This window comes from Arctopsyche grandis, chromosome 2 (assembly GCF_051622035.1).
Source record: "Arctopsyche grandis isolate Sample6627 chromosome 2, ASM5162203v2, whole genome shotgun sequence".
Classification (NCBI taxonomy): Eukaryota; Metazoa; Arthropoda; class Insecta; order Trichoptera; family Hydropsychidae; genus Arctopsyche; species Arctopsyche grandis.
This window is the reverse complement of record NC_135356.1, coordinates 22320507-22464685: the sequence shown is the minus strand read 5'-3', so window position 1 is coordinate 22464685 and position 144179 is coordinate 22320507. Positions and strand designations below refer to the sequence as shown.

The 144179-nt window shown below is 31.6% G+C and overlaps 1 protein-coding gene across 1 annotated transcript; it reads right to left on the bottom strand.

Moving 5' to 3' along the window:
* Positions 1–24997: 24997 nt before the first annotated feature.
* Positions 24998–131559, bottom strand: LOC143922528 (glutamate receptor 1-like). Its single transcript, XM_077445794.1, has 15 exons — positions 131479–131559; positions 129940–130104; positions 82270–82473; positions 59520–59627; positions 58025–58259; positions 52676–52770; positions 43397–43564; positions 39294–39428; positions 37752–37840; positions 37320–37518; positions 36230–36474; positions 35781–35889; positions 34540–34747; positions 27813–27817; positions 24998–25075 (listed from the first exon to the last, which is right to left on the bottom strand). Exons 1-15 carry the CDS (start codon positions 131557–131559, stop codon positions 24998–25000), a joined length of 2124 nt encoding a protein of 707 aa, XP_077301920.1.
* Positions 131560–144179: the final 12620 nt, after the last annotated feature.

The following is a 144179-nucleotide window of genomic DNA, read 5'->3' as shown; positions in this document are numbered from 1 at the left end:
AGAGAGATACTCTCGACAACATGTAGAAAAAGGATTCATTCCTACTTTGGCCATATTGCCAGGCAGAATGTGGAGAATCTCGAGAATCTGGTAGCAACCGGAACACTAAAGGTCTTGCGAGTGAGAGCACGGTCTCCCACAAGTTGGTCAGATGAAATCAAAGAACTGATGAGATCGTCTTTAACACTGCATTTAACTTGGCACAGGACCACAACCGCTCAAATATTGAGGAAAGCATTAAGTAAAACGAGAAAGAAGAAGAATGGGGGCCAATTCTGGCAGTTTTCTCATTAAAATGATAATAAAACTATGTAATCGTACTTCAAATGTTGATTACTTCAACTACACACTACTTATTGTCGGCTTATAAAATGAGGCATAGAAGCTAAAATTATTGATGATTTTATTATTATTAAATGATTGTTGAAACAATTTTTTTCGAATCTTAAGAAGACGGCAAATACGGTCCCGTTACTTTATTATAAATATTATAAATATAATATACATATATTATAGATACATACGATTAAAGAATGTCTCTCTGTGCTAAATTTATATCCACACCTTTTTTACAACCTATTTAAAAATAAAACGTAGTATTTGAAAATACCTTGAATATTATTATATGAAAATATAAATTTATACAACGTGGATAACTCACCAATTGTTATCGTAGGTTATTTCCATAGAAACAGCTCGATTTTTTAATTTTTTTCTTCAAAATACCTAAAATAAAAATAGATTACACGCAATTAAATAAAAAATGATGTGTTTAACGGGTTTTGAGATTATTTTATAATTATCCGAATTACCCGGCTCTGCTCGGTAGAGTAATTGAAAGTTGAAAAAAAAAGGTAACTTTATTTATTTTTTTATGTATTTAGAATAGCTTAGAAAGCTACGGAAAATTTCTATGCACCATGGATACAATAGTCTATCAAATATGGTTTTTTAAATTGAAAGTTTTATTTTTGCATAAAAGACAAACATAAAATCAATCATGTCATATAACAGCTCATATATTATATTATATATATACATATATATATGAGCCGTTTTAATTGGAAGTGGCATAAGTCTAGTTTTCTTCGAGACATATCTCGAGAAATATCTCGCAATACATTAAATATAATGTTTTGCGTTATATTTACATTGTATTTAATGTTTTGTAAATATTATATTTATAATATTGATAAAACATTAAATATAATGTTTTGCGTTTAATAATATTTGAAAATACATTTGTTCTACTTTTCTAAGATTGTGGACATATACACTTAAAAGAAGTGTTAAAAATTTGTGAATTAAGTCAAACAGTACTAGTGTTTTTGGAACTGGAAATTGGACTTCCGCTACATACTTTCAAATATAACGTACATATTGTATATGTACATATATATGTATGTGTGTACACTAAGTGGAGCGAAAAAAGCGAATTTTGTATTTTCGTCGATGGACCTAGTGGAAAACCTAGCGGAAGTCGAAAATATTCTTAAAAAAAATAGAGTGAATTCGAAATTTCTGTCGAGATGAATCGATTATTTGGAGGCACAGGACATTATTTAAAATCGATGAAATTTTTTATTTAACGTTTCCTTAACACGACGCAAATTTTCCACTAGGTTCATCTATGTCAATCCAAAATTAGCCTTTTTTAACCAAAATTGGCGTAAATTTCGCCCCAGCCTTAATGTGTACATACAAGTAACGCGTTTTAACATTTTTAAGCCTTTTTATATTTTTATCGGGAACAAAAGATTGAACGCCACAGAGTTTTCAGTACATTTTCACGTCTATATTTAAAGTTAACTTATTCGATATTACGTATTTATATTTATAAAACACAACATATCTATACCTATATATATATATATATATATATATATATATATATATATATATATATATATATATATATATATATATATATATATATTACGTTTAAAATAAATATAAAAAAAAATAATTAAAAAAATGGTCGACACAAATTATCAAGAAAATGCACAGAAATCAATTTAAATTTCAACGCGATTCAATACGAATAAATTCCGATGTATCAATCCAAATGTGATATTCAAACTACAATACATGTATATATGTATGGATGTACATATAAAATAGCGCGTATGGAAGGTTAATTTACATACGATCATAATTGAAATATTATCAATCCCCGCTATTCGATTTGCTTTTCATTTCCATAAATATATACAAACGCACGGATTGCTATTTTTCGTCATGATTTTGAACGTTGAATATTTGAATAATACCTGACACTCCATTGATATTTTCGTACCCGTGGGACATTTGTCTGTTTCGAATCGATTGAATTTGAATAAAAAATAGACAAGCGAATCCAGTTTAATATATTGAAACAAATGATCGGTTTCAATTTAAAACATCAAACTACACAATATGGACGTCAACTTTTCGACATATGTAGTTGTATACAAAAAAAAACATATTATAACATATATCGGGTATTATTAACATGTATCGGGTATTATTAATTTAGTAATTATTAAATTAAACTTTGTTTTTTTTGTATTATTAATACTAAGAACTATCTGTAATTCATTACATACATTGGTTGCAATTGTAAATACGCTTTAATTTGGAAAATGGTGTTTGAAAATTAGTACGCGTACAATATTCCAAGGTTAGAAAAAGAGAGAGAGCACTCTAAAACTGATATTCCCGCAGCTTCCATATACACATGTGTGTGAGTGTATTCAATTATTCAAACGTAAATAATCCGTTAATGTAAAATAATATTTTAATATTATACATTTGAAAATTATACATTTATGTTAATTGACGTTTGCTCAAAAGATTTTCTGTATATTTCGTATTTACATTAATATAATGGGTATTTTTTATTTGCGTCTTATTTACCACAGATATACATATTTATGCACATATATACATACATATACTGTTTTGAATTTGCAAATATTACCTTTAGGTAATATTGGCATATTTTCAATATGTTTTCATAAACATTGTTGATAAATATGTATGTTAGATATTATTAAAATTTGTAAGAGTTATCACAAAAATTTCATTTTCGAAATTAAAATGATTTTATGCTTTAATAAATATATATCTGGAAGAATATTTATTAAATTCTGAAAGCTTTTTATATTATTTTTCGAGATTGAGGCATTTAATATCGCTAGTCTGAATAAAATGTGTGTATACATATGTGTGTATATATGTATATTTATTCAGCAGCAGAGGCCAGTGGTTAGCATATAATGCTATCGAACAAAGTGGTCACGGGCTTAATACCAACGGCTGCTGCTGGCTAGACCTTGGTTTGTGACTCCAGGTCGGTCGTTTCCTATCAAAGTGCTCCAATTCATCTGATTTTCATTGAAACGGTTTAAAAATTATCAATCTTTACCCATTTTCTTGCAAAATTTCGATATATACAATATATGTACATATATAATATGTTCATTTTTGAATTTTGATCGAATTTTAAGTTTGTCGATGCTTGAATTATTTTATCAATGGTGGAATATTATGTATACCACATACATAAGTTACCTTGAAATGAAAAACCTGATTTATTCCAGTATCTACAGACTGGACATACAATCTGGGAACCAAGCCATATTTATGAATATGTATGTACATATTTATATATTGAATATTGTATAATTATATTAAATAAGTTAGTCTTGTATTGATTTGCTTTTAAAACAGATAAAATATTAAAAAAAATAAACGGTCAACATGTTGGGTTCAGTATACAGACAGTGAGTAATCATAATAAATTAAATATTTATGTGTGGCCAATCAGTTGGTCAATTATATGGTTCATCAATTAGTCTATTTGGCGAATCAATTTCATATTTAACGGTTATAATCTAATGTTTAATTTAAATTTGGTTTGTACATAGTGTAAAGCTCAATTGTGGCAATGAAATATTTTTAAGCCATAAACACTTAAGTGATTTCTCAAATTAATAAAATGAAAATTTTCACGAATTCAATAAATGTACTATTTGGATATTGATTATTTAATTTAAAGTCGTTGACTGACCATAATTAATAACTGAGCAAAAATTTAGTTACCATAAAAACACGTCATCTTCAGTTTTCAAAATGTCAAGGACGCATTCACTGTATTTTCTGATCACAATTCCGATTTCGATCAAATGTATATATTTGTGTACATATATGTAAATATATGTGCAATATATTGTCGCGGTGAAAAACCCGTGAAAACATACACAAAGCATATAAATAAAACCGTTTCGAATGAATAATTGACGAGATGTCGCCTTGCGGCACTCGGACAATATTCACAACCGAAATTTACATTTTTGTTTAGAAAAACTATCTTCGCGCGCCGCCACTGGTACGACACTTTATGCGAGAGAGTAGCGTCGTACATTTTTAAATTTTTCCGTGTGTGTTTGCGTTAGGTTTTCCCGCGCTTTTCACAGCTTTTTCGCGACGTTTTCCAGTTTTTTTCATTGTTGTTGTTATCATTGGTGTCCCTGCACTTACGCTAAATAATACCGTTCGTTTAAACGTCCAGCTTCAAATGAAATTACCTAGTGAAAGATAAATGTCGTACGTGAAAGCTGTGATACAATGTTACATTATCTAGACACTGTTACATATACGATTTATAACATACCCGTGGACAATACTAGTACATGAAAATAGTCTCGATTTATATTTCTTGACGATGCAAATTAAATGAAAAATAAAAACATTTTATGAATGCACTGAATTTCTTTGTACTTTGTACTTTGAATCAAATGTCAATTATTTTCTCAAGTTTATTCGTTGAATGTCAACTGCCACTTGAAGTGTTTGAAATCAAAACAATTTATCTCTCGTGTTGCCTTCAATGAGAAATGCAATTGGGTCCGGAAACCTTTCAAACAAAGAAAAATGTAGATAACCAAAGTACGTACTGGAAAAATAATAACTAGGTCTTTCAGAATACGTATACAAAGAATATGACATTTATTCATTTGTCTGAGGATGTTGCGGGGTTTCAAAAATAGGAGCATTTCAAATTTATTAAATTTCTGCCGAGCTGCATCTTTTACCTCAAGAATGTTCGAGTACTGAAAATCTAGCAACAGACTTGTTTCTGAAAATTTTTGATATTATTTTTTATTTAAAATACATACCTTTGTGAATTTGTATTAAAGTTTTATATACCTAAATATCACGCTTATCTATTTTGTAAAATTTCATGAAATATAACAATATATAGATTATTAATTAATCTAAAAAACAAAAAAAAATCACTGGAGCAGAGACTTATTAATTCGAATATGACATACAATATGTAGTTTTTTGCCTATTGCAGTATTGAACTGAAAATCTAGTATTGCTGTGCTAAAAGTAAGTATTGGAATCAATAGTCACATGTTTTTCCTATTTATTTTAAATTGAATTGCTTTATAACACTATTCATTAATTATCTAGAAAATTTTTAAGTCAAAAGTCAAAAATTTACTTTATTTACATATATTTTTTCCCGGGATACTATAAGCTTATTTCGCCAATTTTTCGGATTTAACACATTTATAATAATAAAGTTTTTCTATATCTTTATTTTTTTATCGAAACGTACTATTTTGAGCGGTAAATAATTAAAAAACCAGTCTTTGTAAACGTAGTGAAATATAAAACTAACTCGATTAATGGATAAAAGCACGGTAAAAAAATATATATTTTTGACTTTTAAAATTCACTTTTTAATTAATTATAAGTATTTCTAAGCAATGAAAAACACAATCAATAGAAAAAGCATCTGACTATTGATTACAATACTCGCTTTTGTCACACCAAACTAGATTTAGAGTTTAAAAGACTGCAAAATTCAAAAACATATAAAAACTGTGCATTTTTTTAAACGCTTATATCTCATAAACGAAAAAAATCCCACAAAAATCATTATCATGTTCGGATTCAATGGGTCACATTTTGTTAAAATTAATAAGATACCGCTCCGCTAAGTAACAAACGTAGTTTTTTGCCGTTCAATGTAATTAGGATTATTTTGAAATTATTTCATACACATACATACATATGTACATATTTAGTGATAGCAAAATTGTATTTTTAATCAAATTTAAAAGCAAACATTTTCGGCCAAACTTATTCATAAGTTATAAATAGCGTTTGTATGTATAATATATGTACATATGTATATGCTCTAGCAAAATTTAATGCAATTTTAAAACCGTGTTTATGAGCAGGCGAAAATTAAAAAAAATAATATTCATATTCTACGAGGCTCTAAGAAACAACAAAGATATTGATTCGAACATTTTCGTAATAAAGAACAATAATTGTATACAGACTAACCCATTGTATAGGTGGATGTATTTGATAAACATATATGTAAGTACTTTAATATATGTACATATGTATATGTATTTACATATATGTACTTTGGAAATTTTAACTCATTGGCAAGGACAACCAGTACAGGATTTACATAGACTTAAAAAAAAAAACAGTTAGTGACGAACTTTATTAGAGACATGCTTTACCATTTAAATTCTGAGGACTGCATAAAAACTCAATGCATAATAAAATGAATCAGACTCGAACGGTCGTGACATCCAAATCGGTCGTCTCTTATGTAAATTTGACAGCTTTGATTGTTGGTTTCTTACAAATTGGCCTAACTACCTATTATTGCCACGAACTATTATATTATTTACAAACATTGGTTGTTTGCGGTTATGATTGTTGTACTGGTGCATTCTACGCCATTAATTATGTATTAATTATACATATACATATGTTGTATATTATTTAAACATGATTTATTGTCCTCGACTAGTGTTTCTGATTTCTTGACGGTTTTCAATATTGATGAATAAAGGATAAAAAAAATCAATAAAATCGCTATTATTGTAAACATGTACTTTTACACATTTTGAATACATAAAACTCTTAGGTTGGAGAGCGATATTAATCATCACTAGCATGAATAACTATGCTTTGAATTTATTAAGCTTTCTGTTATAGAAAAATTTAATTGATCTTCAAGAGACAAATCTTAGTCAGCTTTGTGTTGAACAAAGAATATATTTTGTTCAACATAATCATTATTCAAATGATTCCAAATTATTTATTAAATTATACAGTGCAAATTTATATGTTCTTCCTTTTGATTGAGTACACTAGGATTTTAAAGAAGTTTATATAGTGATGCTAATAACTAATTTGACTATTGATATTTAAAAAATTTCTTAGCAAAATTTTCATTTATTCTGTACTCAATGATTCAATGATTCAACAGAATCTTCTCTACTCAATGATTCAACAGTTGTTTTAATGAGTTTCAATTATGGCAATAATATTTAAGCGTTTTCAAAAAAAATTTCACTCTACATATCATCGATATTTATATTTATTAACGCCTTTTCGCCTGATTTGAGATTTGAGAATTTTTGAGAAAAAGCCTTAGACCTTATAATATGTAGAAGCAGTCAGTTTTCAGAAGGATTTCTGCCCGGGTTGACCTGGGTCAGATATTCCAGGGAATTCGCGGAATTTTTCATGTCCCGTGTCCCAGGAATTTTTATCTCGCAGGAAAAATATTTCAATCAAGACATTATTTAAATATTATAATAATGGCAATTTGCATATACATATACTACGGTGAAATTATTATGAAGCGAGTGTGTTATCTTTTTTATTGACAATTCCACAATGGAAGAAATTCTTTTAGATTCTGATGTAGATGAGACAATTTGTATATTTGACGATGAATGAAGAATTAAATCAGGAGTTATCAAAATAAAAACCTTGTTTTTACCACAATTATTTTATTTTATGCTTTTTAAAGTTTCAGAATTTTGTGTTTTGTCACTTAATCACTTAATTAGAGCAGTCTAATTTTACAATGCGCAGTACATTTAGTAATTTCACTATGTTAATGTCACCATAGGCTTGCAAGGCAGCAAATAATCTTCATCTATTCCTTTCGAAACCCTCATTCCCGAAAATCGGGACCTCCATTGGTCATTTTGTTGATTAAAGCAAAGATTTAACTGTTTAGCCTGTGAGTTTTGTTTTGAAGGGGCTGTAGAAATACTTGTTTGGATAGATCTGACGCAAGACTACGATGGATTTTTTTTGTGATTTCGTTGATGATTAAACTCCTCTAGCTTAATTTTGGAGACATGAACTTACTTCAATGGTAGCTAGCCCCCGTATGTCGGTAAGGTGTCAAAGCGACCCGAAGAGGGGAAGTATGTAGTTCAAAATCAGCCAGGAATGTCACTGAACTAACAGAGTTTAGCTCATTAAAAACTTGTAATAAAATAAAATACAAAAGAAATGAAAATATATTAAACATGCTGACAGGAGAAAAAACGAATAATTAAAAAAATTGTTTTCATCCCTATAAAATTAAAACGCTCAACTATAAAACTAACTTGAACCAAAACGTAAAGAGGTTTTATCTATTTCTGGAAATGTTTGTACCAAATCTAGAAATAGGCTTTCAGATTCTCATAATAATACTTAAGTGTTATTAAGAAGCGATTCCAAATAAACTTACTTTTATAGTTAAATTTTTTTCCAGTTTATAAATATATTTGTTTACTTTTCTATATTTTGTAAATAAATAAATTTTATATTGAAATCGAATTCAATTTGAATTGGAAATCGAAAAATTCCGCGAAATCACAAACCATAATTGTGTGTCACTACGACACGTCAAACACATATGTACATATGTACGTATTAAGTAATAAATGAGTCCACATATGTATACGGTAATCCAGTTAATATTCTCACAATTTGACGGTCAAACAATACATGCTATCAAAATCCCTAAAAGCGTAAAGTCGCATACTTACATACAGTCTACGTGCATTTTCCGAGTAAATGCTCGGATTAAGGCATCTGGATGGGCCTTCGTCCAGCGTCTCGAACTGTTAATAAAATAAGAAGGACGCCGCCGTAAAACTGAGATGATTTCGTAATAGAGGACACGTCTCCCTCTCTCTCTCTCCATTTATCTCCATCTGCAGTATAGATCTCTCATTCTCTCACAGGTACATGTATATGGGTGAGGCCGGGCGCGTCTTTGACAGTTTAATTTATTCAAGGGGGCCTCGCGCGCCTCGTAAACGGAATTATTAATCGGAAACGGGAACTAATTCCGCGGTTTTAGAGACTATATCGAAAAATCAATCTTGCGACAACGAGTGCGGGAGACGCGTGTGCCAACCCTGAAATGCGCTCCCGGGAAATCTCACCCTTCCCGGTCGTATTTCCATCGGCCTTGAGATCGTTAATCGCTTTCCGGGATATTCTTCTTAGTGGAGCGCACTCAAACTATTCACTTCCGGTTAATTATTAATCGAGATACGTCCTTCCTCCTCTCTTCGTGTTTCCTATATCGTCAATCCTTGCAAGTTACAAGGTGCTCGGGATGGTATTACCGAACCTGACCTACGACGTCTAATCTCTCTTAAGAAATCCTTCAAAGTCAACTTTGTATATTGCATGTAATCGATACTTAATCTATGTATATACATATTACATATACGAAGCATCAAGGAGAATAGTCGTCTGTGAAAATGATGTGATGTGTATCTATGTACATAGTATAGATTACTGAAAATTTTTACGCTATTTAGAAAAGGCGTGCTTATTTTTTTGAAGATATTTTGACTAGCGACAATATTGTCATGTTGAACATGCGTAATCAATGAAATTAATTTACGATTTTTTTCCCAAAATTTTTAATTGCCCAGAAGTGATGCATTTCCTAACAGATGCCTTCTATTATACATAGTTTATTTTTCTTTGGATTTTTTTTTCTACTATATCTACGAATGGATCAAGTCTAAGCTTTTTTTAATAATTTAATAATCTGATAATATGTTATTTTAATAATTTAATAATCTAAGCTTATTTATAGTACATTTATATATCCATGTGTATGTACATACATACATATACGCATATAATAGGTATTGTGAGATTAATATTTTACTAGAAATACTTTATTTTGAGCTTCAAACGTTTTTTTTTACATTTTTCTCTTTAGTGTATCAAATTGAAATTTCATATCTGTTTCATAAGCTTCAGGGCTTAAGTAATATAATAAATATCGTAAAGATCCGCCAATTGAAAATAGCAGCTTACTCTTATTCGCATATTTTTCGTTTATTTTTTATGTAAGAATAAGAATTTTCATATTAAAAAATAAAATTATAATTCTTATACTAATATTATGTTAAAATAAAAGAGCCTTGTAAAAAAGTCGTATTGAATTGAGGCATTTTTAATCTGGAAAAGTAAAAAGAAATTACTTTCTACACAAACTGATAGTCGTGCATGAATAACCGGACGTACATATGTACATATATGTAGATCTTTTGTCTTAAGAAAAATTCTAAGCGGTTGGACTTCATTGGCGTTTCATTTCTCAATACAAAGATTTACGAAGGTGTTCGAATTATTCTCAAAACTCACACATATATTTTTTAATAAGCTTAAACTAGATCAGATATTGATATTAACAGTCCAAATCTTGAGATTGAAACTTCTGAAATACGCAATAATCCTATCCTTTAACAATCATCATTCATTTAACATAAATTTAACCTTTAACAATCATCAATCATTTTTTAATCCTATCCTTTAACAATCTTTCTGTCAGGCGACGACCCACTGATGCTACATTATTTTTTAAGCTCCTAAATGGTTTCCTTGATTGTTCTGATTACTGAGTAAGGTTGGTTTCAGAATCCCGGTTAGGTATTCTAGACACGTTGCACTATTTTCACTTAATCTTTTCAAAACCAATTCCCTAAAATATTCCTATCCACAGCGTGCTTAACGGGGAGCTGAATGAGGTTCATCTATTCGGTATTTCCTTACATCAATTCAGGACTGCCATCAGGAGAGTCTTGACTGATTGATCCATTTCTATTTCTATTTCTATTATATATTCTTTGTCTGATTATGTATATTATATCACTTAATGTTTATCAAATTATATTATATCACTTTATGTTTAATTTATGCATTGTCCTATTTAGTTATATTTTAGTTTTTATTCTTTTCTTTCTCATTTGTTTGTCTACATGTACTAGATATATTATTTATTTTGTAAAAATCTATAATTGGGCCCAGACGTTATTTTTTTATATTTATTCTTTATTTTTATGAATTTCTACACATGAGGCCTGATGATTTTTCAATAAATTAATAAAAAATCAATGTGTATAGATAAAGTAATTAGAAAACGAAACTCTCTATAGCAGATTCCCATTTTATATTTCACATGTAATTGATATTTTCAACTAGAAAATAGCTTGTCATGAACATATATATGTGAATTTCATCGACGACGGTTAAGGCCGCAGACTTTAAGTCGTCTTAAATTACTTATACAAATGTATATCATCTAAAATTAATCGAGACAATTCGCTCTACTATAATATTTAAAATCAGCTAATGGAGACAGCGTAGATGTCTCTCGCTGTGGTTTAGAAAGGTCGATACCATTAAATAAAGTTCGTAATTCAATTTCAGAACTGGGACCACGAAAGTTTAAAGTTCATTTGGAACTAGCACTATAACTGACTCCTCGTTGACCACAGCACTCCTTATTAACCGGATATATTCAAATATACTGTCCCTGTAAAACATATGTACATACAAAATGTCAATAATCAAAACAGTTATGTTTGAATGATAAAATACAAAGGAACATACGCACATATTATATATTGTATGTATGTATGTACGTTGAGGGAATAGAATTTCAATTATTTAAGCTCGTAGATTTGAACATCGACATCGTTTGTTTGGCTAATTGACTAATTGAATCGGAGTAGATACATCGTTAGTGTTTAAATCGTACATAATTATTTTAATAATTAAACGGCAGTTCAGCGGAACGTATTCCTTACTAACAGGATATTCAAATGTATTGTCCCTGTAATACAAACATACATATGTATGTACATACAAAATGTAAAAAAACAAAACAGTTCTCTTATGTTTGAATGATAAAATATGAATATTTAATACCACATAAATAAATAGTTGGATATCACGTATTTTTCGATTTTATCAATTTTTGATATTCTACGATTTGGGCCTCACGGGGATGTTTTGTGTTCACGGTTGGTTCTCGTAAATATGTAAACACATACATATATTGGTGTTGACTTTTGATACTAGACATTTCTAATTTTTTTCCTTATATTTAAATATTATTATGCATATGTTGTATGACTAATTCTATTGCTTGAACTTTTTTTTATTTATGAATTGTATATATATAAATATGTATTTAATTTCTGTATAGTTAATTATTTTGTTTCTTTTCTGTTATGATATTGACCATTGTGGCGTATTAGTAATTCCTGTAATGCCACAATAGTCCAAACTTTAAATAAATAAAATGCTTTTATGGTAAAAACTGTTAAAAGAATATGTTAATATATGTATGTATTATATTTATGTTCGTTGATGGAATAGATTTCGATTATTTAAGTTTTATCTGGCTAATTGACTAATTGAACCGGATTAGATACATACATATAGTTAATTTTTAAATCGCACTTATATATTTTAAATAATTAAACGGCAGTTCGGAGGAACGTACAAATCAATTATGGATATTTTTCGTTCATATGTAGCGGGCTTTTTAAAAGTTTACGGATGATGTAATTCAAAACATGGATTATTAAGTCCACTTTCGTGGATAAATGGATGGAGAATAAATATCACATACATAAAACAAGTCCCAAATAGCTTTCACTTGCATCAATTCAAAATAAATATAACTTTGAATATCAATATATTTGTATTTAAAATATTCAATGATACAATTTTAAAGTTTTCTGACGTTGAAATTTATTTGCAGTTCTTTTGAAGATTTTTATGTATTTTATTTTAAGATCTTTTGAAGATTTGAAGACTTTATATATTTTATTTTAAGATTTTTTTATTTTCCTTTTGATAGTCGATCTTCCTGGCTGATTTTTAATCCAGCTATTTTTTGAAAACAGAAATGTTTTTATATAATAAGCGATAAATTTTGGTATGTTTGTCAATTTTATATTGAAAATGAACTCAAGAATTGTGATGAAGTTATTTTGGGTACCTACTATGATAATGATTAAACAATATCTTTAATTTAAGAAAAAAATATTTAAGAGGTTGTTAACTAATAATAACATGAATTTAATAAATGAAAGTAAATTTATTCAAATACTAAAAAATAATAATTTCTTTTAATACATATTTTATTTTATTTCAATTGAACATGTACACTCACATTTATAAATCGCTCCAAAGCGACGAATTAACTAATGCAGATGCAATACAATACTACATTTAATACAAACATTTTGGTACAATGCGAATTCATACAAACATCATCCACAGTGACATCTATGGAGAGATTTTTGCAGCATTTTATTATAGAATTTGGCGAACCTCAAGATAGTGAATAACTTGAGGTTTGCAAGAGAGATTGGATAGGAAATTCCAATTTACAAGGAGCGTTTCAATGAAAATTAGAAAAAATTAGCAAACTCTGAAAGGAAAAAATCGACCTGGAGTCATAAACTAAGGTCTGTCCAATAGCTACTAGTGGGAATCGAACTGTGACCACTGCATTTGTTAGCATAATATGCTCACTACTAATCCTCACTGAAGGTTATTCTAATATAAATAATATCATTAATTTATTATTGTTTTATAAATCGTTTTTTAATTCGATTTTATATATGTATATTAAAATTATTTATGCCCTCAGTATCTCTTTACAAGGGTTTGCAATTCCGAAAGTATTGATACCGTATCGATATAGTATCGGTATTTAACCGATATTTAACCGGTATTTAACTGATATAGTATCGGTATTTAACCGATATTTAACCGGTATTTAACTGATATAGTATCGGTATTTAACCGAAAATATGTATTTGGCCAAAAATAAGCCAGTATTAAAAAAATAAATACCGAGAGTATCGATTTTTTTTCGTATTCGTACATTTTATTTGTTGTAAACGATATATCTCTATGGCTAAAAACTATGAAAACGACCGATGCGTATATATTTTGCATACGCGATATTGAACGAGTTATTATTTTTTAAATTGTTTTCAATTTCTCTTTATTTTATCACGCCACTACTAAAAACAAAAAAAATGTATGACTACTGAAAATAATATGGGGAAATAAAGAATGGAATACGCGAATTTTGCGAATACCGAAGGAATAAACCCAGCACACTTGAACCAGTTTAATAACTAGAATCCAGGTATGCAGATGCAGGTATATCCACACATACATACAATGCGGTTTAATAATCCGGAATTGTTCCGGAAAATCGTCGCTCATCGGCGCGGAAATATTATATTTTAAAATAATGGCCGAATCTACCGATTCTCATAAATGTATTATGTGTATTGTGCATCAAACATGCACATATCATATAGCATAAAGTGTATGCAACTCGAAACCAATAAATTAATGTCAATTTGACACACCGCTACTTCCGGAAAATTGCACAAAGTTGCGATTCACAATCGATGCCCACCGCTTTTCAACGATTTTCCAACCCAATTCCCACTTCAACGCACCCTTTTAGCTTTTCATCGGCGGGAAACAATGGTGTTTGCTTTATTAGCGTTTCATAATCAACACTAGTGATTATTATGAGTGTCATCAAATCGTATCGGGCTCGAATAATCACCCTGCTGAGTAATAGATAGTGTTGTCGTTGAATAATGGTATTAAAAATAATGTTTTGAATACAGGTTATCTTATCACTTTTCTTTATTTTAATTTTATTATGTATAAGTTTGGGCAACACTGTGGCTCATTTTTTGTTTGATTATTGCTACTCTTAACTATGATTATAATTATTTAATACGATTGAAAGTCTTAAGCTAATTAATAAATATTCTACTAGCATTCTCGTTCAAGTTTTTCTGGAAGTAGTTCTGTATTTATTTTAATAAACATATACCACAATATTTTTGCAGCTTAGCCCAATATGACACTGTGGCCAGATAAAAAATTCATAGACATTTACATACCAGATAATACATAATAATAATATAAATATAATATATAATAGTTCGGATATTGTTTTAGCGTATTTGTCTATTATTTCCATAATTCAATGTGATGTTTGAGTTGATTTTTGATCTTCTCCCTTCCATTTGGACCTCGCAGGGATGTTTTGTATTTGTGGATGATTCTTATGTATTGACTGACGCTGGCAATAGGTGCAAAACATTCCCTACTTTGTATTTTATTATTTGATGTTTTTACTTTATTTTCAATTATTATAATGCTATTATTATAATGCTTTATGAATACATTTTTATTTTTCTTCTCTCTTTCTGTACTGATTGTGGCGCATTAGGGACTCCTGAAATGCTACAATGGTCCAAACTGAAACTTAAATAAATATAAAAATACAAAAAAGCAACTTCGAAAATTTATATTGTGTGTATACAAAATCCAATGCACTCAAAGAAGTATAGAACGCTGTATTAGTAAAAGTATGGACTGCTGCAGTAGGGATTCCAATCGAATATTCGAATATTCGATATTCAAATATATTCGACCTTTTTATCCCTAAAAATAATTAATAATACACCCATATTATTTAAATCCCTAAAAATAATTTATAATACACCCATATATGTATATTAACTTGAAAAAACTGCATGCCATAAATAATATTCTGTTTGTTACAGACATTACTAGCAAACTAACCAGTAGATTCTATGACAGAATCACTAATAACCATACTAACACACTTGTGAAGAGTCTCGGTGATTACAACAAAATGTCTATACCCTTCAGATATAAACACAGATTACCTAAACACAATCTGCTTTAGATCGTTGACTTAACAGAGTTTTTAATTAATATTGTGTATTGGATGTAATATAAGCATTTATAAGAATTGTAAATAGGTTTTTAAGCTCTTTTCCTATTATGCTGTACATTAACATTAGAATTATATAATACTATGATTACTAACAAAATTAAATTAAAATTGTAAAATAGAAAATGATCAGTAGATCAGTAGCTATTAAAATAGATATACGATGTATTGTGAACATAATTTAGTAATGATAAAAAGCATTTAAAAATAAAAAAAGATACTCGGAAAATCGAATATTTTTAATTTTGTTCGATTACTATTTGTTATAATTTGATTGGGTCATTTTTCGGAAACAATGACCCAATTTCAGAAGGCATAATGAACAAAACAAAAAGTATGTTCAAAGAATTCAACCATTTTAAAAAATTAAGTGAGACGATAAATATATTGTGTAATTCTTTACTAACTATTAAGCCTACATCGACCGCAACTGAAAGAGTATTTTCTACAGCAAGATCAATCACGACGAAACTGCGAACAAATCTGAAATTTAAAACTTCTAAGTATTTTCAAATTTTAAATAAATATTGTTGTTATGAATATGCTCGTTTTATACTTTTTGTTATGTTTTTTCAACATCTAAAAATTTATATAATTTTTTGAATATATTCGTAGTCGAATATTTCATGTTTTTAATATTCGAATAATTAATTTGACGAATATTTGGAATCAAAATCCAATGCAAAGTTGAATTGTATTACAATTCCAATTAATTTTATATAGGTAATAAGTCGAAACATCCAAATTATATATAGTATACATACATACATATGTATAATATATAAATTGTATTATATTATATACATGTACATTAAAAGAAATATAAACGAAAATGGAAAGGTAAGGTATTTATGAAATCACGTACGTTACTTTTATGACAAACACACAATAAAAAGTGTGAACACATAATACAGTGAATGTAGCTATTATACTTGAAATGTAATACATTTATAGTAATTTAAGTATAACATATAAGGTTATAATACCATTTGACGTCACATACATATATCATATATTCAATATTCAGATTATTTTTCATTAATATTCTCAACAACTTACGTATTTTATATTGAAATTTTATTTATGTAAATATTTCAAAATACTAAACACGAACTCAAAACTAACAAAAAATAAAAGTCAAATTCTACAGACCGCTATATACCAAAATGCAATGTGAAACTGAAACGAAATGTAATTGGCTATCGCAGGTTGAGCGGGGCGTGAATGCGATACATCTACATTTTAATTAAGTCTAATGCTAAATCGGACTTCAACCATTGATCTATGCTGCTAGTTATTTCGACTGTTTTCAGTCTTTAAAATATATGTATATGTACGTATATACATATGTCCCCAAATAGCCCCACGACCACAAGCTACTGCATGCACCGCACACCCCTGCGTCTTAATGGTGCGTACGAACCAAACCAACGAACGGCCTCTGGGCCAACTTTTTAAACCAGTAGCGTACAAAATTTCAAAATAAAAATTAAATTTAAAAATTGAAATTAAATATCAAAATTAAAACTATTATTATTATATTATAATTAAATTCAAATATCAAAATAAAATTATAATCATTATATTAAAATTAAAATTAAACATTGAAAGTTAAAACAGAAAATGCACAATTTAAATAAATTTTCGAGATTCACCTAAAATTAGATCATCAACAATCACATACAGGTAATCCTCGACTTGCGAAGTAACATACAGGCAATGTTTTGACTTACAAAGATACGCACTAAGATCGAAAAAAAATCAAAGAATTATTTTTTTTTACTTCCCCGTAAAGCACAGTTACTGAGAGTATATCATGTATTAGTATGGGTGATCCAACGATCGTCGCTAATTCGGTGTATTGTCAGTACATCAAACGGGTTTTTTTATTCTTCAATTGTTTCTCCCGTCGAAATAAATCAAATAAATAAATCAGCTCAGAGGTAAAATTTATCGGATATGTGATTATTAATTTTATTTCGACGAAAGAAAAAAGCCCTTTGACAAATCACCGACATCGGTTTTTTTGTCGCATTGATTTCAATAATCGACGGATACATAGCACGGCTTTTGAGAAATAATAATAAGATTATTTTTCGCTCTTAAGCAGAGAAATTATAATATCTCTCTGGTTGTAAATGCGTATCGTCGTAATTCAAAACATTGTTGTAATTCAAAACATCAACGATGATCTAATTTTAGCCCAATCTCGCTCTTTAGCTGAATTTTGATATTTTTATTTAAATTTTTATTTAAATAAATTTTTATTTCGATGTTTTGTATCCTACCGGTTTAAAAAGTTGGCCCAGAAGCCGTTCGTTGGTTATGTCCGTACGCACCATTAGTAGTCAAGTCATTGGGCTTATGTTGATATTTGACAGTCCACGATCGTAAGTAAACAGCAGTCATAATCATTGTCCTGTATTTTAAATAACAGTATGATCGAATACAAAGCACACGTAAAATGGTTCCAGAAGGTTTGCCAAACACAATTTTCATTCGTTTAATTTTTTGATCACACCTCGTATAACGCACTTTCACCTAGTGTCTGACATTACCCCTTCTCGTGAGGTGATAGTTTCATGTCTGAAACTTAAATATACGTTTCAAAAAGAACGTGCACGTTAACGAAATGGCAAATTTCAGTTTCGGCCGACCCTTTTTCGGTTAATGGCACTTTTGTTCGAATTGCGAAGACATGCTGAGCGTTTCCTCTATTTCGATTCGCATAAAAAAAATAAAGCCTTTTCCAAAACAAAGCGAGACGAAGCTGAGGATTGAGGTGGGAGGTAAGTGTTGAAAAAAGTAGTTGAAAAAAAAATGTCGACGATGTGACATCTACATACATATTTAACGCTGTCGAGCAACCCTTGACCGATTTAAAAACGTTCGTGTGACATTTGAGCTCGTGTCATTTGTGTCGCAGATTTGTAATGCAGCATTTTTTTTCAGCTGAAAACAATGGTTAAAAAAAAGTAATACGAACCGTCGGAACTCGTTCGGTGAGTTCGTATCCGCTATTAAAATCCAATTTAGAAAATATCGCGTATGTTCTCTTAACATTCTTCGCGAAGCGGGCGTGTCATTATGTAGTGCCATGTTCTATGCTAGATTTAATTATTGTTTTATATATATTTCTTTTTTTAATGAAAAGATTTATGTAAGTATAAGCAATCGCCAATTAAATTCGGTTCAAACGTTTTGTTTGGTCAAATTGTGTTCTATATTTTTAAACTTTATTGCGGTATAACGGAGGTCGGCAATTGTTATATGAATAGCAGAGTTAAATAAAAATAAAATACCAAACCAAATTGCTTGCCAATAATAAAATATAATATGTGTATGGAGCGCCGAAAGAATATTGAATTTAAAAATATTCACACAGAGATATTTCATTGATATCCTTAAAAAAGAATTGGAATTTTCGTTCTCCATGTCACAAAGTGAGTTTGTCATTTGTTGTGCATGAGTACGCTCAATTAAATTTGAATTTATAAACGAAAAAGTTTCCACGGACATCTGATATTATTGGGAACGATTCAACGGTGTATTTATAAAATAACTATGCTCCTCAGAGCGAAATATTTACACATTAGAAATATTCAATGTATATTCAATATGTTTTGCCAGTGATGACGTATGAATGTGAAGCTTGAACATTGAACGCCAAGATGCTACACAAAGTCCAATGCACTCAAAGAAGTATGGAATGCTGTATGCTTGACATGACGAGGAAAGATACGAAGCGGAATACGTGGGTGAGAAGTATGACAAGGTTAGTGAACATAGTGGATAAAGTAAAGAGATTGAAATGGCAATGAGCGGGCGACGTAGCTAAAAGAATGGATGAAAGGTGAATAAAAGAAGTGCTAGAATGGTACCCGAGTGCATGTAAAAGCGTATAAGGAAGACCGCAGGGAAGATGGGTAGACGAAATTAGGAGAGTGATTTACTGAATAAGGTTAATTTCAGAATCCCAGTTCGGTACTCTAGACGCGTTGCACTCTTTTCACTTGATCCTTTCAATACTAATTCCCAAAAATATTTTTATCTGCAGCGCGTTTATCGTATGTTTAACGGAGAGCTGAATGAGGTTGATCTATTTGGTATTTCCCTACATCAATTCAGGTCTAACATCAAGAGAATCTTGACCGATTGATCCATTTCTTCTCCTATTCTATTTTTCCAATATTTCCAATATTTTTATACTTTAGTTTAGTTATGTAATGTGCTATTTAATCATATTATAACTTTCATTCTTTTCCTTTTCATTTGTTTATTTTGTATTTACCTTTTTCATTTGTTTTATATTTGTAAATTTCAATTTCTTCTTATATTCTATTTTATAACCTTTTCCAAATATTTTAATACTATAGTTTAATTATGCAATGTTCTACATATTTTGTCATGCCTTTATTCTTTACTTTTGAATTTGTTTTCCTTATATTTATCTTTTTCATTTTTGTAAAAATCTATTATTGGACTCGGATGTTACATATATTATTTATTTACTATTTGTTTTTTTATACATATCTATGTACATCCTGTCTGTTGATTTTTCAATTAATAAAATAAAAAATAAAAATAAAGTGTGTGGGGTGAGATGGATGAGAGTTGCGCAAAATAGAGACGAGTGGAAGCGTGTTGGAGAGGCCTTTATCCAGTAGTAGAAGGTGAGTGGCTGTAGATGATGATGATGATCATGATTAAAAAAAAAAGTTTCGATTATTTAACAATTGAAAAGAGTGCAGTTACAGGTAGAATTGAAAAACTCCTTATGATTTCAACTACAAAAAATTTGCGGTTTAACGCACAACAATTATTTTTAATTTAATTCATAAGATGAAATACCTTTACAGAGTGAGCCACCGACAACTTGTACGGTTGCCGATGCTAATGCAAGATTTATTTTTCTGTTGTGAAAGTAACTTATCAAATGCCCGCGTTTGATATTAAAATGTTGACCTAATTTAAACAATGGATTTTTAATTTATCAAATGATCAAGTTTATTTTTATTATTTATTAATTGGGGTTTTTTTTAGAATTATTGCTTATTTTATTATTTTAATCGTACACATATTATGTTAAAGAGACATAATGTTTTTATGTGTTCTTTTATTTTATAATCTAATTATAATTTTTTTCTATTATTGTTTTTCTTAATTTATTAGAAATTATTTTTTAATTGTACATTTATATTTTTAAATGATATAATATATTTTTTAATTCACACAAATGTTATAAAACGCTTACGATAAATGGGCATTTGTTTTATAAAATGTGCATTTAAATCCCCAATAATATTTACATGAAATAATTTGAATATATATATTTTAAATTTAAAATCTAGTTAGTGACATCTATTGAAAATATTATACATATATTATACATATATGAAATTGTAGATCAATTTAATTTTGTATGGATGTATTTACAATAAAGTCACTGTAGTAGTGACATCTATAATTATAATAAAAAATGAAAATCTCGTTTTGTTTTAACTAATAAATAACTTCGATGACGTCTTAGTAGATGTCACTGTATTATATTTATTTACAAAATGTATGACCGACAATTAATAGTATAATATTCGCTTTAAATTCATGGACAATTGATGTTAAATTATTTACTGATTTTATTTGTAAATAAAAAAATTGACGACATTTAAATAGATGTCACTGTAAATATTGTATTTACAATTACTAACCTCCTTTACGTTTCATTTACGATTATTTTTAGTATGTAATTTGTATTATCCATACGGGTATGTATTGTGAAAATAGTTTTATAGAACCAATTTTATATAACATTCATAAAATACTTACGTTTTTATACTTTTTGGCGAAAGAAATTGCATTGTTAATTTTTTGGCACATGCTTTTATTTGATCTTTTTCAATTAGTACATAAATGAAACATAAAATCCATCGAATAGGTGATGTAATATTGAAGTTTAATTATACATTAATCAAGAACACATTTTTTTCTTTCTTATGAATCAATAAGTTACGACACATCATACAATTCAGTTGAATAATCATTAAAAATTACATTATTTCATATGAGATGATTATAGACAATGATATTGACTGTAAGTTTTGTGTGGGGTGATACCTCTAATTTTTATGCATATTTAAATCTTTTAAGATTTATTTATTTCAATACAACGAACACCTTACGCATATTGGAGAGTAAAATGAAACATTTCAACATTCATTACATTTATCTTGTGAATAGAATAAAACACACATTTTTTTTTATTTTAAACTATTGACTATTTTTCAGAAAGTTAAGTGTTGGTAGAAACATCATCTTATTTTATTTATTTTATATATGTATATACATATATATAGATTTAAATATATATATATATATATATATATATATATATATACATATATACACATTTTTTTCAATACATAATGTAATAATCTAGTATAAGATATGATATTCGACTTATTTAATAACATTAAAAAATTATATATATATATATATATATATATATATATATATATATATATATATATATATATATATATATATATATATATATATATATATATATAATTTAACTTTAAACAAAAAATCAGAGCACATTTCATTCAAATAATTTATATTCTTAATCCTATTTTTTCTTAAGAAAGTAGTACATATTTCAAATCAACGGAAAATATCATTGATATTTTGAATTCAAAATATATTATCTGAATGCATGATTTCTGTAACAAAGAAACAATAATTGTAAAATTAACATTTCAATATATAATATTTAATAATATGAAAAATATATAAATGTTCAATAATATTTATAAATTTTAATCGAACAAATAATAAAATTACTTCACGCATCGAGGAAGGAAATTTTTATTCAAAAACATTTTAAGATAAACCATTCTTATAGTATTTAATAACACATTCTCAACCACACCCTCAACGTTAAATATTTTTTTAATGAACATATCTAGATAATTTCTGATATGAATGTTACAATTTTCATTTTTCTAATTTTGTATTTCAAATTAAGATCGCATTTTTTTAAGGTGAACCGAAATGCATATTATGAAAGTATGTATGTTTGATTACGATATAAATATTAAATTTTTACATGTAAAGTTATTTATATTGTATGCATCTTGATGAAATCCGAAATCCATAACAGGCGAATATTTTTACAAAATGTCGCAATGATGAAATAAAATATTATATTTATAAACAAAGACAAAAATATAAATGTATTAGAATATTGCGCCCAAACGTCCTGCATTTTAATTTCACACCATTCAATATAAGCAAAGTTTTTCTATAAAATTAATTATGTCATTGAAATCGGTTCTTTTAAATTAATTTATTTAAGTATTTCATAATTTTGGAATGGAAATTCTTACAATTAAATTATGATGGCGATCAATATTACTTACTAATATTTAGAATATTTTTTAATTTATTATTTTTTTTTAGCTATTTCATAATATCAAAAATGGCATCGTTCAGTTGTTTAATTAATTTTTACGTTTTAAAAAAATCTAATAAAAATGTTAAGGTCAAGCATTTTTTTAACGCACTCTTAGAGACATCTTTCTTCCAATTAATAATAATGATTAAATTAAAATAATTCATATATTTACACAATCTTATCCTTACAAACGAATTGAGCTAAAAAATAATATGATTACATTCTTTTTTATTGTTATTTTCATTCAAAACACGTCAACATCAGTGCAAAGTAGTCAAATCCTTCCGAAAATGAAACTAAATCCGTTGAAAAATTCTTCAACCGATAGATAGATATTCTTACAAAAAATTGGAAGGCTGATTAAATTATATTATTATATTTTAAATTCAATATTGTTCAATGATATTTAAACATTATATGAAAATAATTACATAAATGAAAGTGCACACACGCACATGTACCCATACATACATACATACATACTTTATATATTTTTTCTAAATATGTAAACATATACATACATTCATATTTAAATTCAAAAAGATCGACATTTATTATGACTGCTTTTATACAATGGATAACGCACAAACGTTATAGCAATCACGTACATTATACTGCGAGTTATTAATATTTATGTATATTCATAATATGTATTCTTTAGTGACTATCGAGTCTTTACAACCTTGATGAAATCAATTTTAATGATTATTTTTTTAAATTTTAATTTACATACTGGCTATTGGCAAAACGTCAATTTAATATATTATATCAGTGTTTCTCAATTTTTTAGTTAGCATGACCCCCCCCTCCCATTCTCTTCCCCTTTGATTGGGGAAGTAAAAACCTACACTCAAAAATCTGAGGGTCGCGAACCGTCAATTGAGAAACACTGCGCTAGACAATAGATATTATTACACCTAGACAAAAAATTCTGATCGTAATACATTTATTATATCTATAAATATTTTTTTTTAAATTCACACACATATATATATATATATATATATATATATATATATATATATATATATATATATATATATATATATATATATATATATATATATATATATATATATACTTTTTTTTTATACTTAATATAATATATTATCACATGCCAATTTTCACCCAGTCTTTTTAATTTTTTTTCAATTTTGGTAAGCGTTCAAATAGAATTGAAACGTGACGCATCCTCACACTATTTATGTATATATTATATATACTAATATATGTAATAATAAATACATATATTAATAATTAAAAATAATAATAATACACACATCGATCAAACTGCACATGTTAAATTGGCAATGGAGCTATATGTAGCAACCCAATCAAAATATGTGGTATAGGATTGGTAGGATATTGTATAGGATTGAAGGAATTTGTGAATATGAGACGACATTGATTCGATTCCTTGGCCCTTTAGGGGGGTGCTGGATTGACTGGTGGGCTAATTTTTCGATATGGCCGGTTGGGTCAGGTTGCGGCTGGTCAACATACAGCTGGCCACAAGTCAGCTGGTCAATTTACAGTTGGTACAGGTCCAGCATCTGAGGCTGTTTGGGAGTAGCACGACGGGTTGCCGACTCCCGGGCCGCGGATCACACTTGCGTATGGGTGTTTGCATGGAGAGAATCTTGCTCAGGGTTGCCAGAAATCTGGTTGGCCGGTGTGTAGTACTGAAATCAAGGTAGAAGAGTCTTAATTAGTCAAATGTACAAGGTGACAGGTGAAAAGTTTCATGCGGAGACTACTTGGTTTCGAGAATCTATATATAAGGGAAAATCATGCAAGTGTTCAAAGGATGAATTATTTCACAATATAATATTATACTAATCGGTATTCTAAGCTTTCTATATTCTTTACTTTTGATCTATCTTTACAAATGTTAACGTAGAATTACTATTTATGAGGGTATGTTACACTTAAAGGCTCGTTTATTCCAGCATAGCTCAACTGCACGTTAACAGCAGTACGAAAAATATTCTTTGGAACATTCTATATGTGCAAATTCATATGTTCCGTATTATGAAGGTGGCGTATGTGTAACAGCAGCAACCAACATGATCTATTGATATTGCAAAAAATTCGAATAATTAGCAGCGTGGACTAGCAGTTGGTATATAATGTTTTCGAACAAAGTGGTCACGGGTTCGATTCCCGCTGGATCCTGCTGGCCAGACTTTGGATATGTTACTCCAAGTCGATCTTTTTCTATCAGAGTTTGCCAATTTATGTGATTTTCATCGAAACGGTATCCCAGTTCTATCTAGCAAACCTGTTCTATCTATCCTACGAATTGGTATCCCTGTTCTATCTAGCAAAAACATCTCAATTTTCTCTGATTTCTATAAATGCTGAAAATTTTTCTATAGATGTCTCTGTAGATGTTGATGGTATTTGTCTTGAATAATGTTTACAATGCTTCTATACAATGTTTGAACATACATATATGTATATATCGTTTCAATTGAAAATATATAATAATTATGTATTTATAATTCATATTTCTTGATGTGTACTCGTCGCATTGGAGCTATCTGTAAAGAAGGTTGATTAAAAATAAAATAATTTTATACAGCAGTACATCTTAACGACGTGACGTCATGGTGGCAAGTGCACGCGTGCTAAAGAAAGTGCACATGCGCATATGAATATTTCCGGGAACGTCATATTGACTCGACGATACGACGCAAGCAATATTGTGCCATATCGTCGCACTCTGTAATGTATATACATATATAAGCTGATAATTTAGCACGATTAGAGCCGACATATATTAGCTCTAATCGTGCTAAAACGTGCGCTGCTGTATAGTATGAAGAGTAGTAGTATTTTACGTGCAGTTCCGTTTCGTGTTGCGCCGATATGTTGACCTAATCATGTGAACGGACCTTAATTCGTAAAATATATATATATATATATATATATATATATATATATATATATATATATATATATATATATATATGGGTATAGATATGTTGTGTTTTATAAATATAAATACGTAATATCGAATAAGTTAACTTTAAATATAGACGTGAAAATGTACTGAAAACTCTGTGGCGTTCAATCTTTTGTTCCCGATAAAAATATAAAAAGGCTCAAAAATGTTAAAACGCGTTACGATCTTTTTTTTCTCTGTAAAATGCAAATAAAGACCGAACTTTTCATAACGAAGAGAACAGTAAGGTTTCATTTTATTATTCCTTTTTTTAGTTCTTTGTTGTTCAAACAATAGACGTGAAAAAATCCGATTATATTCTGTATTAGTACCCGAAATTCTTAGTTCGGTTACACTTTTTTTTACAAGAGTTTTGTTACACTTGAACGAAATACAATACGCTGGAAATTAACGTTCAAATTTTATTGGTAGTACAAACGTTATAATAGTATGAAGTATATCATTTGATATTATTTATGCCTACTTTATTATCAAGTAAGATTATTTTTTCCATTTTTCTGGCATTCAGTTTTCCAATTTTTCTCTAACATATCTATGTACATAGTAGGGAGTGGGTTTTACAAGAAATTATTTTAAAAATCGATCGATAATATTACAAAAGAAGCTTTTGTATGATTAAAAGTCTTTGAAATGAAAAAAATATAATAAAGAGCTTCTAAAAATCACTAGCTACAATACGAATTTCATAAGCAGTGATTTCTACGACAGACGAACCAAGCGGCGAATTCTTCACGTATGGCTTCCATAATACAAATAAATCTTTGAAAACATAAAAAATAGTTTTTGTTCAATGAAACAGTATTCCAAATGAAAAGTATATACGTATATATGTATGTATGTTCATATAAGTAGAAAAATCGTTAGTTATGTATTTGTACAATACAAATATCGCTAACAGCGATCTCTACGATAGACACGTTGAACGATAAATCACGCTATCTGTCAGACTGATAATACAAATTGATCTGTAAAAAACCAAAATCCAAAACAAAAACGGACAATTTGAATTGTCGAATAGTCTACTTTTCCGCTCAATATTTATATGCGTGCATACTATTGAGCGGAAAATGTTCAGGTGTATGTATATAAATTCGAATACAACTTGTAAATTTATATTCATATGAACACACATAGTTAAAAAATGAAGGTGCTTGAGTTAGGTCCAACATCTCCACACGCCCGATCGGTTTCTAAACAACGAAGTAATGAAGTTGAAAAAATCCATATTTTTCATTAGTTTTTGAATACATTCGGAAGATATATAAACAAAATATTGTAAAATTATGGCATAAAAAAAATTTATTGGTTCGAGTCCATGTTGAATTGTTCAATTTAATTACCGGTTTGTAATATTTATATTAAATGACTATTGACCCCATGAAATATAATCGGGTTCATTATGAGAATTAAATTTAAAAATTTATATTCATATGAATGAACATCTTCTTAACCCTCCCTCACCGAAGTGGGGTATGCAAGTGCCCCAATTTTTACGTTGTTCGTAATAACTATGTGGTTTTCAAAGCTATACACCCTATATTTCTTGTACATATTCCTAGAATGAACTACAAGAATTTATTTTAATAGATTTTCTATGATATAGAAAAGAGGTACATCGCAAAAAAATACATTTATACATTTATGCGTTCCAAAGTATGATTTAAAGGCGGTAGCGATAAGTCATGTTTTGACTGTTCGCTTGCATATTCTTGTTGATCGATGAACCAATGCGAGATAAAGAGACAGTTATATTTTCGTAAGCTATTGCTTTCGTCGCTTATGTCACGTGGCTATTGAGTCATGCAGTCGCCTGTTGGCCTTACTTATGTGCGTTTGCGTGTTGATGCTTGTCGCTATATTTTAATAAAAAAATAGTCAAAAACTTGCTATAGGACTAAAACTTTTTTTACGTTGATGTATAAAATTATGAATAAGATATATATTGAACCCATTTGTGTTGAGAAAAGCTGTATTTTGATTAAGAAATACTGGGGTCTTACTCGACCCCGGTTCGGGACACTCGTTCGGTCTCGACGCTCCGTCCTTCAAAGGTTAAAGTCTCAATCGAAAAATTTTATACAAATGTATGAAAAGGGCATATATTATTATTTCAAATACATGGTTACATACATACCTATACATATGTATGTAGCTCAACGATAACATCTTCAAGTTATCATTTGCAGACTCACGAGTTCGAGACCTACCCAGAGCAAATTTTTTTTCTCTGATTCGTATTTTACTGTGTCATATTATATATCTAATAATAAATAAACGGAATCGGGCTGTTATATCTGCATGTATAATAAATATATACATATGTACTTATGAATGTACTTATCGGTGCGTATAATGCCAAAAGACTGTCGGTCAGCATTTTCAGCAGAAATGAGACACAATCAAAAGAGCAATCTCGAACTTAAACCGAGTACGTCACACGTTGACAGGGCCGCATTAGTGAATCCCTCACTATATTATATTACAATAATAATACGGGTCGACGAAGTGACACCGTAAGATAGAAGCCAGCTCAAAAGCGTCCCATCAAAAAGTTCTCAGAGAGCTAAACTTTCTGTCCCACTCTGTATAAGTAGTGGTAGTGAAACGAATATACGTACATACATAGCATACGCATATGTACATACAGTGTATGTTCATCCATGAACCAGATTGAGATTAGGCACGCCATTTTCGGTTCGACTTTTCGTCGTGTGTGTGTGTATTTATTTATTTGTATATAATGGCACACGAAACAGAATATAAAAAGGCTAATCCACATAATAAAATGGGCATTTTGACCCACCTTTCGTTCGCTCGCTTGCCGACGCAGAAGAGATTCGCGATCTATTGTTAGTTTTGGCACAGGGTGTGGATGCTGTGAAAGTTTTGGTAATCTCGTCAAATAAAACTTACATAAAAATGTATTTATATATTGTACATTTACACTGTATATTTCTGTTTAAATACAAATGTACATATGTAAGTATATGGGCCGTAAAAAATCTGCAAAATTACACGCTATAACTTTTTTAATATTTGGATATTGTAAAAAATAATAATTTAGCACGCTTTTAGCCATTTCGGTCTTTATTTTTTTTCGGGTCCCATTTATCGGCCCGGCAAATAAAAAGATTGCCCCTCTCAGAAATAGCTCGCGCGACAGATTCGGTTTTCGCCCGGCAAATCAAACGTCAAATGGGTTGCCAGTAAAAAATATAAAATTTGACAAAAATAGATACCGACCCTAACAACCTATATAATTTTTAATGAGTTTTTCAATGATTTAACTCCTCTAGATCCATTAACTTACTTCAAAGCTAGCTAACCTCCTTATGTCGGTAAGATATCAAAGTGAAGAGTGCCAGTGGTGCAAAATCAGATCACAATTTTTTGACAGGTAGAAATGTTACTAACAGATTGAAGCTAATAAAAGACTTTTTAATAAAGGTAAATTTGAGATCAACGATTGCAGCGTTGCAAAAAGAAAAAAAAATATATCGAAAGTATATATTATGGATATAGAAAATCAGACATTTGGTATTTCAAGTCCACATTAGGTAAATTTTTTTATCGGATATACATACATATGTATATGTATACGTATGTATGTTAAAATATAAACCTACACTTTCCTTGTATTTGAAGGTAAACAATATTTTATCTCATTTTTAAATATATATAGGTACATATGTACATATTTATATGTAATATAAAATATAAGCTTTTACAATTTGGGATAAATTATGAAATTCGTCATTTTTTACCGTAATAAAATACCGATCGGTTATTACCGATCGCATCATTTTCAAACTTAAGCTTCGTAAGTTTTTTTTATATTATGTATAATGTGTATATTGAATAATAAATATTAATTTAAAGCAATTCAAATAAAAACGGCACGTTTAACGTGCTAAAATACTTCGTTCGTATAATTATGAAACAACGAATTATGGACAATATTGAAAATTTCCGGAATACCTTCACTGAATACCTTCATTGTTGGCCGTTTCGTCCTAATAATGAAAATATGTATAAGAATATAATACGGAAAATCGAATTATGAGCGGTATATTTACGCACATACATACGAGTACATATTAAATACATGTTATTGTAATAAATATGTCCATATACAAGGTCCCCGAAAATAGGAATATGTTACTACAATAAATCGGATCGATCTTTGAACAGCATCGAGTTTTATGATATGGAGATGATTACTGCCAAAGTTGGTGTACAGTTTTTGAACCGTATTTACTTTTTCACATAAAGGCAAAATAAAACGCACGGAACATTTCATAAAAGTGTGTATCGAAGAGGGTGTAAATTTCAATTTTCTATTTGATGGCCTATAAATCACTTGTCAGGCGTGTTTTATTATAATATACATATATTTATGTCGAAACCGCGTGACATAAGGGTGACTTTCCATATACGGAGCTAGGCCGAAAATATGTCAATTTAAAAAATGAAAGCAAAAATTGATTATTTAGTTAATACTATACTTAAGTACCGTTTAGTATGATACAGTTGAGGTGTATCTTCCAGTCGTAATATATTCTTACTAGTTGGAATATATTCTATCTAACCTGGTACCAATTCCCGTTATTGTGTATTTTCGTTGCAGTATATTTTGACTAGTTGGAATATATTTCGTTTAACCCACGTAAGTTGATTCATATAGCGAAATTCATTCCAACTGGTCAAATTATATAACAACTGAAAATAAAGTTCAACTATAATCTGGTACCAGGTTGGATGGAGAGGCTAGGTTTTCCTGAAAACGTCACTTGACTAGTAAATTGAGTTGGAAAGTCACATTTTTGTTTTGAACACGTTCTTAGAGTTATTCCAAAACGGTACTCATTACACCGGATAGTTAATTTGTGCATTTTCTAGGAATCGGGGCGGTTTAGTTCTATTTACAAGGCTAGAGTCCAAAAAGAAAAAGGTTCGGCAAACCTTTAACAATGCAATGTACAAAACACAGCACCCTCTGGGTCCGTTTTTTTCAAGACGGCATCTTGGTTTTCCGGCTTTTACTCATTACCTTTATTCGCAATACTTAATACATATTAACGCATTATTGAATTCTAAAGCATTCGTAAAAACATAAGAGCTGTTAAAACTCAACTATTATATTACAACTGCCGCACATTATTGAAAGTATATTTGTGCTTGTAGAGATATAATTTACTAGTTAAACTGTATTCTCGTATGAATGACCTAAAACGCCAGTTGGAATATATTACAACTGAAAATACACTTCGGCTGTAACATATATACACAAACGTTTTTTATTTATCTATATATATATATATATATTTTCGAACATTTCATTGGTCTAATTTTAGGTTGGATAATTGAGGTTTTATTGTAAATGTAAGGGTGAAAACACACAGCACGGAACGTGGCACGTGGAACATCGACAAGTTTTCCTACATTTCTTCAAATATGGGATAAACCGTTATCAATCACTGTCAAGCAAGGATAAAATTTTACCGAAAAAACTCCAGGGGGTCATTTTGGGACGGGGCGCGCTGGGCGTTCCATGAAAATACGATTTGGGGTTCATTTGTACAGACCGGCAACTACACGTAAAACAGCAGTACAAAAAATATTTTTTAGCAGATTCTACATATACGGACACATTCATATGTTTCGTAATATGTTCGTGGTGTTCACGTACCGGTAGTAGCCGACACGATCTATTTACATACATATATTATACGCTGACATGTCACCGAAGCGTATCAAGCAAAACCAGTTTTCTCTGGCCACTGTGAAAATATATATTCACGCATGGCGTGATGTTATAGTGGCGAGTGCACGCGTACTAACAAAAGTGTGCATGCACATATGAATATTTTCAGAAACGTCATATTGGGATAGAATTGACTCAACGATACGACGCTCTGTAATGTATTGTATATGTATGTAAGTCGATTTTGCCTTGCACTCATCCAACATAAGTATGAACATTTTGAAAATTGGCGGTGTTGAATAGTATGAATAGAAGGAGTCTTTCCCGTGCAGTGCTATGCCAAGTTGTTGACGTGCATTGTTGGATAGTATAGATGATCTTAATTAGTCCTATAGCAGTCTCCGAGGACAAGGTATCAATATGATTTTTTTAGGATATTTGCATTATGTTTGCGTAATAAATATATGCGTGTGTGTGCATTTGAATGAATGTTGTGCATATAAGGTGTCGTGAATATGAATGGTGATGGAAAACAAACGGAAACGGGAAAACAAAAGCTCCGAGTGCGCCGCGTTGACAAACTTTCAGACAAAAGGAAATGAGAAACAACAAAAAAGGAAAACAAAACAAAACGAGCGAAACGAAAAAAAAAAACAAAACATAACAAGAAATGCAAAAAAAGGGAATACAAATGAAAGAAAAATGTTACTCACTATTTCAGAACAATAGAGAGGATGCGAATTTGACGATGAAACAAATTAGTAGCTTCTATACGTGTTGCTTTTTGCGTTGCCACTGTCGCCGTACTATGCAAATGAAAAATATATAATATATATGTAGATAAAAAATAAATATAATCATTTTGAGAATTCCACTCGAACAATATGTAGATATAATCTAAATATTGCGAATCAATTAACATACTGGTGACGTCTTTCATTTCATTAAAACAAAGCGTCAGAGTTGGAGAGTTTGGTCTGAAATTTAATTGATCCCACTTTGCCAATATATAAACAAAAAAGAAATTATGATAGTTTTGATTATTTTCACTGCAATAATATTTGTTAAAATTCTTCGAAATATTATATAGAATACTTCATGAATAGACTTTGTTATATTATATGATGAAATGTTTGGAAGTTATAGGTGAGCATAAAATCAACTTTTTTTCTGTTTTTCTTTTACTTTTACAATTTATATAAGCTTTGGTAGTTTACATTTTGAAATCTTTCATCTGATGTTTTACAGATCGATCGAGATATGTTTCTCTTTATTGTATTTTGACTTTCCAAAGGAAAATACGTCAAAAATTGTATTATTTAACTAGTTAAATATGAAAAACGAAATCAAAACTAATGAATCATATCCGCTTACATATTATCAATTTGTACCAGAGCACAAGAAACATCGGCATGTTAAATTTATTTATATTTATTTTTGTAAAGTTTTGTACTCCATTTCAGTATTTCTCAAATTGTTATAAAATTGATTATTTTCGTCTTCATAAATTTGATAGTCATGTCATAAACTATTTATGAAACAAAAAATTGGCAAGTTTTCAAAAATATTTTACATAGAAGGTACTTATTTTAAATAATCAAATGACACTTTTTAAAAGACAATAAATAGTTTCTCCGCCAGAATTTTAAAATAAGAAAATGATTTTCAAACGTAGAAGAAAAACAGTCCACAAAGCTAATTACCTATGTATGTATATAGACAGTTATTGAAAAGAAAAGTTGAACTACATGATTTAACATCTTTTTGGCAAGGAATTAGTTATGAATATTTAATTGTGTCGAACAAATCTTGACAGAAAGATATAAATAGCAAATTATATAACAATTACAAAATAAACTTTTCTGCTCATAGATTGAAAATGGAATACTTTGGTGAGAAGTATGACAAGGGTAGTAAATATAGTGGAGAGAGTGAAGATATTGAAATGAAAATGGACTGGTCACGTAGCGAGAAAAATGGACGAAAGGAATGCTCGAATGGTACCCGAGATAGTGTAAAAGGGTGTTAGGAATTCAAATAGATGAAATTAGAAAAATGTGTGGGGTGGGATGGAGCACGGATGAGAGTATTGAGGAGGCCTTCTTCCAGCAGTGGATGGTTAATAGCTGTAAATGATGATAATGATACCCTAGCTATTTTTATTCAAATAAATGTTTTAAGTTATTAAAGCACTGCTCTATCCCATTTTAGTCTAAACATATCGAGAGCTCCGATATGTTTAGCGCTCCAATGAATACCTGAACAGGAGAGTGTGCGACACAAACAGTTTTCTTGATGAATAAAATTTAAAAATAAAAATGTATTTTATCGTAATAGTTTTAAGCGCTTCTTTCCTATAGATTAGTTATTTAAAAAATGAGGACTTACCGTGGTAAAAGCACCATTCCAACCAGGACGCCCATCGGCATCGGGATCTCTGGCGACGCTTTTTCTAACAGTGGCTCGCGTGCCACCAGTGTCGAACTCTGCAGAGCCGGCTACTGTCAGTCTAGCTTTAGCTTTCATAGCGTCGGAAAGAGGGATTTTGGCCTTTGCAGCCTCCGTGTGACTCTTGTAACAGAACTCTATCAGGGCCACGGCCAGGGCTACTAAAAGTCCTCCGATCAGTATGTAAAATATCCCAGCCACGTTACTCAACGACAGTTCATTCCTGGTCGTATCCTGAAATCGACGATAGGCTGATTCAATCAAATCTATAGATATGGGATATTTTGTCGGATTCGAAACATTTAAATTTCAAATTTGGTTAAAAGTGGAATTTAAAAACCAAAAAAATTTGTATCAATTTTTTACCTTGTACAAAATAATAACAAAAACGAAACCCATATAAGTATTTAAGTATAAAAAGCTACCTATATTATTTATCATACATAAATTTTTGCATTGCCTTAAATACATATGTACATACATATAGACCGTTATATTTGAAAGTGGCATGAGTCAACTTTTCTTTATTTCAAGAAATACTTCGCAAAACATTTAATATAATGTTTTACGTTTAACAACCTTTAAAAAAAACTGGTGGCCTGTAATACGTTTATTCCACTTTTCCGAGATTTTGGACATGTCGAATTAAAAGTAAAAGCAATTTTTGAATTAAGTCAAACGAAAATAGTGATTTTGGAACTGAAAATTAGACTCTCGCCAGTTTCAAATACATATGATGGCTTATATAGCTTTTTATGTAGCCTGCGATATATGTACCTGTCTAGTTATGGCATTGCATGAATGTAAAATATAGATATTTTTTATCCATAGACAAATTCAGTTATACGATTTCTTCAAATTAGATGAAAAGTCAAATAAAGTAATAAACTTTAAAAGTATCATAATTAAAGTATTTTTCATTTAAAAAATTTCTACATAGTTTATCATCAAGCTTAAATACTTTGAACCGAATTTGCAGAGAAAACTAGTCGAGTTTGAGATAAAATTTTAAACGATCTTGAAGCTTTTCAACTAACATTGAAATATATAAAAAAAGTCCAAACATAATTTAAAAAAAAAATCATATACAGATGGAATAAAATACCAAAATAAAATAAATCACACCTAAAATTGCACCAACAATGAAAAGTATTCGCCGATAGTTGCGATCGCATTTTTTTTAAATAAATTTAAATTTCGTCACGAATTGATTTTATTCTAATCAGATCACAATAACCGGGGAATACAGTACTTTATGGGAATTAACCTGTTTTTCTCCATGTTTGCATTCAGTTCTATCGTACCACCATTTATTCGTTAGCTTTGTCAACTCGCCATTTTCCTTCAGCGACAGTACGGCCAAATTAATCGAATCTCTGTGAAATAAGGTTTCAATATTGAAGATAAAGATACACATGAAAAAATATACAAATAATCATCGCCTGCGTAGCACAAATTCGTCCAATCGAAATTCGCAATTTTTAAATGCAAAAGTTAAATCAAAAATAAAATAATATCGCCCACATGCCAGCGCAAAGAAAGGTTTTTAATTTAATTTTTATATACATTATTTGAACACAAATCAGTAGAATTTTAATATATTACAAATTTAAACGAAACGCGCTTTACAATGATGTGTAAAAGTGTGTATGAGCTCATACGAAAATGAATAGTATTCAGCATCCAAAGTATCGCATGATCAATTTGTTGTACTACCTGAGATTTGAGCCTAACGGGGTTGCCACACCGAAACCTTTCGCATCAAGGTTTCTGCCTACTTTCATTGTATCGCAAGGCTGCCTCTCGTTTGTGTAGTCGTTCTTGGGAGATTCCATGAGAAGGGCGTACTTGCCCTTGGATGTGCGAACCCTTCGTATGCCCTCATCATAAGATCTGACGAACACGTGCTTCCTCGAATTCATGTACTCCCACATTTTGCTGTACAGGGTAATCTGTGAACGCTGAAATAGGAAAAAAATGTAATCAATCGCTATTTTATTTTAATTTTATTTACATACAAAGGTAACTGGATTGAAGAATAGTAACAATACAATATATCACATTGTATACATGAAATTTGAATTGTCATATATTTTGATTACTTGACAGTTGTTTATTTTCGATTTGTAATGTCATCAGTTTTGCAGTAAAACTCTTTTATACGCAGCTTAATGAATTGAATGTTTCAAAGCTTTATAAAAATTTGCTACGCTGAAAAATTTAATGAAATTATAATGGAACTATGAGAAAGACATTCTTCATTTCCCTTCCCTTTTTTCCTTAAGAATTACAAAACTAGCCCGTTTATTACTTGGTATTTCGTAGCTTTTGCGCAAGGAAGTTTTACTTTTATAGCGTGTACTTTAAAACACACGGTCGTTTTTTTATTATTTATATAAACACATAGGACAATTTTTTTTGTATTATATATACAAGAGTATATTTCTTGAAAATTTTAATTATATTTTCATCGTATTATTTCAAGTATGTATATTCAAATGCGTGTACCCGCATTTGAATATACAATTAACCACCCGGAATGTACATTTGTAAAAACAAATCATTGAAATCATGAATTATGTATGTCATTCCTATATATATGTATATTTAAAATAAATCTTCAAGCTTTAAGTATCAATTATATAAATGCGAATATTTTTTCAAGAAATTTGAATACAAGATTTCCTGCGAGTTTGAGTTATACCACACTGTGCTTGTTTCCGAAAAGACTTTGTACTCGTAGTCTGCAAAGCGCATGCACTTATTCCAAATTGACATGCAGTCGATGCACTTTAAAGAAGCTTACCCTGAAGAAGTCCCAAGTGGATCCATGATACAGAGTACCATATTGTACTTCAGTTTGAGCTGCTAGATCTTCGGGAGAGTTTATAGGGGCCACCATGCGTTCCACGGTGAGGAAAGCGGCCAGGTTGGCAGTGTACGACGATATGAGGATCAGAGTGAAGAACCACCAGACCGAACCGACTATTCTGCCAGAAATTGACCTATAAAAGAGGCATAGGCATTTTTCAACTAGTCCACAATAACGTTCGTAATAACCCGACTGTGATTTAGAATCTCCAGAGGGCGAAACAAACGAGCCGAGGTTGGTTCGGCGGCTTGGTTGTTTCGCAATGGTGGAGATAGTATGTAGTTATGGCGAAAACAAGGGTTCGAAACCATAAACAACTGAATAAACACAAAACGCAAACGCAGAATTAATTTATGTATTACTTACCTGGGTGAAATATCGCAGCCCTGTTGCATGAAAGCGCCCAGGGAGAACCAAAGAGAGTTCAGGATGCTGAAGTCATTCGCCATCGTATTCTGAACAAATTATTAAAATATATACATATATAAAAAAAATATCACTATCACTTACACTTCTATGACAGTTTAATTAAATACTAGATTACATCATAGTACATATGTACTATCAATAAGGGAGCGTGAGCGGGTGAGATGGAGTGATGAACTCTCCATTCTTCACCTCGCTCAAATGCCCAAATTATAAAATATATTGAGATAATAAACCAATCGTTATAAACGTGGAAAAGTGAAAAATTAGCGAAATAAGCTCATGATATTGCAGTAAAAATATGTGTAAGAAAAAAGTCTATTTTTGACTTCGCTAAATACATAATTATACGTTTTTTAATGCAATTAAAAATAAATCACAATCTATAGAAAAATCAATTAACTATTTGTTCCAATTCCAACTGATTTTTGGCACAGCAATACTTGGTTTGAAGTTAAAGACTGCAAAAGTAAAAAAAATACTCATAATAATCTTTTATGATTTTTTTAATAAAATGTTAAAATTGCATTACGGTATATGTTTGTATGTAATTCAACGTTTCTACTTTGTATTATCAATCCTCTGTTTATTAAAATGGGTCGTATTAATATATGAACAAGTTAAATTACATAGTTCATCACAATATATGCAAAATTGTATTAAAATTAAAATTAATGAACTTGTAACTAATGCATACACAAATCACTGAACGTATTTCCATATGCATTTCAATCTGTATTGTTATTAATTATGTATATTACTTAAGCATATCATTTGAGATATAAAGTCATGTTGTGTACATCTTTTCAATTGTGAACCAACAAAAAGTTACAATTTTTGTATTCTAAGTATTACTAAAATAATCAGAGATTCCATTTCATTTCCCAAACACGGTTCCATTTGCTTTTGGGTAATATCGCAAGATTACATACACGTAAAAATTATAATGTAAATACACAACCTGCTTATATTACGCGAGTGTATTATATTATAATAATATAAGAAATAATCTGAAATAAAAACCCTCGAAAAATCTGCTGAATTTGTACAAAATTTTCGCTCGGTTATTGTAAAATTCAAACGGTCAACACGAAAGCAGAGTTTATTCGCGATCCCATTTCGTTTATAATAATATTTGCAAAGCACAGCGTTTCAACGTTAACGATAAGCAAAGTGTTCCTTTTCAATCGCACAATTATAATTTAATATTAATATATATGTATTATATTCCCTTCAAATACAAAAACATCCATAGAACGGCGCTTCGGACAAAACGTTCCCCCATAAAGTATAATATTATAATATATTATAAATATATATAAAATAGGATCCGTTTAAAGTGGGCAGGTGTCGATACCATAAATTCTAGCGGACACGGATAGATTTTAAATCGCGGCATGAATCATTTCCATAATATCGATTTTATTTTATTGCCCAAAGCTGCCATAACTCTTCCGAAACATGCTTAGAATATTCTAGAACCTGTGTGCTGGTCAATGACGACATTTGCTCCGGTTGTCCGTCCGTCATGTGGATGAGACGCCACTCGTACGGCGAGAATCTGGACACCATGAAGAGCACTATGCTCACTCCCAAATAGCTGAATATCACGCAAACCTGTTGAAAAAGCGAAAAGAAAATAATCAGAAAAATAGAACAGACTTTTCCGTGTGGTTAAGTAAATATAGAAACATATTTAATCCCGCACGATCTCGGGATTAAAATCTTTTCGGTCTGTGTAAAACAACGCACGTCCATTAAATTTTACTCGTATTTGCGGTGGTATATACGCACGGATTTCGCAAACGTACAACGATAGTGTTGTGTATTTATTTCTCCCTTTTCCCATTTTAGAAAATTCTGACCGTCTGAAAAATGTATCGTTAATCATCAAAAATGTACGGTTATTCAGAATGTGACGCCAGCGTCCGACTATTGTATAAAAGCAATAAAATAACGATTATACGATTCATTTTTACTATGATGTGATTGTAATTTATTTATTTATTTTATTACATTTTATACCAGGAAGGCCTTACAGATAAACCCCAATGCGCATTCCTGGCCAATTACGAACAATACAGCATTTTTATTATACAAGTCGCTGAAACTGGCAAATTACTGAACTGAAAACTGGCAAATTAACGAGACAACTATGAATTGTACATACATTTTATTGTTCATTTATCATACTCAAATAGTGGTGACATAGTAGATAGGAAGGATTTTAGCCAATTTTTAATCGGGAACCGTTTCAACAATGAAATCAGAGAAAATTGGTAAACTCTGATAGGAAACGATCGACCTGGTGTCACAAATATCCAGGTTTGACCAGCAGGACTACAGATATACTCGGAAAAATTATTTTCAATCGAGGTCAGCTCATGGGATTGAACCCGGCGTCTCTCGGTGCTAGGTAGAAGCGTAACGATCGAGCTATGCTGCTGGCTAATATATGTATAGCCAGCAGCATGGATCGGTGGTTGGGCTTTTGCTTAGAACCAAGAGTTCGCCGGGTTTGATCCCGTGAGTTGACCTCGATTGAAAATAATTTATTCTGAGTATATTATCTATAATGCTGCTGGTCAGACCTGAATATTTGTGACTCCAAGTCGATTTTTTCCTATCAGAGTTTGCTGATTTCATTGCTGAAACAGTTCCTACATTAAATTGGCTAAAAACCCACCCTACCCACTATACCGTCACTGTTTGAATATGATTTATGCAAAATAAAAAATTATGTAAAAGTATAAATTCAAAGATGTCTCGTTAATTAAGAGTTTTTCAGTGTCTTGTGTAGTAAAAATGCTGCATTGTGTGTAATTGGCCAGGAAGGCGCATTGGGGTTTATATGATAGGTCTTCCAGGTATATATGTATATATTTATGTAAATATGTATGTAAAATAAATAATATAACAGGCCAGTTACCATTTAAATTTCAAATTTAATAATGACTGATTTGAGTTAATAGGAGGGTGCAAAAAAATGGTTGATTTAAAAATATATTCTGGTTTGAAAACGATTGCTCAATCTAAAGGTATAATAAATTCAAAGCCCAAGATGCAAATTTCATTTGAACCACACAGTTTTCATCAGTTGAGATGAAAGTTTATTGCTTCTAGTAGAAAATGCTAGTAGAAAATGAAAATCTTCGCATATATGTATATGTACTTCAGTTTGTACGTAAATATTAAATGATATTAAAGAACGTGTCTTATTTTCATTAATATACGTATATACATACTTGTCACATGGAATAAATACTCATTTTATTTTGGGCATATTTGTTAAGTAGAATATGCACATATGTACATACATATAGGTACATATACTGGTCAAAATAAATACATACTACATCTGAAAACATACCTCAACTTTAAGTTAGTAACAGATTATATGGAGAGGATAGATTTTTGTGAAAACGTCTCTCGACTAGTAAATTGAGTTGGAAAGTCACATTTTTGTTTCGCGACACATTCTTAGAGTTATCGTAATACGATAATCATGACGATAATTCGCAATACCTAGCAAATTTTAACGCATTATTGAATTCAAAAGCATTCGTCAACACATCGGAACTGTCAAAACTCAACTGTTACATTAAAAATGACGCACACTGTTGAAAGTGTATTTGCGCTTGTATAGTTATAATTTACTCGTTGAACTGTATTCAAACATGGATGATCTAAAGCGCCATTAGGATTATGTACATATATTACAACTGAAAATACACTAGCATACACTAAAAAATACACTCACTATACCAGTGAAATCAAGAAAAAAATCAAAAGTTATTTAAGTGTTCATTTTAAGTGGTGTTTATCAGTCCACCCTTCAGATTTACGTTTATTAAATTACTTATTTAATATGTACATACATACATATGTGCAATAATAATAATGGGCATGACGGCTTGTCCCCATATAATCCTGTGTCTACCCTGTCGGCGAAATAAGCGAGACAATAGTCCAATTAAACGAGCAGGTGGACTATAGGTATATATACAAATGTATAATAATACATATGTACGTATAATTATATGTATGTACATACACACATTAACCGTAAACTGCGTCGGTCACCCACCGGCTATCTGCGATCTGTTGGACCGCTGTGTACAGAGACCGGCATATTAATTAATTGACCACGGTGTATACGTACTATAATGGTCATTGAGATGTCTTAATTATTCAATTATTCATATGCATATGCGGCCTCGTATGATAAGATTATCGTGGTATTGAGTTTTGCACGATTTATATGTTATATGTATATACATATTTGCATACGTTTATTTTTCATAAATGCCATACATTTTCACAGGTTGCCTAAACACCTTTCAATCAATCTGCTTTAGGTCATCGACTTTAGAGAGTCTTTAATTAATATTATATATTAGATGTATTATGAGCATTTATAAGAATTGTAAATAGGTTTTTGAGCTATTTTTCCTATTATGCTGTACATAAACATTAGAATAATATAATACTATGATTACTAACAAAATTAAATTTAAATTGTAAAATAGAAAATGATCAGTAGATCAGTAGCTATTAAAAAGATATAAGATGTATTGTGAATATAATTTCGTAATAATAAAAAGCATTTAAAAATCAAAATCAAACCTAAATCGACACTATGACTTTAACTTCGTATGATGAATTTTCCGTACACGATCGTGATAACGATGAAAATGAATAAAAATCATTTAATTTATTAGTGAATTAAAAACGTATATGAAACGTTGTGAAAGTTTGTAATATTTAGTTTATATAAGACTTTAATTATCTTTGTAAAAATCTGTAATTGGACTCGGGTGTTATATATATATTATATATTTACTCTTTGTTTTTATGCATGTCTACATCTTGTTGTTTGTTGATTTTTCAATAAATAAAATAAAATAAAATAAGACGAGGGGGAATGAGTGAATTATGATTTGGCCAAAACACTCCAATAATTGGGCCACGGATATCACCAATATATAGCTTTATATAAACTATTAGTCAATTGAAAACGTATATGAGAAAGTATAAAGGCTTATAATATTAAGTTTATATGAGATGAGAGTAAATGAGAGTGTAATAAGTGTTTAGCCTGTGAGTTGTAAAGGGGTTAATAAAAGTAAATTTGAGATCAATGCGATTGCAGCATTGGAAGTTAGAAAAAAAATATTGATCGTCTTCGTCGCATTTTTTGCATTATGAATATAGAAAATCAGACATTTAGTAGATTAGAAGCGGCTCAAAATCAGTTCACAAATTTTTGATGGGCAGCAGCTTCAAGGAATCGGTCAACTGGTCAAAAAAATTAGTCAATCGAGTTAAAAAAATTGACTGTTTTTTTCATTTTTGCAAAAAAATCCTAAAATAATTCGTACGTAATTCCAGTCAAAAACAACTCGGAAGATTTATATTTAGATTTGAAACAAATATAGCTAGGGGTTAGTTTCTCAAATGATGTTTAAATTAGCTCAAAATTCTATTTTGAAAAATAAGATCAACGGACAGATCGGCAACGAATTTATACTGAAAATCAGCGTGAAAAATAAATTAGTAAGGAAAAGTCTCGAACAAACGATTACCCATATTTCCTTGGAGAGCGGATTCAGAAAGCTGAACACGCCCGGTTTCTGCTTCACCGGTTTCTTGATCATGATGGATATTCCCAACGACATGAAAGGCTTGCTGAAGTCTATCACCCGTTCTCGCTCAGACGTAATAGTCATCGATGCAATCGCTATGTCGGCCTCCTGAAATGACAAAATTACAAAAAAATCATTTCAAATACGAATATGTACATAAAGAGTCGTAAATCAAACTGAATTTTCCATTTATTGCGAAATTGGCAAACGTCTGCAAATTTAAAGCCAGACGAATTATGAAGGATGATCAACAAATGATTTCCAATTAATATTTTCGAATACAATTTTGAATTTCGTTACACACAATATGTACATAAAGGTTTTGGCGTCTCAAGTTTACGCTATAGTAGTTTCATCCATTAATTAAACGTGACGTACATTTAAACTTTACTGTATGTTTCAGTATATGTAATTTTACTTGACTCTAATATATATATATATATCCTTTTATAGCGAGGCAAGTAAACAATGGGCCGTATTGGTTACACAGTATATAAATTCAATAATATTTAGAAGCTAATGGAAATGTAAGAAACAACGTTCTCTTCTTTCATTATCAACCTAGACATATCCTTGGCACATTGATTATTTTTTTTTAATTAGTCAGAAGGAGAATTTTGGTCCTCACGGTTTATAGAAAATATTTAACGCTTATATTATGTACATTAGATGTCCGTGGTACTAATAATTACAATCAAAATAAAATACTTGTGTTGTGTTGATTTCAATGGGTGATTTCAGAAAGGAATTGGTACATGAATTAAAATAAAAAGTTATATGCTATTCATATATAAATATACGGTCTCCCTCACGGGACCGAAAGTGAAACGCCCGAAAACGCAAATATCGGAAGTCAAAGATCGAAAATCGAAAGATCTTAAGTCGAAAGTTAAAAAAAAGGGTGCATGGTGAACGGTACTATGTACATAAACAATATGTATATATGAGTGGCATGCGGTGAAATTATCTCTCTTTTTGTCATACAGCCTTGTTTAATGTGTGTGCTCAGAATACGGGAGGAAAAGCCTGTCCCTCTTGTTCCTGTTGTATCCTGCTCGCGCAAATTAAGTGAGTATGTACGACGGGGGAAGATACCCGATATTTGCGTTTTTGGGCGTTTCACTTTCGGTACCGTGAGGTAGACCCATCAATATAATATAAGGTAATTTATAGGTGCACGCGCACGTATTAATAGAAAAAGTTGAGTGTGCGCATTACACGATCACCGATCCAACCCGTTCACACGTTCGAAATGATAAATTAACGTGTGTGACTTAGTGTGTGTGTCCGCTCCCGCGCATGCTTAAGCGCATCTAACGCTGACGTCACCCATCACTCGGCACTCAATATTAAGAGCACATGTCAGACGCTCCACACCCCCCACTTCCCCGTTACCCCGCTACCCCAAGGTGACTATTTTTTCATTCATATTCTATTTGCCACCCGCCACTTGGTTATAAATATGACTGAAATTACTCATTTTATAAAGAAAAAATTGCTTTACTTACAATGGGGTGCGAATATATGAATTGAGGTCCGTTTATATTACCCAGCACTGCAAGGTCAACAGCACGGACAAGACTACCTCTATTCACACTATACAGCAATGCCCGTTTTCGACTCGTATATACATACATACATGCTATACATAAATGAGGGCAAGAAAAAATCGGCTTACATACATAATATATATATGTACATACATACATTATAAGGCCGAGTCAATATTGTCACAGGATGTCGTTTCTGAAAATATTAATGGGCACTTAACACTTTCGCTAGTACGAGTGCACTCACCACTATGACGTCACGTCATGCGTAAATATTTCCACGGTGGTGATAAATAACCGTTTCGGTGACATGTACTACAGTATACTACGATAAGATCGTGTCGGTTACTATTGTTATGCATACGTTACGTACATATTACGGAACATATGAATTTTTCTATATAGAATGAACCAAAAAATATTTTTTATACTGCTGTTTACGTGCAGTGGTTGGTCTGTGATGTGCTAGAATTAATAAACTTTTATCGATAGAAAGTATAGTTTTTTTATGAAATTGTTAAAAATATACAGGAATTTTTTTTAGTGACTACAATATGACTATGATTATGCTCCTACAACCAATTCATCGGCAAAAAAACAGGTTTGCACCAATCATGAACTGGAATTATTTTCGACAGTTCTTTGAAAGATCGGCATATTTTGCATGCTTGTTTAGATTCAAATGGCGTTATTTAATGTTTCACGGATAATATTTCAAATGACTTACAGCGGCCAAGTGACAAGTACATATATATAAATTTTTCTTTGCAAATATTGTAACGTGCAGAGAGGTCACACGATTTTAATCAAAATTACTCCGCACATCATCCCCCTCAATCTCCACAAAGGACTTCAATATAAAAAATTCCGTCAGGTTATTTAATGCGGACGGACAAGTCGCGTGAACCTGTCTAAAAACGGGTATTAAAAGTCTTTAGGGGTGGGTTTTAGGGGATGAGGGTGGATGGGGATGGTTTTACGGCCATCGACGAGGGATAATCTATGACGCAGCTTCTCAAACAGATATCCCTTTTATGACGGCGAGCGGTTTTTTTCAACGTGGAAGACGATCATCGCCTCGAAATACATATATCCTGCGTATGTTTTTATTTGTATATCAGAATATAAAATTTATGTTTGAATAATAATAATATTAAATACAACAAGACCCAATTTAATTAAAACTATTTAGGCATTTTATCGTCTGGATGCATTATATAACGGTATATATTGAAACATAATACATATAAATATGAATTCCATTCGTTTTGAGTATATTTATAATTAAGTCGCTTTTTAACTTTGTTATATTGTAAATATTAATACCGTGTATTCTACCGTGTAAATATTAATATCATGTATTCTACACGGCATTAGAGACTCCTGTAATGCCGCAATGCTTCATACTTAAACATAAATAAATATATGTAACATTATAGCGTAGATATTAGGTAATGGGTGTTCATGGACCGTTGGTTTACCATCGCTAATCGCCTGATCTTGCGTTCGCGCTAAAAAGCCCTGACCGTATAAACGAGCCATATACAACAACCAATAAGGTGTCGCGATCCATCGACCAATGATCTCTCTTTGTTGAGAGTACACGCTTGAGTATAAATATTGGGCGGTTTCGAACCGTGGTTCATTCGGAACTGGATCGTCGTTGGAACACCAATAAACTATCTCTACCACTACTAACTCGGAAGGGCCTCTACACGTCCACGCTGCAATATTAATACAAAACATATAATTGTACCGACTTTCATCAACATTTCTTATGAGAGGTTGTCTATGTATGTATGTATGTATGTATTTCAGGATTCCTTATGAAGAAAGCTAAAATATTGAAATTTCCGTTATTTAAACAAGGGCTGCATTTGAAACGTCCAAACCAAAAAAAAATCAAATCAAACCGGAACGGGTGGAGCATACAAGAGAGGAGAGGGTGGGGGGAGGGGGTGAAATTCCCGCTTTATATGTTTTAAAGAGAAAATCCTCCCCTTCCTTTAAGGGATGAGAAGGGGATGGAGAGGCGATCGAACCGCCGTGACAGGGGACGATTGAAACAAGTCGCGGAAGTGGACGCGCTGCGAAGGTAACGTTAATGGCGTGTAAGGAGCCAGAGGGGCCGGATTAGGGCCACGAATCAATTTGTATTCGGGTCTCATTTTTACGTTAAAAGCTTACACAGCTGTTATTCATTGCGGCGATTGCTTTCGTGGGTGGAATTGTCAAATATTTTTTGGCCGGAAACCCCCCCCCCCCTCCCCCTCTCAAGGTTCCGGAACTCCCACTCCCTCGGCAAGCCCTGTCTCTCCTCACGTACGAATTGAATAGGTTATATTAAAGCAAGCATTCTCAAACGCGACACAGACTTTCATATTTGCAAACTATGTAGACTGAACTACATTCCACGTACACAGGCAATTATTAGAAAAATGCTCGGTTACTATTTGGTCATAAAAATAATGAGTTGAAATAACAAATTTTATTTAGGGGTAAAAATGCAAGTATTATTTTATGGTAGATGGCAATTATAAATATTTAGCCAGCGTTGCTCAGGTAGATGAATGGATAGCGAGTGATCAGACTTAGATTTTATTTTATTTCTTCAAATATACTGAATGCAGGGTCTTCATATTTTATGTATGTATGTACATACATACATATGTACATATGTACTCGTCATCAAAACCACTATGATCCGATTTATTTTATTTTATTTTATTTTTACATTCATATACCAGGAAGGCTTGACCAGGAGGACCCCAATGCGCCTTCCTGGACAATTAATTACAAACAATGCAGCATTTTATTATTATATAAATCACTGTATTTCCAGAAGCTGAAGAACACGAAATAACAATTAATTAATTACAGAGTTAATCCATTGAGACATCTATGGACTTAGATTTTGTACATAATTTTTACAAATTATACACACAATAAATAAAGAAGATTTGTGAAAACAGGAGATATGATTTTTTGCCAATTTTAAGGGACCGTTGTTGACAATGATCAGATAAAATTGGCAAACTCTGATAATAAACGATCGATTTGGAGTCACAAATACCCCAAATCTAACCAGCAGTGTGGCGGATCGAACCCACTGATCACTTGGTGCTAAACATACACGCTACCATTAAGCCATACTGCTGGCTATTTATGCCATTTCGAATAAAAACATTGATCAATATCAACGAGTATTATTATTTTTGCGGGAAACTTCTGTATACGTGCCTCACAGATGTAAGAGAGAGGGGGAATTCAGTACGCACCGCACTGAACGGTCAGCGTGAGAATGATATCCGCCTTGAAATGACGGCTCTGTTTCAGTCGTATTTTTTTCATTTCTTGCAATTATTTTGTATTATACGACGCTTAATAAATGATAAAGTGATTTTACTTGTAACGTGACAACGTCCGAGTGACCAAATTAGTGGACTCAGTCTGAGTGCACTCGTATCTTGTCAACCCGGTATTACGCTGCAGATATGTTTACGAAAAATCGAATATTTTCCGATTTCGAAACTATAAATTATTGTTTTCTGTTATTTTATTCCGATTAGTTCATCAGCTGATATTTATTTTATTTTATTTTTACATAGATATACACCAAGAAAGCCTAACAGGTAATCCCCAATGCACCTTCCTAGCCAATTGCAAACATTGCAGCATTTTTTAATACATCAATCGCTGAATTTGGTGATGCTAAAGAGCACGAAATTAACTATTAATTTATAAATGAATAAATCCATAGAAACATCTATGGATTTAGACTTGTACATACATTTTTACATATTGTACATAAATCAAATTCAGATATTAGTGACATGGCGGGTAGAATGGTGTTTGCCAATTTGATGGAGGAACCGTTTCCTTAATCAAATCAGATAAATTGGCAAACTCTGATAGGAAACGATCGACTTGAAGTCATAAATATCCTATTCTGACCAGCAGCATAATAGATTAGCACGGGATCGAACCCGGCAACCTCTCGGTGCTAAAGATAAACACAACCACCGAGCCATACTGTGGCTACATTTTAAAAATTGTCAACAAATTAAGAAAATAAGTAATGCACTTGAAAAGGTTCGGTGTTTGGTTAAAGAGTTAAAGTCATTAATATGAGCATACATATGTAATGTACATAAATCTCACAATTTAATCTCTGAATGTGGAATTGAGATTCACATTTCGTCTCCTGCCTAGTGAAATAGAATGAAGTGTAGTTTTTATTCAAATAGGGAGGCTTCACAGATGAAATATCTTAACTGAAAGCGTTTATTTGGTGTCAAAATTGATATGGGACAGTAATTATTCATTATAAATCGCTTTTTTGTTGATTTAATGTGGTATATACCCAGAGTATCATATGAATATACAAATGTACATATGTATTATAGTTATCAGAATTACGGACAGAACAGAATCGGAATCAATTTTTATATATAATAATAACTACACATATGCACTAATCAGTTTCTACCCGATGAAATATCATCGCATGGATGTTGGTATAATAAGTTATTATATAAAAAAAAATTAAAAGAAATGTTTCGGTCCTGTGGTCAATCCGCATGCGGTCGAATTTTTTTCGAATACTTTTTAAATATATTAAATTGAATATCAATGTTTTATTGTTTAATATGAAAAAAGGTAAAAACTACTTACCTACATACATATAAACAATATAAAACAGCAATAGAAAAATTAATTAATTAAATAAATTTTCATAAGATGGCGCTTTAGCGCGGAGACTTTAGCGTCGTCTATTAGCCTAGACTCTAGACCCCAGAGGAAACATTGGTAGTAAACAGTATATATAGAAGTTTTTTTCTTTCGATATTATATTCGTGCGTTTTGTTAGCAGTGGTTTAGCTGCAACGTACATATGTATGTCGAATCGAAACGACTATTATAATACAGCGAGCGTTATCTTACACAGATACACATACACACACACAGACAGACACACACACACACACACACAGACACACATAATAGCGATATTATCTACCTACATATATATGATATATAGGGGTGTATACGTACCTGTATATATAATTATTATTTTTGACCATTGTGGTGCATTAGGAATTCCTGTAATTCTACAGTGGTCCAAACTTTAAATAAATAAATATAATGAATATACATACATACATACATACTATTCTCTTGCCACATTCGTCATTCTCTTCTTATACCACACTCATCGCTTTGGAGCAATATTAAGTTAAGACGAGCGTGAAATAAAATAACAAAAAGTATTAGTGTTTTTAAATTTGTACAAAATTACGAAACTACCTATGTACATAGATAAGAGGCTTTGTGATTTTTGCTGAGATGTGTCGCTTACGACTGAACATATGTAGGTATATACATATGTCTGTACATACATACATACATACGTGTACAAAATATTTGTGCATAAGCGTGTTGTAAAAGGTAAAAAAAATTAGAACCTCGGTAAGTATATATCAAGAGATACGTATATACATACATATACATATACCGATCCTTTTCTCCCAAAATTTTTTACTTCCATTCTTTCCATTTCGTATATAGATAAAAATATCTAATTCCGACCCTGAAGTTCGTCGCACGCCTATTGATGGATCATTATCGTCGGCGAGCTTTTTTTCTGGATTACCGAGAGTGGTTCAATTTTGACCGCGCGCGTTGAATTCGCAAAGAATCGAAGCCATTGTGGTGTGATCAAAAAATACGTCGAATGTCGGTATTACATAAAAAAGTATAAGAATCTTCAAAGTGGATCTCTCGACTAGCCGCACAATTCGTGCCTTTTTTATTGTGGCTCATTCTGCAAACTGTATAAATTCACGGTATAAATTCATTCCATGAAAAATAGGTAGAGACTAACCGACAGCTAAAGATTATCTAACTATCACATATTATACATATTTTCACTACAAATTTACTATAATTTATTTAAACATACAACAAAAGGCATACAACTATCAAATTCGACTAATGTTAAAAATTATATTTTTATCTGACAGTAAATCTGATATTATATCTAGCATATTAATAATACTATTTACATATAAACTAGGATTATCCGTTAACCCTTGCGGCACTGTGATGGATAGTGTGTGGCCAGGACTTTTATATCTTTAAATATACGGAATGCAGGGTCTTCATTTTTATGTATTGCTCATAAAAGCCTTTATAATTCGAAATAAAAATAACCAAAAATATCAACAGAAATAATTATTTTTGTGGGAAGGGAGAAAGAGGGGGGAATTCAGTACGTGCCACGCTCAACGACCAGTGTGAGAATGATATTCGCCTTGGAATGACGGCTCTGCTTCAGCCGTATTTTTTTATTTTTTGCTCTTATTTTACATATATTAGGCGTGTAAAACATGATAAAATGTTTTTTATAGCTAATTACAATAATGATCCTCGCAGATTTTGTATTATTTGAACTTAAAACACACATGTTTAACTGGACGATTGGCGTTCAGTACAGTGACTAGCGGATTTTTTCAGCACAGTAAGGCAAGTGTTAAAGCAAAACAAAAAAAATTGTTTGAAGTTTTACAAATGATTGTAATAAAATAAACTATTGTTAATGTAAATATAAAAATGGTCACATAAATTAATCATTTAAAACAGCAACTTTGATATTTTCATTTCCACAAGAAATCAACCAAAGAAGTCAATGAGACAGTTTTCATTCTGTGTCCTAAATTCATTATAAATAAAACGTGATTTTAGATTTTCTTTTTTTACAAGTTAGTATCACGATATGTAAATACAATAAACAGTTATATTTGAAAGTCGCGAAAGTCTAATATTCGATTGCAACAGCACTTTATCTGTTTGACGTAATTTATAAATTGATATCACTTATTTTTATTCGATACTAGGGTTTTTTAGCCGGCTTCGCTCGGTATTTGAAATATAAACCGCTTAAAAATGGCCAATCTAATAGTAAACATTTTATTAAATTTATTTGAATAGTTTTATTTAATTTAAATTTATTTGAATATTCATTTGTTCGATGACGTCACTGATTTACGAACCAACAATAATTACATACATACATAGTTATAAAGTCTCTTTCGAAATTATATATTAGATGTCCAGAATCTCGAAAAAGGTTTATTACAGGCCATCATTGTTTGTAAATATTTTTAAACGCAAAATATTATATTTAATGTTCTGCGAAATACTTCTTGAAATGAAGAAAAGTGGGCTTATGCCACTTTCAAATATAACGGCTTATATGTATACTAATAATATAATATAAACGCCGAAATAATTCAGAATCAGGCCAGACGAAATAATTTAGATATAAAATGAATGTATAGAAACACATTTTTCGATAGATTCTTTCATTCGTACGAGTGAATGAGGAAAATTTTAATAATAATAACAGAGAGAGGATTTTTACGCGTAGTTAGGTACCAGTGAAAATCTCAGTCGTTTCACATTAGGAATATATAATAATCGCATTAGGCGCGAAGGGTCGCTCTTTTGTTATACCCTCTACCCCCCTCCCCGCTCGCCCCCCTAGAGGAGCAAAGTGGGTGCCATCCGAGACGTCACTCAATCGGAAGATGAAATGATGTAAGAGGTCGGCGAGGGTCGGTCCGAGAGTGGGTTGGGTGGGTGGGAAGTGGGTGGTTTTCTTACTCACCTTTCGCACCAGCTCTCCCACCAAGCCGTCCCAGCCTCCCTTGACATCCGGATTCTCAGCGCCGTAATTTCCGTCTTTCACAATGCGCAGCTCATCTGTACGAAACAAAAAAGTATCAAAAAAATGATCATAGTCAGCCAAGAACATGGAGTTTTTAACTTCGAGAGAGAAACGGTTACGTGTAAATTGCACTAATTTCCCGCTGCTCTTCATCCCCTTCGTAGTGCATCCGCCTTGCGACGCATTACCCAGACTCCGGATGGACTTTCAGAATAGTTTCCCGACAATGAAAAAGACCGCCTTCACAAGTGAGAAATTTGTTATCTTTCGCATGAGTGAAATTGCATGCAATTCTTTCTGGTTCACCACAAAAATCACTACATTCTCGCTGATATGAAACTTTTTCAATCGACTATATTTACTGAATGTTATATCGACTACCTTTTCTGAATTGATTTTATACTTAAAGTACACTTGGCAACAAAAAATACATTTTTTACTTACCGGAGCGGATACTAATCAACCAAAGTTTGACTCATCGAATTCGAATACGATTTTTGCTGCCTTGCTTTGGTTAAAGAGATACCGTGCGTTAAAAAAATGTGCAATTTTTACAGATTTTTGGCTATTTCAGTTTTTAATTAAAAATGTAGTCTTATTGTACCAAAAGTGGGTATTAGAATAAATAGTCAGATGTTTTTTCTATTGATTGTAATTTTTTATTTCTATAAAATAATAATAACTAATTATCTAACAACTTTTAAAGGTAATTTTTTTTCCCTTAATATCATGAGCTAATTTTGCTAATTTTCGACGTGATCAAGTTTATAAGGGTTAGTTTTCAATTTGAATATCTTTTATATTTTATCTGAGCAACTTATTTAAAATTATAATATGAAATGTTCTAAGCGGATCCGCTCATCGAGCGTGATAAAAATATTGAGATAATAAACCAATCCTTATTAGTGTGGATAACAACAATATTGTAGAAAAAAATATATATTTGACTTTTAAAATTCGTTAAACAATTCATTATAAGTATTTCAAAGCAAAAAATAATTAAAATCAATAGGAAAACCATCCGACTATTGATTTCAGTACTCAAATTTGGCACAGCAATACTATATTTTGAATTAAAGACTGCAAAAGCCAAAAATCTGTAAATATTGTTTTTAAAATTTTTTTCAATGTTCATATCGAATACAAGCGAGAGCAAGCCAAAAAAAAATCCTCGTCATATTTGAATTCAGTGAGTCACATTTAGCTAAAATACTTCATATTAAACATCTATACCCGAAATTGTTTTATCTCCAATGGGTCTCAAATTTTACCTGCTGGCGTCAAATAAATGGAAAATGAGAATGAATTATGATTTTGTTGGTGAGGTTAGGTTAGGTTAGTGATATCATTTATTTTTATGTAAACATCTCAACAGTTATTGTCGGGTTAAAGTGGAAAACTCTGAGAAGATACGGTCGATATGAATTTTACACAATAGACAATCGTTACCAAAGAAGATATGGAATATTTTCTTCTATTTTAAATGAAATTTGAATCCATGATCCTTCACCTGGTATACCAATACCGATGAATCAGTCAGAATGTCTTTCTGGACTTCACTTAATTCGAAACCTATCACGTAAGGGTAAATTTGGCTTCGCGTTTCTATCATTTTTACGACCTACGAACTGGTAGCAAGCAGCGGGAAATTGAAATTCATCAGCTACATAACGATATATTATATTTTCAATTCAAATAAATACATACTTATATAGTATACTAATATTTTATACATTAAATATTGATATTCTTCCCGCCTAGAAGTAATTAAAATAATCATTGTTATAATATTTGCAAAATATTTGTTTGTATTTTATTTAAGCACATAAATATCCGCAAGCCTCGCAATCGAAGTTTTCAGCTGTTAATATCGAAAGTTTTAATGGGTTCGATGCAGTCGTATGTAAAGTTTTTATACAGAAGTTCACAAAAGACACGTCCCAGAAGCAAATATTCATTTAAATTTAACTCTGACTTAACTGAATGCGCAAACGAAAACGGCTCTTGATATATTGTAACGTTCATTAAAATGACGGAAACTAATACGTATAAATATATTGTATACCATTACAAATGAAAGATATTCTGAATGAAACCAGTTAACAAAATTAGCTTACTTTATACATTATGCATATGTATATGTGTAATGTATATATAAATACGTAGATGATAGATCTTTTCAATAAAAAAATCGTAAGAAAAGTAACAAAATCTAAGAAAGTTCAACATCCCTTTTCACTATTTTCCGTAATCTTACAGAATAGATCTACCAATTTGCATTGAACTGTATCAAAATAGTTAGATCCGTTTTGTAATATGTATAAAATGTGTTTTACGTATTGAAAATCAGAGTGCATCATGAATTTTCATTTAACGTTTCGCCATTTTCTTTATTATAAATATTTAGGGCGAAAACAAAATGGCGCCCACACATTGTCCGCAGAACGTTTCGCCGAGTTTTCCGCATCTCAGTTTCAAATTGTAAGTTCATTTCCATCGCGGCAGTAGCTAATATTAGCCAACTTCGAACCGGTAACGTTTGGATCTCATTTCGAAGAGCTCGTAAAAATGAAGATTTCATTAGATTTTCGCGCCCGTAGCTTCGCACTGACTTCCGAGACGCCGATTTTTCCCGTCTCGCTTATTATTTTTTTATTTTATTTTATTTTTACCTCTCTGTCTCTCTTCTAAGACCCTTTTCCCCCCCACAGATGGTCTTTTCTCTTTTCGATATCAACATTCTTAGGAGTATGCCCTAGGAAGCGTTATTTGATAACCTTCATATTGACGTGACCGAAACGAAAAATGGGCCAAAGTCGAGTGAATCAAATTAGCTTGTATCTATTCTCAATAACAAATATACTCAAAATTCTAAGAAACTCTAAAAACGTTATTTTACCACATTATAGTGTCAATCTTATAAAAAAAACTACATCAATCAAAACATGTAAATATCGTAGTAGTGCAATGCATTTAGTCATCTGTGGTTTTAAGTCGACATAAGTGATATTTATAAATTAAGTTAAAAGAGTAGTAGCAGCGATTAAACGATTGTTTGATGACTTGTACGGTGATACGGTGACGTCTTGTAGAAATGAGAGCTGACCGACATCTATTTAATTTAAATGTAATACTGAATTTTTGTTAAAATTTACGGCAAGATGATACCCCAATACAAACGACTCAGTTTCTTCGAATCGCCGATCCTTTTTCGACTTGCGTACCCCATGGCAACCTATTTCCAAAAATACCAGAACTTGTAATTCAATAAGCCTCCAAATATCTTCTTTCCCCAACTGTGAGAGTACATATTTAAATATTTGCTATATAAGCTTAATAGACACATCTAAGTCGCTTTTTGAAATTTAGCCACGCACATTAATTCAAAATATGTATGAAAAAAATAGTCATCGTCATATTTTCATCTACATATATGTATGTATTATATATTTGAAGCAAAAGTCAAAATATTGTTAATTTTATTTTTAAATAATTCTTCAATTGACATAATGTTTCATCTATTTAAGGGCTTATCCATTTAAATGCGAAACACCGATATATCGTTGTTTATGAAATGGCGAGAATATTTGTATGTAACTTTTTTTTGCGCTCGGGTAGTTTTTTAAATCTACTATTTTGTATTAATAATAATATAGATTATAATCAACAAATATAAATAGAAAATCGTTTTCTATTATAGAGGTCACGAGGCAGCGTGCAATTAAATGCAACGAAAATGCACACTAATTGTTTACCATACCATTTACATTCAAATTTTTTTAATTCGCATTCAATTTTGACAAATTTAGCGCCCCCTGTTTCTTAAAACCCGCCCTCATCCCCTCCCTTTTTCATTCGTACAAAATAATCAATAATCGTAAGTATTTTTTTGTTTTTTTACGCATCCCTAAATGATTCCTCATTCGCTTCCATATTCGGATGTGACCAACCCATGATTTATATGTATTTGAGGAATATAAGATGGTCACAAAAATAAATTCGATATTGAACCTTACAGACACATTCACACATACCGGCAGCATTATGAAATACTAATAGCTATGATAGCATTTTCGATACAAATTGAGCGCAAATGTATGGAAACTTGCACATGACAAAAGTCCTACTTCTGGCTGTCGGATTTTGTTCGAACTTTTTTTATTACTTAAACTCCTATCAGTATTATACACAAGAAGATTTTCAACACATTGATACAAGAATCATACTTGAATTTTTTCGTGAAGAACACATGTTTAAAAGGTCGAAAAAAATAGTGTAAGAAAAATCGAACAATAGTAAACTGTCACTTCCGGTTGACGGATGCTTACCAAATTTTATATAACTTGGTATTAAGCTTAAACTTCTAGATATGAAATTTCAATTCAATAAACCAAAGAGTTTCTGAGAAAAACAAAAAAACCTCGATTCTTTAGAGTAAAAGTACTACTTTCGGTTCAGATAAAAATATTATACGATATAAAATTTATAATTTATATTACATGTAAAATAAAGTAAAAATTTCAGTCTGATTCAGTTTTGGAGATAATTGCATTCAAAAAATTGGGGACACCTATAAGGGGAGGTAATGGTAATGGTCCCGTCAACTTAAAAATTTGAAAAAAAATTACGCGTGTCGATAAGAATTTTAGTAACCGATACTAAGTTTCAATTTGATAGGATTAACAGTGTTCAAAAAATCCCCAAAATACACAGACACACACACACACACATTTTTTCTAGATCATGAAAACGTGATCAGTGATCGAATTCGAATCAGTCAAAATCTCGAGTTATAATTTTCGCATGATCACAAAACTTCATCTATTTTTACTACATACATAGAATAAGTAAAAATAGCCTTGTAATTACGCATCCCTTAATGACCCGCTGCAAACCTTTGGTTGGGAAAAGCTGAGTTAGGATATTTGTCGAGATCCAAATCTTGCCAACGGGCAACAAACAGAGTATGTGCAAACGTTCCACGTATCTAAAACCAACAAACGGAATAATTCGCCTTATTCGATTTAATTACATTACACGCATACAACAGTAAAACGGGAACGATTCGCGTAAATCGAGATTGTGCGAAAGGCGAACGGGTGAAATAGTGTCGGTTTGTTTTTATGTGTATTGAAGGCGCGTCTGAAAATGTTTTCAGGGACAGTCTGTCCTGAATATGTATTGACCGAGGGGGGACACAAAAGGACACACACACACGTATATATTATATATAGGTACATATAATGGGTGTGTGTGGATACAAATGGACACGGAGGTTTATATCCTTACAATTGATGCCGAGCTTCTTGGCGATGAGGTCGGCGAGGTCCTTGCAGTATCCCTCAAAGCGGTCGTTCCCCTCGAGGGTCTCCCCGTGGTCTGCAGACCTCATCATGATATAGGGTTCTTCGACTATAGTAGTCACTATGTATGTCCTGTTCCTTTCTATGTCCGCTCCGGGTTTCAGCCGCATGTACTTGGCAGCCACCGGGTTCAGTCCGCTCTCGTCTGTCCACTCGGCCACCTGAATAAAATATACAAATGTATATATCCGATAATACATATGGACACATAACACACCACACATAAATCTGATTTGTCTAAAAAAATGTTTTTTTTTTTTTATAGATAAAATATGTACATACATATGCAGTGAAACGTCTCTCAATTTGGTTATTGCCAATATCTTATTGGTAACTAATTACTGAGACTGTCTTTTCTGTATACTGACCACGATAACTACAGATAAAAAAGGAATTCAAAGTGCTAAATCATTTAGAGATGGAAGTAAATCTAGACTGGATTAACCCTTTAAGTCCCAAGCTGTTATGCGAGGTACATGCGAAGAAGGCATTTTTTAGAAGGGGTAGTCTTTATTTTATTATTTAGTTAATATTCAGTTCTCGGTTTTAATTTTGCGGTCAACTCCATGATGTATAGTGTAATAAAAAATATTTAAATATAGGTTGTAATCAAGGAAATGAAAATGAAAAAGAATGAATAAAAAAATTTGTAATAAAATAATAATTATTGAGTTAGAATGTTGAACGACTTTTGATTTAATACTGAAGTACAAAGAAGGTCAAAAATTTTAGCAATAAACTTTGTTTCTTTATATTGCAAGCCGCTGGCATGCCGGTCCTTTGCTTTATGGTGCATCGCAAAAAATTGCTGTGAAATGCTTTTTCAGCATTACATTAAAATACTGTAAACTAATATCTGGTTATCTGGAGATGTTCAATATAGCTTTAGATTTAATAATTTTCACCGATAGAAAAAATAGGGCAGATTTATCGGCCCCTCTGATTAAAGATTCATTATATTATATTGATATAAATTTGTTTATTTTAACTGGGGGTTTACCGCACCAGCTTACTGGGGGTTTACCGCTCCTTAGGACGAGCCGCCCCTATATACGATCTTATTCTTATTGCCATTCTAGCAGGAAATATGAATAAAAGATTAACACGATGAAATTAGACCTAAAAACGAAAGACTATTTCGTGATTTCGTTAGAACCAAGGTTGATTTTTGCTCCAAAAATGCTGCTATTGGTATCGTTAGTACCGGTATTAGAATCTTCAGGTTGGATATGAAAAGAAAAGCTATGGTGTATTGAGCCACAGTGGCGACCCATATTGGATGTATTGAAAAGCTTGAAAGCTTCCGCTAGGCCTCTGACCTTTTTTTTGTCTTGTATATATTATACATAGTAGACCTACATATGTACATACTAGTAACAGTATGTTTAATATTTAAAAATGATAATTTAATTATTAATTACCTTAACCATGGCGCTGTTGACTGTCATCTCTACGACTTGAAGTGTATAGTTTTGCCGTCTGCCTTCATCATTGAATCGCACATCGCCTGTCAAACCTTCAATTTCAACCTGAAAAATTAAATATTCATATTCTATTAGATCATGTGTTGTACTGTACATATAATTTACATAAAAAATATTAAATAAATATTATAATATGTGTGTAAATACATTCGTTTATTTGAATAAAAATATCAAATTGATAAAACAGACAATCATTTAACAGGATGCATACATATGTATGTACAAACATACATACTATTAAAATAAATATATAAACAATTCAAGAACCTATGTTCCCAGATTTATGTAAATAAGCAAACGATTATTGTATGTATATTTTTTTAAATAATTATTATCATTTAATTGTTTTCTTTTATTATTTACGAATTATTATTATTTAATATTTAAACTATTTTTTATTAAAATTATTAAATGGCTATGTGATGATCAGTTTTAAGCAGTTGATCCCGAACAAAGTGCCATTATTGTCAATTTCTTAGAAAAATCATGCTTTTTTGTAGTATTTGACCTGACCATGAGTGGTATTTGGCCTGAAAACCTGGCCAAAAATATTTTTCATGTTTTTTATCAGAAAATAGCTTTCTGTACTATTATATGCTAGCTATTAACGATTGTAACCAATCTTGAAATTATTTATAAGTTTCGAAATTCAGTTACAAGTTTTTTTCTTCCAAGTCTTTAAATTTTTGAATAAAAAGCCTTTTGGTGCCTCCTCTGATTATATCATGATTTCATGACAAAATGACATGACAGATGCATTCAGGTCATATACATATATGACAAAATTCTCAGAAACTGTTATATAAATAAAGAATGAAAAAAGTTAAAAATCGGAGTTCCAAAATACGCTTAATTATTATTATAGATTAATTTTTTCATGGAAAAATTCGGGCAAACTTTGTTTTACTAGAATAATAAAAATATTGATCTTAAAGTTTCATATCACATATAGTGTACATACATATATACATATATGTTGTTCTTCAACGTCTATACTAAGTTTTTTCACCAAAAATACTTTTCACATAAAAATAATCACAAGGAAAGATTGTTTAGCAACAAATGACAGGATTCGACTCCGACTACATTTGGCTAGTGAGCTTAGCTCAGGTAACGACTGCGCAGTGTAACGTCATATTTATCTACCTGCTTAGGGACCCCAACATAAACTCAATTTGTGAAAGCTTAAATTTTTGATTTTTGACCAGCCTTTGAGGCTAAATTCCACACTGTGCACCGATCTTTGGTGATGATACTACCTATATAATGAATTACTGACTCATTTATGATATTTAATTTACATACAACTTTGTCTTCAAGTCACGTCAAGTCAAGAATTATAATACGATGATATAAAAATGTCTACAATACTATATAACTAATATATGTAGTACTAAATCAAACGTATCTGATTTACTCAACCTTTAAAGATCCAAGATTAAAATTCTCCTTCTCACAAACACAAACACATACAGACATACCTCTTTTTAAGAAAAAAAGCCCTCAATTTTATGGTGTTGAAGAGTTTTGTCAACGTCTCCTGACACCTTCGTCACGTCAGGACCATACACTGGCCTCTATCCTAACCAAACATGCATTATTATCGTTCGACAATCCTTAACAAGTTTTTCCCGAGACTCGGATCACGAGCGGTTCACATTTTTTCTTTCTCCTCGTCAATCGTATTCTCCTTGATTTTTTATTTCATTCTATTTTGCGACCTGTTTTCAAACGACGGACGCATTTTTCTCACAACCCAATCAATATGCCTGTGCGTGATCAATACCCACATGAAGCCTACGTAATGAAGAGCGGTTTTCTCCAAGGAAATCTTGTTGCTTTGGGATTCATTCATACAATAATTGTGATTTATATACATTAAAAAGTATGCTGGAAAAGTAATGTATAAATTTTTATCGTACAAATTCATGGTTTTTATAAAAATAAATTTTTATTCTATCGACTATTGAAACAACATAACATATTTATGCAGTTTTATAATACAAGTATGTACATAATTCTGTGATTTGGTATCCAAGTAAACATGAAGCATATATCTAACTCTCTCTGTCTCTCTGACGATTTTAAGAGTTTATAAAATAATTTTTATTTTGATAAAACATCGCAATGTGATAAAAAAAACTCAGAAATTGTGAGTCAAAAAATGATAACAAGATTTGATATAAGCAAGCAGAAATTTTAAGTTAACTAAAACTATGTAAGAAATCAGGAATGTAGGAGTATACGTAATTTGCATGTGCAGATTAAAGTAATCGAATTAATTATATGCAGTTTATAAAAGAAACCACATTTTTAATTGGAAAATGTTTACGTTGTATGAATGTATGTTTTACATATAATGTATACATATAATGTATATATATGTTTTGTTTTTGTTATGTCTAATTTATTATTTTGTTTCTTGTCTTTTCTGTTATATTTTTGACCATTGTGGCGCATTAGGAATTCCTGTAATGCTACAACGGTCCAAACTTTAAATAAATAAATAAATATATAAATAAATAATATGTACTCGTTAAGTTCAAAGTTCGCTCATTATATCGGATATAAACTTTAATAAGTTGGATACACGGAACTGAATTTAGCAATTGTCTCGCCATAGTTTTCCTACTTGGAAATGTGTGCTGAAAATCTAGTGAGAATGTTAGATTTAATTATTTCAGGCCGTGTGTATTTGCAGTGGGCAAGCGCGTATTTAGGAACGTGCCTTATTCGAATGTAGGATACAGAATGTTGCAAAACTACTACTCTTTTTCGAATCGAAAACGCGATCAAACTATGTAAATAAGTTTTGTAAGATCATTTCCTTGAATTGTTGAAAATTTTATGATTATAACTGATGATGTAAAAGTGAAGAAGTTGAAATGAAAAATAAATTATACACAAATAACAATAAAATTTAAAGGGAAATGTTTGTCTATTTTTATAGTAGGTATAGTAGGTAAGTCTAATGCGACCTTTATGGTAAGAAAACACTCAAAAGTGTGGCACGACACGTCTATGTAAGTAGACTGTAGCTATAATAGCGTGTCTTCAAGTTATTGTTAATTCGTACGGTCTTATTACTTCAATCTTCAAATATGGAAATCATTCTTATAGATCACTGTTAAATCTATGACAATACAAGGATAAAATATCACTGAAAACACTTCAGGGGGGCAGTTTCAGGAACAGTACAGACTAAGCATGCCAGCGCTTTTTTGCATGTGTAAAACTGTCTAAAAATGCTACACCTTTTTATGAACACAGCATACAAACAAAAAAATCAAGTCATCGATTGTCTAATAAATAAAATTTCAATCGATTTCAACGATCAACAATAAATCGTTCCCTTTTCAAATTCAGAAATAATAAAAAGTGAAAGCTACTGCATACAAATAACATTAGTTACAAAACAAATGAGAACGAAAAAAATAGCTTTTACCAATGTTTAATTGATTCGAAAAGTGATAGTAAAAAGGCGAGTATTCATCGCGAGTTCGTTAATGATTAAACTCCTCTAGCTTCATGTTAGAGACTAATATTAGTTTACTTCAATGTTAAATAAAATTACAAAGCAAGCTGAAGAGTGGAAGTCGTTTAAAATCAGATCACAATTTTATGACGGGCAGGAATGTCACTGAACTAACAGAGTGAAGCCAATAAAAAGCTTGTAAGTGAATTTTTTTACATGATCACAAAACTTCTTTCATTGCTACTCAGGGTTGCTAGACGTCCCTATTTGAGCGGGACTATCCCGAGTTCAACAGACAAATCTCGAGTCCCGCACTGCCTCTTTAAATCCCAACAACAAAATTTGTACATATATGTACAAAAATGTATGTAAATCGAAATTGTTTGATTTAAAAAGTACAAAAATTTCAGTCCATTAAAATCTTGTCCTAAAACCACATATGAAAATCGAATTTTCTTCAATTGCAAAATTAGCATAAATTTTCTTCAATTGCAAATATTATTTGCAATGTTGACCGTTATACGAAGATGTCTGTTTATTAAACAAATTAGTGAAGTGAAGCAAATGAGAAAGAAATATACATATCTATGAGAAATGGACAATATATTTTAAAGATCATTCCGCTTGCAATAATGTGTATAAAATTGTAGCCCACATCCTTTCAATTTTACATTCTATTCCAATTTTCGAAAGAATATTTAATCTAATGAATGCAACCTGGAGAAAGGATAGAAACAGATTATTGTTAGAAACCGTAGAATCTGAATTAATGCAATCGTATTCTGAAACAAGTTAAAAGCTAAGAAAAAACTTTTGTTAAAACTATTATGATTGCATAATTTTTTACATTTAAACCAAAATATAATTCCTGTAATTGTATGCATTATATTTTAATGATTGTGATTTCTGTGGATTATTAATTGACTATTTTTAATGTATATATGTTCTTATTTACATATGTACATTATAATTGAATTAAAAATATTTACTTCTTCATTAATTCTTAAATTTTTTTTTGATCGTTCGAAATAGTGAATGTCCCGATTTGTGATTTTGGAAATCTCTCAACCCTGTTGCTACTACACATCATATATACATATAAAGACGGTAATCTGTGTGTGTGTGTGTGTGTGTGTGGGTGTGTGTGTGGGTGTGTGTGTGTGTGTGTGTCCTAACTCTCGCCGAACATAATGAACGAATCGATAAAAATCGATTAATTCATTTTTCGACGAGACGACTTTGTCGCGACTCGAACCGATCACCCCAAATAGCCTGAATATGGGTCTAAATTGAGCTAATAATGGTCTCGGATATCACGCCAAATCCAATTTTTCATTTCGCCTTTTTTTTTTAAACATTAATTGAAATATTCCTTCTCGCCATATAAAAATACGTAATTTTAATAATTTCATTTAGCGAGGTTTTGAACCATTTTTTTTTCTTTTCATATAAAACAATTAAATATATATTTTTAATTGAAATTATTGAAATTAATTTATATTTTAGCGATATTTGAAAAATAAAATTAATTCCAAATCACGGAATAGAACTAAGGCCCCCTCACCCAGAACAGGTCGCTAGCCATTAGACTACAGCCTCGACAGAAAAAACGCTCTAAAATTACTTAATATTCGATTATCCTATAGAAGTATGGGGAACCAATCATTCGCGTATCTTCGGCTTTCGTCGACAATCTTTTTCGATTTCCGATTTCTTATGATCAACCATCAACCAGTATGGGGAACAAATTTTTTTTTTCATATTTTTATTATTTTCAGTTTTTTCATTTTTTTCAAATTTTTCATCTTTTTCATTATTTCCATTTTTTACATTTTTTTTTCATTATTTTCAGTTTTTTCATTTTTTTTCATTTTTTTCATATTTTTCATTATTTTCATATTTTTCATTTTTTTCATAATTTTCATTTTTTTGTGCCTTTGTCTTTCCGAAACCAGTCGATTCCATATCTTTAACTTTATTTTTATTCGAGTTTCAATTTATTTTCGAAACCACCCGTTGAAATCAACGGGCCCTACACTAGTATAATATATAGATAAAGTAAAAATAATAAATAAACAACCGATAAAGTGTAACGATGCGGAGATTTCTTAATTTTGATCATGCTGGCTGTGGCACAATCTACGGATGAATCATTTTCGCTTTTCTGTTCGAGGTTATACACCTTCATCACTTCTTTACCGAACAATAACTGGTCTTCCAGATATTAAATTATAGTCGAAATTGATACTTTTGGGACAGACTGTTTGTGGGACGTGCGGGAGGGTTTGGGGGTGGGAGTCGAGGTCCGTGACACGTAACCCCCATATGTCAGGGGGTGACGGAAACAACGCCCGATATGTTTGTCCCGTTTATCGACGTGTCAACAATTAACCCTTTGTCGCCGTAGCCCATTCCTTATATGCATTGACTGCTAGGTAACGTTGGTCTCCCAAAACCCTACTAAAGTTATGGTTTCCACATTTTTACTCGTTCTATGCATGCTTACGTACATACATATGTATGTATGCAGGTGTGCATTAGTTCGATTAACAACTGAAAATACTAGTATTGAAATTATAAATATTAAATCTAACAGCTTGAATAACACCTTACTTGAAATACGAGTTTTTTGAATATCAATTGTACGAAGTAAGATATTCTCGGAAAAATAGCAAAATTATGAAAATTGTATTTTGATTGGTTCACATTCGATGAATTCGTATTTCGAGCAATCGACATTCGAGGAACTATTATTTCGAGCAATGTGCAAAATTTAACAACTGATCTACCAGATTCTATTGGAAAGATCTGGATGATTATAAAGTTCAGATTGATTGAATCTTGTCTTTTTGGCTGACCTGACAATTGCTCAGATGGTTTCATAATAAGAATCGTTAATTGGTTTTTGAGCTTGTTTTCCTATTATGCTGTACATTTAACATTAAACATTTAAGAATTGTAAATATGTTTTTGAGCTCGTTTTCCTATTAAGCTGTACATTAACATTAGAATAATATAATACTGTGATTACTAACAAAATTAAATTAAAATTGTAAAATAGAAAATTATCAGTAGATCAGTAGCTATTAAAATAGATATAAGATGTATTGTGAACATAATTTCGAAATAATAAATGGCATTTAAAAATCAAAACATTAAACATTAAAATAGATAATACTATAATTAATAACAAAAAAATACAACTGTAAAATAGAAAATGATCAGTATATCAGCAGCTATTGAAATATATATAATATGTATAATGAACATAATTTATTAATAATAAAAAGAATTTCAAAAAAAAAAAAAATGACGGTTCCATACAAAATTAACTACACCAAAAATCCAACCTTATCAAGATATAAACCCATTCCTAGTTCTTATTTTCTGCGCTTAAGATAAAATGAAATAAAAAGAAACACGAGATAAAAAATAGAACCTTCACTGTATGGAAAATATGTAGTAAAAAGTTTAGACATTCTGCTCAGAATGGAGAATGCGTTAAATAAATACCAGTTTTATACACATTTTATATCTTTATACCTTTCGTTGAGCGGAATTTGAATAAAACATCTAAAAATTTGCTCTATGAAAATAAATTTGAAATATATACGCAAATTAAATTAAACGTTATAAAAATTAAATACAAGCCGTCTGAAAAATCTTATAAATAGAAATATGTTTATTCGATTTGTGTGTTTACATCATTTTTTTATATTCTTATACTCAAAGTCTCAGAGTTATCACCACTATATACATATACGAGATATCAACAGATTAAATGTTGTCAAATATAAAGGTGTATATAAAATAATCAGAAAAGGTTAATTAATTAACCTCAAATGGTTAATTTTTTAAGCACCTCTTTTGATATTTTTAATATATCTAATGTCCGAAATACATATCTACATATGTATGTAGATCTAGAAAAAAAGATGATGTTTACCCTCAATCGATTCTCAGAATTTATTGAGAGAATCACAAAGAAAGCGAAAGATTAACCATATGTGTACATACTAAATTTTAATCATTAAAAAACATCGTTATTCCCGCCTAATAAAATACAAATAGATTTTTTCCAATTATGAAATATACGTTCTATACGATTGGAAGGAGAGGGAGAAAGCATAATGGCGTCTTCCAAATAATAGCCTTTCGGGAAGCTGCGGGTTCACCCAGGCCAGTACCAAATTACAGAATAGACCTGTTCGGATTATTCGGCTATTAGATTTCAAAGCTTAATCCGAATAATGGCCAGGATTGAATATTCGTTTATCTACATAAATATATCGGTCGTGGTTGGGAACAGGGAGTTTCGATCGGTAAGTAAGTACATACATACTTACCTTCTTGCTTCTCACAAACGTTGTTTTGTTCATCGATCCGTGGCCATAAGACTCATAAATATTTACATCGCGATGTCCGGTATAATTTATCTTCTTTTTGGCTTCGGAAAAGTGTGTTTAAACATTGTTGTACCGTATTTATTATAAGTGGAGCTTGAAAAATGTGCGCGCCTTGCTCCGATTCCTAAACCGACTGATTGAATATTAATGTGTAAACATCGTTTCCCACTCGCATACATATATTATATGTAAGTATATTTGCAAAATGATTGTTTTATCCCGCTGAAACTGGTTTTGAACGATTTTAATAAATTGAAAACTGCTGGTTGTACCTTTTAAAGTACAAACGATTGTATAATGCTTCACATTTCGAATGTTTTTACTGTTTGTTTTGCAGTAAAATATCTTCGGGGGTGAATTTTTTCAATTTAATTTATTTTCCTTTTGTAGATAACATTCTGGATTTTTGTTGGTAGTAGATAATCTATCAATTCAATTTTTTTTGTATTTTATTTTATCAGCAGCTTGTATGTATATGAACTGGGAAAATTTTGATAGGAAATGATTGATTTGAATTCAAATATTTCAAAGTCTCAAAACCATCGAGAAAATTGAACATATTTTATCAATTCCAACAAAGCTGGATCTTTTGGTCAAAATACATACGATATGCATTAGCAAAAAATATCTCCTTAACCCTTTATGGGCGAATTATTTTTAAATAATTTTATTAATATAGCTTAAAAATGTAAAAATGACTTTTTTTTTATTATTATTTGTTTTAAACATTTAGTAATAATAGTGGGAAGTATGCTTCCCACAGATTATATTATATATAAAAAAAATTATGGATAAATTCATATATTTTTATGAACAATTGAAAGCAAATAATGTTGAAAGTAAAATGGTATGTACATCGAATATGAGATAAATATATAGGATTACAAAAAAAAATATTGAAAAAAAAAAGAAATATTATGGTAAGTATAACAAATTTGGAATAAAAATGGTACATCAAGCAGGAAATAAATAAACTAAGCGAAGCAAACAAATAATAATAATAATAATATTCCCATTTATGAAAAAAAAATGAAAGGTTATGGAACAGATCAATAACAATTTATTTATTTATACCTAATAAATTTTTGCAATCCACCACACGTCAAATACAATGTTTTTAGTTTTCGGGACTGTCAAAATACATATACCTTTTTATTAAGACTACGCTATTACTGTTTAAGTTCTATTATTCAATCGATATATTTTAAATGAATGATTTATACTAATTAAAGTGTAAATTGACGAATGTACCTAAGATACTTTATACAAATTTATGTTTTGTTTTATACAAAACAGTTTTGTCAAATTTCTTGTTTTTGATTACTAGGCCATGTCTGGAGTTAATATTATTTATAAATACATTAAAAATTCTATATACAAAGAAATGTATATGTATTTTCATTTTGTAATTGATGATGAAATTAAATGATTAATGTTAAAGTTTTATTTGCCCAAATAGCTCTCTCGACGATTGGTTTCTCTAATAACAATTTAGAGCGTACTTGCATTAGTGAAAGATTTCTCAGTCGAGAAATCAATTTTCGAACGGCTCTATTTTGGTTTAACGGAGTGTAGTTAATTTGATTGGAAAATTGGACTTTTGCAATGAAATTTCAATATCGGGGTCTGTTCAAATATTAAGGGTGGGCTTCGAAGGATTCGTGGAGGTTAAAGGGCTTGTTTGTATACATACATATTATATGTTAAATAAAAATAATACGAGTGTACTTACACAAAAAATATATACGGTAAAAATTTAATGTTATTTAATTATTTATTTACTAGTGGCTTTACCCGGCTTTGCTTGGTATTTGTAAGATTCACCCCCGGCTTTCGCCCCCGGCATCCCCCCAGGCCTCTGCCCCCGGCGTGCCCCAGGCCTTCGCCCCTGGCACCCCCTGTGCGCCCCGGGGGCGAAGGCCCGTCCCCCGTCCTCACATCGTCATGGAAATTTTGACTTGTTTATAAAGTTACGAACCAATACATATGTATATACAAAGTTTCTTCAGAAAGTATATATTAGATTTCTCTAGAAATTATACATTAGATTTCTTTAGAAATTATATATTAGATAGTGAAACTGTATCATTTAAATTTTTCAACTTGAACTTATTAAAATTCACTTAATATGTACATATGAATGTAGGTCTGTCATACATCATACTTATGTACATATATGTTTATATATATATATATATATATATATATATATATATATATATATATATATATATATATATATATATATATATTTATATATATATATATTTTAGATGGTGATAAATGAAGTAGAAGATACAAAAACGACCTCAAAAAATAACCGGCACTACATCTCTCGTAAGCGGCGAGCGTATAGACACATATAATATGTACATGTTTATATGTATTTTATATCGTACGTATACATACATTGTCTCCAGCTAGTGCGATAATGGCGAAAGTGTGGAGAGTCATAACGGCGTATCGATCATAATATGACGGTGACAAGAAAGAGTTATGGCTTTTATCCGATGACAAGTTACGCACAACTTGCTGGTCTGGCGTATCTACGCGAAAGCGCGAAAGGGGATGCTCGCTTTCCCGGAGGGCACGTGTGAAAAATTTATTTACTCATTTGAATACTATGACTGTCGGTGAAGAAAGCGGACCAAGTCGTTTTCGGCCGGTGAAGGTGTGCCACAAAATGTTTATTTTCCATTCGAATTCATATGAAAGCTGCCACCGGAACGTCAATATTTAGTAATAGCTACCACTCGCATTATATGTACATACATACATACATACATATATACATATATATATATATATATATATATATATATATATATATATATATATATATATATATATATATATATATATATATATATATATATATATATATATATATATGAGCCGCTATATTTGAAAGTGGCGGAAGTACAATTTTCAGTTCCAAAAACACTATTCAAGTTTGACTTAATTCACAAATAGTTATCACTACTTTTAATACGGCTGGACCTCAACGCTTTGTCCATACAAAAGTATTAAACTTCTCCCTTCCTCAATTATGGCACTTCAGCAATTATTTTTTAATATGCTATGGATATCCACCATAGGCATATTTATATTTGTTTAATTATTTTTTTGATAAATTGATTTTTGATTAATCAAAAAAATAAAAAAAATAGAAACATGCCTTTGGTGGATATAAATAGCATATCAAAAAATAATCTCTCTAGTGCCATAATTTAGGAAGGGAGAAGTCTAATACGTTTGTATGGACAAGGCACTGGGGTTCAGCCCTCTTAATTCGATATGTCCTGAAAAAAATAAACATATTACAAGCCATCAGTATTTTTAAATTTTGTAAAACTATATTAATTTTTTCCGAAATTTTTCTCGAAATGGAGAAAAGTGGACTTACGCTACATAAAAATACATACGTATACCTCATATGAGCATATTAACTTTTTATTTTTTTTCCGTTTATGTAAATTATATAATATTATACATATATTGATTTATTTTAGTTTTATTTAAATCTATTAAATTTTGTTTAATTTTTAATTTTTACTATTATTTATTTTCTTCTTTATTTTTTGTTTCTTTAAATATTTTGGGTAGCTGTGATTAATGTTTGTTGAAATAAAATGAAATGTGTATTTATTTATTTTATACTACTGATTTTACCCGGCTTCACTCGGTATTTGTAATATAAACCGCTTAAAAATGGCTAATCTAATAGTATACATTTTATTAAATTTATTTGAATAGTTTTATTTTATTTAAATTTCTTTGAATATTCATTTGCTTTATTATTAAATTTAACGTCATGGATTCTACGAACCTAAACTTACATATAAAATACACTAGTGGTTTAACCAGCTTCGCTCGGTATTTGTAATATAAACAGCTAAAACATGGCCAATTTAATAGTAAACATTAATTTGTTTTTTTATTAAATTTATTCGAATCAAATATCAAAATTTGACGCAAAAAATGTACGAATTTTTTGGCACAGGACATTGTTCAAATTAATGAAGCATTTTATTTAACGTTTCCTTGATACGACGAAAGTTTTTCACTATATAAATAAATAATATGATTATAAGTTGAAAACCGAAGATTTGCATAATGGATAAACATTAATTTAGATTTGCATACTATCAGCCATTCATTGCTCGGAAAAGTCACGAATTTCCAGGCTTTGCTCATTGTATGTAGGCTTTTTATTAAAATGTGGTGGTTCTACATTGGCTTTGAAATTTTACAGTGGAAAACCCACTTTTGCCCGAACGTTTTTGTATGAAAGTTCTTCTATCTACATAGTATAATTCCTGTTCCAATATCGCCCTAGGGCTAAATTTTGACTTAAGATGAATACTGTGGATTTGCATATCAAATAAACATATGAACGTACGTATCGACTTTGATATAATATATAAGTTATTCCTAATATTTTTTTGCTTTCCTTATTAGCTATTACATATACATACATATGTGGTTAACATTCTATTTCCCAAGAACATTTTTCAAACAACAAATTGACAAAATGTATTCACATTGACAGTGTTCAGTGATTATTTAAATATCATATATGTACATACTGGAAGATTTGTTTCAAGTGGAGGAAATTTCTACGTCTTTTTTTCCAGTGTAAATCATCCGATAAAACACTCGATGAGATGAAATCATTAATGAACAATAAGTTAATTAGTCCTTTTACTAGTGCCAATAAAACTTCTCATTTAAAGCGATAAACACTATACATATGTAACGTACATATGTATGCATACATATTAGAGAAATATATCAAATCACAAATATTATACTCGTGCCTACATGCATGATATTTGCATTGCTTTCACGTTTCAGCCTCGACATGTAGCTTTACGTAGTTTGGAATTAAGAACGTCGGCTACATCTCACATTCGGAACTGGTCCACTGTTTCGCTCCATCTCTGTATATTTATATGTCAATTCGAATTTCACAACATGCATTGGGAATAAATATGAGGGCACGTCATTCACATGTGTTCGTCGCTCGAATAGTATTAAATTCTTCAAATGTCGAACGGAATTCGATTCCTTTTCAAAAGAGGAGAGCGGGGCTTTAATTCCCGTACGCCAAGTTTCATATTTCACATTAAAGTGTAATAAGATTTTGAAATACACATAAAGTACGATTGGAAAATGTAACCAAACGTTTATAATTAAATATAAGGCAAGACGCCCATTTGTATATGTTTTCAAGCATTTTTCCTTATAATTTGTACGCGCTTATTATTTCAATATAATGAAAACTTCTAAAAAATGTATTTGCTCTGTATTCAAGAAGGGATAAAAAGCAATTAACGAGAGAGGAATTGTGATATTGAATTTTACATGGTGTTGCCAATTATAAATGAAGTCGAACTTAACGACTACATGTATTAATTTAGACAAAAAAATTGTATACTTTTCAAAAGGTTCTGGGAATTGAAAAGCTACTTTATTTGACTCTTATATTTTCAAATTTATAATGCGAAGGACGATTTTTAGTTAGTATTATCTATTTCATTCTCTTTTCACTTCTCCAGCTAGCTCAGAAGATATGATCGTTAAAATGAGATCTTGACACAGTGTTCTCTTCAATCTTTTTCCGTATTTTTGGTGTTTTAAGATAAAAGAAGATGCACTTAATTAAAATAAACTAAAAAAAAACAAAAACGGAAACGGTAAAAATATTACGACCAAACCACTTCTTTCGAAACACTGTTTTGCGGAAAAGGAACAATTTCGTATTTTTTTTTAAATAATAAACAGCCCGAGGAAGTGAAAATAGGGTTAGACAAAAGAAGAATTACTAGTAAAATCCAATGCAAGTAGTGGCTGTTATAAATATCCTTGTATTCTCAGTCAAAAGCATTTCGTGTGCCCCATACATTTGTGGCCCAATACATTTACTCACGACTGTAATTTGATTATCATCCAATACGAGCTATTATTTTATGTTTGTCAATAAAATTTGATGAAATTACGTAATAAGTATCCTTCCCGAGCGTCAGTTATCGAAGATAGAATTTTAAGATAATAAAAAAATTAATATTAAATTTTGGATACCCTCTATCTCATTTACATACTTGTTCGTCCAGATATTTTTTGTCATTTTGCGAAGATGAAATTGTATTAATGTTATTATATTATATGTACATATTTGCTATTTATAAAATATTGAGAGATTAAGCCAATAAAATAAAAGTTAATTAAGATTATTAGAATAAGCTATATGATTTATTATTTGGATACAAAGGAAGATCGATATTGCTCATCGTGAAATTAAATGCAAGTGCGTTTCGTCATATTATTGCATTGACAAATATGAGTATATCAATTAGATTTGTAGAAAGTAAACTTTGATTAAGGTGAAGTAGCATCGTTTAAAATAATCGTTTTAATTTATACACATCTTTGATTATGCGTATACGTGCATGAATATGTGTACACATGTATTTCAAAGGAAATTGATCTGAATAGCAGAATGACACACGTTTCAAGAATGAATAAAAGCCGTATCGTATCCTTGAGCTACATATGTATAAATGAACCAATGCCATGTGGCAGGATGAACGGGGTTGGGATATTAGCGTGGAATTCGAAGAGTTTCTTTGAATCGAGGGATTCATCTCGCAATGTCAATAGCTAATTACAAATTAATAAAGACGAGACTAGCTCGGCATCTCCTCTAGTCCTCTCGGATGCTTGTGGGCGCTCAGATGAAAGGAAAGGGTTTTCCAAGCGCCCGAAAGTTGCTCTCTCTCTCTCTATCCATAAGGGTTAGGGCTCGTTAGCCGGACGAAACTTTCGCGGATAAAGTACCTCAAAAGGCAACCACCTTGTATATGGGGTATCATCCCTTGCTCTCTTACCCGTCGGCGGGTAAATAATAATCTTTTGCTCGCAGAGTATCGATAGACCTATAAATTATCTTCGGCACGTAAAGCTAACACGCTCCAGTTTGCTCAGAGCTGGCTCTCGAAAGTCAATAGGTACCTCTCTTCGCTCGTCGACAATATTGATACAACACGAAACGAGTTTGCAATTATGCCCCGTCGAAAAGACTGAAAAATCCCAGCGCTGACACCAAAAAAGCTAACCATTGGGAAATTACGGGTGAGCGAGATATGGGAGGGGGGAGAATTTAGGGGTACTGGGTGAGGTTTGTTTTGGGTTCGACCCGAGAACACAAAAGGTGAATTTTAAACAAAACTGTCTCCAAAAGGGGTTAACGGTGGATCCGAAACGTCAAACTCGTCACGAAACAATAAGACGAATCCAGATATTAAATGCTAATCCTCGGACTGCTTTAAGCTGTGCGATGTTATTATTTTCTCGCAAAGTCCACACTTTCGACAGTTGGAATTGTATGAAATTTATGATTGAAATTTGCGTTTTAAGTGAAGCGAAGTCATTGATTTTTTGGAACAATGTAATGGTTAATTTTCTCGAACAAAAATATTTCGTTTCCAATTTTGATTTATATTATATAATCTTGCCAGAAATTTGTGATTATAAACGAAAGTTATTGAGACGATTTTTTAACGGCTTAAAATTTTAAGGACCTTATAATTTTAGGGGTCTCGTAATTTTGGGGGCCTTCATTTTATTATCTATTAGAAGAAATACATAACTTGTACGTAGAACATACTTATGTTTCATTTTGATATTTAAATGCTTTTTATTGTCACTAAATTATGTTCACAATATATCTAATATCAATTTTAATAGCTACTGATATACTGATCATTTTATAATTTAAAATTTTATTTTATTTTTGTAAATAATTATAGTATTATATTATTATAATGTTTATGTACCACATGATAGGAAAAATAACTCAAAATTTTTAAATACTAGTATATGTAACTTATTAATGTGCATACATGTACATATGTATATGTATGTATGAATAATTCTATTTTGAACCAAGAACAACTAAATGGACTGGTTACACTAAATATAAATTTCTACCTCCACCAACTGAAAACGTGTCTCAAGATATTGCAAATTTGGTAAAAGGGAGTGCACCGAATTTCCAGATATCACATAATTTACCTAAGATTATCATGAATTAATATCTAAAGCACGAATAGTTGTTATCAAATATTTTTTCTAATAAAAAAAATATAAAAAGAATAAATAAAAACTTTTTTATTTTTATTTTAGTACTATATTTTTTAAAAAGTTTTTTCCCCATAATTTTGAATTTTTAAAAAGTTGGGGCACAAAAATATTGATTGCTCTAGGCTTCGCATTTTCTTTGATAGACTCTGCATACATGTACATATGTATGAATATATATCTACATGTATATTTTAAAAATGGTATAGTAAAAATAAAAATATAACTGTTTCTACTTATAAATAATACTGCTTAAACATAATTAAATTTTAAAATTTTGACTGATTCATATACATACATATGTAGAATATCGATTCTAGATCACGTTTTTACGCTTTTAATATATATACATACATATACATGTATGTTGTGTATTTTAAAGACAATTTATGCACCATAAAACTATAAAAAAAATTATATCAATAATTGGTTCATTGGATTATCACTAGACACCCGTATTTTGGGCATTTATTTTTGTCAATTTTAGCATTTTAGCGTTTTAGGGCATTAAAAATGTTCAATTTAGCATCTATTTTTATGAAGAGTTTAATTTTGAATAATAAAAAAGTTCAATGAATTTTAATAAAATTTATATTCATATATATGTACAATTTAAAGACAACACAACCATTATAAAATAATAGAAACATATTTTGAAATTAAATAATAAACATAAATATAAAAATACAAAGACAAAAAATATGAATATAAAAATAAAATACCAATTAAAATCGATTAAAATTTAGCACGGAGCATATTTCTACAGATTCTTTTTTGAGATTCGTGCGACGATCGGTAACAATTATATTGTATTTACTAAAATACCTTTCAGCATCCACACTATTAACGGGACACGAAATAGATTTTAGAGCGGCACAACCAAACTCTTCATATTTAATTTTTGTTGCCATCAATAATAGCAATATATCCGGCGTGGATTAACTTTTTATATTCTCTATTAATTGTCTAAAAAGTGCTGATATCCTTCCAAACATTGAGCCTCTGTTAACACATAAAACAATAGCAAGTTTCTAAAAAACAAAACTGCTCTTTAACATTATTAGATTTTGAACCTGCCACAGATGAAATGAATAGTTTACTCAATGTTCGGAGGAATAGATTTGTCTCATTTAGTCTTGAGTGCGAGTATAGTTTTAAGACGCTTTTTTGAGCAGCCTTTTGGATACACGGCTCCAACTGTTATCTTTTATTTACAGTAGTTGACAAAAGCAGTTGCTTGGTTTCGACAGGAAAAACACTGCCTATCGTAAACTTCAAGCTCTGTTTTATCCCCTCAATTTCTTCACATAATAAATGGGCAAAGGGATAGAAAGACCCTTCTAAATTGTCTATTAATTTTATAAGTTTTATGCAAATTTCACTTTTGTTTGTTATTTTAGCATCTATTCGCATATTCTACGAATTAAGCATCTATTCCGAATTTTAGCATCAATTAAGCAATAATAGTAAAGTGCCCAAAATACGGGTCGTAAAAAGTTGAGTGCGCGCATTACACGCTCACCGATCTAACCCATTCACACGTTCGAAATTATGGACAAATGTGTGCGTGTGTCTTCGTGGATGTGTGTACGCTCCACACCCCCCCTCACTTTCTCACTACCCCGCTTCCCCGCTTCCCCGCGTTTCCTCGACCAGTTGACCACGTGTACTCTGGCTCTGATTGACCACTTGACTCTGATTGGCTGTGTCTCTACGCGTCCGCCACATACTCACAAACATACATAAATCATGGCCGTTTTTGTATATATTATTTTTAATTCAGAACTGACGATTGGATCGAGTTGAACTTTGTGTTTATCATATTATACATATTAGAATGCCATGATAAAACTAAGCAGTATTGAAATCAAATCTTAAAATCAATCTTGTCAGAAGTGAAATAGACAAACAATTATTTTCATAGCTACCTATATTATTCGCGTGTATTCTTATCACAGTACGGTTTTGGCAAGTTGACTTTAAAAGACGGCCAAAAATCATTAAAACATATATCGAGAAAGTATGTATGTATGTACCTATGTATATGTTTGCTGTGCAGTGGACAACGCCGCTCTATTATGTTGAGAAATTCAAAAATCTTTGAACCTCGGTAAGAGAGTCCATGCATCTGCGGAGATGAAAGGCGAAGATTGCCCACTCGGAAATTTCTCAACGAACGAATTCAAAAGCTAAAAATAACGAGAAGAAGCCAAAATCATTTGGCATTCAGCGTTGCAAAGGTTCACCACCTCTGCCACGCTGCCGGCGCTTATATACCTGCTGAAAGGAATTTAATGTACCCTTAACCTTTCACACAATCCATGAATGTGTTCGCTCCCATCCATTCTTGATCTCGCCACTTGCCAAACCCATCCTCCTCGAAGGTCCATTCCACTCACCCTACCATAGACCTCGAAACCCTGCCCAGACCATCTCATAATTTATTCTTTATTGACGAAAAACCTCCGCACCGGAATTCGTGTGCATTTAACGCTCGAAAACAGGGTCCGCGATCCCGTCCCGTGAAAGTATTTCGATTTATATTTATATACACGCAATACACATGAAACGCTTTACACGAAAGTAGAATAAGTCCCTTTTTATAAAAATAAAATGTTACATTTATTGGTGTTCGACTTATACTCAAAATACACACACGGCCACACATAATCAAATATACACGAAATTTCGATGGGATCCTCACATATTGTAAAAAGCGGTAGAAAAATGCACAGTGACACGTGATATACAGATACACGTCTTCAATATATCCAATATCTAATCGTCATAGCTGGTGTTCATTCCAAATTAAAGTAAAACTTAGACAGTAGACTAGCCATAGCTTCCAGTTGAGTAGGACGTTCCTTCAGATCATAGATAATTCGTACGATCTTATTTTGTCGACAAGTTTCTCACATTTCTTCAAATATGGAAATCACCGTTTTAGATCACTGTCAAATCAACATAATTTATATCTAAATATGTATTTACATAATGTATATACATATTTCACGCATAAATTTTGATGTACATATGTAAATATATTGATTTTGTCCATAGAAGTCTCTATGGTGACGTATAAATATAATAATTAGTGTTATAAATATAAAAGTGCAATGTTTAAAATTTTTAATACTTATGTATATACAAAAAAAGGGTAATAACATTAAAAAAAAAATTAAATGGGTCCATTCATTCATCTTGTCATAAAATATATAAGGTAAGTATCGTTGTATGTTACTTCAAATAATTCACAATAAAAATCTTGACATATTGTATTCATATATATGTTATATAACCCGATAGTTCCACCCAGGTAAGTCAAAGTTGCTGTTTCAGAATTTTTTGTAGCTAAATTAGATAAATTTGAATTATAATTAGAGTAGGACAGAAGAAAACTGTAGATTTACGTGGCAAACACGCAAAGATTTAATTTAATATGACAGAAAACGATTTACATACATATACATATTCTAAAGTCAAGTAAAATTATGCTGAAACATACCAGTGAAGTTTAAATGTCACATTTAATTAATGGATGAAACTATTATAACATAAACTAAGTGGGGCAAAATCTTTTCCAAACCTAACGAAATTCAGAGTACTTTGAGATAGAATACAAAATTTGATCGCTACAATATAAACTATAAACGCTAAAATATAAAAAAAAAAGTTAATATATATGTCTACTATAATATTTTCAATTATTTTTAAAATACGAATAATAAGTTTAGATAAAAGTGATCGCATGAAATTGTATCGTTTATATTTTACCAAAAAAAAAAATTAGCACTTAACTAATAATCCAAATCTATCAATTGCAATGGACTTACACCACCATTATTCAAAAAAGCTCACATGTACATACATAAGTATACAAAAATAAGTACACACATACATATATGCGTATCTGCGATTCAATATATTCTGCGTTCATACATTGTATGTGGCTTTTTTTTTTGGTTGGTCCATCCTCGCATCTTTTCAAACGATCCGCCGATAATTCCGCTCTGGTTCAATCTCGATATATTATTCTCGTTACATTTTATTACGGAGATTTTTAGCGTTTGACGTATGGGTATAAAAAGGAAATCGATTTCCTGGAAATTAAGCTCCAGGCCGTATTTAGACAGCACCGAATTTTATGCGGACTTTTTTGAATTAAACCGAAATATTTTACATTTGAATGTTTTGAAGCGAGCATTTGATATTAAGCCATGGTGTTTGGGCATGATTGGGGTTATGCAAAAAATTATATATAATTATATTTGGGTATTTTATACATATATATTACTATACCGATGTATATGTATTTGTAAGTATGTACTTGCTCGTGTCTAAAATATGTATACATATAAAATCTTCGTAAAACTCGGAAGAGAGAAACGAAAACTTTTTTTTATGCTAGGTTGAATAATTTCGAAATTGATTTTGAATCAACTGAATAAACGTCTCACGGATTCACTTTATTTAAATATATAATGAAAAAGATGAAACAAAAAGTATGCTTGAAAGCGCCTCGCATTGTGCTTCTTAGTATTGTTATGAGGGCGTTTTACAATATTGCTTTTTATACATACTTTATATGATATATATTTTTTTACATATTACACTTATGGTTTTTTTTTATTTAATTTTTAAAGATTTCTATTAAAAATACTAAAATCTTGCAGTTGATTGCTTATAATGATTTTTTGTTGTTATAGTGTTTATTTAATCAAATACAAACAAATGAAATTATCTGTGTCAACAAAAAAAAACAATAAAGGCATAATATGTTTATAAAAATTTGTTTAGCCGTCTAGCTTTAAAAAAATATCGAAATTTTCCTTAAGAGGTCAAATTAAAAAAAAAACCTATCACCAAAGCTTGAGAAATACTTATCTCATAATTCATACGGTTGAAGACAATTGTAAATTTTAATTTTTAATTTAATTGATAGGAAGGTTTAGGAGTTTGTTTAATGTTTAATTTACAAAACCTTACCTTACTTTGCGAAAAATACGCGGACTCTGGTAGAGTTTTTGGAAAATTCGTGCGGTCTATAATGAGTAAATAATGCTTTAAATTTTCAATTTTATTTATAGAAAGATTTAGTATTTTAATTAAGTAAACCCAATATTTATACCGCTACTTCATGAAAAACACGCGTATAAAAATTCAGGCGGTTCATAATGAGTTAATTGAGTATATATTATACCGAAGTCGTACAATTTTTAATAAAGTTTTGATATAAGAACTTTATTTTTCAAAAACAATTACGATCAAATGGTGACGCCTCCCAAACTGTATCAAAAATTTATATATTTAGATAATGTATTTGACTATAATTTGCTTTGGAACGCCTGTCTTTGACGTGTTGACGTTCATTGCAATGAAACAAAATGACTGTAGGCGTTTTCGCTATTATATTAAACAGATTGAGTACAAAATCAAATAATAGACGAGGAGCATAAATAACGGATCAAAAAATAATCAAAATATGTTTGCAAACACCTACAAATATGTGTGTAAAATTGAACACATATTTGTATTCAAGGATGCGACATAAAACTGAACAGTTCTCAAAATAAGTAGTATTATATTTATGTTATTAAACTTCTACAAACATAAATTTTCATTCATATAGTGGTGACATATTGGGTTGGATGGTTTTTGCCAATTTGATGAGAAAAATTTAAAAAATGAAATATAAATTGACAAACTCTGATATGAAACAATCGACTTGCAGTCAAATATCCGCACTGTAGAAATATTCTTTTTGACCGGGGTCAACCCATGGCTCAAACCCAATAACCTCTCTATTTAATTTTGAATAGCTACAAGCTAATATTGAAATGTGAAAATTTTCGAGGAGTTGAAAGAGTCATTTTTATTTAATATTATTGTACATCCCTCACCATTTTTTTAATTTCATTAAATTATTTTATTTTATTCAAAAATCATTATTATTATACACTATGTAGTGTTGTACACGATGAAATATCATCGCATGGATGTTGGCATATAAGTTATTAAATAAAAAAATAAAAGAAATTGGTCCTGTGTTCGATCCGCACGCGGTTGAATTTTTTTCAAAAACCTTTTAAATATATTTAATTTAATATTTATATTTAATTGTTTAATATGAAACAATGGTAAAAACCACCTACCTATCTATATATAAACAATATAAAACATCAAAAGAAAAATGAATTAACTAAATAAATTTTCAATAGATGGCGGTAAGCGCTCAGAGACTTAACGCCGTCTATTAGCCTAGACTCTAGGCCCTAGAAGAAACATTGGTTTTTCTCTCTCGATATTATATTCGTACGTTTTGTTCGCAGTGGTTCTAGCTGTAACGTACATACATATGTATGTATGTCGAATCGAAACGACTATTATAGTACGGCGAGCGTTATCTCAGAAAAACAGACACACAATAGAAATATTATATATATATATATGTTAAGTTTCCAAATTATTTGATTAACCGATTCGGAATAATATTTTTCTAAGAAATTATTTTTAATATACATACATATATCATTTGAAGTAAGTTACAAATATCTAAGTCTGACTAGCAACACTACAGATAATACTTGAAATAAATTCCTTTCGATCGTAGCCAACCTACGGGATCGGACCCGACAACTTCTTGTATATAAAAATATTTAAATACCTTTCTAAGCAATCTTGAAATTTTATCTCCGTGCTCCCAAGGAGTGACCCATCCCTTGGAGGTGCAATCCAGGGACCTGGAAGTGTTGCTGAAGATTTGTGCCCTCCTCGAGTTGGTCCTCATGGACTCCTGCTTCTTCCTCATCAGCCTGTTGAAAGCTTCGATCAGAACGAACACTGCATCGTACATCAATGCGGCTTGTGCCTGTGAAAAAAAAACGAAATCAAATATCAATAAATAATAAACATAACAAATAACGCTATCGGCGATGCGTCATTGTTCGAATGAGAAAAAGAGAAGAGAGAAAAGGCAATTTGGCGGATGTGGACCGAGAAGCGTCTCGTCAAACGTCAATTATTTATTGTTGGTGTGGTTTGGGTGTCTAGCAACGATAACGTGCCGTCAAAAAAAAAAATCAGCGACGACACTTTATTCACGCACAATTTCACAGACAGTATATACATACATATGTACAGGATGCTCCGAAAAATATACAGCTTTGATCACCAATTCAGTGATTTTTAATAAAAAAAAAGAAAACAAACTACATATATAATAGAAATAATATGCTCATCTGAAGGCTGACAGAAGCTTTTTACCGTACACAAGTTTGTTATGTCAAATATATTGGTCCTTGAATGTCAACATTTTTATTTTATTTACAATTTTGCCATAGAGACAATACAGAATTGATCCAAGTCGACACTATAGATATGTTATATTTATACAAAAAATCAGAATTTGTTGTATGCATGTCCGGGAAGATTACCGTGAAAAAAACCTCTTAATAATAATATTCGTAATAACGAATGCGAAAGTAAACCTATCCCGCCTTCAACGCATCACGCCGTGAGTGTGACAATAATCGCGCCGCGCCTACCTTGCACTTGAATGTACTGACCATTCAGGGCTGTACCATAAACACACAGCGGATGGTCTACGTCAGCAAATATATCTATACCTATTTATGTATAAAATTAAATATCCGTGGAACGGGAACGAGAACGGGAACGGGAACAAGAATGGGAACGGGAATTGCACGCGTTATTATGGCATTGCAACGCATGCCGGGTTCAGCTAGTCAATATATAAAAACAAATACAATATCATAACACATTTACGATCTCAAATTAAATAGTCCCTCAATCAGATCAGCAGTTTAGAATAAAAAAATTCAGATTTAGCTATCACGTGACTTTATCTATGTATTTGAGGAATATAAGAAGTATTAAAACAAAACTCGACATATCAAAATTCACACATATCGACTATGACAGAATTTTCCATACAAATTGAAAAACATTAAAAAAACATTAATTCTCTAGAGTAAAAGCATTACTTCCGGCTAACGTAAAAACATTTAAAAAATATTAATAAATAAAATTTATAATTTCTACTACACTTAAAAAATTAAAAAGTCTGATCCGAAAACAAAAAGAGGACATCTATAGGGGGAATACAATTTAAAAATCAAGCAAACATAAATCAGGTTGAAGAGCTTGATGTCCCTTGCGACCGGTTACGAAGCCGTCAAATTAATAAGTGCCACAGGAGAAGAGAACAAACTGTGGCATCTTCTGTAATGTACCTGAATTGGCTGAGAACATTGCAGAAATCGATTTTGATACAAACTTTTTTAAGTGGGAATGCTACGTATTTTCGACAAGATTAGGTCATGCTTGCAGAAAATTTTCCTCCTCAAAATAATATCAGTGATGATGTTATACCATTGGAGGTAATTTTGAATCTTGTATACATAGATATATATATATATATAAAATATATAAAACATGTCAGAAAGAAGGTTGTTATGATTGGATGCAAGATTGAAAATTAAAACATACCATCTAAATCTCTTAATTCGTAGTAAAAATAACAAAACATTCAACATTATTTTGTATGTATTGTATGTAAGGTAAGTCTACCATTTACCATTATGAACCAATCCTTTTTTGTATGTACATACGTAGTATAAATAGATGAAGTTTTTTTTTTTTACTAAAGTGCAATTTTGATTAAAAATCATGGAAATGAATGATTGATTCCAAATCAGTAAAAATTTAAAAGTTGAGTTTCGTATGATCAACTGATCACAAAACTGACGCCTCATTGCATTTCATAAAATTCGTTAAATTTTTTTTAGTATTGTTTGTATTTCGATTGAAAGTACATATTTAAGAAAGCTCCTAATGATTTTTCTTTTCAAAATAATCACGGGAACACGAAAAAAATTACAATTTTCTGAAAAAACGCTTCCCCATACAAACACCTATGGGCAGCACGGCGCGCTTTGTATGGGGACTTTCAGGCGAAACAGTGACTTTGAATTTTCCTTTATCACCCAAAACTAATCATAAATGACTTATTTAAACTAAAATAGATTACTGTTGATTGTTTTTTTTTTTTAAATACTTTTAAAATCTAAACTATTCTAGAAAAAGCGATGTATGAAAAAAAACCCACTTTTTCGTAATTTTCATCGAGATAAAACGATTGGTTGGAAGCATAGGACATTTTTTAAATGTGATGAAATTTTTTCGTTTAACTTTCCCCTGATCCATCGATGAAAATGCAAAATTCACGTTTTTCGCTCAGGCCTAATGTACATACATATATAATATCATACCATTTATTAAAATCAAAGTGTGGCCACATTTTATGGGAACTCTGTATTGTATAGTCGTAAATACATATACGTATATAACTGGAGGCCAATATCGATGGCGACGCTCAAATTTTCCAATACAATATATCTCAAACGGCACTCGGCGTCTGTGAGCCGTCAAACGTGACGGGTCGCTCGAATTTCTCAGTTAAATTAGTTGTACGGAGCCACAGCTCGTCACTTCTGACGTCAACTGTCACGTAAAATGAAATATAAATATTAGGTATAGATATTTAAAAATTATCGCGTCGAATAACGGGTTAAGTTGTACCTTACGTAAATGATTTATTACAGATGACTCACGTTTGTTTTTGCATCAATTTCTGGACATAATGTCTCTCGTATCGCTGCTGTGGTATACTTTGTACATTGTGGGTAATCAGTTCTTTAACTAAGTCCAACTTTTAATCCATCGCTATTTAGAACAATGACTAGGACGTTGTCCTTTACAACAAACTGATTATTGGCCGTAACACTTTATGTAGCATCCATTCACTGAATTCGAAAAACCGTAACAATATATCGTCGGCATTCAATTAAAATTATATTCTATGAAAAAATCAATTCTGGATGCCTACAGAGGAAAAATCTATCATCAGATTAGTCTCTCGTAAGACATCTGGCTACGTACGAAATTTATCATATCTTGAAGGGAATAAAAAATTTCTCGATTTATTTTCTGACTATCTTTTGTCAAATACAGCTATGCGATTACATCACTTAAATTAAATAAAAAACTTCACTGATAAACTTGAATAGACAACAAATCGTTAGAAATATGTTGCTCAATTTTTCGGCAGAAAAATCTCTCTGCCAGTTGGCAACTTTTTGTATTCTTCCACAATCAACTTATACATCAGAAGAACACGAAATTCACACACTTTTGGATTGTTATGGTAGCTAAGTAGGATAATTCTGTCCAAAAATAATACAATCATAATATATAATGCAATTGTCCAACCACATTTTATGATCTGTTCTATATTTGAATGATTTTTTCAATTAAAGATAGGTTATTATATATGTAAATACAAGTAAATACGTAATTGCATTGGATGAATGTTGGTGAAAATGTGTATGTATGTTGGTTTGAATTTATACGTTAGATAAGAAAATGTTACCTAGGTATTTCAATAGATATTTGATAAGAGGGTTAGATTTACATACATAAATACACCACTAGAGGTAGCAATAAACTAACCGTACACAATTTAAAAGTAAATAGGAGTGGGAAAAACATATTTTATGGAGGTGTTGTTACTTATAATAAGCTGCTAGATGAGTTTAGAAATATAAGTAAAATTGATAAATTTAGGCAACAACTCTATGAATGTGCAAATAGTTATTTTTATTACTTGTGTGTGTATGAACATATGTATGTAAATGAATATGCATGCATGTGTATATACAATAGATATATTAATGTATGAATTTTGAAGGCTAAGAAAATAGCAAGCGCGATTGCAATTAGTAGTGCAGAAGCCGGAAAAGGTTTCAACTTGATGAATGCTATAGTTTCAAACGTTATCATTGATTAGTCTCACTCTAGACTTGCAGTTGCGGATATATCCTGTTTTCGTCTAATATTATATATTCAAACGAAATAAAAAACGTTAAAATAAATAACTCTAATGCATTTGAACTTACTAGATCGAATTCGTTTGTTTATTTTTTATTAATTTTCAGTACACGAATAATGGACGAAACGCATACTAGACAAAAATTGTACGCGAATATTAAACGTTTCAATTAATTATCAAATTGATAGCATGTCATTCGCGAGTGAAGCTGAAAATTAATCGCATTTTAAGTGTCTACTATAGTTATATTGAATAATATCGTGTGCGAATTCAATCTACGTACGCAGCATCCGCGAATTTTGTTTAGATAAATCATCATTCGCACCGGTGATTATAAGTGATTATCAGCTACGATTTGTGATACAAAGTGATTTCAGTGCGTGTTTTTCATAGTAATTTTAATTATTGAATTGTATTGAAATTTTCATTCGCGTGTGAAAGTTATATTCATTTGTTTTTGTATAAGGTTAATATAAATTTCAAAATTAAATAATAAATATAATTCATAACGGTATCAAAAACAAATAACAGTGTTTGTGAAATTATGTACAAGCTTTAAAAATGTGTATTGGAGAAGATGATTGGCAAAGGCGCTTAAACTATTGATATGGAGACTACGTACAGCTGGTGAATTTTCAAATTTAATATAATATTTAACTGCAGTATATTTAACTTATTTAAATTTTACATTCAACTTTTTATGTTGCAGTGAAGGTAAGAGATTTAATTTATCTTGTGGAGTCACGTCATTTACCTGTAAGCTTGTTTTATTTATTTTTATACACATTTATACAATTTAAACCACTATAGAATATTGCTTATGTTTTCAATTAATAATATGATACTTAATTTACTAAGGAAAAGTATATACATACGTATATGCAGTTTTTATAGAAAAATTAAAGACTTTCATATACAATATATACATTCGTAAGATAATATTTTATAATTAATTTCTTTTTCTTTTAAGAGTAAATTTAAAAATTTTGTTGAAAAAGGGAGAGGGAGGAGGGGATCAAAATTTTCAATTCCACAACTGACTGTATTTTTATTTACAAGATTTTTACTGGCTTCACTCTGTTAGCTTAGTGACATTCTTGAATACGGGGGGTTAGCTAACATTGAAGTAAGCCAATGTTTCCGATACGAAGCTAGAGGAGTTTAATCATTAACAATTCAACAGAACACTCCAGTTGTTGATTTTTACTAACCTCTTCTTAGCTTGCGAACGATTTGGTCGTGTGACGAAGTTTGGGTTCTTATCCGATCTTTGCCATTTTGATCGGTTTGGTCATCAATATAAGTGAAAATGACGTCCATCATTACGATGATGAAAAAATATCGTATTAGACACGTTTGAAAATACTTCCTCGTATTTCTCCCTGACATTTATCAAGCATTTTTATAGCCTCTTATTACTTTTCGCCCTCATCTGGTAATGTTAGATTTTAATAGTTTAAACGCCTATAACTTTTTCTTTTTACACTCTATATTTTATAAAATTTTCTTTATAGGTTCTCATCATTTCTCATATATATTTTTAGTTCACTCAAAGTGTTAATAATTATTGTTATCGATATCGTTGTCGATCGAAATATCGATCAATATCGTTCTTATGGCCAAACGTCTGACATTTGACAGTTCCAGGTTAGAGTTTCGGTAAACGTCACTCGACTAATAAATTGAGTTGGAAAGTCACATTTTCGTTTTGAACCCATTCTTAGAGTCATTGTAATAACAACGATACCAACCCATTTCCTTTATTCGTAATACCTCTTAATTCTAAAGCATTCGTAAAAGCACTAGAGCTGTCAAAATTCAACTGCTTTATTACAACTGATGAACATTGTAATTACTTAATCGGGTTATATGCAAGTAACATTGTTACATATAAGTTGTTACTTATATGTAACAATGTTACTTAATCAGGTGACTTCATACAGGTTCATTTCCGCGTCTCCATAATATTTAAAAACCGTTTTTGACCCTGAAAATAATTTTATTTTTAGTTATAATTATTATTTTATGCGTTTTTATTCAATAAATCTGTATTATACATAAAATTTAATTTAAATCGTACACTCAACCCAGAATAAATTCCGCATTGAAATTTGAAAATTTCGTTGCATAAAAAAAATCAAAAACACGACAATAATCTGCGACATGTTTCGGTCGCGATAAATCTCGTTTACGGCGAACCGCATAAAAACGAAATTATCGCGACAAGTTGAAAAATTGTCGTATTTGTTTCGCGGCGAAAACTTCGCGGTGATTTTTCGGCTAGGTGAGGAGGGAGAAGGAGGCTTAGGTGGGCTTAGCCCCCCCGGCGAAGCCCCATTACTGGCTTATTGCCGCCGCGGCTATAACTCAGGCTTATCGTTTCGCGGGGTTTCGCTTTTGTTGTTCACTACACGTGTTGCTCACGTCGGAAATCGCGACAAAACCTCACACAGACCTAAGATTTCTAAATTAAAATCCTACAGGATGTTGAAAATGTGAATTGTCGTCGACCGCTAAACACAACATTCTGATATTTTTTACATATACATAAATACACAAGTACGTATATTCATGAACTACATAGTAACTACGCACGTCTATTCTATTGACTATATGTACATAGTTGTGACACGAAAATGTGTCGCATTTAAAACTGATTTAATCCGAGATTTTCTCTCCCATAGCTTACTAACAGTATTTACATAATGGCGCTTTGTAGCACTACATATAATATTAGTCAGCTCATTGGCTTATGGTCAGTCCACAGTATCGCTTCGGTAAGTCTAAATATGAAAATGTCTTTATCTCATTTAATAGAGCAAGAGTGATGGTTGACAACGTCAATAATATTGACCAAAAACAAAAAAAGATCACGTTTTTTTAATTACCAGAGCGGAAATCAATCAATATTTAACAAATTTAAACAATTGAATTACAATTTGACTATGATTTTTTTTGGTTCGCTTTTATTTATGAGATATGAGCGTTTAAAAGCACAATTTTTACAAATTTTTGGATATTGCAGTGCTTAACTCAAAATCCTGTATCGATGTGCTAAAAGTGAGTATAAAAATGAATAGCTAGATTTTTTTTAATTAATTGAGTTTGTTTTATTGCTTTGAAATACTTATAATTAATTATCTAGCGAATTTTAAAGTCAAAATACGATATTTCAATATTTCACTACGTTTACAAGGGTTGGTTTTCAATCTCAATATTTATTTTATTTTATCGAACGTACTAATTTCGAGCGGTAAATTATTTAAAATTACAATATGAAATGCTCTAGATGGGGCCGCTTGTCGCTCGTAAGTGAACGGGTGAGATGGAGTGATGTTCTCTCCATTCTTTATCTCTCTCTGGCATCATGCATACATCAGAATTTTTGAACTCAATTTGAAATAATTAACATACGTTTAGATTGTAAAAAAATATTAAGAAAAAAAAGCTTTATAAACGTGATTCAGTGAAAAATTATCAAAATAAGCTCATAATATTACTGAAAAAGCATATTTTTTATTTTTACAGTTCGATCGATAATTAATTATAAGTATTGTGAAACAATCAAGAGTCACATTCGACAGCAAACTTATCCAACTATTGAATAAAATACTAACTTTTGGCACAGAAATACTAGATTTTGAGTTAAATCCAAAAATCTGTAAAAATTGTAAATGTTTTTACATACCTCCTTTACGTTTCACATGGCTTTCGTGTTAGTGGTCATTTTTATCTCTTATCCGATCGTTTTCATACTTTGCCATATTGCTCATTTTGGTCATCAATATAAGTAAATGGAGCCTCCGCCATTGCGATGGTGCAAATATATCGTGTAAGACGCGTTTGTAATTTGCCGGCCGACATTCTATTTGACGTTTACGGTTGACGTTTGTTTGTTAGTTTTAAACATAGATGGCGATAGTAAAAAAAAAATATTGGTGTTTTTATTCAAAATAATAATTAATTGCTCATATCCATCAAATCCAAGATGACACCACAAACCAAAACGCTCAGAATTGAGAAAAGGAGAAACAAGAAGATATCATAAACGAAAATCATTGTCATATTCGAATTGACAATGATTTTCGAATTGACAAGTGATATTTTATAACAATATTAATTAGCTGTTTTATTCAAAGACTTTCTATACTTCACGTAAATGACCGTTCACATAGTAAATGTACAAGACAATGATGATGACGATGAACTTTTCGGATCTACAATATAAAACAGCAACTCTAAGCATGCTAATTTCTGCAAGTAGTTCACACCCTACTTGCAGAAAACTCCATCGGTAGTTCTTCCGATAAACAAATTGTAGAGCACGTTCATCGATTATCTTGACAATGTGAAGGCTTCTTAATGTGACATCGCCATCGCTCAACTAATCAGCACGTGTAGGGATCGATGTCAATTTTGAATTTCATCTTATATTCATTTAAATTTCTATGAATAGACCCGTTTCATCGTCGATGTGTGTCTAATGAAGGTTATTGACAACCGTTAAAACACCCACACTGTATGTATGTATGTATGTATTATATAAATATATGCCCAATCCCTATTCCTGAGTTTTGATTTGTCAAATCACCCGTGTAATATTGGGCGAGGACATTTGGCCACCACTAAATTTGTCTGAAAATCAGTCGTCGACTGTCGTCAGGGTACATTGAAATGTATCAGTTTTCAATATATTTTTAAGACATGTATATATAAAAAAATAATGTAATTAATCAATGCTAATCCTCTTATGCAAAAGCCTTCTCTTCACACGTAATCTTAAGTGCTGGTCCTAAATCATCAGGCTACAAGGCCAGTGAGATACCTACACATCTACATATGTACATATGTATGTCCGTTCAAAGTAAGTATCACACACATATATATCTAATATATAATTTCGAAGGAGACTTTGTATGTAACATTGGTTGGTTGGTTCGTTCGTAGACGACACATTCGATTTATTACTTTATCTATGTGCGTAGTAACATAGATGAAGTTTTGTGATCATGCGAAAATTCGAACTCGAGATTTTGACTGATTCGAACTCAGAATCGATCACTGATCACGTTTTCATAATCTATAAAAAAATGTGTATGTGTGTGTGTGTCTGTGTAATTTGGGGATTTTTTGAACATACATACATATATATTTAAAAAGAATTAAAGGTATATGTATATTTAACAATTTTAGAAATTTGAAAATATACAATATATACATACATATTAATATATAAACAAATATACATACATACATATTATTTTCCACCTAGGTGAGCGTAGATTATCAGATACTATTTTAAAATATTTATCTGGTAAGCTGCGCTTATCATTATTTGAATGTGATGTATGAGTGGAATATTAATCTACTCTCTTCCATTTGAGCCTTGCAGGGATGCTTTGTATTTGCAGCTTGTTCTTATTAATCGGAACAGGCTGCAGTTGCAAGACATTCCCTTTTTTGTATTTTTACTACTTATTAAATTATCTTTGTATTTTATTACTCATTTAAATTTTCATTTATCCGCTATTTTATTACTTTACTATTTTTCTATGTACCTCCTTTATGCTTCACTTACGATTACAATTCAGGAAAAATTTGCCTTTTATCCGATCGTTATCACACTTTTGCCATATTGCTCATTTTGGTTATCAATATAAGTAAATGGATCCTCCGCCATTACGATGGTGCAAAAATATCGCGTTTGAAATTTGAATTTCTGAAAAGTGCCTGACGTCTATCCAGTTTTTAGTTTTAAAGATACATAGATTGCGGTAATAAAATAATTATGATTGTGTTTAAATGTTGTTTTTTTATCTTATTTTTTTGCTTTTGCTTTTTGTTCTATTTATTTTTTGTTTTTCTCCCCCTCTTATTTTATTACCTAGGCTTTAGGTTAGCGCATTAGGTTCTTCCTGAAATGCCACAATGGTCCAAAACTTTTAAATAAATAAAGGCTGTACAAATAAATACAATACGATTCAAGCATACACCATACTGTTAGAGTTTCGTTTCCGACAGGAATTTTTGTGTCTAACGTCCATATAGTATGTACGTATTGGTGCATACTTATGTATGTGAACATAGGCAAGGAAGGGTCAGGTGAATGCGTTTGGTGTTTTGGGGTCCAAGCTGTAATTGTAGCCGCTGGCACGTGTTGCTCTGTTCGCCAATTTGGGCGAATATATGTGCAATTAAAGTGGTGTGGCTGGAGGGTGGGGGACGAGTCGGGGGGAGGCTGGGAAGCGTTGACACGTGCCGGCGCCCACTTGTGGCCCACAATGCTCTGTCGGGAAATTCCCGAGCTGGCCCTGCTATGGCAAACGCTTAATTGAATTGCGCCAGGTGTGTCCAACCGCGGACAAACTCGCACTCCTTACCACACAAACTCGGCAGCTCATACACGCACGCAAACACGTGGATATATGTACATATGGTCTGGTTTATATTATATCATAATGAATTACTGTTGGATAGATCAATTTTCTAAATCCCATTCCCGGTTGTTTTTTTTACAAGCTTTTTTATAAGCTTCGCTCTGTTAGTTCAGTGACATTCCTGCTGGTCAAAAAATTGTGATCTGATTTTGGACCACTTCCACTGTTCATGTCGCTTTGATATCTTACCGACATATGGGGGCTAGCTAGCATTGAAGTACATACGTTAATGAGTCCGGCATGAAGCTAGAGGAGTTTAATCATTAAGAAACTCATTAAAAATTACATCGGAATCTTGTATCAAATCGAACTGATGACAGCTGGCTATCCAAACACGTCTGTGTGCTGCCTCTTCGCAGCTCATAGGCTAAACAGTTACATATAACGGTTACTTTGTTCCATGTCATTTACTCTCCTCTCAAATAAACTTAATATTAAAAGCTTTTATTCTTTGTCACATACATTTTTAACTCACCAATAGATTATTATCGATTTTAATGCCGAAATTATATAATGCAAATTTTATAATGATAGTAACTGAACCCGGCATGTGTTGCAATGCCATAATAAGGCATGCAATTCCTGTTCCCGTTCCCGTTCCTGTTTTAAGTGATGGTTGGAGCTCTACTAAAGTCTCTTCAAAGCCGAAAGTCTCTATAATATTATAATTAAGTGGTTTTTTTTCACGGTAATCTTCCCGGACATGTATACAAAAAATCCTGAAAGTTCCATCGTAATCGGTTGAATTGTTTAGGAGCTTATATGAGACAGACAGACAAACAGAGCAATAAACATTTGTAAATGAAAAGTCGTAAATTTATTTAGTTCTGGCAATACTCGGACATGAAATAAATTCCGAACGAAAAAGTAAAAATGAAATTTGCCTGTCACCAAAAATCACGTGGCTCAGATGTCGTATTATGAGTTTGTTTTAATTTCTGTTGGATATGAAATATTGTATTTGGGAATTTACTTTTGTTCTGCGCGGCATTGCCGTGCTTGGTTTTGTCGGCGCAGAATTGTCGTTTGCGGCTTTGTCGGGGGGCCGTCAAAAACATCGCTTTCAACGAATTACTGATTTAAGAGGCTTAAAAATTGAGATTTGAGGCTAAAAAATTAAGAATTCACCGTATACATTTTACAAAGTATGTACCTCAATGTATGTACCTATACATCCAGATATTATTTGCGTGAATTATATGTTCGTATATATATACATACATATGTTCACTAAACAGTTAGCGAGAAACGACAGTTAAACTATTGTTTGCGTTCCGGATTATTTTGTCATTCGATAAATCCGGACGACAACGATTGTGGCTACGACCAAATAGAGTGGTCGACCGCAACGAATTTGCGAACCGCAGATTTAACCTGCCTGCTCTGAAAGTGTATCGATGGAAATTAATCGAATTCGTGCATTTCGTTCGGAATTTATCAAATTCGATATCAAAGTCCACGCATAACTATTTTCATGCGCTTTTTAAGAAAAGTACTTACAAAATGTATTGAAATACATATGTATATATGTAGTATACGTATTGTTGATGTTGTTTGTCAATATCAGATTTTACAATGTCGATTTTATATATTATATGTATGTACATATTAGTGCTTCCAATCCCGGAAGGTTACTTCAGCACCGGGATTGCGGTGCTGGGAATTTCCGAGCCCGGGATCCCATTTTTTAATTAAAATGGTTTTGTCATTGAATTTTTTTATGATACAATATTTCAACTTTACTTGATGTATGCAAGTGGGTTAAAATTGATTGCAATTTTTCCGCTAAGGAAAACAATGGAAAAAATTCTGGAATTAATTAAAATATGTACAATTAAACAAAAAATATTTTTAATTAAAATTTTAATCGTTTTATCATAGCTTTGTGTTTTTTATTGAAATGAAAATACTAGAATTGCTGCTTTAAAAAAGTTCATTAATTACGGTAATTTATGAGACTTCATACATGTTTTGAAGACACAATACTACGGAGAGGTTGTGAGTCACCAGGTCAACTAATTGTTATTGTTAAAGAAGCGTTACTCGTATACAGCAAAATAGGATAAATAAGTCAAAAAACCAACATTTTATACATATACATAAAAATATTGTTTGATAAAGTGATATTAAATGTGACACATTGATATGTGATTTAAATGTGACCACTAATATGTATGCATGTATGTACATACGTCATCTCAAATACATACATACATACATATATACATTTTATATATAGCCATATATATTCGTATATATGTACATATATTTATTCATACGTAATTTTACGTTTAAAATGCTTTCAAATAATAAACAGAAATCATAAATGACCCTTGCCTTACAATTGTTACGTGATATTAATATTTTAGTAGAAAGTGCGTAATCATATTTGACGGCGGTTTAAAGGATAAAAGCTTTTGGAATAGTGTGGTTTCAATTTATAAATATATTTATATGCGTATAAATATATATATATATATATATATATATGTGTGTACGTATGTAGGTACATAGTAATTGTGGAATTCTGCGGCGGACCGGGAGTCAAATTTCAAGTTTTGGTCGAGTGAAAGTTCTGGGTGGTTTCGCTTTGTGCGCGGGCCACGGATTGAGCGACACCGAATTGTGCCCTATAAACCGACACAAAGGTCGGATAAACGAGTGCATGGCCGCAGATTAGGTCCATAAAAACGTATAAGAAGCGCTGGCCAAATAGTCCTGAGACCTTTAAGCGCTGAGCCGGAGCGCAACGCCATTAGCCGGAATTTAAGGGTGGTAATCTAGTTTGAAGATTTTTTTCCGTAGGTACCTATTACCCCTTTATTTTACACATAAAATTTAATAAATATAATGCAAAATTAATTCCATTTTCATTTTTTTTTGAATCACTGGAAATTTTTGTTTTAATCTTAGCGGAATTGGACTAAATACCAATTTTTAATTTGGCATCTTGAAAAGTCGACCAAAATAAAAAAAAGCAAAAGAGTAAATTGCCACACATGTACATAGCCAGCAGTATGGCTCAGTGGTATCGTGTATGTTTAGCACCAAGTGATTATTGGGTTCGACCCCGCTATACTGCTGGTCAGACTTGGGTGTTTAGTAAAAATTTATGTACATTTCTAAAATCCATAGATGTGACAATGGATTAATTATTTAATTAATTGATTAATTGTTAATTTCGTGTTCTTCAACTTCTCGAAATACAGTGATTAGTGTAATAAAAATTTCCAGGAAGGCACATTGGGGTCTTCCTGTCGAACCTTTCTGGTATATGTACATATACCTACATCTGTAAAAATAAAATATGCTACTTCCGGTTGAAGTAAGAATATTTGAAAAACATTTTACATCCTTATTACATGTTAAAAAGTTTCAACCCCATTTGATGAGCGGTTTTGGAGATAATTGAATGCAAAAAAATATAAAAAAGAGGAGACTTATAAGGGGAGGTGCCATTTTCGGTCAACCTAATATATTTAAAAAAATATCTAAGCGTACCGAAAAAGCGTATTTCAGTCACTGGTAGAGCTATTGCATACCAGAATAGAGGTAGTCGGTTCAAGTCCCGGTCAAATACGCTGCTGGAAAGATCTTGTGGCTATTGAAAAAACACGGATCGACCTGTATTACGTTATTTTCGATTTTTCTAGCTTAATTGTTGTGATGGATTCAAAAAATTGGTAACCCCCAAGTTTCTCGCAAATTCGAGCTATTAGCATCTCGAATTTGTTGAATCTTATAAAATGTTATCTACATACATTATGTATTTTTCGCAAATTTTATGTGTATCAAAAATTTGTCCATAGATCTCTCTATTGTTTTCTATGTAATCATTACATTGTAATGTTATTTTTGAAGAATTGTTAATACTTATGTGGTTAAATAATTTTTCCTGAATTGTAATCGTAAGTGAAACGTAAAGGAGGTATGTAATAAAAATAATCTAACCTTATGTATGTGTCACCTTGGGGCCTGTAATCGCATATACATACATACATACATTCATATGATATGGTAATCTGATGATGCTGAAAAGGAATGAATTAAAGTTTTTCTCGTGTTTTTAAGATACATGTCTTGTTTTTTTTTTGTATCCTTGGAGTATGTATTTATTATATGTTTATATATTTATGTACATATGTATATGTATGTATGTATGTATTTGCGTTGAGCGACCAGTATTACGGTATAGTGTTGTGTATCAGAGGCTCAACAGTAATGGCTGATGGTAGAGGTCTTTTGAGCTTCGATTCAAGCTCATAGGGAAGGGGAGTTGTGGTAAAAAAGCTTAAAAAAAAAACTCTCCTCTGAGCGGTGCACAGTGGTCACTCTGTATAAGGCGTGCTGGCTAAAATTGCCATGGTAAGGGTTTTCCACTAACGTTCCATATTATACATATGTACATACATACATGTGAATGTTCATCGTATACTGCTCGTAATAAATGTTCTTAAATTAACCCTTTGGCTGCTACGAGGTTTTTCAATGTCCAAGCGAAAAATGCTAACATTTGTAATTATTTTGAAAAAAATTAATATAATATTTTTTTTTACATACTTACTTCGCCGAACACTCGTAATTTTTATAATACTTTATATACATTTTTAAGAAGCAGTCGTGGACTCGTGCTCTCTCTTTCTGTCTTGCTTTTACATGCGTGCGTGCGAAAGAGATACCTACATATATACACTAAATAAGTTTTGACGATTGTTTTCCGAGGCTTTATTCTTTTCAATAATCTATTTTTAGATATCGATGTATCCTTACAACATGCGATATATTCGAAACAGTTAGCGGTCTCTCTCTATTTCTTTCTTGGTTTTAATTGTGTACGTATGAGCGAGACACACAAGGATGCGAAGTTTCTAATAATCAAATAATTTTTCAACATGTATCATAAACATTTTGTATGCATTTCAGTTGCATTTGATTGATTGCATGAATTCGTGACGTCTCGTGACCTATATAATTGAAAGCGGATTTCTATTGTTTTTTGCCATTTATTTTAACTCTGCAAAATGATATCGGACAGTGAAAGTGATGAAAGCGAAATAATAGCTCCTCGCCGAGGAACTCGACAAATCAGCAGCTCTACTGATTCTGAAAATGAATTTATCGATAATAATCAATTCCCAAGTAATAACTCCTTATATGACATTGACAACGAACCCGAAATTTACTTTGATGATGAACCCGAAATTGAAGAGCTTTTATTTAAAAAATTGATAAATATTTATAAAGCTTGATTGAAAAATAAATATAAATACGTATATAAAAAAAATGTTTCGTGCCACTGATGCGCTGGTGGCTCAAAGAAAGTATCGAAATACGACAATTAATGACGTCAACAACGATCGTCGTAGCAATCTTCGCCGATTTCAAAACAACGATTTATCGTTGTTGTAGCAGTCAAAGGGTTAAGTTGTTTAAAAATATTATTTAGATATAAAAAATATTATTTAGGTTATCAAAATAAAGTGAAATTTGAAAACGCGATCCATTTGAGCCGGATGTGCGAGCGCACTGCACAATGTGCTGCTATCACTTCACTTCTATTCTGCTATCACAACAGAAAGAGTAAAAATATCAAATAACAAAATGTATAGTAAGGAATGTCTTGCATCAGCCAGCCAGCAACATCCCGTGAGTCCCAAATGGAAAAGAGAATATCATAATTCCACTCATATATTCCATCCAATTATGAAAATAATGATGAGCGCAGGCTACCAGACAAATAGACTAAATTAATCTCTGATAACCTACGCTCACTTAGGTGGAAAATATCACATTCAGACACACAGCAGCGACGATTACATTAAGAAGTCGGATAGCTCTAGGAATAGGGGCCATCCGATAAAGTAATGGGCGGGCAGGAGGTAAAACCATCAAATGATGATGTCTATCACGCACATACATAATTATTAGGCATATAATGTGCCAACTGTTCCAGCAACGACGGCATGACGGGTATTGCTACGTAAAGCTGGTAAAGAATAACTTTTAAAATAGACTATATGTATTTTGAAAATAGCAGAAAAGTGCATATAAAATTGATTACATACATTGGCATACGTGGATCGAATGTAATCCTGAGTTGGTATGTTGCGTAGCACCACGATAAAACGACAATTCGTATTGACGCATCGAAGCTTTTACGAATTAAGTCCTTAATAAAGGGATCTATATCGATATTTCACTTATGTACATACATATGTATTTTGAGTCGTTGATGGTGGAATGGCATAGTAATATATGAGTCGTTTGAAAATGGCGGATGTCCAATTTTCAGTTCCAAAATCACTATTTCTGTTTGACTTTATTCACAAATTTTTATCACTTCTTTTAATTCGATATTTTCAAAATCTCTAAGTATTTTAAAATATTGATAAAAGCAAAACCGACCGATGTATGTTTGTGGGTATGTATATACATATGTGGATATGTGTATGTGGCGGATGCGTTGACAAGTATGGAGATTTAAAAAAAAACAAATTATACAATACCAGGAGTATACGTTACGCATAGGGATGTGGTGTGACGAGTGATCGTGTCGAGGAGACGCGGGGAACCAGGGGAAGGCGTCTGACATGAGCTCCTGATATTGAGCGAGTCGGAACCGGTGGCGTTAGCGTCAGATACGTGGGAACGTACACACACACGCATCCACGAAGACACACACACAAATTCATTCATCATTTCAACATTCATACGCACGTGCGCATATAAATTACCTTACACTAAATTCTTATATAACACCCATTCCAGTTCCTGTTCCCGTTCTCGTTCATGTTCCTATTTGTCGGAAAAACCCAGACATCGAACACATTTGAAACTATTCAATTGTTTGTTTATTTTACCTTAACAACGCAGGTCGCTTCGCAAAAACATTTGAAAATATTGCGTTGCAATGCCACTCATTCCCGTTTTGCCCGTTTCCGTTCCCGTTTATGGGCGATTTTTTCTCACAGTAAGCTTCCCGGACATGCATACAACAAATCCTGAAAGTTCCATCGTAATCGGTAGAGTGGTTTAGACAAACAAGCATTCATTTTTTTTATATATAGAGATATAACTTTATTTTAATTTATGTATCAATTCCTTTCCGAAGCCACCCGTTGAAATCCACGAGCACAGCACTAGTATTTTGTGTTTTGGGAAATATTTCTCGAAATGAAGAAAAGTGGACTTATGCCAATTTGAATATAACGGCTCATATGTACAATGAAGTTTGGAATAATTGTCCCGATTTTGGTCAGCGCGATGTCTGTCGTGGACCACCGTGCTCTGAAGGGGTGGGCAGTGAAAGCCCACCATGCGGCCGTATGATTGATTCAGCGCGCGTTGCGATCAGATCATTTCGGGATTTCGGTGATTTATCTGGTGGTCGTAATGTGTTCCCGAGGCTTATCAGGGTCAAATCCCGGACAGTTCGGGCCTGCGGTGCGTGTGGACGTGGCCTTAATGACCGCGGTCGAGATGTGCCGCTTATCGCGAGCCCTCCCCCCTTTTCCACCCGTTCCACATAAATCACAATTTTTCAACGCAGACTTTCAATTTTCATTCATACCACCCTAAGCCCCTGTGCCGTCGACCTGTGGGCCTAATGTGGCGGATTTGCGGAGGTTGGATGCAAAACATGCCCAATTAGCGTCAAGTCAAAAATAAAAATATACATATGTATGCTGAATTCGCGATGCGCAATGTACATATATATGCGCACTACGGACATAGGGCGTAGAAGGAAATTTTCTGAAATCTGGTTTGTTTTCCGGGTTTCATTGCTAATCAGCTTAGCCCGTCGTCTTTCGAGTGCCTTTTTAAATGCAATCTTAGGTCTGGTCAAGCAAACCTTTACATTGCAGAGTGTAATGACATATTTGGCCAAAAATCTATATATATCGTGTATTACCCTACAAGAAGCTACACGCCAAATTTGAAATTTATATACATATACATATGAGAGTTAAAACTATAAATATTTATATATTAGAGATAACGAGAACCAATAGAGCAAATTTCATAAAATATAGAGTGAATTATAGGCGTTTAAACAATTAAAATTTGATAATGCCGTGTCATGGCGAACAGTTTACGCCTTGTTAAACAACGCTTGTTAAACGTCAGGAAGATTTACTTTCCCCGTTTTAAAAACGCGTTGTATACGATATTTTATCTCCAACGTAATGGCAGACGATACATTAACGTGTATTGATGACCAAAATGAGCAATATAACAAAGTATGAAAACGATTGGATAAGAGATAAAAATGACCACTGACACGAAAGCCATGTGAAACGTAAAGGAGGTATGTAATAAAAATAAGAATAAATCACAAAAATGCAATGAAGCAAGTTTTATAAAATATATAGTGAAAAAAGTTATAGGCGCTTAAACAATTAAAATCTGACATAGCGAGAGGGTAGTTAAAAGGGAAAATAAGAGTGAACTGCCACTTCCGGTTGACAGATGCTTACCAAATTTTATACAAAACTTGGTATTAAGCTTAAACTTTTAGATATGGAATTTCAGTTCAATAAACCAAAAAAACATAAAAAACCTCGATTCTCTAGAGAAAAAATACTACTTCCGGTTCAGGTAAAAATATTCAAAAATATTAAGTTATAAAGATTGTAATTTCTATTAAATGTAAAAAAAATTCAGTCCGATTTAGTTAGCGGTTTTGGAGATAATTGGATTAAAAAAAGAGGACACCTATAAGGGTGGTACCATTTTCGGTCAACTTAAAAGTTTGAAAAAAATATACATCGTTGTTCAAAAAATTCCCAAAATACACAGACACACACAAATTTTTTATAGATCAAGAAAACGTGATTAAAAAAAAATTTCTTCTAAGTCTACCTTACTTTTTATTTCTAGCTTCTTCTTAACTCGCTTTCGATTTTTTCATCTGACGAAATTTGGGTTCTTATCCACACTCTTCCGATCGTTTTCAAATTTTGTCATTTTGCTCTGCTTGGTCATCAATATATGTGGAAATCAAATCTGCCATTACGATGGTGAAAAATAGTCGTAATAGACACGTTTGAAAATACTCCATTATCGTTCTCGGTGACGTTTATTAGTATTTATCCACACTCTTTCGATATTTTTACTTAACCTACATACATATGTATGTACGTAGTAACAATAGATGAAGTTTTGTAATTATGCGAAAATTCGAACTCGAGATTTTGACTGATTCGAACTCAGAATCGATTACTGATCACGTTTTCATGATCTTGAAAAAATGTATGTGTGTGTTTGTGTATTTTGGGGATTTTTTGAACACCGTTAGTTCTATCGAACTGAAACTTTGTATTGGTTACTGAACTTCTTATCGACACGACGTAAATTGTTTTCAAATTTTTAAGTTGACTGGAAATGGTACCACCACTTATAGGTGTCCTCTTTTTTTTTAAGTTTTTGAATTCAATTATCTCCCAAACCGCTAACTAAATCGGACTGATTTTTTTTTACATGTGATAGAAATAATGATCTTTTGTAACGTTATATTTTTAAATATTTTTATCTGAACCGGAAGTAGTACTTTTACTCTAGAGAATCGATGTTTTTTATGTTTTTCTCAGAAACCGTTTGGTTTATTCAACTGAAATTTCATATCTAGTTTTCTTTTGTTATTGTATTCGTATATACGTTTTGGAAGTGGTTTAACTTTGACGTACATATGTCAAATGGAAAAGATAGTTTGGCACTTCCCATAACATGACTGTCAGGGTTTTTTTTCAGATTTAAAAATATTTACAACATTTTTTTGAACACCGTCGATTTCCACTTACTGTCATGAGTAGTCACCGGAGCCTGAGGGGGCCGTGCATTGTTCAAAGGTTGTAAATGCATTGTTAAAGGTTTGCCGAACAATGGATAGCACTGTGACTATCCTACCTCTAGTCATGAGCACAGCCGGCCAAATAAAATTGGTAAATACACTAGGAATCCACTGCGAATTAAAGGGCGTGAACAGTTTCGCATTGTGTCGTCGAAAAGTGCATTATGTTGCAGCAGCGCGTGTGGACGACGGCATGAAATCGCTTGCATTGTTCGCTCGTTAGCGCACAATTGTAACGAAACGAACCGTAACGCAATCGGCCACCGCACGATGGCACCACTATCGTCAATTTAAGAGTCCTTTAACCCCCCTACCCCCGTCTACTAGACAAAAAAGAGGTGTCTCTACAATAAGACGTTGTACAAATACATTTTTGCCACATTTTACGCTTCGTTAAAGGTGGCGTGTCGAACTAAATGTGCTACACGAGTTGCATCAGATGTCGCTGCCACTAAAACGATAGTTTACTGCGGCATGTTCACATTAAACCGTATTCAATATGGTTCGGAATGGAATGTTATACAAAGTTGTGCCATTTATACAAGTCGAATTTTTGAAAAATAATAGTTTATGTAAATGGAAAAAAATAAGCGCTGCAGCTGTAATTTTTTATAATGAACATTAAATTTAAATGTATGTAATCATTTATAGCCGTTCACTATTGTTAAGTAACATCTCAAACGGTTTTTTAACATCGTCCAACGATAATATTTGCCTTCGTTTAAATTGTGTTGGGTACCATTCGAGTACTTGTCTATCTTTCATATTTGAAAACGTCCCCCAAATTGCTATTTCAATGCCAGCGAATTAACCAGCAACATAGATAAGTGGTTAACGGTAAATGCTTTCGATTGTGTGGTCAATGGTTCTATCTCTGGTTTTGTTGCTGGCAGAGCTTGGTTATGTGACTCCAAGATCGAGCATTACGTTTCAGAGTTTGCCAATCTATATGATTTCATTGGAAACGGTTTAAAAAAATTGGAAATCCTGTCCTATTTTTAATTTAAATAATGTTTTAATATTTAAAAATGCTGCAAAAATTTGTACATAGATTTGTCTGTGATGATTGATATATTTGATGTATGTAATTGGTCTTGAATAATACTTATGAATAATGTTGACAAAATATGTCCTGTTAATAAAAAAATGGGTGTACGACCTGTATAAAATAATAAAAGAAATAATTCAGAGAATGCTTACTAATATATTTTACTTTCTGTCATTATTGTCATATTACGTTATTGTCATATTAAGCATACAATATTCCATATCCATTGGAATATGTTGATATTCGGCAGAAAAATCATGCTTGAATGTTATATTTAAAAAAAAAAGAAAAGTAAAGATTCGATTCAATATAAAATAATCTCATCCAAAACGCGTATATCGTCTAAATTGTAAGCCCTTAATATGAATAAAAATACTGTGGTAGTAAATTCAAATCGAGATTGTACATAATATATGTAAATAAATACAGTTACAATGAGCATTTAAATCACTAATACGTTTTATGAAAATAGTTCAAATGATCACAGTACGTACCGTCAGACTGCGCGAATTGGCGTCACGATTAATCTAACCGCTAACGACCGACACCGCCAATTTGCGTCCATTCACACAACAAGCGGAAAAATTGCAGAATTCAATCACGAGAATTGGAATAAATTTAAAAACATCCATTTAACGACACAACGAGTCTAAAAAATTGTGAATTTTAATTAATCTGATTTTCCGAACGCTCCACTTCCCGTCAAGATTACACACAGTGTGATCAGTATGCAATACACACGCTACGTGCAAATAACATGCATGTGTATATATTTTTATATATGTATACATACATAATGTATGTATATGACAAGGGTAGTGGACATAGTGGATAGAGATTAAAGATATTGAAATCGCAATGGGTAGGCCACGTAGCTAGAAGAATGGACGAAAGGTGGATAAAATTAGTGCTAGAATGGTACCCGAGAGAATGCAAAAGGGTGAATGTAAGACCGCAGGAAAGATGGGTAGACGAAATTTGGAAAATGTGAGTGAGATGGATGAGAGCTGCGCAAAACGAGAGGAAGCGTGTTGGAGAGGCCTTCATCCAGCAGTGATGGTGAGGTGATGATGAAATGGATCATTCGACCGATTGTAATGCGCTGCTAATATGAAGCCATATTTGATACGTTATTCATCTCTGAGAAACATCTTCAAGAAATAAATCGCTAAATATAATATGTATATGTCTGTTAGGTTTTCTATAGATAAATCAATCCATTAGTATTGATGCTAATATTCCTCAATAAAATCCTTAGGCTGTTGTTTTATATTCGTAACCGAGAACTTCGATTTTATATATATATATATATATATATATATATATATATATATATATATATATATATATATATATATATACATACATACATATATATATATATATATATATATATATATATATATATATATATATATATATATATATATATATATATATATATATATATATATATATATATATATCATCATCATTATTTACAGCCACTCGCCATCCACTGCTGGATGAAGGCCTCTCCAACACGCTTCCACCCGTCTCTGTTTTGCGCAACACTCATCCATCTCACCCCGCACATTTTCCTAATTTCGTTCACCCATCTTCCTTGCGGTCTTCCTTTTACCCTTTTGCATTCTCTCGGGTACCATTCAAGCAATTCTTTTGTCCACCTTTCGTCCATCCTCCTAGCTACGTGACCCGCCCATTGCCATTTCAATCTCTTCACTCTATCCACTATGTCCACTACTCTTATCATACTTCTCACCCACGTGTTCCGCTTTCTGTCTTTTCTCGTTATGCCAAGCATAAAGCGCTCCATACTTCTTTGAGTGCATTGGATTTTATGTAGCATCTTGGTGTTCAGTGTCCAAGTTTCACATCCATACGTCATCACTGGCAAAACGCATTGATCAAAGATCTTTTTCTTCAGGCAGAGTGGCATTTTTGATTTAAAAACAGCATTCATCCGTCCAAATGCACTCCATCCTAATTTCATACGTCTCTTTATCTCTTCATCTTTATTACCAGACATGTCAATTATTTGACCTAAATATAAATAATTATTTACTACTTCTACTGGTTTATCATCTAATGGGATGCTATCAGGCATGCAATACCCATTGAACATTAGTTTGGTCTTATCTACGTTAATTTTTAATCCTACTTTTCTACTTTCCCTGTCCAGCTGTGTTAGTCTGTTAAGTAGGTCAGCTGAATCACGAGCTATTAAAACTATATCGTCTGCGAACCGAAGGTGACTCAAGAAGCGACCGTTGATGCTTACTCCGGCTTTGTCCCATTCCAAGTTCCTGAAAACTCCCTCAAGCACCGCATTGAATAACTTGGGCGAGATTGTATCTCCTTGTCTTACTCCTTTTCTTATGCTAAATCTATCTGTACCTGAAAAAAATTTAACCGAAGCTGTGGCATTCTTATATATTGCAGCTAACAGCCCCACATAGGGTTCCGGTACTCCCTGTGTTTGTAGAGCGTTAAGTACTGCATTGTGGCTCACTGTATCGAAGGCTTTCTCATAATCGACGAAACCTAGGCACAATGGCCGTTGATATTCGTTGGCGCGTTCGATTAGTTCGCCAACTACTTGGAGGTGGTCCATTGTACTGAAATTTGCCCTAAATCCTGCCTGTTCTATAGGTTGGTTCTCGTCGAGCATATTCTTCAGCCTTTCTGTAATAACCTTCGTGAAGAGCTTGTAGACCGCTGAAAGTAAACTAATGGGTCGGTAGTTCTTGATATCGCTTTTATCACCTTTTTTGTGTATTAAGATGATAGTTGCGTTATTCCATCCTTCTGGTATAGCTTGGTTCTGGATGCATTTGCTGAAAAGCCTAGCTAAGATATTATTTAGGGGGGAGCCGCCACATTTTAGTAAGTCAATGGGAATATTATCTTCCCCTGGGGTTTTACCGTTCTTTGCAGTTTTTAGCGCGGCCTCTACTACGCTAGGCAATACTGCAGGAACCCTTTGGCCGTTTGTCGATTCCAGATCGGGGGATTGGCCGTTGTCGTTCTCGTATAGTTTTGCATAGAACGTGTAAACTCTGTCTATGATTTCTTCTCTATTCCTAATTATTACTCCGCTCTCTGATCTGATTGCGATCAATTGGTTTTTGCCTAAGAAAAGATCCTGTTTGCACTTTTTCAGGCTACGGTTATTCTTAATGGTACTTTCTATTAACTTGCTGTTAAAATCCCTGACATCCCTGACTATTCTCTTTTTAATTTCCTTATTTACTAGATTGTATTCTTCCTTATTATTATCCCTATCTAAACTCCTTTTATGCTTAATTAGGTTTTTTGTTTCCGCTGAAATTTTGCTTAATTTAATCTGTTTCCTGAATCCACCTAATTTCTTACCTGTTGAGGTTAGAACCGAACTAATTACAGTGTTCAATTCCTCGATGTCTGCTTCTGGGTTTAATTTCTCGTATCTATTTCCAAGTTCGAGTTCGAATTCCTTTTTCCTAGACCTTAGTTGAGCGAAGTCTGGAGAGCTACTGCATCCTTTTATTAGTTTCCTACGTTCGCAATTTATATTAATGGCCATCTTGGCCCGGACTAATCTGTGATCGCTACCTATATCTACTTTACTTAAAACACTAACGTCTTTAACGGAGTGCAGGGTATTTGTTAGGATGAAATCTATTTCGTTCCTGTCTCCTTTAGGACTCTCCCAAGTCCACTTATTGTTTGCGTTTTTCCTGAAAAATGAATTAGTGATAAAGAGCCTGTTGTGTTCTGCGAATTCTATGAGGCGATCGCCTCTGTCGTTTCTTTGGCCGGTACCAAAATTGCCTACTGCTCTTTCTGTGTTTGCCTTTTGTCCTATTTTTGCGTTAAAGTCGCCCATGATTATTTTAAAGTGGTGGCGGCTATTATCGTATGCGCCCTGTAGTTTTTCGTAGAAGTCTTCTATTTCCTCGTCTGGGTGGCTAGATGTGGGGGCGTACACTTGGAAGATTTGACAAGTGTACCTGCTCGAGATTCTTAATACTACATAGCATATACGTTCCGATATGTCGCTTATTTCTATAATATTTCTTTCTATTCTCTTATTGATAAGAAACCCTACTCCTCCTATTCTACCATTTGGTAGCCTTCTCCAGTAGAGACAGTTACCACTTTTTAGGATTATTTGGTTTTCCTGTTTTCGTCTTACTTCGCTAAGTCCTACTAAATCCCATTTGATACTTTCTAATTCATTCTCTAATGCAAGCACACTTCCTTCACTCGATAACGTTCTTACATTGTACGTGGCTAAATACAGGTTTCTATTAGCTAAGCTATCATCCATCGTCACTCTTACCTTGTTGGAGGTTTGGATATTATTTTTCTCGCATTTATCCAAGATGTGTTGAGAAAAAGGCGGTACTTGAGAGAGATTTCCATTCAAGGAGTGAGTTCTTACCGCCATAGACTCTTCTCTGTGGTCAGCTTTGTCTGATAGTCATCCTAGGTATCACTTGGATCACTTATGAGTTATTACATGCCATTTAACAGGGTTACTTTGTAAGTGAAAGTAGTTAGTTATGATAATAATAGATTAGCAATTGTTATACTACTTTCTTTACAGATCTTTATCGTGAGACGCCTCTTTGGAGACAACGGATTTATATATGTGTGAGCGCGGTTTGCAATTTAATATTTTAATAATAAATTTAGTAAAGAATATAAAATTACACGAATTACTTTAATATAAATTAAATATGAAAAAGAACTATTAGACAGTTGGGAAACACCGTTTCTGTTTGCTATTATTCTATTAAGTAAAGTTCGTTAAAAATTTTTGTCTGAAAGCAATTATGTGGAAGATTTATTGCTTCTGTGGGACCGAATTTTGGCTGACGAGCAGGGACCCTTATTTTTTTTTGTATTCAGGTAGGGAGATGTATCTCGTTCGTATACGCTTTTGTAACTGACACAAAATTAACACAAAAATTTTACGCAATCACTGATATTAAAAAACGCTGTTAACGGCCGATCATCTGTTTATTTTTACACTTAAATTATACTAGGATGCAATTAGTTAAATAAGTGAGTAGACGGTTAGTTTTGTAGTGATAGATGGGTGGGGAGTCCGAGTATTTCGAAATGCAAAGTGAGAGCGAGAGAAACGCGCGCGGACTCGGTGACAGTCGGACTCGGACTCATATATATATATATATATATATATATATATATATATATATATATATATATATATATATATATATATATATATATATATATATATATATATATATATATATATATATATATATATATATATATATATATATATATATATATATCATCATCATTCAACGTGTTGGCGATATACATTTGCACAAATAAATACCCCACCGGGAACGGTGACAATAAACGCCGACATTATCGCTCTGTGTAGCATTCTCGTTAACGGCTCGACCGGTGCGGCAGCGGTCGCGAACCAGTTAATTGACGGAATCAATTGAAGCCACCCGGTTCGATTGAATTAAAGTCCATCGTGTGTGGGTGCTTTGTCGATTTGCGAACGAAAAATAGTATTTTTTTGTCATGAGGTATTTGTAATATAAACCGCTTAAACATGGCTAATCTAATAGTAAACATTTTATTTAATTTTTTTGAATAGTTTTATTTTATATAAATTTGTTTGAATACTCATTTGTTTGTTTTTATTAAATTGACTGTCACGAACAAACAAACATATACTCGTATAGTAAGTCTCTTATCTATAAGTCTATAAAAATTATATGTTAACCCCCGGTGTTTGCGCCCCCTAGGGCTCCGCCCTCGGCGTCTGCATCCCCTAGGGGGCGGAGCCCTAGGGCTTTGCCCTCGGCGCCTACGCCCCCAGGAACTTTGAATCCTTTGAATCGGAAAAACGCGAATTATTTGTTCGATGACGGCAGAACAATAGACTTTCAACTATTTATTAAATTGACGAAAAATACATACATACAAACAAACATACGAACAAAATTTAGTGCTTTACATATACATAAGTATGTAAGATTCATATATATGTATGTACTAGTAACTAGGCGACAAAAAGTGAGCACCGTTTTAAAAACAGCACATTTATTACGTCTGTATAGATTAAAGTAAGCGTTTTGTATAGAAAGATTAATACGGATTATATTATTGTTCTGACAGAAATACATAAAGTAAAATGACATTCTCTTTCGGAAGTCGACTTTTTAAAATTTGAATTAAATTTATTTTAAATATGGAAGGTTTCGATCCTGGGGTACATTTCTAAACTACATATATCTACGCACATTGCAATGCCTGGTTCATCAGAATTTGAAGTTGTTGAAATCGATGTTTATAAATGAAAATGAAAATTACATACTTTCACTACCTATCATGTTTTATAAAGTAGTGGAATGAAACAAGGTTTATTTCATTTTAATAAATGTCTTTAATTAAAAGGGGCTTAATTATTTTTTTTAAGGACGAACTTTTCGATTTCAAGCCTTTCAGACATATTTGTTCATTCATTAAATAATAATTCTTATATTTATCCATACATGTACATATGTATGAATAGATAAATCTGTCAAATTTTGCTGAAACTTTTTATTTCTCGTATTCCTGGGCTAAAAATTATAAAAAAATGGGTATCGACCAGGGGCGTGGCGTCGCGTTTAAAATAGGAGACTAGGTATGGATAAAAAACATGTGATGAGTATAATTGTCATTTTTTTGCTTACAGACATATCCTAAGTAGCCTATCTTTTTTATATAATAAAAGTTCAATAACAATCCACAATCACTACCGCTACCTCAGGCAGAGCCAATTCGGGTTTATGAACTTCGCTAATCTGAGTGAAAAATATCAATGTGGAAAACGATTTGAATTTATTATAATTGATTGTTAATATTTTTACAAGCCTCTTCTATAGTTCACTAGACTCTTTCATCTGACTTTTAAACTCTAGGTAAAAGATTTTAGAGTACTAGCCTGGTCCCTCTATTTCAATAACGGCACGAAATTGGGAAAATGCATCTTAATTTAGAGGGTTTAATTTCCATTTTAATTAACTACATGTCAAAAGCCTACATTTTGCATTTTGTCTACATACAAACAAGGAAGACTACGTGCGAGCAGGATGTTGTGTGTTTTACTGGCGTTTGAGCGAGTGCAAATTTGCGAGTGGCCTTTGTCGGGTGCAGTTTCGCAGTATCAAAGGTTTTGATACTGCGAAATTTGGCCAGTATGTTGCAAATAAATCGTTTCTCGATCGGTAATTATCGATCATTAAATTAAAATTTAAATCGGCTTATTTTGAGTTGGAATTCTCCGTCAATTTTCAAGAAAAAATACTTTATAAAATTACATTGTTAGTTTTGATTCTACATACGTAGTATATTATGTACATACGTATAAAGAAATCACATCTTTACAAAGGAAGCATATCTGATTTTAAGCGTGTTTTCACAAAAAAATTTACGGTTTGTCATGAAATGAATGTTTGTCTTGGAAAAGTTTTATCTTCGAAAGTTTTCCTATATATTGTCGTTTGAAAATTTTGATAGGAAACTTGATAGTAAACAAATGTTGCTTTTAGTTACAAGAATAATCGAAAACTTAAATGAAAATCTAATGAAAGTTTGGTATGAAATCATTACGATATTGATTTATTAAAAAAAAAAATAATTTTACAAATCTCGCGGTTTGTTGCGGCAATTATTATTATTATGCATTATATATGTATACATATTATTATTATAATATCATCTTACGCTATGCGTACGTGAAATGGAAAGCGTACAGGTACCATAAAATTATTCGGGGTCCGAAACAGCTTAGTTGGTAAGCTTTTCGGATTAACAGGGTTCCACTATACAATTACCGCAAATCAGTTTCGCAACCACTCTAGTTTGGGAAATTCATTTCAAAAGGGGTGACATTATCACACGCATGTACCTTTGTACCCACTAGCTAGGTAGAGGGGTTCGCAGTATAGAGCACATACACCATTATTAAATTCAACGGGCCCCGTTTCCATCCGGTACCCATTGATGAAATAAAATATTATAAAGGTATCGTAGAAATTCATATAAAGAAGTTCGTATTACATGCAGAGCTGATACTTCGATTAGGCCGTTTATTCAATTTTCAATATTATTTTAAACCCAAAATTTTTTTTAAATCTATTTATTGTTCATATATTATGTATATCCACAATACATCTTCAGTCTACTTCAATGACTACTAATCCAGTTATCATTGTCTATTATGGTTTATACATAACATTTCAAGTTGAAAGGCATAATAGGAAAAATGTAACTGTTATAACTGTTTGACTATTTGGCCTGTGAGTTTTGAAGGGGTGGTAGAAACTCATGTTTGGATAGCTAACTGTCATCGCTTCGATTTGACATAAGATTCCGATGTAATTTTTAATGAGTCGTTACTGATTAAACTCCTATAGCTTCATGTCAAGTTCATTAACTTACTACAATATTAAATATTAGCTATGAAATACCCAATATTAAGTATTAAATATTAACCAAATATTAAATATTAAAATTTTAAAGCGACCTGAAGAGTGGAAGAGCTATAAAATCAGATCACAATATTTTGACGTGCAGGAGTGTCACTGAACTAACAGAGCATAGATCATCAGAGCTTGCCAATTCTGACGATTTCATTGTTGAAATGTTTCCACCAAATTGGCAACCTATCCCCGTTTCTCGCAAAACTCGAGTTTCGAGCATATCTAAATTTGTTGATTACCATAAATATACTACCCACCTACATACGTCGTATAAAATGCACGCAGCTTTCGCCAAAATTTGCAGTGTTTCGAATTTATCCATAGATCTCTCTATGATATTTTAGAAATATAATTGTATTTGTAATGTAAAAATTGGTTTACCTGTAATAAAATAATATCATAACGAGATTTAAAGATTGAATATTGGGTATATTTAATATACATATGTCACGTATTGCCTTCTGTTTTGCTGCCTCTGTTTGTGTAGAGCCTTTCGAAATTTGTGTAGGTATATTCGATTGTGTATTTTAAATGCTATATATATGTATATAAAATATTTTAAAGTCGAAGATCTATGATTTTATGATTTTATTGATTATAAATGGCTTAAAAGAAAGCCTGAAATATCCAAAGAGCTCGGATCCAATAGATTTATATGTATGTAGATCACCAAAAGTCTTTAACAATTACGTTAAATCCACCTTTTTATTATTTAACTAATTATGCTATTTAATTCTAACGCTAAGCGAGAATAAATAAAGTAAAAATTACAGCCACTAGATATATTACTTAGTAATCAAAAGATCTAGGGCCAGTAGCTCGAAAATTTAGGCCCTCGTGTTTGCATGACTTTGCTGAGATTTAAATTAAGTTTCCATTTAAAAAAAATGTTTTTTTATATTTTCTAAAAGAATGTCGTTTTTGTAACCATATGTACATATACATATGTAGATGTCGAGATGAGATGTTTAAAACTTTCATACTAATCAAATAGCCATCTAAAACACCGACATTCACATTCAAACACACTTCATTACTTGACAAACTATGAAAAACATTCGTCACGACGACGCTTATAATCAAATGCGCTACTCGCACACTGAGAATGAATTATTTTTGTCATTAATAAGTCTCATAGGGCGATGGTTCAGCATCCCTGGCCGTTCTTATCGCGAATGTATGGCCGTGGTACTGGTGGGAATATCACACCATAGAATTTGCGGTTTAGATATGAGCGGTGGGATTTTCTCAAAGCGTTTAACTTGAGGGGAGGGTAATTAAGCATATTAAATTTTAACTACACGCGCATTAGTCTGATTTAACTGAATGGTTACCGTCGACGACTGGCAAACTCACAATGATTTAGCGACTCATTGCATCAAAAAATTGATCCGCACGTGCATTATATGAATCTATTATATACATGCATATGTATGCATAGGTATATTATTCGGAGATGAAGTATGTAAGCAAGGATATTTTGGGCCTGTAAGTGATCAGATTTTAGAGAATAATATACAATATAGATTTGTCAAAATATGTACAAATGTCGTTTTTATCTGCCATGTATTTCATTAAATTCACATACTTGTTCGGTATTTTTATTTTATTAGTTTTCCACGTGTAAAAAACGCTAGCACGCCTGATCTATGTCGTGGCAATTTAGGTCAAAACTCACCCCTTGAGTGTTTTCGGTGATGTTTTTCCTAGGTTTGACAGTGATCGATAGCCAGCAGCATAGATTAGTGGCTAACATGTAATGCTTTCAAACGTGGACCTCGGATATGTGACTCCAGATCGATCGTTTCCTATCAAAGTTTGGCAATTTATTTGATTTGTTTGATTTTCATTGAAACGGTTCCAAAAATTTGACATCCTCGATCTGTTTCGCACAAATTTTAAGTTTTTCAGCATCTCGAATTCACTGAAAAATTTAAATTGATCAAATTTGTCAAATTAATGCTCCATGATGCTCTATAAAATTACCATGGAAATTGTTTATCGATGTTTATAATTGGCCAGGAAGGCGCTTTGGGGTTTATCCGTTAAACCTTTCTTGTATATATAGTGTACATATGTAAAATAAATAAATAAATAACAGTGATTCTCATATTTGAAGAAATGTAGGAAACATGGGCAATTATTAGTGACTTTAATAAAATTATCATAGCTTTTTTTTTCGGTACAAAAATACTCCTATAGATGATTAACCTATCAACTCCAATAAAAATTATTTTTAAACTAGTTGATGTCGTGATTAAGATTAAAAAAAATGAAAGGAGAATTTTTTTCAAAATCCATTTACGATCGAAGCAAGAGAGTGTTTCATGAATTCAGTTTTTACATTTTTAAAAATTAAAAACTCATTTTTGTCTTAGGGCGCTAAGACAAAAATGAACTAAAAAACGCTAGTACGCCTGATCTACGCCATACCAAACCTCACCCCCTGGAATATTTCCGTTGATATATTTTCCTTGTATTGACATAGGTTGAGAGGGATCAACAATTGGTGATTCCCATATTTGAAGAAATGTCAAAATTGTCAAAAAAATAAGATCGTACGAATTAACAATGACATGAGAATACGCCCATCATAACTGGAGTCTACCTAGGCAACTCGTGCTATGCGATTCGGCGTGTCTACACCCTGAACCTCTACATTAATGTATAGAGTAACGAAGGTTATGTCATACTTTCACCATAGCCTTTGGACTCGAAGCGAAGTTGACAGTTCTCGGCTGAGGCCCGTGCTGAACTGGACGATGCCTCAACGTATCCCACCCCACCAACACAGTAGAGGCAGATCGGAAATAGGCTGTTTATATTATTGACCAGCATTTTTAAGGGTCAAATTTCCCGGCCCAGAGACATAGGATGGGACGTTCAGAAGGGTAGTAGGGTGGCTATGTTTATTCATCCCGAGTGAGGGGGAGAGAGAGAGAGTGGAGGCCATTTTTGTATTCAAAACGGCAATAGCGCGAAGTTGTGCTCCTCCCCATCCTCCCCATCGCTCCCGTCCCCCTCTTCAGTGCTTGTTGTTGAAATATTGGCCTTCTGTTCGTGAAATAATACTCGAGCGCTATGCGGGTTAAACGGGAGTGAGGGGGATGCTGGTGCGCCGAACAATGGTACACAGTTCCATCCCACCCCCTTCATGGCACGCGGGTTGGCACGCAAGTGACGCTCTCGACTCCATTAATTACCCGGCTAACAAAAGTGGTGTCAATCGACGCGCCATGTTAGCCGATGGCCCGATAAAGTTTTTATTGGCACAACGCTCGCGGCGACAAACGCCACCCCCCCACCTCCCCCTCAATTCGATTAAGGCCGAGTGAGAAATGGGACGCTGGGGGGTGGTGTGAGGACGAGGAGGTGGTGGGGGGTGTGGTAGTTGACGCGCCTAACAAATCCACAACGAATATAATTAATATTTTATTGCGACGGCTGCGGAAGGGTTAAAAGCCGAGCCGGATCCGAACAATTAACGCCATTATTCAAGATGGCAGACAGAGTGCGTTCGTGGCTAAAAAAAAACAAAACAAAACGATAATAAATCGTTTAAAAAACCGCGAGAGTTCGTTTTAGATACGTCTGTAATATATGTATGTATGTATGCGTATTTATATCAAACGGTTCGATATAAATGTCGATTGTGTTAAAGCGAAATTGACGTTTCAAAACTTTAAAGCAGTGTATTGGAATCCGAAGAATGTGATTGAAAATTTATAAAAAAAATTTCGAGAAAAATACAAGACTAAAGTTCTACTTCCGGCTTATGAATTCCGACCTAAACCTTATCAACTCTGTGTTAGTACAAAAATAATTCAAATATAAATTTTTAGCTAAATATGTTCAGGGCGTGGAAAGAATTGTTGTCACAAAATTTTTGACTTTTCTAAGAGGAAAAAATCCCGCTTCCGGCTTATTGTGATTTTTAATTTTATGTTTAAGTGATTTTTTTTTTATTTTCATCACATTGATACAACAATTATACTTGAATTTTGGGTCGAAAAAAATAGTGGAAGAAAAAAAATTGAACAAGAGTATACTGCCACTTCTGGTTGACGGATGCTTACCAACTTTTATACATAACTAGGTAAAATTTCAGTTCAATAAAATTAAAGGATTTCTTAGAAAAACATAAAAAATATTGATTCTCTAAATTAAAAGTACTACTTTCGGTTTACGGAAATATTTTGGGGTATAATATTAATAATTTCTATTAACAGTAAGAAATTTCGGTACGATATGATGAGATAATTTAATTCAAATGCAATACCTTTCAATTAATATTAATTTCGAGCAGTTGAGCCTTTCACGTTATATGTATGTGCATATACATACATTCATACTAGTGTGTCCAATCCCGGAAGGTTACTTCAGCACCGGGATTGCGGTGCTGGGAATTTCTGATCCCGGGATCCCGGTGCTGGCATCGGGATTTAAAATGTATAAGAAAAAAAAGTTCAATTGCATGTTTTCATATTTCAAAAACGTTCAATTGCATGTTTTCATATTTCAAAAACGTTCAATTGCATGTTTTTATATTTCAAAAACGTTCAATTGCATTTTGCAAACTCACCCGATGTTTCACGCAAAAAATACTCCCATATTGGCGTACTAATTTTGAGAGTTTGGCTACATTCTTTAAATTTTCGGTTCGCATCCATAAATTTCTAATATTAAATAAAACACATCCGAAAATGTAATTAAATAAAGTAAAAAACATCGCTTTGATTCATAGATTCGTTTTTAAAAAATAATTTATACCGTCTAGTAATTATTCATCGAAACAATCCACCTAATATAAAAAAAAAAATCCAATTACATTAACATTATTTAAAAAAAATTCGGATGTGACCAATCTACGACTTTATCTATGTATTTGAGGAATATAAGAAGGATAAAATTATACCGGCATGTATGTATATATACACCGGCATGAGCATTTTCAATACAAATTGAACACAAATGAAGGAAAACTTACACAACACTAAAGTTCTACTTCCGGCTTACGAATTGCGACCAAAACCTGTTAGTACAAAAAACATAATATAAATATAATTTCAACAAAAAAAATATAAATATAATTTTTCAGCTAAATATGTTCAGGGCATGGAAAGAATCGTTGTCACAACATTTATGACTTTTCTAAGAGGAAAAAATCCCGCTTCCGGTTTATTATATCTAGTGATTTTTTTTTATTTTCATCACATTGATACTACAATTATACTTGAATTTTTACGTGACGAGCACACATTTTAAAGGGGTCGAAAAAAATAGTGGAAGAAAAAATTTAACAAGAGTACACTGCCACTTCTGGTTGACGGATGCTTACCAACTTTTATACATAACTTGGTAAAATTTGAGTTCAATAAATTAAAGGATTTCTTAAAAAACCTTGATTCTTTAAAATAAAAGTACTACTTTCGGTTTAGGAAAAAATATTGGGGTATAATATTAATAATTTCTATTACAAGTAAGAAATTTCAGTCCGATTTGATGAGTGGTTTGGGAGATAATTTAGAGGTACCATTTCCGGTCAACTTAAAAATATGAAAAAAAATTACGGTGTATCGATAAAAATTTCAGTAACCAATACTAAGTTCCAGTTCGATAGGACGAACAGTGTTCAAAAAATCCCCAAGATACACTGACACACAATAAGCATACAGACACTCACACAGAAACACAGACACTCACACAGAAACACAGACACACAGGATTGGAAGCCTTAATACATATGTATGTTCATGTGTGCTTTATTCACAACTGTGACATCATTTAAGTGGCATTTTAAATGAACCATTAAGTCAGATTAGGAAATGGTTGTTTGTTTACTGAAACTCAAATCCTGTAAGCTATTTATAATTTAGTTTAAGTGGCGTATTTAAATTTAAATAGTCTCTTTGCTTAAGAGTATTTAGACATCATAGTGAATATTGAAATATATGTATTCTCTTTAATACTATATATGATAGTGATACTCATCAAATTTATATACATATATAAAATCTTTTTAAATATTTTACTCCATTTTTAATGGGTTTGCGACCATTTTGCTGTTGAATCGTTTAGTTATACATAAATATGTAAACATATACAAGTTTGACAATGTGCCGTTTTAGCCCCGATTCACCTATTGTAGTGATTAATTGTGCAGATTACACTCCACCAGCCCATTCATAGAATTGAACGTATCTGAATGACCACCTAATTGCCATCAATCACTTATAAACCGGAAGTGGTACATATTGTTCGTAATCATATCTATGAATTGCAAATTCAATGACGTACATATTGTATACACGTACACACCACGGTTAATTAATTGGCTCTTGTAATACTACTCAAAATAGGCTTCACTGCACACTTATAATATTCTAGTAAATGGTATGCCAGTCTGGTTTTATGTAAGCTATTTAAAATATATAAGAGTAAGAGAGAGGGAGTGTTGTGGGGGGGGGGGGGGTGTTTATAAATTTATTGGAAAATGCAAATTTAGATCTGAATCTTATATGCAATAAGCTCTTAGGCTTTATTATTTAATTTGTAATTTATTTAAGTTTAAACATTTTTGTATTCGGTGAACTTCTTTTCAGCCAATCTAGAATATATTAGAATTTTTTTCTATAGTCACTGCATTATAACATTTTTTAATTCAAGCAAGAACTTTGAAGAATGTTGGCTTATATTAATAATGATTTTTGCTGATCCTTCAAATATGTCTAAAGTCTGAGTTATTATTGACATTAGGTTACTACTTTGGCTGTAGAAACTGTAGTTGACGGTTTTCACTACAATTATATGAGGAGCTATATTTAAAGGTGGTATAAGTCCACTTTTCTTCATTTCGAGGAAAGTTTCGCAAAACATTAAACAATGTTTTACGTTTAATAATATTTAAAAGTATTGGTGGCAAAAATATTTCCAGATTTTGCACAGATCGAATTAAAATAAGTGATAACAATTTGTGTATTAAGTCAAACAGAAATACTGTTTTTGGGAATAAAAATTTGACTTCCCCCACTTTTAAACATAACGGCTCATATCACCTTTGACGCTTCTTTGAACATCATTAATAAGATTGATTGATTGATTAAGAGTGGTTTTTTTTAGAGCATTGTCCCTATAAACACACCTATGTATGTACATATATGATGGCTTTAATAGTATCAAGTTCAAGTTTCAATTCAATTTAACTGAAATCGTGTTAACAGATTCTGGGATAATTTAAAATTGATAAAACACAATATTTATTTCATTATATATTCAAATACCACATTAAAATGTGGCATTTCTGTTTTGAATTATAGTGTATTGTTGGAAAATAAGTTATTGACATCTTGTAATGTGAGATGTACAATATAGAAGAAAGGTTTTTGGTGAAATATTAGGAAATAAAAGGGTAGGCATTAATCCGTTCAAGTGAACAGGTGAAAGAGTTGACATACGTCAATATGTCGAGGACTTTGGATATAGAAAAGGATTGCAAAGATTTTTAGCCGGGAAAATACCGTAAAGTAAACATATATCATATTTCATTGATTTCAGACACAATACATTCGAGTGCTTTCTTGTCTACTGTGTATATACAGAATGAATTGGAAATAATTAATTAATTAGTGACTTAATATTTTGATTGTAAAGTAAATATTCAAGACAAAGAGGAGGCGATAGGAGAATAGGTATTGGAAATATGCCGTAAATAAGTTTAACTTGAAAAATGTTCACATCCTGTGATACGATTCGAAAGTAACTAGTACATAAAGTTCGTTTCACAAACATTTCTGTTATTCGCGACCCAACCTGCAGTTAAAATCACAGGGCGGTTCGAGTATCGATGTGATTTTTATTTTATTTTTTTTATGTACATATATGTGTGTATTGTACATTTTTATGTGTACGTACAGATAATATATGGTGAAGCACATGTGCGCTGCGACAATTTGAATACGAAACGAGTGCGGCGAAATGGGCGAATAAAAAGTCAACCCCCGGCTTGGGGTGTCTTTTTACGTTCGCGCCGATTTGCATGTTTTGAAGCAACAGTTTGAAACGTTCAGGGGGTAGTTTTTTCGGACGAATTTACACGGAAAATAAAAGGAAAAACCGTATGGAAAAGTCGGGCGAGTTGCGAGTTTTGTCGCTCGCGCGCGCCACGTCAAAACCGCAAGCGTGGAAATATCATAAAAGTTTTTCATTATGATTTTTATTATCGTTTTCCAGGCGAAGTTAAACGAGCGGAAAAATTATTGTTTTACTAAGCCACCCTCGTACCATTACGAATTGTTGTACTATAAATGTGAAAATTTTACTATTCGAAAATATTATGATTTACTCTATGAATAGATACAGCGTTTTGGTAATCTCCGTTGGTGACCAAATCAACGTTTCATTTTCTTATACAAATTAAGGTTACTTGTTTTCAACTTTTATTCAAAATTATTTCAAATATTAAAGCTTCATCTCCCGGGCTTCATTTTATATTTAATATATTAAAATAGATAGTGGAAAGTATTCTGAAGAAAAGATTATTTTAAAATAGTTAAGATTCTAGATGAGATTCTATATTCTACATTTAATAATCCCATAATGCAGCTTTCTTCAGACGATTTCGTCTTCCGATTATTGAATAAAATTTTATATTTTAATCCTTTTTCTCCAACTACATAGAGCAGAAGGTCCATTTTTAATAATTTTAAAAACTTGGTCGTAAAAATGAGATATTTTCGAAGTTTTATTTCATTTTCTGATTGATTTGAACGATTTATTATAGTACTACTCTCACTGTATCCTTTTAATGTCGTTTGGTCTACAAATCACGATAATTTAAGTTGATTGAGTTTTTGTTCTATCCCGACTATTGAAAATGTATAAAAACAATTTGAGCCCTGTTACTTTCACTCTATTCCCGTGTTTTTGACATTATTCCATTAAAAAAGATGCACTTCAATTAAGAAACCAAAAAAGAAAAAAAAGAGAAACGGAAACGATAAACATAACGCGACGAAACCACTTCTCTCGAAACACTGATTAAATTAACAACCCAAGGAAAAAAATCAATAGAAGAAGTCTTAATAAATTGATTACTTTGAAAAATAAATATTCACTACTCAAACAAAAGCTACATTATGCTACAAAAAGGTACGGGAAGAGCGTGAGTAAAACTAAAGTGGCTAATAATTTTATTTCCAGATTTAAACCAGAAAAACATAGAAACGCTCATCTTAATAAAAAGTATAATAAGTGAATCTGTAAGCACACTAGTATACATATTGCATTCAAATTCATAAAATGATGGAAGTGCATTGACAATCGGTGCATTATCTCGAATGCAGAACGTGTGCGCGTTCTAGCAATACAATGAATGCACTGGTGCAGTTCAATTATTAACTTGCAGTAGTTCCCAAGCTTTATTCACAGCTCAAATGCATTTTTCCACCTTCACACAGTCTGTCTTTCCCAAGTCTTCAGTGGAAAAAAAGAAGAAAAAAACTAAAGACAAAATCGATAATATATTTCGATGGAACGTCTTCACAAAGCTTGAAGCGAGAATTTTCAAAAGGTAACGTTGATTAAAAAAAATCTAGTAATAATACCAGTGTCTTAATATATTAAAACTATATACCTACATATGACATATATTTGTGTGAGTGTTCAAAATTATGATTTTAGTTCGCTGTTTTCGAATAGTTATGTAGTATTGTTTATATATGTACATATATAGAACTGTCACCAGTAGTACACACATAGATGAATATTGTACCTGGTTAAAATAGCTTTTCATCTTTTTAGACAAGCATCAGCTCGGTCTTTTAATGCATAGTGACGATAATGCAAATTTTAATGTGAATATTCAAAAATATTCAATGACTTATATAATACTTGTTGAAAATGTTGCACAGTTGTACCGAATGTGCAATCGCTCATTGATCTTATTTCAATACCTTTTTACAAATATCGAATTTATTCAAGTGAAATCAAATTTAAAATTGTAAATAGATGAAATGGCGCGGATCCGAAATGGTACAAATATTGCATATCTATCACATTTCATGTGATAAAACATAATGTAAATAAATGAAACGGACATTTGAATTTTATTGCTATTAAAAATATTGCTGAGTTCCAAAAATTGGATTATGAAATATATTATTAATTAATTAATAAACGAATCAATGAAAATGAATGAAACAATACCAAAACAAAATGTGTTACATCTGTTGTTAAAACATCTATTGTTATTACGTACATATGTATGTATGTATGTACATAAATAAAGTAAATATCGTATCACCGAATTCGTATGTATGTATGTATGTACATATGTATATTTTTTTTATTCGAAATTTACATACACATTAATCTTGGTTTCCATTCAACTTACAGGTTTATCGTATTTCAATTTATTCTATTAAAAAATGGCTACTCCGAAAATCATTCCATCAAAAAAAACAAAACAAAATCCCACATATTTTTTTACCATTATATCAAAAATTTATTTTTTCAGATATAAAAGTTGGTCCATAAGTAACGGATGCTTTTGTAATGAATAATACTCGATCTTTGAATAAAATGGTGGAACCTATCAAGATAGTTTTTTTGATTTTTAATTAAATGCCATTAAGTCATTACAGTAATTATGAATATAAACAAAACTTTGAAGATGAGAAATTAACAGGGATAATGCGTGGTTCCAGCAAGACTAACCATACAGCCAGAGCTTCACTGGCTGTAGTTTGTTTCCTAATCGGTTAATTTTTTCTTTTGGTAATGTCCTCTGACCTGCCTGACCCGACTTTTCTATATTTTATTTTTATTTGTGGCAGTACCGTAAAGCCACGTACACTATAATAATTAGAAACTGGAGCACAAAATTAAATCGAACAAATCGATGTAGAAACACCGAGGAGAGTGGCTCCAAACATGTGTTCGTGGAAATGGTCATTATTTCAGTGATATAATTTTCCGTACTTAAAAATTTCAAAATGGCATACTTTAACATTTATTTTTACGTCAATAAATATTTTTTATATAAAAAATTGCTGGAGTACTATTAAATTTATAACCATCCGTTACTTGTGGATCACCTTGTGTAAGTTTATGCTTTCTATGTAGGTATTACTACATACATACATACATATGTAGATCAGGTATAATAATCGACGAAGTTCTTTAAATTTGAAGCGTTCAAAATATCAATATTTTCTCAGTGCCAGTACCAATTACTGTACCTTACTATCTATGTAGACTAGCTAATGACGATAAATGATAATCGTTGTTTGATGTTACAAAAATGATAGTATGCCGTTGACCGATTGAATTATAACATGCGTACATATGTATGTGTACTCAATGCTTTAGATCGCAGCACTTTCCATCAGGAAAAGTGTTAAAATCTGGATTGATTTCCATTGTTTGTTTATTTGCACAACCCATTGGAGTTGTTATTATATTACTAGGTATGTATGTTACATACGTATATCGAGTATGGGTGTGCGTAAAGTTGGGGCGCGCCGTGCGCGTGCTGTAATTAGTCTCGGTCGTCTGTTTGTGTTTGCACACCGGAACGATACACAATTATTTCAGCTGAAAGCGACACGAACCATGTATGTATATAAATATATATATACGTGTGCGGGTATTCGTTGAAAATCAATATTTATCTTTTTCAATTAAAATGATTTTTCAAGGTGGGAATGGAATGTGTGGATATTATTTTCCACCGGAGCCGACAGGGAGGATCAGTGGTAGCCTGTATGCTAGTGATAGTTTATTAATTAATTTCAAGGTTTATTTTATAATTTTAATTGGATTTATATAAATCCAATTAAAATTATTGATCCATGTAAACAGTACACTAATTTCTAGGAACTTCATATTAAAACGCTTTCATATGAATATGCAAGTTAAAGATACGATTAAATTATGTTTGATTCAAATTATTTTTGATTAAAATAATATAAATATCTAATGCACAGTAAAGCAATCACTATTAGAAAAGATCTCATGAATTAATAAGAAAGCTTTCTAAAATAAAATACAAATTCCTGGCTTAGGATCCAATCTATCGCATTTTTTAATCTATTTATTTATTGAAAACAGAAACATACAGTATTTCAATATTTGTACGACACATTGATAACTAATAATGTTTCTACATATTTATTTATCCGTTATATATTAACGAGATATCTTTTGTACATATGTAAGTACCAAATACCATCAATACAAAAATTGATTATGTACAAAACATGAGTTAGAAACACTGTGTGACAATCCATGCCACGTAACTCTTCCACTATGGAAGCCTTTAAAGCAGCTCTGTAATATTTATTTATTTTATTTTATTTTATATGTAGATGTTCCTCTTCCCAATATATCGAGAAAAATTATAGAGTTAATTCCAGTTCGCCTCAATATTCCTGCAGCTTCATTCAATTCAACCAGGAAGCTTGACTGTCCCAATATTACAATATTACATCGTCATCATCATAGCCCAATTTTGCAAATATTTCGTCAATGACAGCCAAACTGCACTTTGCAGCCTTTTTTGCAAGTGTTAAGATTATTGGTGTGAATTGACAATTGCGTAACACTTAAGACTTAACTCAACCTCATGACACTGTACAACACTATTAAATTATTTACAAATGGAAACTTTCAATTTATGTTGGTACATACATATGTAAGTGCAAATAAAACTATTGTTTGTTCAACTTTTTTTAAAAACGATTTCTAATAGTAAAACTGTAGCTTTAGGGCTAAATTTCTAAGCTAAGTGCATTGCAATAATTAGTTGATAGTGGGAGTAATCAACATTTTAATTTATGAAAATAGTTTTTGACAAATTTTAGCCTAAAACCGTTTCAAATATCAAAACTGTTGCATTAAGTAAATAGTGTTTTTTGATAGCTGATTTGTAATCTAAAGCTCAGCTATCAGTTTATAGCTGATTTGTGATTAATTTGGTTTTCCATTTCATCAAAAACAGATTTACGCTAAAGCAACGCTTGCAAATTGTGCAAATTTATTTCGAAAATCGTGGTTCAGTTCAATAAACTTATACCCATGTGAAATCATTAGATTACGATATGGAAGCCTTCGCTGCGTTATTGCTTCATATACGGCCAAAGGTGCTCCAAAAAGTGGTCGATAATTGGACTTTCAGATTGCGCTTTATTCAAACGAGCCACGGCGCCCATATGCCTAATATTATATTTAAATATTAATGGCATAACATCGTCTTCCAATAAAGTTAATATAATGGCCATTGCGATAATTTTTGTGTTTTATTTTATTTTAAAATTCTACATCTCCAAAAAAAAAAAAAAAACACCCTTCCGTAGAAAGTGGAAATAATTGGCATTCGAAGTTGAGAAAATTGTAGTCGAATAACAGTGAGCCTGGTTTCACTAATTTTCATTAAATGAACTATCCGTTTCTATAATTTAATATATGTAATTTGTCATCAATTTTGAATAAGATAAATATTTTATGTTTATTACTGCTATGTACATGCATATGTATGTAAATACATATTATGTATTTAATTCATTTCAATTAATTTAACTACTCCTATCACCAAGCCTACGAGACAAGTAGAAGCGGAGATTTCATTTAACGAGAGTTGATGATCATTATTGTAGCTTAAAACGCTGATTACTTTCACCACCGACTACTCACCGCAATATAACTAGCTTTTGTAGAAAGTTTAAGGACTAAATCTTTGATATTTGAAATACTTATTAGTAAAATTAAAAAAAAACTGGTTTCATTCGCATTTCGAGGAAAATTTTCTAAAAATGCGGTCGCCAAGAATGGTAGATACACATGCACGTCAAAAGTATCTTGTATGTATTTACATATAGAATGTCTCTTTTAGACCATTTTATTTTAGTGTAAAATCATTTTATTAAAAGCTACATATTTCAAGCACTACTAAGCCATTGAAAGTCAAGGTCTAGATACTCCTGTATCTAACATTACATATACATATTACCGAGCCATAAACATACCGACACACCTATTTAAGGAGGCTCACACGGGATAAACAAAAAAAAAGTAATTGAAAAATTCACAAGCACACGCTGTTTTCATTTACCTCTGCCTACTATCACACGCGATATTATTATATAACATGTCTTCGTACATACAAATAAATACCTATATATAATACCTACTAGTACGGCGATCCCTTTGCTCTCGGCTCGAGCGGCGCACACTGTAAATATTTACCGCGTTATTAAATGATGACATTGTAAACATCGATGCGAAACTTACGTCGGAGATTCTGAGCGCTTTCCCTACCCGAAATGGCGCAATAAAGAGACCCCATAGACATTGGGGTAGTGGGGGGGGGGGTTCGGGGGAAAACTCGACTTAATAATTGCTCTCCGGAAGCGGATGTGTAGTTAAGTGGCTCAATGAGGACCATTGCCGTTCGCGTTTTCAAGCAGGTGGATCGGATCGCATGCATCTTTTCTTCACAAACATATATAATATGTATGTATGTACATATGTTTAAGATCATACCGAGAACTTAGAGCGATCTAATTTTGGACGTATTGTTGAATACTAACTCGACGCCTTTCTGTCAGAAGTGGGATGGGTATGCTAAGTGTGTTATTCTTGGTTGAACTAAGTAACATAGCATAGCATTACTATAGCATAACATAGCATCAACATTACTATATATGTACATACCAACTTATGTACATATATAGTAAGTCACAAGGTGACTTACTATATATGTACATAAGTTGGTAATTAACTCATGCGATATTCATTGTAGGGTTATTCTGAATGTAAACTATATATACATAATGTCTCGATCGTTGCATTTATGTATAGTGCCGAGAGATTACTGGGTTCGATATCGTGCTAATCTTTAATACTGCTGGTTAGACTTGGATATTTGTGACTCCAAGTCGATCGTTTCTTATCAGAGTGTGCCAATTTATCTGATTTTCATTGTTGAAACGGTTCCTCGAATTGGCAAAAGTCATCCTACATCGATATAAAAATACGCACTTTTCATATTATCCGATTCCGATTCCGATTTCGAATTAGATGTTGACTTCGGGTTTTATAATTTTATTATTTTTTTTATTGTATAATTTAATTGGCATAACCGATTTCCGATTTCTGTTTCAGTTCCGATTCCGATTAATTATTACTATTCATATTGTTACTTTATTTTAAATCATGTATCAATCTGAAAGCACCCGTTGAAATTTCAACGGTCATAAAACTAGTGTATTGAGAAATTCAAGCTACTACAATTATTGGTATTTTTTACAGGTATTAGATTTTCTAAGGAAACATACATACATATTTGGATACATAATTCAAGTCGAAACGACAGAATGTGAGAGTTGGACGATTCATATATATATACACGTAAGTGCTTGGTTATATCTAATACGTACATATAATGCGAAGAAGGATACCGTGATCCTGCCCTCAAGCAGGACGAAAGGTTTTCGGTGACAGGTCTTTGTAACGATAACCGTAAGCTTGATAATGATATCTGAAGCAACGTCGGTACGACTTTTCCACGTCGGAACACGATTCTTAAGTCGACGTTCCGTGAACCGTGAATCGGTCTGTATATTCAATACACTTAAACGAATACACAGACGCGTGTGCATAAAGAACCGCAACAGGCTTTTGTGTGATGCGAATTATAATATGAAAATGTATGCGAGAGTGCTGAAAGCCGTAATATCTATCACACAGAGGAAATATTTTCCTTTTCCATTTACATATACTCTTATTGCTGAAAATCAAGTCGGCACTCGAATATAACTGGGTAAATTTTGTCGTCGTCGTCGTCGTTTTTTTCGTCTTTTTTCCCTTCCCGCTTTACATATTGTATTCTATTTGTTATGTGAGTCGGGTTTAGAATATTTTCCATAGGTACTTTAATATTTTTTTTCTCTCCACGTCCCGTTTTCAGCTTTTTTTCAGCACCTCGTTTTCAAAGCGCGTCAGTCATACTTGTATTTATTATGTGCGTGCATGAAAATGCCAAGTGTCTCTCATCTTTATATATGTATATATGTAGTATTGTACTGTAAAGGTAATAGCTCTGGTAAATGTGTGTACTAAACACATTTTTTAGTTAAATTCATTTAAAAAAAACGAGCAGTACAGTTTTTCAATTCACTATTATCATTTGATCTTACATGGAATGGTATAAAGTGGAGCTGAATTTTTATATAATATTAGATATTTGTATATATATGTAGGTACATAAATCTGCCCTACCTCCTTTTTGATGAAGCATTTTATTTATTTAAGAATACTTTAAGTCGACAAAGTCGATGGACCCAAAGAGTTTGATAATCATATAATAATACAGAAATAAAATAGTAAATAAGATCGTAAAATAAAAATAAAAATCAAAAACAAAGAAAATATTAACAACTCCAAGTAGACAAAAATAAAATAAACATGGGAAAATACAAAAGATAAACTTAATTTAAAAATAAGAAAACTACAATAACCAGCGTATTTTTAGGAAATCATCAAGTTTATTTTTAAAAAGGGTTAAGTTACTAGAAGTCAGTAATTCATTGCACAGACTATTCCAAATTTTAATCACTATATTTTAAAAGAAGCATTCTTTAATAATTTTGTAGTAAATATATTTTTGAAGTCTCAAAGTATGATCTCTCAGATGAGTGTTATTGTTAAGCGCAAGGAGGTTTATCATAGGACAATTGTGATGGTTATTTATAATTTTATACACTTCGATTAGATCATCTTTCATTCTTCTCGTCACCATTGTGTCGAGATTCATTCTTTTCAATCTCATCATATGTATATGAAAGTGATTTAAGTTCAGAGTTATTGGTATCTTGAATTTGTTAAATCATATAAAATGTTATTTCTGGTAAATTTGCAATATCAAAAATTTTGTTGATTGTCCATAGATGTCTTTATTGTATTCTATATCCTTTTATGTTGGAAAAATTGTTTGTACTTATATGTATATGTACATACAAAAATAAGCTAATCAGATGTTGTCGCCTTGGGTTAATTCTTGTCTTGGCAGATATGATGTTTGTATGTTATAAATAAATAAATATGAGATGTGACCAGATCTGAGTATTTACAAATCATATCTGAAAAGATCATATCTAAAAAGAATCCTCAGCTAGAAGTTGTTTCTTTGGAATTTTCAGGTACTCTAATTTTCAATATCTATGAACATTTTGCTACATCTATGAGCTGTTCAGATTGTGCCCCTTTAGACCCAATTTTTAGACCATTTTACTGAATACTATGGTATTTTTCCAGAAATTTTCTCTTCTACTGCCATAAATTGGATCTCATAAATTTAGTAACATTGTTTCTAAGCTACGGAGTGAGCTAACAATGCCGTCTTCTGTATTTAAAATCACACAAACGCAATTGACCCTGAGTTATATTTAACATTTATTTTTTCATAAATCCAAAAGTATATAATTTGTTGAAATATATCTTATATTTCCTGTAATTTAATATTTGTAGGTAGTTTTTCGGAATATCCACGCGGTTCTACGTCAAAATGAAACTTATTAATTAAACACTTACCGAAATTGAATCTCGACCTGCACCCTGAGTACTGGTAGGATCCAGTCTCTTCCAAACTTCCAAGAAATCCTTAACATGTCTTCTGTTAGTATCGACGATCCTGAATCCGGTGATGTTGATAGCACCGAATTCGATCACTTCAGCCTCCCAACGATCGTCCATAATCTGCAGAGAAAAGGGCATATAAAAAAATATATACATATATATATATGTTGTATGTCTGTATATGTACGTATATATCGCTTGACGATAAACCCTGGGCATCAATTAAATTTGAATCGCAGATATCCCACTCAATCGGCGGCTGGGATCGCGGCTCGTTATAATTCAATCGGCGTTCAATCACCCGTAAAATTTTATTATTCATTTCGACGATGGTTATCTCGTTTGAACGGCAACAATAACCGTTACGGTTAAAGAGCGTACACCTATAAATATATATGTATGTGTGTGTATAGATACACACGGACATTATTATCAATGGTAGAAAATTGGATAAAAACCTGCGTATTTTCCGGCAAATTAAACGGGGCTGGCGAGCTGTGGCCGAAATTTAATTTAGAGCGGTTTACGTTCGACGGCCAAGAACGAGATTTGAATTAATGTTCTGTGTATATTGTAATGATTGAAAAAACACACATTTTTTTTGCTAATCGAATTTTTCTGAAAAGCGTTTGAATTTTTTCAAAAATTCTTTTAAAATCTTAAGTCGGCTGAACGTTCTGTTTATGATTGAAAAGTCTCGTAGTCGAATTTTGTCATTGGATGCTGGAATAATATATTTTTATTGGTAGATATATACTACTGGTATGTTTATTGTCTCTTTATTTTTTATTCAATGTAATGAAAAAATAAATACAAATTCCGTAAAATAGCAACCAGTAAAAATGTTTCAATGATCAAATATTTGGTAGCTTTTTGAATGGAGTAAAATAAAAATAAATCGAATTCTGTTTGGTTCTCCTTCATTTTCTTACAATCTTTAATTTCCCGTTTGCCGTCTGGAGTGCAAATAATAGAAAATGGTAATGCATAGTGATTTTGTTGTCAGCTTAACACTTGCTGCACTGTGATGGATAGCAAGTGATCAGAACTTCTATTTTATTTTATTTATTCAAATATACTAAATGCAGGGTCTTACAGTTTACAGCATTTCTAATTCGTTGATTTAGACAATGCTGCAAATTTGTTTTTCAGCATCTCAAAATTTGGCGATTTATATAAAAACAATACTGCGAAATGTAAATTTATCAAATTTATCCATAGATATCTTTATTATGCTGTGTTAAAATTATTCTAAAATTGTATATCGATGTTTGTAATTGGTCAGGAAGGCACATTGGGGTTTTCTGTTAGGTCTTTGTTATATATGTATGGTATGTATGTAAAAATAAATAAAATAAATAATTATCTAGATTTTTTAACAATGACAGTCAAACTCGTAAGAATTGTGAGTTTGTCTGTCCAGTTTGAAAATTGGAATTATGAAAGACAAACAAAAATCATATTCAAAACTTTAAATGTATTATATTTACTTACCAATCCACTGAGCAGATAATGATAGGTCCTTTTTCCGAGAGCCACATCCCTCACGTGTCCTATGACCACATCCTTGGCCATATCCGTGGGACAGTCCAGGACCACGTACTTGTGTCCCCATCTATCCAGCTCCTCAAGAGACCTCAGAAAGTCGATGGCATCCGTCGAGTTTATGATTCTCTTAACGGATTCCACTTGGAAAGAGCTGTTTCCAGGCCTCAGCGTTTGGTAAATGTTCTGCAAGCGGAGCAAACCTGCCGAAAAAGAAAAAATAATCCTGAAAAAACTGAACTGCCGACCATTGTGGGACATTAAATTTTATGTAGGGGCACTGTATACCCTGGAAATCGTATACGAACGACGCTACCTATACACAATAAAAATAACTGGAGAAATTTTCGATACTCTCCCCTTCTCTCTCTATCTCACAACAGAACCTCACTCGCGTAGAGAACGTGAGTAATTTTCTTCACGCAAGATTAGACTTATAGTCGAACTCAACTGCGACGATACGCTAGCTTTTATGGAATTTATATCGTAGAAATTGTCAGTAAAAATATTGCAAAAAAAAACACGAGCAGATTGCATTCCGTATTAATGTTCCAATACAATTCGATACTGAAAAGCAATGACTAGTATTATATAACTCGTTTTGAATGTCCATTACATATATAACAAAAATGTGTACATATTGCACGTATCTGGTTTTCATTTGTATTTAATTAAAGATTATATTACATTTTTAACTTTTAATGTGATTTGTAATTTTAAAGCTATCTAAAATATTATATGTATACATGGATATAATTATACGGGTCCATATTTATGACATTATGTACGAAGAGCTTATTAAATTATCAATGTACAATATAAGTGTGGACATATGTATAATAATATGTACATAAATATACATATGTTGTATCGTAATAATGTAATGACAATGCAATCGATCAGAAATTTATTATTGAATTCCCGTGAAATGAAATGGGAGTCGATGCAATATGCTGAATGCAAACAATGTGATGAACATAATTTGTTAAAACAATTATTTGGAATATGATTAATTGATTTGAACAATACAAAACTCTTCCTACGCCCACAAACAACAATTTTAAATGTAATAATCATTTTTATTTTAATATTAAGTCAAAGGGACATTATAAGTATCTCAAATTCATCAGTATGAATTATCTTAAAAGAAAAGAATGCTCTTAAGAATGTCCGTAATTTTTTTTGGCACTAACTATTTAATATTTTTAAATAAAATTAGACGGCTTGGTTTTAAAAATATGTATTTTATTATCCTACAGAAAAAAAAGATAAAAACCAAATATCTCATCTCAAATCTCAAAAAATAAAAAACCTGAAGTCGTTGACAGCGAATCGCTCCGTTATGCCAATACAAAGATCCTTCAATAATTCAAAGCTGAACTTTCATAACAATTCCAATTTATTTAGCATTCCGTCAAAGTGACTTGATTATATCCGAATTTGAACCCGAACGGAACTGCTTACTTTAGCCAGTAATTAATATTTTAATCGCGAATTCGCGTGGTTGACCAAATTTCGAACATACATATGTATATACATATATACATTTGGGGTTCAAAGCGCAATGCGTCAAAAATTCCAGGTTAATAAATATGTAATCAGTTACGAATTCAATGAAAAGACAGTATACATATATTTATAATAACTTAACATTCTACTTTTGACAAATTTATATTTAATGAAAATGTTCGTAAACAAGTATCCAAATATTCAATTATCCAAAGTTTCTGCAAATATAAGTCTTTTAAATACACATTTATTAATTTAAAAATTTTGTTTTGACGTAAAGCATGACATTTTGCAACAAAATAGGTTAGTTTGGCCTCCTTATATTTCATGAAATTCGTAAGATTTTTGGGTACTTTTTGTATTCTAATCAAAGGTATATACATATATACCCAAGAAAGGTCTCGATGATTTTTATTTTCAAAATAATTTTGAATTCTCATTTATCAGTCAAACAAACTTAAATAGGTGAATATTGAGTGTAAACTTTTTAAAAATACTAAAAAAAATCAAAACTTTTTTTAAAAAACAGAAAAACCCACTTTTTCGCAATTTTTGTCAAGATAAATTGATCGGTTGACGGCACAGGACATTGTTTAAAATCAAAGAATTTTATTTTTGAACTTTTATTACGTTGATACGGTCGATGAGATAAATTCGCTTTTAAATTTTAATATCATTTGATTATTGAATTAATATAAATTATTTAAATGCGCCATTTCATCAATACAATTATGTGAAATTACATTTTTGTCGTATTACAAAATTTCAAAGCTTGTTGTTTGATCACATCAATATCGTTTCGAATAATTAATATGCGTCGAACAAACGATTAAAAAATGGTCGGATTTCAAAAATAAATTTACGGCAAAAACAAATTGGCGAATTTTGTGCTATTTCAATAATTCTCACCATCGAAATGTATACAATTTGTGAAAGCGCAATAATGTATTTATTTATCATACGATATGTCATTTCATGAGTTATGTATCATTTACAAATATGAATGCTAGTTATATTGCTATAATGTTTAATACAGATTTCACTGTAACAAACAGGTATTCATGCTATTGATCATATTTGGTTTATTCAATTAAAATTATCGATCCCAATTCGTGAGATAAACTATTCTTCAAGTTTCATTAAACGATTCAAAAGTTGAGGAAACAAATTATTCGAGCTTCCATTTGTATAACATATATATTTAAACGGTATTTGACAAACAAATAAATATACGTCGTTGCTTAGTTAGATTAAATATTAATGTATTCAATCAAGTATTTTTGAATGCTCGAGGGTTGGTTTTTTTTCGAACCGTTTTATTATTTTTTCTCTTCGGATTTTAAATTATTTCGCATTTTCTTCGTCGACTTACTGAATTTCTAATATAAATTATTCCAATATAAATTTTTTTCCGTATAAAAGGTTGACCTAATTTTTTAATACGAATACAAATTTTTTTGCGATTATAAACATTTAAAGTTTATTTTATTGTTTTAAAGTTGATATTTTTTCATGAAATTGAAAAAAAATTTCATATATCATATGATGGATATTTAGTTTACGTATTTACATATGTACATACATATACTGTATATAGATAAGTTTTACAGTAAAGTATTGTTTTGTTAAATAGAATTTTAAGGTTAAATTATATAATAAAAATATATTTTTATACAAAATACATGTACTTTGATTGAATAATGATTACATAATAATAAATAATACTTATGTACATACAAAAGATGTTATAATTCAAAGTATGTATCCACAGATGAATACAAATAGGTAAATGGGATATTTTAATTATTTTTAGACTTAATTAAAATATTGTAGACTTAATAATCATAGATTTGAAAGTTATTTTACAAAAATTTCTACTTTCATTATTATTTTTCTATAACAATTTTGTAATTATTTATTATTTTATTAATTGTTTCCGAGAATTGAAGAAACGAGTTTAATACATTATGTATGTATTCTTCAAATTAGAAGATTAATTGAACTGAAGAAAAGTTTTATTCAAGGTGTGAATATTTTAAATCCGTTCAGAAAGTTTTGACAGTGAATATTTTTGCGATTTTCAACAAAAAGGTGAGAAAATATTTACTATGAATCTTAAAACGTTTCGTAAAATGTTTATTACTCGACTTTGGTGTCCAGAAATGTTGAAATTCGTCTTTCGGAAACGTTGTCGGGTTTACATGTCTTTTTACTTTCGAGCTAATAAAGGATATTGTTTATATAACGACTCGATAAATATACTGTGTCGCAGAATGATCTTAGTCTACAAAAAAGAAAAAAAAGCACATTCAAACACAAGGTACTGAAGGAAATAAATTTACTCCAAGCGAATTAAACTTTATTTTTATTAATTCTTGTTTCACTGAAAATATCATAAGTATGTAATATTATATATGTAATTCATATGTACGTACATATGAGAGGTTGATATAATTTTTTTTTAAATACTTCACTAGATCTACATAAAGAAAAATTTGGCAGTGTCGTCAAGCAATGCGAACTCGTTAAGAAGAATATGAATCTTAACTGTATTGAAAAACATTGTTTATTACAATTTTGGTTAAACTGTAAGGTTTGGTGAAACTGTAAGGTTCTATGTATATGAGTATCTTATATCTTTATGAATAAGTTGTGGTAAACGTAGCTTATGCTTTGAATGTGATTATACTGAGATAAAATTATTTTTCTCAAGTTTATAATATTCGTTCGTCTGTTGAAATTCGCCAATTAATTTACAATTTGCCGAATTGTTCCTTGTATAGTTGATGAAAGCGTCAGATAAACAGAAAATTAAACTTTCAATGGTTTTATTATGTATTCACTAAATAAATTATTTATTTTCAATTTAGCATTCATACGATTAACTAAAAATAAACAAATTTTAAATAATTTCTGTAAACTGAAAGCTTGCTAGTTGAACTTGTTTAATATATTATATTAAATAAATAATTTAATGTACATACATACATTACAAAAACACTATGTAGTATGAGACAATATTTACATTAAAATATGTATGTAAATTCCTGTAAACATTTCTGTGATTATTTTCTTAATTAGCAAACGAGAGGGTTACATATATCTATTGAAAATTTGCGATATGTTGTCCTCATTAACCAATTTAAAAATTTTCAAACATCTTCACTTCAATGATTTTGTAATTTCACGCCCAATTGGTTTAAACCAGGGATTCCCAAACTAAGATTCAAAAGTCAGGATGTAGACCACTAACGAATCTTAAATTGCAAGGATCACAAACTATCGATAATTTATAGACTGTCAAAAAAAAAGTAGAACATATGTATGTATGTACACCTGTAACCATGCCTAGTCGTCCTACTACGTAAATATATGACCCGAGTTACATATATTTGAAAGCGTTGCAAGTCCAAATTTCAGTTCCAAAAACAATATTTCTGTTTGAGTTAAATCACAAATTGTTATAACTTAATTCGATATGTCCAGAATCCCTGGAAAACAGAATGAACGTATTACAGGCCACGAGTATTTTTAAATATTGTTAAATAAAAAAGAAAATTAGGCTTGTGCCATTTTCAAATATAACGACTTATTTATGTGTATCTATAATTAACTTATTTAATTTTAAAAGTTTGGAGACTTTTAAAATTTAAAATAACAAAATTCATTTTTTTTAAAATATACAATTTTATAAGGACCAATGTTGACGGTTTTATCCACTAGCTTTAGATTTCAAAACAAATTATTGAATTTGTATGCTTAAATCTTATCTATTTTTCTTACATAAATATCTTCCGTGCTCTTTTGAATTTGGGGAATATTATTTATCTATTTAAACATACATAAGCATATACATGTATGTACATACATATAAAGGTATATATAAATCCAAAACTTACTTAGGCACGTTTCTGAATAAAAATACCTATACACTATTTACGTCGTTCAAAAATGGATTATGAGATTCGGAGTGGGCTGAAAGAAAAGATGGAAATGGGGGTGTATTTTGAAAGGCGCCTTGTCCTATTTTGGATACTGAGAAAGGAGGATTCGAAACAAGAGCACAAAAAGAAGAAAAAAACCCGAAGAGAGATTAAAACCCTCCCAATAGCCCCGGCCTGCCTGTCCTTTCCGTGACCGCGCTCCATTACTCGAATAATATTTTCACTGAAAATCTTTTCATACTAATATAATTTTCAATTTTTGGCCCCTACATTTCCCGGTTTCCACAGCCCCGAGCGTTGTTCACCGACGTAATTTCCCGGGCATTAACCCCCATAGACGTGTGTATGCGCCGAATAACGACAAAATAATCTTCGCAAGACCCTGCTCTCTCCCCAACCATAAATTACCATTTTATATTTCCATATAAAGATATTCAAAAGGAGAAATAATAAAAATTATGTTTTATTGGTTTTATTTTATTACTCAAAATATCTAGTTACATAAAAGCGGACGCGATGTATGTATGTATGTTTGTGCCAGACACAGCCAATCAGAATCAGAAACGAAGTAGCGGGGAAGTGGGGGGGGGGGTGGAGCGTTTGATATGTGCGATGTCAGGCCGAGCGATGGGTGACGTCAGTGACGGTAGCGTACACACATCCACGAAGACACATATGTACACGCATTCATTTATAATTTCGAACGGGTGAACGGGTTGGATCAGTGAGTGTGTGATCGGTACGATTAATACGTTCGCGTGTGCGCCTATAAATTACTTTACATTATATTTATATATAACATATAACTTTAATTTAATTCGTGTATAAATTCCTTTTCCAAATCACCCGTTGAAAGCAACGGGCATAACACTAGTCTAGCTATTTTTCCAAACAAATTGTTGATCGTGAAAATACATGCACATGAGTATATTGGGTCTGCTACGGATATCGTTGTGGATATCTATTACGAATATCTTAGTGGATAGGAATCTGCGGGTCTGGAGCGGCATTCGGCTATTTGCACGATATATTGTGGTTCTCAACATTGCCTGTTTTTTTTACAAAATTTTTATTAGTTTCACTTTTCATGAAATTTCTACCCGTCAAAAATTTCATTCTGTATCACTATTTAAATCGCTTTGATTTTTTATTTACATAATTGGTGCGGGGTTAACTAACATTAAAGTAAGCTTATGTTTCCGACATGAAGCTAGATGAGTTTAATAATTAACGAACTCATTGAAAAATACATCGGAATCTAGTGTCAGATCGAAGCGATGACACCTAGCTTTTCTAACGCGGTTTTCTACTGCTCCTTCACAACTCACTGAAACAGTGGCAAAAGAAACTTTTTTCACTCTCGTTTATAACGTAATATTGAAAATATAAAACATAGTTTTGTTTCAGTCTCAAAATATGTGTACGTTTTGTTTATATGGATGCATACATACACGTGAGTCACTATTTATTGTTTTCTCGAAGGGGGCGAAGGCTCCGGGGGCGCAGGCACTGGATTCTGGTATACATATAATTTCGAAAGAGACAGTATATGTATGTGTTTGTTTGTTAGTGATAGTCAATTTAATAAAAAAAAAAAAAAGAGTATTCAAATAAATTTATATGAAATAAAACTATTCAAATAAATTTAATAAAATGTTTACTATTAGATTAGTCATGTTTCAGCGGTTTATATTACAAATACCGAGCGAAGCCGGATAAAGCCACTAGTAGTGAAATAAAAAGAAAACGTCAACCTTTTTGGAGGATCTACTGTTAAACTTTTCTGTTAATAAATCTTTGGATTTTCAAATTTATTAGTATTCTTTTTATCCCCCCATGAAATGACTTCACTGACTTAGTGACCCACGAGCTAGTTGAATAATTAACGAAATTTGCGAGCTAAAAACAATAATTAACGAAATTTTACTCACTTCTCAAAAAGGTTCGCCATCACACATACTATAAGGAAGCAATTGAATTATAAATATTTACTTTAAATACGATTGAATTTCAACAATATTCATGGACCACTTTAATTATCTTTGATTTTAAGGTTCTCTAAAATTAATACGCGAGCAAACCCCACCCCAAATTTCGTATGCACTTATAAATATACAAAACAAAACGTTCGATTCGGCAATAAATTATACGCGAGCCTTTCGTGCAACCGTCCTAAGTATTCGACCGATGCGGAGCGGCCATTATCCAAATTGAATATTAACATTCAAAGTGAAATTCAAGCGAGTGAGTGGGGTGTGGGTTGGTTTTTCGAATGTGGGAGAAAGCGTGAGGGGGAGTGGGAAAATAAAAAAAAGAAACAATTACTCTGCGATGCACGCACCTGCTCTCGTCGTCAGACCCGTGTCAAACGCTTATTTAAAATGTGTAAATTTCACCCGCCGCTACTGAGCAAAATCGTTTTAAAATCGAACGCAAATATTTTGTCCAACAATGGAATTTATATAAAAACTGAATATACATATGCTACAACTAAAGGCTTGTTTGAACCAACACAGCTCAATTCGGTAACTGCATGCAAAAAGCAGTACGAAAAATATTCTATAGTATTATACATTCTATGTTAACACATTCATATGTTCCGTAATACATATGTACATGGCGTATGGGTAACAGCAGTAGCCGACACGATCTATTCATATTATACAGCAGTACATGTCACCGAAACGTGTCAAGCACCAGTTTTCACTGACCACTGTAGAAATATTCACGCATGTGACGTTATGAGTGGCAAGTGCACCTGTACTAACGAAACGAACTGTCGTGTGCTGCCATGTGCATATGAATTTTTTCGAAAACGTCTTATTTTGATAATATTTATTCGAAGATATGACGTAAACAATATTTATGTGTATGTAAGCCGATTTGCCTTGCACGGTTGATGTTGTATATACATATGTATGTTGGTAGTATGAATACAAGTAGTCTTTTCTGTGCAGTGCTGTACCGAGCTATTAACATGAAATGCTGGATATTAAAATAAACGGATCTTTATTTATGAAATTATTATAAAAGGGCTCAGATCATTAACAGCGCGAACCAGCTTTTTGAATCGGTCAATGTATTTACATACAATGCCATATGTATAGTCTTATAACTGATAATTTTGATAATTCAACGTCAAATTTAAGTTTAGAATCAAAATCAACGACATTAGATTAGACATCATACAATTAGAATCGTTTATTTTGGTTTGATTCGGTTTGAAGTTTGATTTTATAAAAAAATCAAAAAATTACCGCATAGTTTTAACCAGCAGCTTGGACTCGTGGTTAGCATATTATGCTTTCAAGCAGAGTGGTTACGGATTCAATCTCTGCCCAGTGCTGCTGGAACTGTCACAATTAAATCAGAACAATTAGAAAACTCTGATAGGAAACGATCGCCCTTGGAGTCACATATCCAAGGTCTGGCCAGCAGCAAACACCGGGGATAGATCCTTTGACCCTACAATTGAAAGCATTACAGGCTAACTATTGATCATACATATGTACAACCATACATCAAATTTATTTAAAAATACTTTTTTTATATTATTTCCTTATATGTAATCGAGCTTTATATAATTTCTCACAAATTGAAAGTCGTCACATTTTTATCTTCAAGCGTTATTTAAGCTTAAAAATTTGGTCCCCCCGTTATAGAAATACCCAGTATATGAAAATGCGAATCGTTCAACCGTGAATGATGTTTTTTACATACGTAATAATAAAACGGTCTATGATGTGAATTCAAATAAATATAAATTTAATGATAAGCTCTCCCCTCCCCCCTTTTACCAACCGCCCTCACAGCCCTCTACCCTTCACTTCCGGTCCATTTTTGCCCCTGTTGAAGGATGCGATGTAACGTGTTGAAAATATTTTTATTACACAAAATTTTCCCTCGGCTACCTTTTGCTTATTTCGCACATTAAATCTTCATAACGAGCGCGTAAAGTGACCATTTGGGCTATAAATTAAACGTGGCAGGCGAAAAAAACGTAAAAATGGAACGATCTTCGCCCGAGTTAGGCGCTCAAACTATTATTATTATTATTATAATATAGCGGGATAAGGGAGGCTGTATTTGAGAACATCAACAACGCTTATTTGATGCCGCAGCTAAAATTGCCCGGCGTTGCTTGCGGCTGAGTCGTTTCAGCGTGTAATTCGATTCACACTATGATGTATGGGTATGGGGTATAGGTACTATGATGTATAGGGGAAGCACTATTTTCAGTAAATCGACATCTTTTTCATGTTTTCGTAATTATTTTGAAAAAAAAAACGCCATTGAGAACTTCCTTGATTATATACTATTAATTTTACTACAAGAAATATCCAAAATAATACGATGTTTATGAAATATAAGCAGGCCAAAATGACTCGTTAATCAATCGAAACGTATCATATTCAATCCAAATAAAGTCAATAGGTGAAAATTAAGCGTTTTTTTTTAAATAAAAAAATCGAAGCTATTCTTGAAAAAGAGCGATATGAAAAAAACCTACTTTTTACAAACCTCCTTTACGTTTTTCGAAATCTTTCGTGAGAAAAATCGATTGGTTGGAGGCACAGGACATTGTTTAAAAGTAATTTTTTTATTTTAAGTTTCCTTAAATTATTTTTTTACTTAAATTAAAATCCAAAATTCACATTTTTCGCTCCGACCTTTCGCTCCATCAAATAATTGAAAAGTTCATACATACATATGTATATATATCTCAACCCTAAATGTGCCTGAAATTTTCATAAAAAGAGTCAATTCGTGTATTGTATTTTAAGGCTAAGGTGATCTATGTATAATATATTGGTTCTTAAAAACAAAGAAATACGACTTCAAATTTGACTGAGGTATGTATGTACATAAGTATCGTTAAAACGATTTAAACGGTTTTAAATTTCAAAATAGCCGACAGCAATATCGACAGATGGAATAAATCGAGAGCAAATAGTTGAAATCGAATAAAAGTACGAAAAATAACACGGCTGTTCAAATAAAAAATAACTAAATAAACCGAACAAATTTTCAGACGTGTGTGTTGCATATTCGCACTGCATACGATAGGTGCAGAGTGCACGCGATCGGGAATACAATATACGGGTAGATTTTATATATATTTTTAATTTTATTTTTTCATCACGGATGCCCCCTTTGTGAGGGGCGAATAAAAGAGTTGGAATTTCTGCGGCCGACACTGGGTAATCTGATTTCAGGAGAGGGATCAACCCATCACGGGGTACTCCTCACAATATAACCCCCGAGGCTTTGACGTACGCCCATGAACAAGCCGCTTTCACATGCCAAACAACTAATCTTCTCATATATCTATTATAATATCACATAATGGATATATATTGGCCCGTGAAAGTATTGAATCGCTAATGCCAAAGTGCGCTTTATGAGAGGAAATAAATGATTCGGCACTTCGATTGTGTAGCTTGCGTGTTTTCACGTCATGATAAATAATGTTCTATATAGTTTGTATCGACCATTCAATTTTAAACGTTTTGATCACATTGAAATAGTGCATATGTAAGCAATAACATTTTACATAAATTTCAATGCTATTGTTGAATATTTCACATATGAAATTTATTTGTTTACACAACGTAATATTCCTGAAAATTTAACTAAACCTCAATAAAAAGTGAGTCATCTCTCTTTTGATATCTGTTACATACGTATTTAGTGAAATCTGATAATTTTCGACGGTATATATATTGAGAAATTTTACTGTGATGTACATATGTGTGTGTTTATTGTATGAAAACACTTTTTAAGTTAAATGATTTTAAATTGCTCATTTAATTTTGATTATTTGATATGGTAACCAAATAAACACATACCCTTTAAGAACATAATGGCTTATATCAGCTTTCTCTAACGATTCGAAGACTTTGAATTGTTTTTGGTAAGTGGGAGATGAGGGCGGAACTCAAATTTTGTATTGTCATTTTAAATATTTCATAAGTGGGTAAATAATTGACTGCAATAATCCTTGTCTACATACATATAATATATATACATTCGAAAAAGTAGGTTTTTTTCATATATCTCTCTTTTTCGAGATATGTTTTAATTTTTTATTATAAAAAAAAAAAAAAAAAAAATACCACATATTCACATATTAAAGTTTATTTGAATCGATTATGATAAGGTTTTACTGATTTAAAGAGAATTCAAAGTCGCCGTTTCACTCGAAAGCACCGATACAAAATTTTTCATGTTCCCGTAATTATTTTGAAAATTAAAGTCGCTGAGGGCTTCCTTTAATCTGAAGACAAAAAACTTCGATAAAAATGAATTATTTTATGAAATATAATGAGGTCAAAATTACCTGTTTTTACGTAAAACATGACATTTTTATTACGTAAAGATTAGATTGTCAATAGCCATAGATATTCGAATTATCGCGAAAATACACAGACACATTATTTTAGAACTGTGGAAACGTGGTGAATGTTGATTTTTAGAGTATATTTTCAAACCCATACATCATATGAAAATATGAACGTTGCACATTTGAAAATACGCTTAAACCTTAAAAACAACCTACATATGTACACGAATAATTTTTTGCAATCCATAAATTCATGAATCTTTATTGTATTACATAAATAAAAGCAAATTTATATGTTTATCGTTGTATGCAGGATATATGTATGTATATATATATCGTTGCTGCCGTTGCTTACTATTACATAAATATAATATAATTCATGTATTTTGTATATAATTCATGTATTAGTATATTTTTGAAATCAAAATGAAACACTAATATATAATATATGAAAATATAATATGTACGCGAAAATACTCGCAAGGTTTACATATGTATATGTATAGTGTATTTTTTATAAGAAAAAGTCATAATGAGCAGAAAAATAGCTTTTACCTTTAACACTTTTTTCCTCGATTTGCTTTTCATGTTTATGTCATGTCTATTAAAATGGGCAGAATGCTGTCGACACACACCAGCCTTGCTGAATATTCAAATCCGTTACTGGACAATGTTGGCCAATTTGCAGTGTGACCGGCTTGTATGCCAATCGAGCGCACTAGTGCATACATTGTACATATATTTATATACATATGTATGTGTGTATCTACACAGGCTCTGACGTGTGTACTATAAATACAAGTTGATTTGTCAGTTTAATTGACATTTCTGATATTTTACATTAATTAAAACAT

Excerpts from the sequence above, each read along its gene's own strand:
- LOC143922528 (XM_077445794.1), bottom strand. The coding sequence starts at position 131,559 with ATGGCCAAGGATGTGGTCATAGGACACGTGAGGGATGTGGCTCTCGGA. Across the intron at positions 58,260-59,519 it reads TCAACAGCGCCATGGTTAAG|GTGGCCGAGTGGACAGACGA; the intron begins GTAATTAATAAT and ends TATTTTATTCAG. Across the intron at positions 34,748-35,780 it reads GCAAACATGGAGAAAAACAG|GATACGACCAGGAATGAACT; the intron begins GTTAATTCCCAT and ends CGTCGATTTCAG.